We start from the raw sequence: 144,179 nt of genomic DNA on the forward strand, positions 1-144,179 counted from the left end.
GTGTACATATACCATATTTTCTTAATACATTCATCTGAGGAAGTTGGTTCCATATTTAGCTACTGTAAATTGAGCTGCTATAAACATTGATGTGGCTACATCACTGTAGTTTGATTTTAAGTCTTTGGGGTACATAACAAGGAGTGGGATAACTGGGTCAAATGGTGGTTCGATTCCAAGTTTTCAGAGGAATCTCCATACGTCTTTCCATAGTGGTTGCGCCAATTTGCAGTCCCACCAGCAACGAGTGTACCTTTTCCTCACATCCTATTTTGCCTATTCAAGAACATGGGAGATCTTTCCATCTTCTAATGTCTTCTTCAATTTTTTTAGTGTTCTGTACCTTTCATCATAGAGGTCTTTCACCTTTTTTGTTAGATTTATTTCCAAGCATCATTTTTTTTTTTTGAGGGGGAAACTATTGTAAATGGGATAGTTTTCCTAATTTCTCTTTCAGCTGATTTATCATTGGTGTATAGGAACACAATTAATTTATGAGTGTTCATTTCATATGCTGCTACTTTGCTGAATTCATTTATGAGTTCTAGAAGGCCTCTGATGGAGTTTTGGGGGGTCTTGTTAAGGAAAGTCAGTTCCTAAACTGACATGATGGAGAGTTGGGCCTAGGGGTTAAATCATGTCTTCAGCAACTACAAATAGTTTTAGTTCTTCTTTTCCTATTTGTATCCCTTTAATGTCTTTCATCTGGCTAGGGTTTCAAGGACTATGTTGAAAAAACGTGGTGAAGGAGGTCATCCCTGTCTTGTTCTAGCTTTTAGAGGGAATGCTTTCAATTTTTCCTCCATTTAGAATGATGTTGGCCTTGGGTTAACATAGATAGCACTTACCACGTTGAGGTATGTTTCTACTATCCCCAGTTTTTCTGGTGTTTTAAACACGAAAGGTGCTGTATTTTGTCAAGTGCTTTTTCTGCATCTATTGAGATAATCATGTGATTCACATCCTTAAGTGTATTGATGTGATAAATTATGTTGATTTCCATGTGTCGAACCAAACTTGCATCCCTGGAATGAACCCCACTTGATCATGGTGCACTCTCTTTTTAATGTTTTTGTATGCACATTGCCAGTATGTTTTCAAGAACTTTTGCTCCAGGCAAATGGCACACACCTATAATCCCAGCAACTCAGGAGGCTGAGGCAGGAGGATCAAAAGTTGAAAGCCAGCCTCAGCAAAAGCGAGGTACTGAGCAACTCAGTGAGAACCTGTCTATAAATAAAACTACAAAAAAAGGGCTGGGATATGACTTAGTGGTTGAGTGCCCCTGAGTTCAATCCCGAGTATCCCCCCAAAAAATATATTTTTTAATCTATATTCATCAGAGATATTGGCCTAAAGTTTTCTTTTCTTGATGTGTCTTTGTCTGATTTGGGTATTAGGGTGATACTAGCTTCATAGAATGAGTTTGGAAGGGTTCCCTCCTTTTATATTTCTTGCAATAATATGAGGAGTATTTGTGTAAGTTCTTCTTTAAAGGTCTTATAGAACTTGGCTGAGAATCCATCTGGTCCTGGGGGTTTTCTTTGTTGGTAGGCTTTTGATGGTGTCTTCAATTTCATTGTTTGAAATTGATCTGTTCAAATTTTTTATGTTCTCCTGATTCAGTTTGGTTAGGTCACATATCTCTAGATATCTGATGATGTCTTCATGATTTTCTATTTTGTTGGAGTATAGATTTTTCAGAATAGTTTCTGATTATTGTCTGTATTTCAATAGTGTCTGTGACGATATTTCCTTTTCCATCACAAATTTTAGTAACTTAAGTTTTTTGTCTCTTTCTCTGCATTAGCTTGGCTAAGGGTTCATCAACTTTATTTATTTTTTCAAGGACCCAACACTTATTTTCACTGATTTTCTTTTTTGAATTTTTGTTTCTTTACTTCAGTTTCATTGATTTCAGCTCTCATTTTAATGATTTACTGCCTTCTACTGAATTTGGTGTTGATTTTTTCTTCTTTTTTTAGGGTTTTGAGATACAGTGTTAGGTTATTTATTTGGTGGCTTGCTATTCTTTTAATGAATGAGCTCAATGCAGTAAATGTTCCTCTCAGAATGACCTTCATAGAGTCCCAGAGATTATGACGTGTTTTATCACTATCCTCATTTACCTCTTTTATCTATGTTTTTTCTGCTGTCCATTGGTCATCTGTATTATATTGTTTAGTCTCAAGTTGTTAAAGTAGATTCTATTTATTATTTTATCATTGATTTCTAATTTTATCCCATTATGACCTGATAGAATGCAAGGTATTACCTCTATTTTTTTTTATTTGCTCAAATTTGCTTTGTGGGCTAAGATATGGTTTATTTTAGAGAAGGATCCATGTGCTGCTGAGAAGAAAGTGCATTCAGTCATTGATGGATGAAATTTTCCTAATATGTCTGTTAAGTCTAGATTATTAATTGTATTTTTTTGGTTCTAAAACTCCACTTAGTTTTTACATGGAAGATCTATCCAGTGATGAGAGAGGCATGTTAAAGTCACCCAATATTATTATTGTGCTGTGGTCTACTAGATTCTTAAAATTGAGAAGTGTTTGTTTGATGTACGTAGATGTTCCATTGTTTGGGGCATAAATATTTATAATTGTTATGTCTTGTTGATGTATAATCCCCTTAAGGAGTATGAAATATCCTTCTTTTCCCCTTCTGATTAACTTTGGCTTGAATTCCACTTTATCTTATATGAGGGTAAAAACCCCTGCTTGTTTACAAGATCCATGAGAATGATATGTTTTTACCGATATTTTACCTGAGTCCATGAATAGTCTTGCCTATGAGATAGATCTCTTAGAGATAGCGTATTGTTTGTTGGGTCTTGTTTTTTAACACAAAATAGCAGTCTATGTCTTTTGATGAAGGAGTTAGGCCATTTACCTTCAAAGTTATTATTGATATGATTTTTATTCCCTGTTATTTTATTTCTGATTTTTATTTTGAATTAGTTTCTTCTTTGATTGATTATTCTTCTGTGTAGCTCCTCTCCTTGCTGGTTTTTACTTTGATGTTTTCATTTCTTCTTCATGAAATATTTTATTGAGTATGTTTTGTCTTGCAGGCTTTTTAGCTGTGAATTCTTTTAACTTTTGATTATCATGGAAGGTTTTTATTTCATTGTCAATTCTATAGCTTAATTTTGCTGTCCATAGTATTCTTGTCTGGCATTCATTTTCTTTCATAGCTTGGTATATATTATTCTAAGACCTTTTAGCTTTGAGAGTCTAGGTACAGAAATCAGCTGAGATTGGGACTGGTATCCCTATGACCTGTCATTTTCTCTAGGAGCCTCAAAATTCTGTCATTACTCTGTATGTTAGGCATTTTCGTAATAATGTGCTTTGGTGTGGGTCTGTTGTAATTTTGTATGTTTGGGGTCCTGTATATCTTCTGTCTCCTGTATTTGATTTTCCATTTTATTCCTAAGGGTGGGAAATTTTCAGATATTATTTCATTGAAATATTGTGCATTCCTTTGGTTTGTATCTCTGAACCTTCATCTACCCTGATAAATCTCATATTTGGCCTTTTCAGGTTATTCCATATTTCTTGGAAGTTCTGTTCATAGTCTCTTAACATCTCTTATCCATGGTTAATTTTATTCTCAAGATTATATGTTTTGTCTTCTTTGCCCAAAACTGACTTCCAAGTGGTCCTGTCTGCTGGTGATGCTTTCCAATAAATTTTTAATTTGGGTTATTGATTCTTTAATTTCAAGGATTTCTGACTGATTCTTCTTCAGGGTTTCGATCTCCTTATTGAACTGACCTTTCACTTCTTGTATTTTCTCTGATTTCATTTCTTATATCATCTTTTACCTCATCGATCAGTTGAAACATGAACTTTCTGAATTCCATCTCTGACATTTCCCCCACTGTGGTGTTGATGGAGGTTTCTGGGTTTTTTTTGTTTTTGTTTTTTGTTTTTTGAGGTATTGTGTTGTTTGGGATGGTTTGTTCCCTTGTTTTTTTCATATTGTTCATGTATCTACCCATCTAACTGGATGCATCTGAAGCTGTAGAGTTTCTACCTTACAAGTCTATAGTGTCCCTGCATGGTAGTAGTACCTCACATATTGGAGGAGAGCCCAATGGGAGCAACAATCTATGCAAACAATATACAGCAGTAGACCAGGTTCTTAGTTCTTATATTGATATCTACAGTGTTAATATGCAGAAATAGTAAGATCGGAATTTTCCACCAGTAAAAACAGAAAATAGTCATGAATTTTGTCTGACATAAGATCAAACAACAGGTGTTGTGTATGGCTTCTACAGTATTAATTATTCTTGTGGTGTTGGTGGTAGTGGAAGGATTATGTACATCAATTTGTATTAAGAGGTGTTAAGGGTGTAAGAAGAGTTAAGAGGGAAGATGTATTTACTATTCCAAAGGGTAAACAGGGCAGATGCAGCAGTAACTTAGGATATATTGTTAATGAGGAAGGGTATGAAAAAAAAAAACAGAGGAGAAGAAAAAGAATGGAATTTGGCTGTCAGCAATAGAAAAAAAGAGTTAGACAAGGGAGAGTAGTGGCAAAGATTATACAAAACAAAATCAAAATATGCCAATCAAAAACCCTGACCCTTAAAAAACAGAGCATGGGAAAATAACACCTTCAAAAAAGGGGGGAGCCAGAAATGAGGAGAGAGAAATGAATACATCTATGTATAGGAGTTCTTGAATCAATCAGTACACATTCAGATAAAACAAAAGCCAAATACAGAAAACAAAGCAGCAAAATTAAAAAAGGAAACAAAAATCTTGGTGAAAAATTAAGAAAGTGAGCAGTCCTGTCCCCCATGGTGGACAAACTAGTCAGTGAATGTGTGCGTTACGGTCTGTGCCCACCTGGCTTTGTTTCTTCTTGAGGCATGAGCTGAGTGTGGAGTGTGGGCATGGGCTGTCCTGTCCTCCCTTTTTACTATGCTTCTCACCGAATTGTAGGTCAGGATTTAAGACTTCCAGACTCCCTTTCTGGGGAGTTTGGTGTGGGCAGTCCAGGCTGGCAGCTGAGTGGCCAAACCACTGGCTGGGGCAGGTGGGCCTGGCAGCCAAGTGGAGAGTTCAGTCAGTGGGGCAGCTACTGGGTGGCAAAGCAGCTGGTTGTGTCTGGTGGGCCTAGCTGGTGGGCCCTAGTGGTAGGCTGGCAGGCTGGGCTCTGGGCTGAGGACCCTGTGGGTGCCAGATCTGGCAGGTGCCAGACCTGTGCTGGATCCCTGCAGGGTCTGGGGGACCCAGTGGATGCGACAGCAGGGAGGGGTCCAGGGACCAGGCTGGTACCAGGACCTGGCAGAACTCAGGTGGGTGCCAGAGACACAGGGACCAGGGGACCACGCATGTGCCAGACCTCAACTGCACTGAGAGCAATCTGCTGGCCTTGTTAGTCCCAACCAGCCACAGGCCTCAGGGCTGGGGAGAGCCAGGATCCCTCTGGCCTCTCTAGCTTGTGTTCCCCTGGTGAAATGCTCTCTCTTTGATTTTCCTTGGGTTTGTTAGACTCGGGTTTAGCGGACATAACTACAGACTCCGGGATCTGGCCTCCAGTTCCTATTGACAACTGGAGCTGGTCCCAAGATAGCTCCTGGGTCTTGTCTCCCCAGAGGAGGATTGATAAATTCAGGGCCACTGTTTGGTTTTGTTGTTGTTGTTGTTGATCCATTTAATGAGTCAAACTGCCTGGTTCGGTTAGGACAGGCTGCCCCTCCAGACTCAGGTTTTTCACTCTAAGCCTCCAGGAGAAGCAATACTCCTGCTGCCTGAGTTCTGGGTAGCGAGCTAGGAGAAATGCTCCCTCACTCTAATCTGCCATCTGCCCCCAGCCTCAGGCCTTTTTTTAATAATTGCTCCTAGGAGGCTCTCAATACCAGAAACTCAACCGACTAAACCAAACTTTTTAAAAAAAAGGTATTCCTACCAAGTGCCTCAAGTCCAAAGGCAATCAGCCCCATATGGATTAACCACAGATGCCCAAGGCATCTGCAGAGATGTAGCCCACGACATGTAGTTCACTTCCAGAGACAGCCCAGAAGAGCCAAGTTTTCTGTTGCCACAGCCAGTTAGGACGCGTTCCTGCAGAAAGATAGTGTCTCTGGTCTTCTACAACATGCGGGATGGCTCCGGGCTCAGACTTGCCAGGTGTAACACTGGGCCTGCATTACAGGTATGGAATCTTCCCAGAACTATCCCAAAGCAATGAAGGTTAAAGGGACAAAAACCTTTTATGGACTGGTAATGTCACTGGAAAGTGGGACCTCAACTCAGGAGAGTAGGGTCCTTGGAAAACATGCTGGGAAAGAATTTCAAATCACACGCCACTCGGAGACAGAGGCAGACAGATTTATCCAGGAGAGCAGATACACATTCAAGGGAAAATGCCAATATCTTGACAGTGAGAAGTTTTGAAGGTAAAGCAAGGGACAACACAGTCGTCCCAGAGGGAAAGACAGCAGCGCCTTGGTGTGGGGTGTGAATGTTTATAGAGGGGCAGTTGCTAGGAGCTGGACTCAGGTGAAGTCACCCAATTTTGCACCAGTTTCCCAGCACTCACATATTGTCCTCATGATACTTTTTGCAGGTGAGGGCATGGATCTAGGGCATGGGCCAAGGCTCTGCCTAAGGACAGGGGCTGGATTGCTTGGTTTGCTTTTCAGAGGTTCATGGGGCATTTCCTACATCTCAAGGGTTCATGAGTGCTTCTCTTTTGAGACTTTTTCTTTTTCTGTATCCTTACATCCCTATTTTCAGGACTGCTTATTTTAAAAAAGTCCCCTGAGAGGGGACCCAGTGAGACAAAGAGCACTTCATGTCTCAGGTTTCCAGCCTGCAGAGTGCTGGCCCCACATAAGCCAGGACCTGACTCCCCAGCTGGAAGAGACCAGAGGAGATTTTCACTGGTCACACAGCCAAGCTCTCAGGCCACACACAATCCGAGCAGGAAAGCAATAGCTGGCCATGGAGGGGAAAGGGCCAATAACCAGTGGGTACCCCAAGATCCGGAGTCACACTTCAAGCTAATTCTTACAAGTGTCCTTCTGTTAATCTGACTTTGGAAAACAAGTGAGAAAGAGAAATTTTCACTTTTCTCTCACAATTGAGCATTTCAGAGAGAGATCTGCCTTTGGTAAAATTTAACCTTTTCCCTGGCTCCCGCCAGTTTTCCCAGAATCCCATCTGCAGGCTCTGGAGCAAGTGGAATGTCCCCCAAACCCCACCTCCTGGTCACCAAAACTATAGCAGAAGGAAGAATAACCACATAAATCCTTAGCTGGAATAAACTGGAACAGATACTATAAAAGACAGATTAACAAGAGAAAAATAGAAGTATATTCACACTTATATTGAACACGTTCATGGGCAAAACCCAGGGAATGAATGGTTCTCAGAGAGGTGTCATTGAATCCCAGCTTGTGTTAGCATCTTCAACAAAGAACAGGTGAGTCTTTTGAGAAACAACAAACAAAGGAAAAGGACTTAGAAGTTCTAGAGCTGGCAGCTGGGGAAAGGCAAATAACTGCAGGCTAGTTGATGAAGCTTGTTAATGTAGATTTCTCTGGTACCATCTCTAGAACCAGGTCAGTAAAGGTCTGATCTTGTCTTTCGGGGGTCACCTTTGTTCTCCCTAGTAGAGGGGCAGGGTATCTTTTTGTCTTTTTAACTCTGTGTCTTACTTTTGAAAAAATGAAGGATATTCTTAGAGCTTTCCTGGTATCTCCTTCTTCTTGTCTGCCAACAACAACAACCCTTCACATTTTGGGGTGACATATTCTGGTTCCCCACAATTACTCTTAGACCCTCTGAAATTCACCTTGGCCTATACCTTCAAAATATAACTGAAGCATAGTCTTTTATTCACTCCAATATTGAAACGGTCCTCTCTGAAATTGAACAACTCTACCATTTTAAGAATTTTATGACTCAGAAATAAGCAAATTTCTTTGGGTCTTTAGAATTCTGTAGTCTGTTTTCTCTTAAAATTATATGTTAATGATAAAAGGAAAAATATAAATAAGGGAGACTATTTAGTGCCTGCACAGGTGTTTTTGTTTGTTTGTTTTTGTTTTTGTTTTTTAAATAGTATGAAAGAGGCCAGAGACCAGAACTCACTAAAGACTAAGGGAAAACGTCAAGGTTAGCAACTCATTTAACTGGATCACAAAGAAAAAAGAACTAGTAAGAAATGGGTCCCTTTTCTTCACTTCACTTTGGGGATACAGTTTCATAAATAAAGCAGGAAGAAAACAGAAATAAGTAGGCAGTCCCTAGTTTTCCCTGTCTCAGCTTGCCTTCACCCAAAGGGCAGAGGAAAGTGAGCCCGAGGGAGATGAGGAGGAATAAGAAAGTATCCAGCCCTATTAGCCATGGTCACCATTTCTAAGCCCAGCTGGACATTGCAGGGAACTGAGTTATCCCGGGAGACTGGAAGCACTTGCAGATGTTCCCAAGGAACAAATGCCAAGGAACTTTAAAGAAACCAAGCTTCTTCTATCCAGGAAACAACTCCCGTGGGTTATCACTGTCCTCTTGGGAAATGGCCTGGTCACTGCCCAGCCTCACTCCTCAGGCCCTGCTACAGGGCTTCTCATGGGTACAGTTGTTCCACTCCAACTCACAGAACTGTTAGCACCTCCAAGACCACCAAACTCTCTGCCCGGCGCAGTCTCAGAGAAGGATCTATTGCAGCAAATATGCTTGATGCCAACATTTAAGGACCTCTTGTTATTTGACACTTCATAGGTTCTTCGTGATAGTGATGGAGCCAGTCAACAGTCAAGGACATTGCTGTGTCCATTCTTCATGTTTTCCCTCTTCCCGGTTTGCCTCCTCCTTCATGTCTGCAGTCTTACAAAGGTTCAGGCAAGTCACTGATTGATTTGGAAGCGAGATAATTATACCAGCAGACCAGTGGTTCTCAGTAGAGCCAGCCGACTGAACCCTGAGGGACTATTTGGCAATATCTGAGGTATTGTTGGTTATCACAAGTTGAGATGGGAGGAGGGTATGGGGGTGAGGGGAATGTTATTTATGTCTTACTGATAGAGGTCAGGCATGCTACGTTCTGTCCTACAAGGCCAAGGGCAATGCTCACAACAGAGAATTATCTAGGTCAAAATGTCAATGGTGCCAAGGTTGAGAAACCCTACAGAAGTCAAATGAAATGTTAATAATTCCATGATTATAATCTGCTTTCTAGTTTGTCACATAGTCTTTGTATATGCCGTGGCAGTGCTTGCCTTTACAAATTTAACAGTAGAAACAACTAGAATCTGAACATGTTCTCCATACAGGTCATGCCTACATCAAAGCATATCCAAAATTCACCAACATCAGATACAATACACAAGTCAAAAACATTGCTGAGTAGGGTATAGTGGTGCATGCATGCAATCCCAGGGACCTAGAGGCTGAGGCAGGAGGATGAGAAGTTCACCACGAGCCTCAGCTACTTGGCGAGGCCCTAAGCAATTTAGCAAGACCCTGTCTCAAAATAAAAAATAAAAAGGCTGGCGATGTAGCTCAATGATTATGTGCCCCTGGATTCAATCCCCAGTATCAAAAATAAAATAAACAAAAAAAAATTGCTGACATTTTTTACTCAAATGCACATAGGTTATTAATATGCATGAATCATTAACATAAGTGCACAAAAAGAGCAAAGTTGCTAGCAGTTTCAGTCCGTAATTTTTAACTGTGAACCTGTCTCTAGACCAATACTCCAACCCATGAAAACCTTATCAGCATTAAATATGATAGCCCTTCACCACCATCAGGGAAAACCATGGTCTAGCCTTATGCCTCACCCTGCATGGCTGCTGTGGGTAGTATATTCCAGTTATTTCCAGTACGTTTACGATGATCTGGTGACACAGTTGTAATTTTTTTGGTGAACACTGTCTTTTGGAACCTTTGGTTAGACAAATGCTAAAAGAGAATGTGAGCAAACAAACTTGCTTCAAAAAATGGAGATGATACTGGAGTGAGCCAGCGGAAGTGGAAGAAAACAGGGAAGGCAGGAGGAGTTTTCATCATTAAACCTTGTGCCAGGGATGTTGGGGATAATCACCTCAGCTGTGTCCTTCGATGGGCCTCTGAAACCCTGCCATGTCCAGGACCCATGGCTCCATCCTGCATTGCTCTTCATCAACCTGTCACTCTGTCACTTCACATTTGCCATCAAACAAAACTTTTACCAACTGCGACCCTCATGCCCATTGGACTTTCACCAGCTACTCTTCCCAACATTTTATACTCTGAACTAAATCGTGTGTGAAAATTACCTTTCATTGACTTTAGTGAGAGCCTGGAACAAACGACAGAGGGCCAATTCCAACTGCCCACTGCCAAAACAGTCCTCTGCCCCATCTGTTGGATGTACATATCATTAAGACTTTTATTAGCCTAGGAAACAGAGGACTCTTTTTATAGTGATAGCTAAAAACCTACAAAAATCCTTGAAAAGCAGCTCTACTGTCCCGGTGACCACAGCGTCCAAGCAAATGCTGCAAGAGAACCAGGTTGGCATCAGTATTCAGAGATAAAACCACTCCCAAACGATAGCACCAAAATGTAATTCCACGTCTGTAAATGCATACTTTACATTAAACCATTCAGTGAAAATAGACCTATTGTCCCCCCTCCCCCCCAAAAAAAGGGATACTTTAAAAATATAAGTTTTGAGGGCTGGGGTTATGGCTCAGTGGCAGAGAGCTTGCCTCTCACATGTGAGGCACTGGGTTTGATTCTCAGCACCACATCAAAAAATAAATAAATAAAGCAAAAATACTTAAAAAAATATATATTTTTTGAAAGAAGAATAAAAGAAATTTTATTCTGCTTATCTTGAATTGCTAAGAAAAATTTTTGTCAAAGGACACAAAATTTTAGTTAAGAAGAATAAGTTCAAGAAATTCACTGAACATCATGGTGACAATAAATGAATAAGTTAATAAACATATGTTGTATAATCAAAAATTCATGAAAGTTATATTTAAAATGTGTCCTCACCACAAAAAAAATGTGAGAAATACATGAAGCAATGCATACATTTAAGGACCTGACTCAGCCATTCCAGTGTACACTTATCAAAACATCATCATGTACACCTACATATATATAATTTTAACCTGTCAACTGAAAATAAATGAAGGAAAAAATTTTCCTTAGAAACATGGGAAAACATGATTTCTTAGAAAAAAACACTGTGAAGTAAAGACATGACATTTGGAGTCACCAGCAGAAGAAATCAAGAACATCCTCAGAAATGGAAAAGTGGTAAGAGGCTTAACCATTAGGAGCTCAGGGAGAAGTAATCTTCTTTTACCAGCAGAAGAGAATAAAATCATGGAAGCCTAATGTGGCTTTTTACAGTTCTGCTTACAATTACGCATCAAACAATTTACCCCTTGTGGATGAGATCTTAGAGCCTGCTGAGATGTTGCACTTGGAGAGATGGGTACATGCTGGTTTTTCTTCTGTTGTGCTTTATTTTTATTAAAACAAAAAACTTACAACAGCTAAAAAAAGATTCTCTTTTATAGAATCTTCCTCTTTCCAAGAATGACAGTGTGGATTAACATTTGCCCAATGCTGATGGTAGGTCCAACAATAAAAGACAACGGCTTATACATTCATGCCCTGTCCTGTGGGCTGGAATTCATAAAATAAAGGCACCAGATGGCATACCTAAATTTAATTTGCTATTTGATTTATCCTTGTGTAACAACTCTGAAATGCAGATACTGAATGCTTACCCAATGCTGTTAGGAAATACAAGACCATGTTTCCAGCAAGTTTATCATGCAATCTGATGTGGGCCCATCAATCCTGAGAATGAAAACTATGGCCCATCCACAGAGGCACTCTCTCACTAATTGGGACCCGTCAACAGCCAATGTTCCATGTATCAGGGATGGCATTACATGTAGTTTGGAAAGCAATACCAAAGACCATCACAGGGAAGACTGTGCCTTTGATTTTACCAGTTCTGATTCAAAACTAGAGGGGATCTTTTTTTGTGCATTTCAGCCTCATGCCCCAGTGTTCCCTGAGAATATTAATTTTTGCTTTAATTGTTATGATCACTTTTCTTTGTGGGTTCTTCTCTTGAACACCGCATCTTTACCCATTTTTAGGGAAGTAGGCCAGCCAAGACCCACCACGGCCTGCCAAGACCCGCCAAGACCTGAACATTAAGCAAGAATAGAAACTTACCCTTCCTGACTAACTGCTTACAACCACAAATGTCAGCCCCACCTCTTCCAGTGGTTTGACCACTCCCCTCTGCTTGTCCTTGATTTAAAGGCTCCCAGATATTGCTGGTGGGCTGCTGCACTCCATTCTGGATGAGTCAGCCTTGCTGTCTGCATCCCAATAAGACTTTTTCTTTGTACGTGGTGTGGTTCTCTTTGGGGACAGTTCTTACACCCCTTTGTACATATCTGATTAGTTTCTGGACCACCACATTCTAAAATGAAAACTTCTAAGTCTGTGTTATATCTTCTGACAGCCATCAAAACAACAATGTTGGGGAGCAGCAAGTAGGGCTGCAAAATTAGGTCATTAGTGGCAAGCTCAAGCGGCCTTGTGTTTGGAGACCAAAACTCTAAGATAAAAGGAAACCCAACAATCAAGGATTCTGGGATGACCTTTTACGTCTCAAACCAGGTGACAACTTAGCCATGTTCTCAGAGTTCTTTGGAAGGATTTTGTTACTTACAAGCATGGTTCCTAGACCTTCGACATTTGCATGTCCTGTAAAACATTGCAGGATTAAATATTTCACTCCCAAAGGGTGAAAATCCAAGTCATGACATCTATTGCACTGATCAGATTGCTGAGCACTCAGATGCCACCCTGGTAATGTCATCAGGACAATCTAATGTCAACCTGTTTCTCTCAAGTGACTCTCCAAGTGGTCATCCAACAGTTAGGCTATAAAGTTATAAAGTTAGGCTATAAAGTTACCTCAGGGCAATAAAGAAGAAAGAAACACGAGAATCTCGATGACTTAAAACCAGGAAAGAGGGGAAAAAATTCAAAATCAATCTCGGTAGTTGGAATCAGATTGTCAGATGGCAGTACCGGCTGCGTTATCTGTGTGCCTGGGGTCACCGCTTTCCAAAGTAATTTTAAGAATAATTTGAATTGAGTTGGAACCACACAAAGTAGAATGTGGATCTTTTTCAAGATTCATATCAAGCAAACAGTAAACAGGTAGTCAGAAAATATCAAAATTTGAATTGATTTTATGCTTTTTTTCTCCTACTTATAAGAGATTATTAGCATTTATTTATTAAAACCCAGCCTTGGGGCTGGGGATATAGCTCAGTTGGCAGAGTGCTTACCTTGTGAGCACAAGGCTATGGGTTCAATCCCCAGCACCAAAAAAAAAAAAAAGAAAAAAAGAAAAAAACAGCCTTGTCCTCAAAAGGTTTCAAGGAGCTTCTCTGTTCTGTTATAGCATTTTAAGAATACAAATAGCCATTTCCTTACAAAGTAGAATTAAGCAAATATTTCTCAGGTTCGAATTAAAATGAAGACATAACCTCTTTTCATGATCTGCTTCCAAGGAACTAAAGATGGTAAACAGAAATATATGTGATTCATTTATTTAATAAATCAAAATACCTGTGAATTTTCTCCTAAACTCCACCGAGTGCACAAATCAAAGATCAAAACATTAAGAGGGCCTGTGAGAATTAACAAGGTAAATGTAGGAATGAGAAGAGGTTCATGGGTTTGGTATCATTCCAACTCACCTCCTGCTCTTCTGTCCTGATTAATTGCCCTCAGCAAGGAGCTGGAGCCCAGTTATACTGTTTTCTTAATTCCTGTTGATGAAATGTTGATACAAGGATTGAAAGAGAAGCAACTGCCTTTTAACTAAGCCATTCTTCATGTGTTAATCAATCATAACTTGTCCATTCTAATTATCTCCCAAATTCCAAATGGAGATATGCTTGCAGTTTCCAAATATTTGCATGATTAAAGATGTTTTCCCTGTTTCAATGTGGAACCTCAAATTGATGACTCAGGTGGCAAGATTTATGGGATGAAGCTTTTGTGTTTATCTCCCAGCTTTCAAAAATACTGGTCTGCAATTCAGTAATAAACAGCATTCCCACCAGAGATATGCAGACTCTGCCTATTAATGATGATGATCATGTAGAAAAAAAAACACCAACAATAATAGATGCAAGGGGGAAGCAAGCTAAGCAAATGTTTACTAGCTTCCCTCTTCTTATTCATAGAAGGCAGTTTATTCAAATATTAAACATAATTATGCAAAGTTAATAGACATAGGTATACTTATACAACATTTTCAGGTTATTTCTGCCCGCCTTAGAAAAATACCAGCAGATTGGGTTAACAATCATCTATATCCACCAATTTTTAGGAAAATTCTGGCTGGCTCACAAATAACTGGGCAGATTTGTACAGAAGTTTATCAGAAGAATTTTCTTTGAATTGCCTGAACCAGTTAGTTATTTCGATTAGATGTTAACAAAAAACAAAAGCTAAATCTTTTCTGAAATAACTTCCCATTTAGGGGCTTCCCTTCTCTATCACATAAAATCTGATTGCATTTTTAACATTAGAATTGAAACAATCCAAGTTAAGTGATCAAAGAATTGATGATAGAAAATGATGATGAGATAGGAGAACAAAAATAATTCTCCCTTTACCCCTTTTTTTCATAAGTGTTTATAACAATTTTATTTGCAATAGCCAAAATCTGGGAAAAAGCCAAATGTCCATCATCATATGAATGGATAGACAAATTATGATCTATCCACTTGTACCCTTCTACCCTTTCTGAATTTTTAGTTGGGATGAAGCCCCATAACAAAAGACAGATTAATGTTAAGAAAACAAACATAAGTTTATTGATATGTGTTCCTCATGTATAAATGAGAAATACCCAAGGAAAAAATTTTAAAAAATCTCTGAAAGTTGTCTTAAATATCATCATCTGCTGAAAAGATGTGGGGGAGACCCCGTTACAAGAAAAGCAAGAAAAGTACAGTAAACAAGGGTAAGGTTTGTCATGCATTCTTCTCTTCCTGGCAGAGAGAAGACCACACCCATGCAAATGGAAATTTCCTTTACAAAGGTAACTTTCTCTTATAAAAGGGTAACATCTATTCTGTTTTCAGAGTTTCTCCCGTCTGCTGTTTCCCAAAATAATCTATATGCTAAAGGGGCATGTTCTGGGGTCTTATAATCTGGACTCCTACAATCATATTCATTGGGGCAGATTTGAACTACACCAAATAAAGAAGATGATACAGGATTTCAGAGAGAATCGTTTTTATGTAAAAATCTTCCCACTCAATAGCCAACAGACACATATACATGCACAGTCACTTAAGCTTCTTCAAGTAATTAGAACTGTTTTCTCTGACTTAACAGAAATTACGCACCTCCAAGTTTGCTTCTTTTCCTGGTTATCATTTGGTCTTCTAATGCTGAAGAACAGTTTTCTAGTAACTTCTCCCACATCAGTTCCTAGAACTAAAAGAATGACCTGTCCAGAACCACCTTTGGACCAAATTATTTACCCATACTCTAAAACAAAGGAGAAAGATATCAAGGAAACTCCTTCCTTAATATTTGTGCTTAAAATGTCTTCATACATGGCAGTCAGGGATCGAAGAACAGGAATCAAACGCTTTTTATCTTTGAATACCCCATAGCACTTAGCCCAGTGATAGTAACATGAGAATCACAATAAAGTCTTGAATGTTAAACAAAGAGATCAAGGAATCCACACGGCCAAACCCTTAAGTTAATGTGATGACAGCCAGGGACACAGTCAAGAGAGTCCCAGAATGTATCCCCACTGATCTGAACTGATGCTTCCAAAGATAGTGTTTTACAGCCAAACATAGGGGGACACTAAGTTTGGCTTAGTATCCAAATAATGGATATTTGTGCATCCAAGTGGGTTAGTAACCCATTTTGAAAGATAATGTATTCCTCTTATCTCGGGGGAGATGGTCCTGAGTCTTCTAATTTTACCTGGACTTGACTATTCTTGGCCTCTATTGCACCAGGTATTTAGGAAATGTCATATGCCAGAGTCCCTTGATTGCATTTGTTTTAGCTTAAGGCAGACATATTGGCACTCAGAAATCTTTTCTACTTTGTACCATGGAATATGCTCAGGAAAATGTTCTTCAAAAAATTGAGACATCACACAGGATGAATCATAATACCACTAGCAGCTTACAGGTTCTCCAAAACAGTGTTCCACACTGTTGCATGAACCAGAGATGAACACAAAGTTACCTTTTGTTTTCTTAATTATCAAGACTGTGAATTAAAAAGAGGAATTTAAAAATAAATACATGATACAAAAGGCAGAAGTTTCTAAATCTATGAGGAAATTATAGCACCTAACAAAAAAATGTAATACCTAAAAATCCTGATTGCCCTCCACATGGATCCACAAAACATCAGTTGAGATATATTTTCTTCAATGTTTACAGCTCCAAACATAGCAACAAAAGTCATCCACAAACGATTATGTTCTCTTTGTGTGTGTGTGCATATTTGCCACTCTTTTTAGTCATCCAGATCTGAACCCCTTCTGTAAGTTTGGAGACTGCTCCAGCTAAGAGACCGTAGGAAACAGTTAATGTGATTACATTAAGGGTCACAATTAATGTGACCCTTCTAGTTTTCCAAGTTAAAAGTCAGACTTTTATTTTCCTAGAGTACCTTAAACCAAAGACACTGATACCTAATACCTTGACGCTGACTTGCAAGCTGATGACAAACATAAGAGAAGAGATCTCAAGATCTGTCCTAGAAAGGGTGTCAGCAGCAGCAGTAGTAGCTGTATTGAATATTTTGTGTGAGGCTTATGCTAAAGGTCTATGGGTGATGGTGATCACATGACCCAGACCTGGCCAATCAGCATATCCCATCATCCTCACTACTAGAATTGGCTCCAGGATAGACAGGTTCATGTCCAAAGTTAGTCCACTGGGATGCAATCTAGAGGTGGGTTAGAAATTTGGAGAGGAATACATTATCTTTCAAAAATGGGTTACTAACCCACTTAGATGCACAACTTCAACTATTAGTGTCCATCCTTTTATTTCATAAGAGAGTTAGCCAAAAAGAAAGGCTCAGACTAAACAACCATTGTGAACTGGGCTTGTGAAGTCAGCACTGTTGCTGAGCTTATCAGCTCTGTGAATAACAAGTATCTCTTTCATTTACCTAGTTTAGTTTTATTTTTAGATGCAACCAAGAGGGAATTTGAGGGCAACCTAGGAAAGGGAAGTGAAGTAGGTAAAGAACTTAAATCAGGATTGATGGATTGCAAAGGTTGAGACTAGAAAGACTTTAAAAGGGGCTAAATCCAAAGGCAAGATGATTTAGAATGATTCTATGAAGAATGAGCAAATGATATGACTCACCATATTGGGGGACCAGGAACATAGTATAAAATGGGTGTGATAATCAGAAATCCTTCCTATGTGGAACGCCACTTAATCATTACTTCTGAATACAAAAAAGATTCTTAGAAGAACCCTCTCCCCCAAGGAAACTGACAATTCTCAGTATGGTGGGAGGGTGATTCAGTTTATAATTTTTTTTCTTTGATGTGACTTGTTCTGGAAAGTATTTTGCCATTAATACAAGAGAAGGCTAAAATGTGACCTTCCTAAGAAAGCAATATCTGTCTTAATTTTAATATCCCTATAATATGGTTATTGGACAATGCCAAAATAACGTGGCATTACTATGAAAATATCAGATTGTGGTTATGTCTTCATTCTTTCATTCTACAAAGAAGCCTGCACCTGCTACAAAACAAATTAAAATGAATAAGATACAGTTTGATCTCTCAAGAAGTTTGCAATCCTAGTGGGAAAAAAAGATGCAAAAATATTCAATACAAAATAAATTAATACAAAATACAAAAATAAATTAAAATATGCAGAGATAAAAGCAAATCATTGTAAGTGGGTGAACGGAAGGGAATAATTAATAATACTTGCAAAAGAGGTAGGCTTGTCAAAATCAATGAATTTTTTCAACTTTTTATTAAGTTGTGTTAATAAAGTATAGATACATTTATATCTTTTATACTTAGGAAATAATTGGGATTTAATTTTTTAATTTGTTAATGAAATTATGAAAAACAAGGAGACAAACCAAACTGACAAATTTGTACTCTTTTCAAATATCAACATTATAAAACATAAAGTTTGAAGGTCTGGTTCAAATTAAAGAAGACTAAAGAGACAGCATCAATTAAATGCAATCCTGGATTGGATTTTAAAACACATACACACACACACACACACACACACACACACACACCAAATGCATTAAAAACCATGTTAGTCCTGGAAGACTTTAGGGTTAGTCCCAACTCTCAGCCCAGAATTGTTCTGGATGATAAACTTGCCCTAGATTACTTCCTCCTTACAGGCAATGGTGGAGTTCGTGCAATAGTTAACAGATCCTGTTGTGCCCGGATTATTGACTCAAGTAAGTGGAACAGTCAATACTAAAACTTTAGGAGAAAGCTGCCTAGTTCTCCAAGGTAGAAACTGAGAGTTTATGCAATTTGTTCAGCTTGTTGGGCCCGGGACCCTGGGGAGGAATGGCTGAGGTAATGTTGCAGATGGGCCTTATCATACCACATGGAGTCCTATTGATATTGACTTCAATTAACTGCCACATTTATAAGTAGAATGGATTTGGTTCTAGAACTTGTCAGATCAGAGTAGCATATTCATGGGAAAATTCATTATTAAAGAAGGTATAGAAAGTGGTAGGTATTATTGAGAACCAATTCTCCATAAATCCCTCTATTTTTGTACCTTAGGACAGCATCTATTCTGAACTGCCTTTTCAATGATATTTGTACAACAGAGAGATTGAAAAGTAGAGCTGTTGCCTCCCTCCCGAGCAAAAGAAGGGTCTGTTCCTTTCCAGGATAATGAATGTCTCCTACGGGGCAAAGGTTGGGAAAGTTTGCTATCATTCCCTCTTAAGATTTGGAGTTCCTAAATTCAGTATATCTCACCTGTAATACAAACCTATATACCCAGTATCCACCTGGACCCACCTGCTCATCAACCCCATGGGACTATGTGTAAAAGAACTGACACAAACAAACATGAAGTTTATGCTGCTTGCTCTACCATGACTAATAAAGTCTTTAATTCTGACTCAGGAATCTCATGTCTTCTGCCAATATCTTTGAGACAGTGGCAGAATAACTTGTTATCTTCCAGGTAGAATAAAATCTCAGGTTCTTCACACTTTTTGACAAATACCAAGATTAATGTAAACAGATCTCATGAGTTGAAAGACTCAATATTGAAATGATATTAGTTATCCTCAAATGGAAAAGTAGACTTAATGCAATACCAAAGTCCCAGTATGATTTTTCATGGAAATTGAAGAAAAAGGAGGCTAACATATATATGTATATTCACAAACATATGGTTGTGTTCTATCAGAACAACTGGATACTGGTGAAAATTTCAAATGGTGCCACCACTATGGAAAAATGGTAGGTTGCCCTTTTTTTTTGGGGGGGGGGTACTGAGGATTTAACCTAGGGAATATTTACCAATGGGTTACATCCTTAGCCCTTTAATTTATTTATTTTTAAGGCAGAATCTTTCTATATTGCTTAAGGCTTTGCTAAGTTGCTAAGTCTAACTTTGAACTTGTGATCCTCCTGCCTCAGCTTCCCAAGCCCCTGGGATTACAAGTGTGTGCCACGACACCCAGCATGGTAAGACCTTCTAATGCCAAAACTACATCAACATTATTGTTTAGCAGTTCCACTTAGATATTTATCCACTCCTTGTCCAAATGAAAATACATCTCAACAAAAAGACTTGTGCAAAAATGTTTATTGCAGCTTTATTTGCAGTAACATAAAATTGGAAGCATAAATATCTATCAAAAGGAAAATAGCTGAACAAATCATAGCATATTCATCCGATGGAACATTACTTGTGATAAAAAGGAACAAAACAATAATATAATATAAACAATAATGGGGGCTGGGGATGTGGCTCAAGCGGTAGCGCGCTCGCCTGGCATGCGTGCGGCCCGGGTTCGATCCTCAGCACCACATACCAACAAAGATGTTGTGTCCGCCGAGAACTAAAAAATAAATATTAAAAATTCTGTCTCTCTCTCCCCTCTCTCACTCTCTCTTTAAAAAAAAATAAAATAATATAAACAATAATGAAAACAAAACAATAATATAAGCTAATAAATCTTAAAATCATGCATATGGTAGAACTCATTTGCACAAAGTGTGGACAAGCAAAACTTATGCATAAAGCTAGAAATTGGGCAGAGGCTCAGAGCACAGAAATGAGCTATAAAGGTGCTCAAGGAAACTTCTTGGGGTAGGAAATGTTCTATACCTTGTTTGGTACATAACATACACAGGTGTACACATTTGTCAAGACGCATCAAACTTTATACTTAGATCTATAGAATTTACTTACACAATTCTCAATTAAAAAAAAAAGAAAGACCACAACATAGATTTTATTTAAAATACATTTTGCACCAGACTACTCAAGGTCTAACTCCAAATTAGATAAATTTGGTCTGTTTCCACAGGTGTTGAGAGAGAGATCTTCTCAGACTTCACACAGCTTCCACGGCAGCAATGCCAGGAAAACCAGTAATCAAGATCTGATAGTGTTTATTTGCAATCTTGGAGGAGAGAGTAAAGAACACTCCGCGTATAAAGACAGGTGGCACTCTGAGTCACCCAACAGGCCTCGTCAGACACAATGTTGGTGTTCCTGGCTCTGGTGACCGCGGCCCTCGCCTCTGCTCATCCTTCTAGTGAGCACTTTGAAGGGTAGGTGAGCAATTCCTTAAAGAGCTAGTCTTCTTCCTTGTTAGTCCAAAAGTTTGGACACATGACCCAACTTTTAATTTCCTATTCTTCTCCTATCTCACCATTTAGCCATGAGGTATTCCGTGTTCAAGTTGAAGATGAAAATCACCTCGACGTAATCCGTGAGTTGGCCAGCAACTACGAGGTAAGCAACCATTATGTACATTAGGTTTGCTTCACACCTGCTTTAAAAACTGGTTGTACTGTGATTCCGTCAAAGGAGGAATGACAGGAAATATTAACTACAGCATTTCAGTAGCAAGAAATAAAACCTTGGAAAGCACATAATACCATGATACCTGATTTTCCTGCCTAATTTAGATAGCCACAAGCCCCATAGTATTATAAATCCATAAAGACTTTTCAAAGTGCTGATAGAGTGTGACAACTGGGTGAGCTGGAGCCGTCTCAAAGGTCACAGAACATCTAATGTATAGCCACTTCCCTTCTAAAGCAAGAAAGAAAAATGATCAACTTGGAAATGACTGAGGAACTGGGCTTGTGTCCAACTTCAAATTCATTTCCACAACTCACGTATCATCTGTTCTCTTTGATTTTCTTTCATTCCAAATCAAACAACTTGAGGTTTCATGACCTTGATTTTGGTCCTCTTAATGATATGATGTGAGGCGGGTGGGGAGGCAAAGGGAGAAATTCGAAAACCATGAGTGGTTTCCTTACTTTTATTTTGCTTTCAAGCAACCAAAATCTCTCTGCTACTTTTTTTTTTTTAAAAAAAATCACTGTTTATGGGGTGGAAACCAACATTTTTAATTGCGTCTGTAATGTGGCAGGAAGTTATTGCTGATCACAAATAGGTCCACTTGAACTGGTGCTGTTTCTTCACAAACATATTAGCAAGTCTCCTGGCTCCTAAATATCTATCTATCCACCTCGCTTTCATTTTCTAGCTTTGAAATTGTGAAGAAAGAAAAAGGTAGTGCATTTCACATCATCCAAGGTTTTTAACACTGAAAGAGAAGAGAAAGTCACCAATTCCAATCTTCCACTCAAATCTGGAATTTCCTCCCAGGAAATGGCATCCCCGGTTGCTAGCCCTAATAAAACCTGCAGGGATAGTAGATATACTACTTTCTGGAATCATCCATTTGCCTTAAAAGTCAGCCTGTTTTCTCCCTCTTATTTGAAGGCTGCCTTTTCTAACTTTGGCCCATTAGACCTAGCTGAACCAAATATTGTGTTACTTCTAAGATTTATCTTTTCCAGGCCTCTCATCATTTCTCTTAGCACTAGTTTACAGACCCTTGATCATTCTGGTCACCTCTGGATATGGCTCAGTCTGTCTGGATTTCCTGTTAAAAAATGTGGCTCCCAGAATTGACAGTTGGCCTCCAGGTACAGTCTGATTAATACATGATACAGGACCATTGCCTGCCTCCATTTGTAAAGCAGACATTTATTAATGGGGTCTAAGACTTTTTTTAGCATCTTGAGCCCTTATAGAACATTCTTAGCTTCTGTTAAACCTGTGTTCAATCAAAATCATTAGGTTATTTTTTCCTCAGATGAATCACCTTTCAACAAGCTATTCCTTCTTCTTTGCTTACCTAACTGACCTTTTTTTTTTTTTACCTAAATATGGGATTTTAGATTTATGCTGCTAAAATTTATCTTGATAGCCTGTTTTCAGCATGTTGAGATCTTTTTAAGAGTGAATTCGGTCAACAAGGAAATAATTCTTCCCCCTAACTTTGTGTTACCCTCAAGTTTGATAAGCATCCCTTTTTGACTTTGGTCACTGATAAAGAAAAATATTAAGTAGATCAGGGGTAAGCACAGAAAAGAGACCTCCTGCATGGTTGTGCTCATTCAACTCATTAATCAGCATCTCTGATGTGTGAGACACAGTGGTTAAGTCTGCTCAACTGCCCTAAGTTAGAGGCATGTTTCCAGTTTGTCAAAAAGATTTCAGTGCAGACTTCATCAAATGATTGACAGATCAAGTATCAGTATTCTCCTGGCTAGGGGTCTCTTTCAACAGGAAGATGAAGTTAATTGAGTCTGACTCCCAGAAACCACAGCTTCCTTTTCTGTCCATCTGCTTCCAGTTTCCTCTGTGGCTCTGCCAGCACCCATGCCAGGCCCTAGGAGCTCCTGCTTCTGGGCTTCACCTGTTCATGAAATCCAGGACTGGGCCCCCATTACTCCCCAGGAAGCCCTTCAAACTCTTATTTCTTCCAATGTTGCTGAAAAAGTTCTGCAATCACATCTGTACCTTTTTTTTCTAGTTATCTAAAATTCAGCATTTCTATGATTTTTTTTTAGATGTTGATGGACCTTTATTTTATTTATTTATTTTATGTGGTGCTGAGAATCGAACCCAGGGCCTCACATAGGCTAAACAAGTGCTCCAGCACTGAGCCTAACTCCAGCCCCTAAAATTCAACATTTTATGGTGGGCAGGAGCAGAGAATCGGGTCTCAGGCTGCTTTGTTCAATTCCTGACCCTACCACTGGGTATCTAAGCTTCAGACACCTCTTTGAGACTCAACTTCCCCATTGGCATAATGTTGATAATACTATTACCTTTGAGGATTGCTGTGAGAGTTAGTTTAGGTAAAACACTTAGGAAAAACTTAAACAGGAAGAACTGTGCACGTTTCATTGTTGCTAGCATTAGATCTGAGATTCTGAATACAATTTACATGCCAGTAGAATCACCCATCTCCTCATCTACCTTGGACCTCAATGCTCTCTTTCCAGAGAAATCATTTCTGCTTAAATAGCATGTGAAAATTTTTTAACTTATCTTGATGGTAATTTCCTCTCTCCGTAGAAGTATACGATACAAGGAACAGTGTTATTCCTTCTTAGAAAGGACAGAAGCCAAATAAGAGGCCCAGTTTCTCTCTTCAAACATTATGCCTTAGCTCTGAGAAGCAGGACATATGTTTCCTCTTCTTTTCTTTTCCTTTTTTTTTTTTTTAATGTCCAACATGATTAAAAAGGAGATTTTTTTTTTTTTATTATTCTCTCTACCAATTGTGTGTGGTAGTGTATTCTGGGATGTGGCCTTCCTGATAAGATCATTACAAGGGCATCCAGTATTCGTATTCATCTTTGGCCAAGTGTCCTTCCTCCCAGCTTTTGAAAGTGCCCTTTAAAAGCTGAATGTATTGGAGAGATCTGGGCCAGGCTGCACTCTGCAGCCTCTCCTCTTTCATCTGCAATTGTATAGGAAGGATTTAATTTTACCCCCTTGCAATCAAGGTTATACTGGTCCCTTTATTGGAGACATTTGCCATAAAATGCATTTTATTTTCTCTAGCCTTTCTTGAAATCTGTTTTCCAAGTTTAAGGTACGCTTTGCTCTATCTTGTATTGTCACAGTTCCCATGTCTCATTGTCGATGCTACAATAGGAAGCTCCTCCCTCTGTCTGAAATTAGGCCTGGAATAGAAGTTGCTTCATTTTCTAACTTGAAAGGAAAATGGGAAAATGTCCTTAAGATCAATGAAGGGATCTATCAGATGCTCAAATGCAAGGTGGACAAATAAACGTTCGACGAACCAAGGATTCCAACACCAGTATTCATTCTTTTATATGCCAGTCATATTCTCAAACGATTTTAAGGTTCCATCTTGCTTTTGTGCTTGTTTTGTGAAACATTATAGAAAGGACTCGTTGGTTATTAGCCAGTTGGCTGATGTAGGTGGTATTCTTACCAGACTGTCACTCAAAGATATCCTTCCAACAAATCTTGTGTATGGTTCTCTGCCACACTTGTAATTTTGTAACTCCAGTTTTATAACATCTGAACATATAACTCATTCCCCTGCATCTTGCATATTTCACCCTTTTCCATACTCAGGCATACATCTCATTCACAAGTTCTTGGGAGTTTCTGAAATTCACACTACCTCTTTGTGTCATTACTCGAGTTTATCGTTAGGATCCACACTTGGTGCATTGGTAAATAGCTGGGCAGCTACTGTTTGCTGCTGACTTCCAGCTGTGTTCCTGGGAAGTACAAGGGACAATTTCCAGAAGACTATGTCACACCCACAGCACTCCACACTGATGGGTGTTGACAGATTTGCTGATCAAGTTTACCCATATTGAAATGAAATTTTTAAGCAACCTGAGGCTGGGTCTCCAAGTTTTTGTCAAACATGTTTATAACATCCCCTATAAGAATCCCCCATTCTCAGAGCAGAATTTTAAAGATAACACTATATATTCATATGTAATGTTCCAATATTTGGCAGAACCCAGACCTATGGGCAAGAGCTTAGGAGGTGAGAGAAGACAATTTTCAGTTTAGTATCAGAAAGAAATCCATACTCAAGGTCAAATTAGAATCATCACCAAAAATATCATCAGGTATTTTTTGCTTTGAGTAGAAATGTAGACTCTAATAGAGGTTTTTTCCAGAATGGACCCGAAACAAAGATGTGTGGGGAAGGAGGCCATTTAGGAATGCAGAGAGCTCTGATACAAAATTAATAAATAAATAACAGTGGGAAGTAATACAGTCAAAAAAGAGGGCAGCATTACTAAGCCAAGTACTACAGAGGACCCCCGATCTTAATCCATAGGGACAGTTTAGGAAAAGGTACAAACTACATATTTCAAAGTGATTCCACCTGAGAGGTCAGGAGTTGGGGAACCTAAATTAAAAAATACTTTCCAAGGTCACTGGTTGAGCAGTTCTCCAGAAAAAGTTAGGTCCTCTGCAGCCCCTGCCTCCCCAGAGCTGATATTTGGCTTTTCCTAGTCCCAGGGGAAAGTGCCCTCAGGAACAGAGAAGTAGATCTTAGAACTGGGGAGTCTGCTGAATACACTTAAAGGTCCCCACAATTACATGTAAGTGGACGATATCGGGTCGGCTACAGATGCTCAGAGGACTTTATGCGCTTTGCCAACGCTATGCCTCTGTGCCTATCACAAAGTCACTCTCTCCTCTCCTGCCTCACCTTGAAATCACGGGCACCTACTGTCAGGAATGCCATCAGAGACAGCTTCCAAAAACAGCCTCCCTCTTCCCGTGTGCTTCCTTTCCTTGCCTTTCCCTGCACAATGCTGGCTAGGCAGCCCCAGCTTTCTGGACTCTTGTCACACGGCACCCTTTGTCCTCCCTCCACTATCATCTAACCTCTCATCTTTAACCTGTCATCCATTGTTGACTCACTAGGCGGCATTCTGTAGCTCCTCCTTATCCAACCATCCATACTCTCTCTGTTCAACCCCTTTGTGATAACCTCACTATATTTTTCTTCTGGAATCCCTCTTGATGGGACCTCACTCTCCTGCCTTCCATTGCCCTGACATTCTCTAAGAACCCAGCTCAGCACCCACTGGACTTCCACAGTATTTTGAAGATGACCAGGGCAGGATATAGGTTACTGGGTTCCCGCCACTCATCCCCCAGTGTATCTGAAACTGAACCATCTGAACTCCTATTTCTACTGTCCAGTCTAAGTCTATCTCGCTCCCTTCCAATTTTCCAAGCAATGGTCCTAAATATCACCATCAATCTGATCACCAGCCTGAGACTAATTCACAAACATCTAAACAGGGATTGGGTGAGACAGAGAGATAAAGAAAGACCCAACATCAGGCTCACCTCAGGCTTCCAGGAGGCACAAGGAAGAAATAGAAAAACATGCACCTGTAATAGGTGGTATGCATTTCTAATACTTTTCCATGGAAAAAGGATATTGAAGCTACACATCCACAAACAAAAGCATTAGAGTCTTCAAATATGACAGGCTATTATTTTGTACTTAATTTTCTCTAAAGTTGCCCTCATGAAGACGGAGACCACATTTCATTTGCCACTAGTATATCCCTCATCTTGGGCATACAGCCTAAAACATAATAGGTCCTCAGTAACAGCTGTCAAGTGACTGAATAAATGAAAATGTCAGTACATTCCTGGATCCCCAAGAATATTTTATTCTCAAGTATTTTGATGCCAAGATACTCAGTATGGAAGGACGCTGAGTTTCTCCCTGAGGTATCTTCCCCAGGTCAGGGACACTCTTGTTTCTACAGATTACTGTAACTTCTACACAAGTAAGTCACAAGACAAACTTATAAAATCAGTCCATTGGAAAAAAAACAAAAGTAAAAAAAAAAGGAAAAGGAAAATTTCAGCTTCTCTCCTTTTTTGGGGGGGGGTGGTGGTGGACAGTAAGTAGCTAATTTACTTTCATTCGTTTAGAATATTTATCCATTGCCACTGTTCTGCCATCGTAATAAGCAAGTGCTCTAGAAAATCAATAAGTAGAAAAGAGCACCTGTGGAATATTGCATTTACATAGTATTATGGGAAAAATTTGTATATTCTTGATGCTTGTTGATAATCAGTTAATGTTATGTATGTATGTATTTGTAAACATTTTTGTCAATATCTAACTGCTTGGTCCCAACATTTGTTTACTCAAAGGAGTTTTTTTAAGGATTTTCACAGATATTTTTGATTTTGCAAATAACTCATTGGAGATAAGCAACAGTGTGCCTTCTGATTATAACTCACCTTTTGAGTGGTAGAAGTCTAATATAATATACCTTGATTTTGTATTCAGATTGACTTCTGGAAACCAGATTCTGTCATACAAGTCCAAGCCCGCAGTACAGTTGACTTCTCTGTTAAAGCAGAAGATTGTGTCGCTGTGGAGGACCTTCTGAAGCAGAACAAGCTACAATATGAGTAAGTTTATGTTGTACATCTGTTCAAATTTGCTCTCATGCATGCTTTCATCAGAGCCTTTGAAGAGCCCTGGGAAGGTAAAAATGAGACCAAGACCATGTCTTCCCCATGGCCCCACAGAGAGGCAGAGCCTAAGTTGGCCCTGGATTCTCAGTCTTAAGACTTCCATCCTGGTAGATTTTATGTTTAGTTATTGCTCTAATGAAAATAGTGTTGGCTAGTGAATCCCAGTTCTTCAGCCAGATTCTGCCCTGCTACTGCTTCACAAGAGTGCAGACAAAACAAAGGACACTCAATTACCAGCGAGACACAGTTTTATCCCAAAATCTCAAATATTCTTCCCATATGATCCCATCTATTGTGAGCCCAAGGACTCCTTATGATCCTTTAGCTTAAGTACAAGACTGTCTGAGCGACACTCCTGTCCTCTTCTTCCCAAGATTCTACCATTCCCTCTGGCGGTAGGAGCAGGCATGGAGAAAGGACTCAAAGAAAGGAAAGTGGTTCTCCAGAGGCCTAGAGTAGACTTGGCTAAGCTGATTACTCTGTCTCCTCTCTCCAAATGCTGGTCCATCAAGGTCTTTCAAGTTTTCCTAAGAGGATATCAAGTGCCTCCATGTTTCAAATGCTAAAAAGTTTAGATGTGGCCCCATCTGCTTTAGGAGAGATAAAGATTTGAAAGGAGAAATTGCAGTCATATGACAGATACTAGGAAGGACAGAGAAATGGAATTTGAGAGGAATAGACCAAGTCTAGAATCCAAGAAGTGCTGTCCTACCAGAATGAGTCTTCAGCTGAGAACCAAAAGATGAGTAGGAGTGGGCCAAACCAAGACAAGGAAAACCAAACTCCAAGCAAAGAACAGACCTTATGCTAAGTCTGAGAGGTAGAGAAAATATGGTGGCCAGGAGGCATTTGCAGGAGAGAGAGGGAAAAATAATAGGTCTTCAATGCAAAGCAGAGCTCTTCTTCCAGGGTTGGATCAAGAAGGAGCAAAGAAGTGTTCTCAAGCTCCAGTTCTGAATACTCAAAACATTTACACAACAATCACCAACCACATGCTCAAGTCTCCATTGTGTTTTAAGAAAAGATGACCTACATAATTTTAACATTAGAAATTTTCTGGGTTTTTTTTCCAAATTTTAAAAGCATCAAAGGAGTCAGGCCGGGTGGCACACACCTGTAATCCCAGCCGCTCAGGAGGTTGAGGCAAGAGGATCATGAGTTCAAAGCCAGCCTCAGCAAAAGTGAGGCACTAAGCAGCTCAGTGAGATCCTGCCTCTAAATACAAAATAGGGCTCCGATGTGGCTCAAGGGTGGAGTTTAATCCCCAGTACCAAAGGGGAAAAAAAGCATCAAAGAAGACTATCAGTACTAGTACAAGTGTCAGAATTGTCACATATAAAGTCTGTACCAACATCAGAATTGGTGGGGCCTATTGCAACAAATAAACGTTTTGGAAAAACAACAGCCGAGATTCTAATCCTGACTCTGTAACTCCCTGGCTGTGAGACATTGGGGAATTTGTCTGCCCCTTCTGAGTTTCAGTTCCCTTATTCATGAAATGAAGACACAATGCTACTATCAAAGGTCTGTTGTAAAAATGGAATCAAACAATATGTAAATAAGGTGCAACTAGTATCCCAACTATTATTCCTGAGTATGCTGTTAGGGCTCGCTTACTGTGGTGCACAGAGAGAAAATAGATTACCCTTTTTTAAGGGTCAACAAAAACTGTTATGTCTAACCCCATTATCATGCTTCATATCACTTAGCTATCTGCTTCTGCCTGAGGGAAGTGTCAAAATGTGACCTTAAAAACTGACTGTCGTCTTAAACAAAATATAACCTAGTAAATTTCAAAATGTGATTAAGATTCATGTTCCTGGCATTTTGGTCTTGCTATTATCTAGGGAGGACTTCTGAAAGCCTAGCCTTTAGGGGCCTCGATAACATTCAAAAGGATGAATTTTTAAGGCTCCTTTAAGAAAAACAAAGGAAGAGCAGCAACCATATACTAATACTAGCCATCTGCATACTGTCCCACTTCTACTCATATCTCAAAATAATGAAAGGGTTTCCAATCCCCTCTCCATCTGCATTTACTGTACCAAGTAGAAAATTCACTTGCTTTTTTTATGGTAAACTTTCTGAGCCTCGTGGATAAATATGGTCTCATCTAGAACATAGGGTGTTCCCTGAGGGCTAAGATCTTGTTAATTTTTGCTTCTCTGTTCACTGCTGAACACATTTGTAGCATATAATTTTCTAAATATTAAATAATAATAAGTCCCTAGAAATCCTGGAGAAGTACTCCAGCAATATCCTTGCCGGGGCCATGAGCAGTCCCCATGCACCCTATTATTACCTCATATGGTAACTAATTTGTATTTAGATGGTTTCCTGCTGGCACGAATTTGCATTTGTGTTTATACATATCAGGAACCGTCCACTGCACAAGTTTCACAAAACAGCTCTTTGGATTTTTTTGGTAATTCCAACTCTCTTCACCAGGACTCATACCACTTGAGAGTTTTAGTAAGATCCTGAATTATCTTTGGAAAAAATTTAAAATGTGTTCAAAAGAAAGACAACTGGTTTTAATGGCCACGTTGCATCCTGAGATATAGGAAAACTAGAAAATAGTGTAAATCTCCAACTTATGGTTTGAAGTTGTGGATGGGCAACCTCTGCAGAATTCCTTCCTACAAATTGCAAGGTTATCTTGGCCTTATTCAATCCAGAGAAAGACTATTATAACTGACAATAGCATCATTCTTCTGCAATACTTCAGAGTCACACAGGAAAGTGTCTTCAGATAGTGATGAGTGCATAGCAGTGTTTTCAGTAGTAATGGGCGCATAGTCCAAGAACTGAACAAATGCTCCATTTTCTGGAATCTGAAAAGGAGATAAAATTGAGTCATCTCTCTTTCTCAGACATTCTGTTCTTTGCTTTGTTGGAAACCACAGTTTTCTAATTTGCTTGCAAGTTTTAAAAATACAAAAAAGAAAAAGAAGAAGTTGAATGGCGCTATAAAAGGAGCATATAAAAGTATAAAACACTGTATATCTTCTGGATTTTTGGAGCTGTAATGTGGTCCCTATTATATTAAGAGGCATTGTTTTAATCTTCTACAATAGTAGCTCATTATTTAGTAATAATATTTTGTAATATAGCTAAAGTAGTGCTTCATCCTAAATCCAATAAAAATCAAATAATCATAAGTCTGAAAAGGATCATTTGAGGTCAATCCCCTGCATTCAGGCTAAAGTCAACACCATATTTCAGTCTCATTCTGATGCTCTCTCATGAGTTACTACACGACACTCCACTCTTGGGTATCATCTTAAATTTAACGAGCTGGGTTTTTTAATGCTTCTTTGTCCTGGTTATTGATGAAAATGTTTAATATTTAACACAATAATAACTCTCAGGGAATGTCTCTTCTTAGTACCAAAAAACAACACTAGCCCCTGCATGGTCACTGATTCTTCTAAATAATTTGAACTTGAGGTTGGGTGCAGGTGAAAGGGAAGCTATATGCTCTGGGAGTTTTGCTGCCCCTCCACCCAGAGACAGCTCAGGACAGCGTGGTTACGGCCTTAGATGCAGATGTCTAGCCAAACTCTCAAGGCTGCAGAACACTGGAAGCAATTAACCCATGAGATCTTTCCTCTGCACACCCACGAAGAAGCCATGTGGCCCGGCTTGATATTTCACTTGCTCACTTCCAGTGGGAAATCATGTTAAAGTAAAAGATAAATACATCATTTACCATTTACCATTTTCTCTCCGCTCCCCTCTCTTCGGAAGTTCATCCTTGTTAGCTAGTAGGATTTGTTCTTTCAAATTGATGATATTGGAATACCTTAATTTTCTTAAAGGCTTCTGCCATTTTGTTTTTAATTTGTGTTTAATTTCTGTTTTGCTTATTTTGTTGTTTTTAGTTTTTTGTTTTTCTTGAAAACTATTTTCCTAAACTACCCCTACTCTAGACTTTACTTTCCTCCATGTTAGTGTTTATGGATGTGGTAACTGGGGGGAAAAAAAATTTTTTTTCACATACCTGAAAAACATCTATGTAAATAAACAAAGCCTATGGATTTGAGTGAAGCCTTGCATTTTAGAATTGAAAAATACATTGAATATCCATCAATCCAATGCCCCAATTCTAAAATTTATGAAATTAAGGCCCAGAAATTAAATGACTTTTCTAAAGTGAGTTGATGGGTTGGGCCACACTGCAACACTGATGTTTTGATTTCCAATTCAGGATTCCTCCCACTTCCATCCTATTCCCTAAAAATCTGATTTCATATTCAGTATGATTATGGCACTTACTGTCATCATCATTCCTAACTATAGCAGGCAGAATAATAATCCCTTCAAAAATCCTAAACCCCACTATGTCTAAACGTATTGCTTTGCATGGCAAAGGGGAATTGAGATATTAGATGGCTTAAGGATCCTAACCAGCTGACTTAAAATAGGAAGGCTACCCTGGATTGTCTAGACAGGTGCACTGCAATCCATCAAGTTCTTTAAAGTACAGGTAGAAGTCAGAAGATTGGATATGAGAAGGACTTGGTTTACTGTTGCTAGCTTTAAGTTGGAGGAAGAAGAACCAGCCACAAAATGTAGGTGACCTCCAGGACCAGCAAGGGGCTCAGAGAGATCCTCCCTCAGAACCTTCTGGAAGGAACACATCCCTTGTGGACACCTTGTTTTCAGCCCAGCGAGTCCTGTGTTGGGCTTCTAACCTATAGAACTGTAAAACTGCAAATTCACGTTGCTTTCACTTACTAACTTTAAGTGGCCACAGAAAATCAAGACGCAAACTATGGATGGCTGTTCAACGGAAAAAAAAAAAAAATCTCTTTCCACAGAATAAATTTTAAGATCTTCTCCTTTTCATTTTCTTAATATCTTAAGAGAGTGAAATCCTTGGGACAGAATTTGTCATTTGCTAGGAATAAAATACCATTCAGTGTTGATTTATTGCATTTTCCATGAACAGACACAAGTTCATATTCAAGTTCCCCCGAATGAAGGAGCCATCAGGAGGAAGGTTCAGAGGATGTCCCTGATAAACTCCGTCAGAATGCCCTTGGGGGCGACCGCAGGAAAGGCAGACTTTTGATGTGTGGTTGTAATTCTCCATGTGGCAGATAAAACCATTTCAAGGCTCCACTGTGGATAATAGAAGTTCCTGCAAAATGACCTCTGTCTGTAATATTCACAGTGCTGTGACCAAGGACTTTAATGCTTATAAAACTGTGTCCCTTCCAAATACCCTGTCCCTTCAAGGTGGCAAAGGGAAATGCAGACACCCACGCCCACACCTTCAGGCAGGCCACTTTTAAGAGGACTTTAACTGAACTGTGCATTCATAGGAAGAGGAGGGCCTCGGGTATCCTGTCCTCAATGTTCATGTTACCTGATTACGGAACTATTATTTGATTACTTTACGCCAGCCAAACAGGCAAATAGAAACCAGTTCTTTAAGCCCAGACTTCTTAACCCAATAAATCTTTAGCTTCAGGCCACTAAGATATTTTTCTTGAAAACTGGAGGTGGCTCTGGATGAGGCACTGTCCCCATTTACATGGGACTGAGTAGGTTTCTGGGAGCTGACACTTCACTAATAAAATCAGGAAAAGTCCCAAGGAAGAAAGATCATAGATGGGACATATTGTCGTGTGCCCAAACCCTTGCCCAGAACATGCAAGATTCCAGGGGAAACCATTTCTGAGCTTAGGGTCTAAGGACACCAAATATGTATAAAGCTTGGACTGAGGAAGAGCCTGTCCTGCCAACACCCTCAGATGGCCTTCTCTAAGGCTAACAATTTGTGAGTCTGTTGGGGGATGCACAGGACCATCCCCTAAAGCAGTGGCTATGTCTGGGTTTTCCTGTGTGTTTACCTAGGGGCACCTTTCTGGTTTGTTACAGGGTATTGATAAGCAACCTGAGAAATGAGATGGAGGCCCAGTTTGATAGCTGGAGCCGGGCCGCTGGACACAGTTACACCAAGTACAACAACTGGGAAACGGTATGAGGTACACGTGGTTTTCACATTGCTTTGGCCATTGAACCAACAATGTCCTGTTAATCCACAAATGATTCCCTTTGGTAGATAGAGGCTTGGACTCAACAAGTTGCCAATGAGAACCCAAATCTCGTCTCCCGCAGCGTCATTGGAACCACCTTTGAAGGACGCCCCATGTACCTCCTCAAGGTAATTATTTTTAACCATGAGCTTGCTGGTCTGAGGGCTTTAAATCAGTGAGTTCTAATGCATTAACATCTGTTTCCCAGACGTGTTATCCCAAACACTGTTATAACTTTTCCTGCCTATATCCCCCCAGGGAGTCGAACAGATTCCCTGGCTTCCTTTATCCTACGTGGATTTTTAAATCATTATTTTGATTTATTCAAAAAGAAAATGCAATAAAATAAGAGAAGTCCTATAAATTTAACCACATTCCTGTAAGCAATGTAAATGATCATCCACCTTGATGAAATCCTTCTCTCCCAGCTGTTGTTGGCAAATCCATTTGCTAAAGAGCTTCATAAACTTCACGTTTATCAGACAACATTACAAAGCGCACCGACAATTTGTCTCTGTCATCCTCTAATGCCATTTTTGTCATGTAATTCTAATGAAGGAAATAAAAAGAAGAGAAATAGTGGAGAAAAGAGAAAATTCTTACGAGATTAGCAACAACTGTGATTACCTCTAATTACTCATCCAGTTGTCTTGGTCATGTCACTTAGTAATAGCGGCTGAAAATAACCTCCACGTGAGGACCATTAAGCAGGGTAATCAGGCATCTTTGGAAAATATGAGCTTGTCAAGCTTAATAAAAATAATAAACAGCCACGTAAGCTCTCAGCTCAAACATTGTGAGTGTCTAGAGGCAAGCGCATACTGTGCTGGTATTGTGTTTTAATTTAATCATAGGATATATCACACGCTGTCAGGTTTCACCTGTTGAATCTGAAACACCAGTGGATGGTGAAGGTTAACCCCTGAATGCCAGAGTGTCAGTCACAGCTTCCTTCTTGCGTTTTGTTGCCAGGTTGGCAAAGCCAAACCAAATAAGCCCGCCATCTTCATGGACTGTGGTTTCCACGCCAGAGAGTGGATTTCTCCTGCATTCTGCCAGTGGTTTGTGAGAGAGGTCAGTCTGTGCAATGATTTTTGGCAAATGGTGGAAGAAAGTATTTTTTATTCCAGTTAATTCCTTATAACCTCGCTAGAATAAGAGAATGACACAGGACCAAAAAATCCAGAATTCCAAGTTCCTGTTTTTCAGAATTGGTGTCAAATTTTATTAAGAGATCATTGAAGGTGGAATTTCTAAGCAGTTAGAGAATTGGATTTATCTGCATTTCACTTATCTGAACTTTTTCCTCACCCACCTTGGGTGAGTATGCTAACTGCTAGTATAGTGAACTGGTCATTTAAAAGTTAATGGTTGTGGATTAGCTACCAATTGGAACATGATCTCCTGATAACTTAAAAACTCAAGTTTTTAAATATCCCTGAGTGCTACTAGCATAACAAATGACTTAATAATTAATATATATGTTATAAAATCATCTTTAGAATACCACCTGAATAATCATTTCAGGTAAATCCACAGAGGAACACAAAAAATGAGTGGATAAAAGTTTAAGGAGAACTAAGATACTTTCAGGATCACAAAATATCTTCCCCCTCAAAATGTATCAATCACAAAAGAAAACTTGGAATAGAAAAACCTAGCAGAGGGCTAGGGTTGTAGCTTAGTGGTAGAGCACTTGCCTAGTATGAGTGAGGCACTGGGTTAAAACCTCAGCACCACATAAAAATAAATAAAGGTATTGTGTCCATCAACAACTAAAAATTTTTTTTAAATAAGATTAAATTTAAAAAAAGAAACTACCTTAACCAAGTTGTGAAGGTGAACATCACCAGAGATAAATCAGATATATTGACGTCATGTGCCCCTGATCTTGTACACTAAAGGGAGACGTCACCCTTGTGACACTCCTCCCCTGACACGTGGAGCTAATCACAAAAAGATAATGTAAACAATGAGACACACTCAAACTGAGAGACATTCTGCAAAATAACCTGATAAGTGCTCTTAAACAGGGTCAATGAAAAACAAGGGAAAACTGAAGAACTATCACAGATCAGAAAAGACAAGGAGAAAAGGACAAGCAAAGCCAAGGTGGGATCCTAGAAGGACCCAGAACAGAAAAAGGACATGAATGGAAAACCGTGAAATCTGAACAAAGCCTATATCTAACTTCTAATATTGTGCCCAGGTTCATTCCTTCACTTTGATAATTGTACCACAGTGATATAAGGTCATAACATTAGGGAGATCTGGGAGAAGGGTCTATAAGAACTCCTCATATTATTTTTTTGCAACTCCTTTGTGAATCTTAAAGCTTACATTGAAGTGCTTTAAAATACAAGAATATGATTATGTACAATGTAATTTACTTTGTGTGTAACCCTTCTGTATTTACTTGCCAGAGTCTTGATTTCTAGACCTGTTATAGGTCCAGTTAGCATCACCTGACTTCACTGGGCAGCTTACCTCGGCCCTTTAGAAGGAGAAAGTTAGATTTTATCATCAGTGTGTAGACCATTCAAAGAATATGGCTCTACAGCCTCTCCAACCTAAAAAGCACACACTTTATCATATGTTAGTGTAAGGAGTATATGTGTAAAGAATCACAAAAAGTATGTAAAAACTGTTCACATAGAGAAGCCTTGTGCATTCTCAAGTTATGTAAACAAGGCGAGGAGAATGTTGAATTAAACTTTACCATGATGGTAGAGCCAAAGACCTGCGATGAAAGAGAACAAATTAAATGGGCACAGTGTCCTTCATCCTAGTTAAGTGTTTACTTAACAGGGACAACCAGTCCCTTAATGGGATTCCTTCTCAAGAAACAGGATGAAGGGGCTGGGGCTGGGGCTCAGCAGTAGAGCGCTTGCCTAGCACGGACAAGGCCCTGGGTTCAATCCTCAGCACCATATAAAAATAAATAAGTAAAATAAAGGTACTATGCCCAACTACAACTAAAAAATTAAATATTAAAAAAAAAACCAGGATGAAGCAGAGACGTCTATACTCAGGAAGAGCTTCCCCAAACCCATCAGTGGATTAAGGAAACACATTCTCATTCTTCTTCCATGTTGGACACTCCCTCTAGTAATATCATCCAGGAAAGTTTTTATAAACTCTAAAAAAATAGGTAAATATCTAGGTGATGTCATTAGGAACATGAATAACCACCCATAGACCCTCCTTACATACCAGGACTAGGTCTTATGCTCATACCCTAGTAAATTTGATAAAAAGTGATTGCAGTTTTTACCACAAAGGAAGCAAGTGTGTGTGTGTGTGTGTGTGTGTGTGTTCTTTAAAGGTCTTTAATTTGTAGTTCCATGTACAATAAATTTGGAATGCCCTGAAGGAAAAAAGTCTTTAATTTTTATTAAATTTATGTTCATCTCTAAAGGAAAAAGTTAAAATAAAAAAAAAATAATTCCCTGAGTTACATATGAATGCAACAGAAGTATGCTAAAAGCAGAGAAGAATTAAAAACAATAATTTAAAAAAGAAAACCAGTGATCATTTGCCAATGGCTTACTAAATATTAACTTTGCCTACCCCAATAGGGGACACAGTTCCATTACCAAAGTCAACCTTCACCCTGTCTATGGAAATTTAGCAGCATGGTGCCCTTCTATCCCCATCCCATGAAACTCTGCTTTGTAAATTACACACAGGCAGTTCGCACCTATGGACAAGAGATCCACATGACAGAGCTTCTCAATGAATTGGACTTTTACATCCTGCCTGTGGTCAATATTGATGGCTATGTCTACACCTGGACCAAGGTACATGAACCCACACTGAGCGGGACTGATGTAATGAAAACCAACTGCTTTCTGTGACCCTTGTCCTAACCACACAATCCACTTTCAGGACCGAATGTGGAGAAAGACCCGCTCAACTCGGGCTGGAACTTCCTGTGTGGGCATAGACCCCAACAGAAATTTTGCTGCTGGTTGGTGTGGTAAGTACCTGGCTGGCCATATAGCACTCATAGGTTGAATCCTTGAGAGAAAAAAAAAATGACATAAGAAAACATGATAGTGTCCCAAAACAAGAAAAACTATAAATTTTTATATTTTAGAGTTTTCACTTTCTGAAAGCACACATAATAAGTAGTTTATTAATTCATTTGACAAATATGTATCGGGCACTGGGTTGGGTTCTCAAATGTGTTAGATGCTGAAGACATAGGACTGAACAAATCAGAGAGAATCCTACTACTGTTTGTACACTAGAGAGTCTAGTGAGTGTCTAGATACAGCCATTAAGTTAATAATTATTTAAATAACATTGTGTTGTGATCATAGTAATGTAGAATTTTGATAGATATTAGTTTGTACCCTGCTTGTTAATTTTCTTACAGTTTATTGATCATGCTGTGTAATACTATACAGGATATATTCATGATTTCATATGCAAATTTTTTTATCCTGCGAGCTTAAAACCATACTGTGTTAATCTTGTCAGTAAATACGTACATACTTTATAACACATGCATATAGTAGAGAATTGTTCAGCAGAGTCACGTGAAAACAATGTACATTGAGCTTCCTAATGCGAAAGTTTAAAGCATTAAAATATCCCCCAGGTAGCTCACCGTAGGTAGATCATTTCAGAAGGCCACCATCGGCCATTAACAACAACACATGTTCTCCCAGAGGTGGGAGCGTCTAAAAACCCCTGTTCTGATACTTACTGTGGACCTGCGCCCGAGTCTGAGAAGGAGACCAAGGCCCTGGCTGATTTCATCCGCAAAAACCTCTCTTCCATCAAGGCATACCTGACAATCCACTCGTACTCCCAGATGCTGCTCTATCCCTACTCCTACACCTACAATCTGCCGAAGAACAATGTGGAATTGGTAAGTCGACTCGGCAGTGGCTGGGAAATTTCACTCTTAAGACTGTTTTTCATTTTATTCCTGGGGGAAAAATATATATATATATATATATATATAAATTGTTCATATATATGTGTGTGTGTGTGTGTGTGTATGTGTATATGAACAATTTCTAGAAGTTTCTTTATTGGTTTTTGGTAGCAGAAGTACAGAAAACTTACTATAGATTTATAGGGAGTTTAAAATCAACTGCATAAATTGACTTAAAAATTTTGCAATCAGGAACAGTCGCCTTTGTATCGTTTATTCGCTAATCTTCAAAATGACCATAGTTCCATTTCCTCTGGCTGCTTCACAATATTGACTCAAATAATGATTGCAGATGTATCTGGGATTGTCACTGGAGTTCCTTAGTCACATACATAGTATTTGTCAGAGTTGGTTTAGTTGAGTTGCCTTGAGCTGGGTTGACACAGAGCGTGGCAGATGTCATTAGAAATTTGTCACATTTGGTTGAGATCAGGTTTAGTCATGAGATCCTGAAACTGCTTATTTCACAGTTCAATCGGGTGAGATTGAGAAGTCAGTCAGTCAATCAATGGATGAATGATATGAATGAGTCTTTCTAGATTTAGGAGACAATGCAAAGAAATTTAAGTATCTCTCACTCAAAACAAAAACAACCTTGTTGGAAAATCAAGATACAAGCACAGGGGCTGGGGCTGTCACTCAGAGGTAGAGCACTTGCCTAGTATGTATGAGGCACTGGGATCGGTCCTTAGCACCACGTAAAAATGAAATAAATAAAATAAAGGCAAGCTATCCATCTACAACTACAAAAAAAATTTTTAAAGATATAATCACAGGAGCACTTAGATATTATGAGTTTTATAACATTCACACTAATAAATATCATACATAGATACATACATTTTTTTAAAAAGCAGATTTGATCCCTTCGAACAATATTTTTTTTAATTTATGAAACATCTGGTTGCCAGAAGTTCAGATCAACAATCTAAAAGAGCAAGCATAAGATTTAAAGCATTTGAATTACACCAGAAATTTTTTTAAAAAGTACTCCATCTAGAAAATGACACAGATATTTGGCTTACATAAATGCTTAATCTAGAAGGCCCAGTAACTTTAAGAACTGGAAATTCTTGTTTTGCACTTTCAGATTCAGTCTTTCAGAGACCAAATAAAAAACGTAATGTTGTAAATATGTCATGAAAAAGAGCAAAACAGAAAAACAAACCACTCTCCCAGAAAACTGATGGCTAATAGTTGGAAGGATTCTTTAAAAAAAAAAAAAAAATCTTCAAAATGTTTCCCATTTTCCCTATCTGGAGCCAAAAAATAAAAGAAAACATTATTAGTTAGAACCATTAAATATTCATTTTTCCAGTTTATGCCCTATCTGTACATGTTCCCAGTGGGAGTTCATGGTCCTGTGGCCCCAGAGATGGGTGTGGTCAGCTCCTGGTTTCTGTCCTAGATTTCTGGCCACCAAAAAGAAGGAGGTTGCTTAATTTCTGTGAATATATTTAAATTGTCCTATATCCTAAGAGAAAACAAAGTTGTCATGACTAAATACTAATGCATTAAGAAGTGAATTGGGAAAACGCAAATTATAAAACACACAAAGTGTTTCAATAGTGAATATGTCTAGCTTGCTCAGTATCTACTAGTTCTAGATGTAAATACCTCAAAGTCTAACACTAAGCAAAACGTTTAAAGTGTTCATAGAAATTGAACTGCTTCCACAAGGCTCAATACTTTTTTTAATTTGGGGAATGAATTAATCCTTCATAGTGAGGAGATAACTTTGCATCGACTACTGCATATGATAATAACCCAGTATTTGGATTATTGAAAAGTCTCCAAACTATTGTTTAAAAAGGAATCAAGTACTCTTGCTTTTGTTTGTTTATTTGTTGTAATTTTGTGAATAAATCTTGCTACTTCCTATGGGAACTTTATCCGGGAAAATACCCAGGGTTCAGAGACTCAGAATTTAATTGGCCCATTCACATGGGCCCAGGAAGTGAGAAAATGCACCAGTAGATTGTGAGCCACGAATGTTCTCCCAAAAATCAGTCTTTCCCTTAAAATTAGTGAAAAGCAGATAGTAGCAAAAGAGATACTACTTAAAATTCTGTTTCCAAAATTGTTTTTAAACTCTAATTAATGAAGAAGTAAAATTATCAGAATTCTATTGATATAAAATATTAACCTATTCTCAAAAGGAGCACAAGTCATTAAATAATTTTATCATGAATGAATATTTCAGTATTCCCAAAGCTAATAAATTCAAGGAAAAGCACATGTCCCTTTTTACCTTTTCCAGGATATTAAAAAAGGTGACTAAAGTGTAAAACTCATCTAGATTTATATCACACATTGATTTAAAAGATTCTTTAATGTCCGATATTTTTTCTGAGGTGAAACTTTGGCCTACTATCTTAAGACAAATATTTATATGCCACTAGGCCAGGAAAGCCTGGGCAAAAGCTATTTGATTATTACATTCATTTAGCCTTTGAATTTAGTTTGACAGCTCAAAGCAACTTTGATCTTTGGAGAGATAAAAATTCTTTCCATTTTTTTTCTTATTTTGTGAAATTCCAATTCGCTTACTTCTAAAGCACGTTTTTCTAGAACAAGCTTAAACTATAGTGTAATTACAAACGTATGCATAGCAAAGGAGAATTTGAATCTCTCCCCTGCAAAAAAGTATATTGGCATTTTCACAGTTTTTCTTTGTAATGAGGATTTCAAGGGAAAAAAAGTGGTCTTGATCTAGAAGGATGAATTTTCCATTCAAATCTGATGTCTCCATATTAATTCTTAGTTAGAGAAACATGACTGCTACAGAAAGTAGTGAAAGATAAATAAAACGATCTCCTGGCATCATGCCACATTAGAGAGCTAGGAACTTTCTTGAAGGGCTAGAGTGAGGATTTTGTCTCATACATAGTTTGACCTAGTCATTGATGTGTATATGATAAGATTATATTTGTAGGAAAAAAAATCCCTCCAAGATGAATAAGACTCTAAACTCAAGGAAATTATTTTATACTTACATTAGTATTTTTACCCAAAAATAAAGCATGCTATAAGCAGCAATCCTTTGACCTCAGAATAATGATAAAGACTTTTGTGGCTTCCTTTCAGAAAGATCTTTCTTGGAACTTGCCTGGTAATTGCTTATAATATGAGAAAATTTTCAGAGGGAAGAAGAGTAGTGATGGGCATACAGAAGACCAAGGAAGTAAAAGAGCAGAAATGATCACACGGACCCTAGGAGGTGGCCAGAAACACAAGTGTTTCTTGTGTTTCTTTCTCTGTTTCCCAGAGCAGTAGGAAGTGCAGGAATATTTTGAGTATCTCACACACACGATGCTTTTCATTTCACAAAATGCCCTTCCAGATTATTTAAAGACTGATGTGCACTGAGTTTCCAGTGGCTTCCCGAGCACACCCTGTGTTCCCCAGTGTGGATTCCTTCAATATCGTTGACCACTATCTTCAAGGGAAGTTTTAAGTCTCAGAAAAAAAAAAGAAATATTGACATTTTCAAAACTCTAAAGAATAACAAAATAGTGAATCATGTGATTTCTTAATTGTCAGAGGAACTAAAAACGGAAAGACGTAGAGGACAAGACTCCCCAAACTGGGCGGTACAGCAGCACTTACTGGGTATGAGGACGTTTCCCCCAACACCCCAGGTGCCTACATGACACTGTTAACAATGATAATCGTCATCATCATGCCATCACCCAGGAAACAAGTACCTTGTCCCACTCTATTATACACACACACACACACACACACACACACACACACACACACGCATTCATGTGGCCACATTCAATGGTAGTATCCATGTAACTGATTTGCAGAACTTTTATCAGAAAAAAAAGTCTTTAATCCCACAAAAAGCACCTAATTACCTCTGCCCCTGGACATCGCTAAAGATTTACTCCTGTTATCTCACATGACTGATTTATCAGGGTCCAGTGTTTATGATTCTGGCCCTTTTGTGTGTGTGTGTGGGGGGGTGCCCGGGATTGAACCCAGACCCCTGTGCATGCGAGGCAAGCACTCAACCAACTGAGCTATATCCCCAGCCCTAGCCCATTCTCTGGATGAGTATGTATATTCACGAACCAAGAGAAAGATAATAGTAACCAGAAAAAATATGCCAGTCTTTCTGAAAAATTACTAAACATAACCAAACATTGAAATCCACTTCTAAAGTGGCACCTTCCAGTCCACTGGCACATCACTTGCTACCTTTTAAAGTTGTAGTTAATAACCCACCAAGATGGAGCCCACTGCTCCACCCAAGCATGTGGACAAAGTGAAAGGTCATAATTAGGATAAACATACAAATCCAGAGGGAAGAAATTTTGCAATTAGGAGGTGGAAAACTGTTGTCACCATGCTCCTACCTAACAACTAGAGTCACAAGGTCGAAGTCCTACTGTTACAGGCTAATGGGGCCTGAAGCACAAAATTTTCTCAGAATTTCTAATCTTGCAAAAAGTTTCAAATGAAATAGCAGGATATCATTGGTCAAAGAAACCAGTTGCTGCTGTACCATTATACACTTTTAAGGTCACTCCTTGGCCTGATAAAATTCTCCTACTAATCCTGGTCAGGACATGGTTTATCAGGCAATCATCAGATTTTCATTGAGCATCTATTCAGTGCTCATCATAAACCATGGCTCCTGCCATTGAAAACTTAGGCTGTTGCTGAAATTATAAACTACAGATACCAGAAACCATTCAAGAGCAGTACACAATTGGGCAGAGGAAGGAATTGGGTATATACACCAGTGGGACTGATAAAGGGAGTTGAGAAGGCAAATACAGAGGTCAGTTTGTTTCGAATGCTCTTTCTAGGGAAGAATAGGGGCGATCAATAAAGTTATCAGGTCATAGATGGACTTGAATGTCAGAATGAATCCCCTGTCACTGCTGGTCCTAGAGCCAGGGACATGGTAAAGAGTATTGCCAGGTCCAAGAAGAGACTTCCAGTTTAACTAGGATTTCAGAAAAACAACAAATTATTTTTTATGCTAAGTATGTGCCACATATTTCACGGGACAAACTTATGCTTAAAAAAAGTTCATATTTTAGCTAAAATTTAAATCTAACTGGAATGCCTGTACTTTTTGCTAAATCTGCCAACCTACTGGTAAATCAATATTGCTGCAAGACTGACCTAGCAGAAGTGTCTTGGAGACACCTATAGGGACATCAGCAGAAAAACAGGTCTTCAGAGCACCTTGAAGAACAGTTGTCTTTCTTCTTAATTCATTCCCTAAAATGAACTCACATTTGACATAATTATATCTTTTATCTCCCTTTCAACTAATTATGCCCCTACCCACACCCCAAAAGGGCATTGGGCAATGCTCTGGAGATGCTTATGATTGATGTAACTGTGAGAGTTCTACCAGCATCTGGTGGGCAGAGGCCAGGGTAGCTGATAAACATCCTACAATGCACAGAACAGCTCCCAACACACAACAAAGAACCATCCAGCCCAAGATGTCAAGCCAGCCGAGATTGAGAAATGCTGCTTTAAACAAAGATAAGAACAGAGTCACATTCCTGGCCAAAGGCTCTTGGCTTCCACGGGATCTTATACCCTCCTCAAAAATAGTACACAATGTTCTGATGGTCTCAAGTGCCAGAGACTGGCACATCCCTATTGTACAGTGCTTATTTTTAAAATTTATTTGGGAGAAGAAACACGTCTACCAAAAAAAAAAAAAAAAAAATCTCCAGACTGCAAAATTCAGCTGACTCACATTTCACATTTCCCGTGACTCTTAAAGGGCTGAAAAATATGTAGGCCGATCAAGCCAAAGAAAAAAATTTGGTTTATATCAGTGGAAGCAGTCCCATGTTCCCACATTCCCACATTCCCGCACTCCTGGTGGGCTCTGCAGAAAGCACAGGCCCTGCTCTCCCAAACCAAGTGTCCCTTGCTGGACTCCTCTCCCCTCTCTATAATCTCAGGGCCCCTTCTTTCTTAGAAACTTGTTTTCTCCAGTTCCAAGTTCTTTCCCCTCAGCGCCTGCTTACAGATCTGAAGTGCTTCTCTTGGTGCACCAAAATTAGAAGAGTGACATTTCTTATTAGTCCCTTGGACGGAAGGCAGGAAGCCACAGTTGAAGATCACCTGGAAGCCTCCAGCATTACTTACTCACAGGGATGGTTAAACTTTGGACTTGAAGTTAGAAAACCAAATTCTGAAGAAAATTTCCTTTGAACCCTGTGGTATCTCACTGTCAGATTGGGGCTTTTGTTTTCCTGCCTGGTGATAGTGGCCCCTGGAGGACTGGAGCAGGCTGCCCCTGACATGATTCGGGTTGCGAGATGCAGGTTGGAATGTGGATTATGTGTGCTGCCATGACACAGGGGCTTCTTTAGCATAATTTACACAGAAAGAGGGACAGTGGAAAAGAACACCCTCTGTGTATTCATCTCACCAGGCCCTGGACCTAGAGCCTGGGGCAGCCCAACCCTGCTTTGTCCTTAACCATGCTGGGCTGTGGGCTGGATGTGACATTTTGGACTCTTTGTCTTTTGCTCTAGGACCAAGGCCTCTTTTTAAGGAAGCAGATGACAAAAGAGAGCATGCATAAGCTGCGGTAGGAAACTCGTATCTGAGGATTAGTAAAGGCCAGCCATGTTTGTCCTTGACTGAAAGCCATTTGCTCTGAGGCCGATTTATATTTAGCTTCCTTCTGTTCTTTACAATTGGTAAAACCAGCTCCAGCAACACTTCTTTTGAAGTATTCAAAGGCCAAGAGGAGAAGTGAAAAAAGAGCACAGGGTTTAAAGAAAGAAGAACCTAGCTCAAGTCTGCCACTTATGGAGCTGTGTGCCCTTGGATGGGTTCTTTCATCCTCTCTTGAGTTTTGAGTCTTTTATCTGTAAAATGGGGATAAAAATATCTAGTGCTTATCAAGAGCTCTTTTAAAAGCGTCAGGTTTTATGTAAATGTTAGTTCTTATTTTGAACCCATTGAGCAAGAATGGAAGGTTCATTCTTCTGGTGTCAGGTTCTATAGGAAATGTCCTCAATGGAGCTTCAAGGTGTGGACAGGGCTCTCTGCCGTTATTGCTTCTTGGGTCTTGGGTCACTCATCTTAGTCCCTTTTCACAGAAACATACAGAGGAAAGGAGCTACCACCCTAATATTTTCGTAAATGCAAAAACAAAATCACCTTTCTCTCTCTCATTCCTGGCAGGGGTCAGTCATCCAGTGTGGTTGGAACATTCCCACTGAGCGGACTGCCCCACATGGCATTCCATTCTGCTAGAAAATTCTGGGGTGATGAAATGTGGACAGATACTGTTGGGAAGATAAATGAGTAACATTTGTGAAATTATTTGAACTTTTCAAAAGAAAGACCCACATGATTCCAGGGATTTTTGTTAAGATCATTGGAATTTAAAATATGGTCGTTTCATTGATTCACGTCTGTTCTAACTCTGTTTGCTTCTTGTCCCTTGGCTTTGGAGGGGCTCAGAGTAAGGCTCCACAGACGACTCTTCTTTTTCTTCTTTTTTAACTAATCAAAATAAATTAAATCAGGCAGAAGATGTCAGTATGTAAATGCAGCAGCCCACCAACCATCATTCTGTGGTCCCATTGTCCTCTCCACCAGCACCCCATCTCCATTCAGGTGGGTCACAGTGTGGCCTTTGCAACGCTCAGCACTTTGTACCTCTACTCAAATTGTGCCCATTGATATTGCCCCCTAAGATCCAGCATAGGACTCAGGTAGCCCACCTTCACCCGGTACTGAGTGATCTGCTAAGGAGACAAATGAAGACACAAGAATCCCTGACCATGAAGAGCTCACCTTTGGGCATCATGGATGAGAATACCACCGGTTGGTTGCAGCTCAGAGTGGCAGGAACTCTGAAAAGAGGCGAGTCCCCACCAAGGAGAGGGGCAGACTCACCAAGAAGATAAGTCTGAAAATTAATCTGGAAGAATCAGGATTCTTCACGTAAGCAATGAAGGGCAAAGGATTCCAGTAAAGGGAGGAGGGCACCCCAAGGAATGGAGATAAGAGGAGGCAGGGAAGGGGTACAGGGAAGCCACTGGGAACTGCCTCAGGCTGGGCATGGGAACACAGGACAAGAGGGGACTTGGCTTGAGAGAGAAGGCTGTCACAAGTCCACAGTAACACTGTTTGCCAAAAGAAGAGGCTGAACTTAATAGAAGGTGATAGAGCCATTGAAAGTGACCCTTGGAAGATGAGCAAGGATGCAGATGTCAAGATAAGAGAGCAGAGAAGGACGAGGAAGCAGAGACTGAGCCACCCCGCCTCCATGGAGGCCAGACACAGACGTCAACAGCAGCCTTCCTGAGCTCACCTCAATCATAGATTCTTTTTCAGCCTCAAAGATAGAAGTCACGATGTCCAAAAAAACAGATCCCTGCAAACGCTTAGAAAGCACTTGCTGGCACTCCATGGGCCCGGAATTTAGTCTGAGGAAAGGCAAATGGTGCATTTTTGTGTGGTCCTGATAAGCAGTCAGGACTAGGTTGATAAGTTGGTGAGTCCAGAGAGAAAACAGATTGGGAGGGGACCCTTGGGTATGGTCTGCAAATTCAATTATTAAATAATTCCAATAACTGTGTAGAGAGACTTGAAGGTCAATTGACATGTGAGTTCAACAGATTGCCAACAAGGACTGTGAAACCTCCAGTATCAGTTTTCTTTATAATTTCTCACAGGTGGAACTTTTCACATTTGAAAATAATTCTGACTATTTATATTATTTATAACTCTAAATAATAATTCACTGTTTAAAGGGGGAAAAAATTTTTTTTGAGTGAAAGCCCAAGGAAGGCAGCTGGAGATGGAACAGGTATTCTTGGAGATGTGAGGCTTTGCCTTGCAAAAAAAAAAAAAAAAACCTGGCTAGAGATTTCCTTTTATGATCCCAAGTCAAAGAAACTATAAACTATAAAAGAGTGAAAAACATACTGTTTATTTAGCAAAAGGACTATTGCCTTACCAGGTTCTGTATCTCTAAAAGGTGGTTTTAGATCCATCCTGAACATTATGCAATGTTTGTAGATTGTTCTGATTTCAATCAACAATAGGCCTGGTAATGAAGAGAAAAAGGAAGATCTAAGACTCCTGCCCTGGTTACAAGGCTAAGCAACCCGGGTGATGTCTTTACATCCAAGAGTAAAGAGTCCGGAGAGTGACAGAAAGCACGTCTTCTCTCTCCAGCTCAGACAGAGAGAAACAGAGCCCTAAAACTCTCAAGTTACTGATCTAAAACTTTGAGAATAAGAAGTCAGTTCCAGGAAACTAGTTGCATCATTGGGCCAGAGCAGAAAATCATGACCTAAATTTTATAATTCTTTCCAAATTTCCAATTATTTGATGAAGCATTAATGCTTTGGGAGCTGGGATCCTTGAAGTCTTAAGACAGTGCCCTCAACACTCTGATAGGAGACTCTATGAAACCAGGTTTAATACTAGAATGAGAAAAGAAAGTTCCTGCTCTGTAAAAAATCAGATTCTTCTTGTAACATCACCACCCTCACAGTTTTCCCAGCATATGTACAAGAAGCAATTATGATGCCAAAGTATGAAATACAGCAAGTTTCATAACCAGAATGAATTATGGTTAATCCTCCTGTAGTAAACAATCCACTTTTCCAATCTGTGCTCCCCAGACAGCTGAGTCAGGCCTTGCTTTCCAAGTGCCTACTTAAACAAGCAGCCTGTCGGGCAGTTGCACGGGCAGGGCTGCTGGGTGGTGCAGACAGCCCATCTCTTAGGAGTTGTGTGCAGGGGACTAGAAAACAATGGCTCTTGTGAAAAGGAAATGCTATGCTGAAGAAAATTTAAAAAAGAAGAAGAATGCATGTAAGTTAATACTAATTTTTAAAAATCCTGAAATTCAAATGTTCTGGCTTTTGAAATAGAATGAATATTCTCTAATTCCTCAGGCCAAAACTCTTCCAAGCTGGAACTACCACCCACCATTAGAACTGCCAATTCCTGAGCACGTCTCTGCCGGCGCTGAACCTTGCATTGGACCAGCCAATCATTCACCCGGCTCTCCTGCCCTAATTCACATGATCGCATGGTGACTCAACCTCGGCTTTATGCCCACCATGTTGCCAAGTGGTTTTTTTGTTTGGTTTGGGTTTTATTTAATTTTTTGCATGTGTTTGATTTTTGTGCAATCAACAGGCAACCTCCACACTCAGCCATAGGACCTCCCTTTTTCTCTCACAAGCTCCAAAGACGAGACATCTAGAAGCTGAGAGTGAGCATCAAGGAGAGATGTCCTCTCACAGTGCTTGGACCATGGGATTAAGTTAGCTGGAAAAAAATCAAAACATGCACTGAATAAGTTCATAAGACTAACCCAAAAATGTGACAGACACCGCCTTGAACATAATGTGCGGGGCACGTGTCTCCTTACGGTGTGTGTCTTTGCTCAGTTGTCGCTGGTTCCTTTGCAGAACTCCCTGGCTAAAGCTGCTGTGAAGGAACTGGCCTCGCTGCACGGCACCAAGTACAGCTACGGCCCTGGAGCCACCACAATCTGTGAGTCTGGGCTTCCCAGTTGTGGAAAGAGACAATGCGCCCAAAAAAAAAGCCAACAAATGGCTCCCAGCACCTTTCTTCTCCAGTCATTTAAAGCATGTGGTTTTTGCCTTACAGTGATTATTATGAACGCTGTAATCATTTTTCTGTTGAGAGAGAGAGAAAGAAAGAAATGTTTTTCAACCCACAGAAACATTTGCTCTCTGTACACATCTACGGAGCAGCTGTGGTGTGGGTGTTCCAGGCCCTCAGTGGGTGTGAAGAGAGAAAGGAAGGGTGGAGAGAGGGAAGGACGCAGGGAAGAGAGGGAAGGAGGGGGACCAGTGCATTCTTCAAAGAACCCACAGTAGGGAAGCAGGAAAAGTGGTAGCTAAGAGCTATGACAGAGCTGGTGATACAGATGCTAAGAGCTAAGACACGGGGATGCACAAGTGAAGAACACACTGACCAATCCACCCTGCGGTATCAGGGTCACTTCCCAAGGTAACAGCCCAGAACACTACCTGGAAGGACCTCTGCTGGGAGAAAGCATAGCGGACATGTTTGCCTGGCTAGACAGACAGCAGTGTGAGGACTCCCTGGGGCACAGGCTGCCTGTGAGGGGGTAGAGAAGCCCCTCTGGCAGTCCCCACTGGGTGCATGCACGTGGAAGAGACACACAGCGAGAGAGCTGGGCAGGGCTGGACCACTGGGCCCGGATGCTGTAGAGATCAACCTTCTCTGCAACAGCACATTCCACGGGACCCATTTTCAGTTTTTTTCTATTTCTATTTTCCTCTTCCCTCAAGTGATTTCTTTCTGCCCCAAATCTGAAAGGAACAGAAATATATACAAAAATAAATAAATAAATAAATAAGACCCAGTCCTGTCACCAAGGAGCCCGCAATGCAGATGGTCCGGCTCCAGTCCTGAGCTGTTGAGGTTTTTTTAAGCTCAATATAGAATACAATTTTCCATATTCTCGGTTTTTAAAACTGAAAAATTTAAATATTTTTCCTAAAGAAGTTCTAACAGAAATAACTCACTTCTTTAAATAACTCACTTATTCATAGAGTGTGAACTTCTTGTATACTATACGCCATTCACTCTAGTTCCATGAGGTTTCCATTTCCATTACACTGGACACACTTACAGGGAGGGGCAGCATCTGTCTTTTGTCCTGTCATCTCTGGACTTGAGCACATGACCAGCTCAGCGGCGGCTGCAGAGTTGTTGACTGAATTAGTAGATTAATCAGTGAATGGATGAGTACGTGGTCTACGTGTCAGTGGCAACTGTTGAATGAGTTGCTGACTGCATGGACGCCAGCCACATTTATTCCAGCTCCATGTTAGACATGGAGGATAAAGAAACGCAGGCCCAGCGCTGCCCTCTGGCTGCTCCCGTTCCATCCTTCAGTGCAGTTTCTTCGGGGCTCGGAGTCCAGTGATCCTCCCACCCACTGCTCACTTTTCCTGACTTTCCTGGAAGTTACACATTCTTTTCCCAGATATTATGTAGATTTTGTAATCCAACCACATACTATGCGGTGTAGTGCACCTTAGCACATAAGCATACTGAGAATGGTGTACAGCAAATTACACACTTTCTGGAGTGTCCAACATGTCACTCTCAATATCCAGAGGTAAGATTGACTAAATGTTTAAAACTCTGTGATCCCGTTTACTAAAAATTGATCTACCCATAATATTTCACACAGCAAAATATTTGTCAATATAAAAGGAAAATGACAATAATTTTAACCTCCTTTCTACACATAAACGTTTTTTTTTTTTTCCCCCCTCATGCTATTTGCTCATTTCAGACCTTGCCGCTGGCGGCTCTGATGACTGGGCTTATGACCAAGGAATCAAATATGCCTTCACCTTTGAACTCCGAGATCAAGGCAGACATGGCTTTTTGCTTCCCGAGTCCCAGATCCGGGCAACCTGTGAGGAGACGATGCTAGCAGTCAAGCTTATGGCCAGCTACGTCCTGGAACACCTGTACTAGTGGAAAATTCCAGAGCCTTCTCTCAGAACCCTCGCTGTGCGTTTCTGGTCTATCCTGAATTCTTACTTTTGTTTGCTCGGAGGTTTTACAGATCCTAATCTTTCCTTTAAACTTCTGTGTCTACTGAAAACTTGGGTCTTTTACAATAGATCACAATAAAACAAATCATTGTAAAAGCAAAACATGGAAGATGGTCTACTTTGGTGGGGGGAATGCTGTGTATGAATGAACAAGCAAGCTGTGTACAGTGACTAAGTGTCACCTGCAGAGGACTTAAAAAGTCTTTGGGGAGCCAGCCAACATTAGTAGAGTGCACAGGTTATGATGGGGGGCTTAGGAAGTAAGAAGAAATAAAAAGGGAAATGGAGCATTGCAAACCCTGGTGTAGATGAGGAGGTGCCTCTTGGTCTGGCTTTTCACCTGAGCTACTTCAGGTTCTATAATGAGCTGCCTAGTGCCTGCGAGAGCTGTGCTGAGCACTCCAAGACAGGACAGTGAAATAAAACATGGTGACGCTTCTGCCCTCATTGGGCAAACAGGCTATGAGAGAAGACAGATATTAAGCAAAAAAAAAAAAAAAAAAATGTAATCAATCATTAGTTATTTAATTACATTAAGCAAAATAAATGATTGACAGACTCTAGAAAAAGAAGTCCACTTCCTGATGTGGAGAGAAGACCCTCTCAAAGAAGTGTTGCAACCTGCAAAATGAGCCACCATGAGTTGGCTATGGAAGGTGCCGGAAGATAAGCCACAAGGGTAGAACAGGGAGAGTGAAGGAAGGAAGCCATGGGCAGGCCTGGGGGAGGGGAACAGGATCGACCCCAGGAGAACTTAGAAGTTGTGTTTAGGACCTGGAACATTGGCCTGAGAACAAAAGGAAACCACTGAAGATGTGAGGTTTAAATGACATGGGAAGAGTCTTTTCTGCACACCAGGGCAATTGAGAATGCTAGGCACCCTGGCTGGATCAGCTGGGCCAAGGAAAGAAGCAAAAGACCACTCTGTGACTTCTTCACCACGTGGCTTGATCCCATCCAGAATTATAAGCAGGTGTGCCCATGTGGGAAAGGACTGCACCAATTCCAATTTTTAAAATAGAATGATATTTATTTAGGTTATAATTTGGGAGCATCTCTTACTTTAAAATCATAGAACAAAATATTAACTATTTCCCCTATGTGGATTCAAGAAAAATAGGATTCCACATGGAGCATAATAGGCTAAAATATCTATAACATTGTTCTAATTTAAAAAAAAAAAAAAGAATTTCTTTTGGAGTCATAACAATTTGGAAATTATCAAGCCAAAGAATGATTAATTGCATTAATTGTCCACTAGATGGTAGTAGTGCAACTGCTACAATCTGTCAAGCAACCATCTTCAAAATAATTTAGCAATGTATCATTTAAACAGAGAGATCTTTGTTGCAAAGAAATAAATTCCCATGGATTCTTTAGAAGCATTGATAGTAATAAAAAAAAAGGTGTAATTTAGCTAAGTTCGCCATCCCCCACTCTACTTCACTTATACTCACATTACAACTGAGGGCTAAGTCCACCACAGTCACTTGAGTGACAGTTATTCACTCTCCATCAAATAACATCAACCCCTTATTAATGGATGCTGTGGCCTAAAGTATGGAAATCATGGGGACAAATCAATTCACCAAAATCCTATATGACTAACCTTCAAAAATAAAAAGGGAATCTAGACATAGTGGTACACAACTGGAATCCCAGGTACTTAGTAGGCTGAGGCAGGAGGATGGCAAGTTCCAGTCCAGCCTGGGAAACTTAGCAAGACCCTGTCTCAAAATATAAAATTTAAAAAGGTACTGGGGAAGTAGCTCAGTGGTAGAGTATTTGCCTAGCATGTGTAAGGCTCTGGGTTCAATCCCCAGTACAACAGAATAAATAAATTAGGAATATCTGTAGGCTTTTCTAAAATTCTAAGGCACTTTTAAGGAGAAGAAAACAGAATAGGCAAGCAAATATGTAAATATCCTCACTTAGACTCCCACATGTCTAAGACTTCCTGCACTGAGACAGTTTTGCTAAAGCTCCTGCCCCACTTACTAAAATGTGGCCGCCTGCTGTCTAGGAGTCCCACTTGCTGGAGCTAAACCCAGGAAACAGAAAGAGCAGAGTTTGCCTTAGTCCTGTCCAGTGCAGTAGAATCTGGTGCCCAGCTGCCCAGCTGACCAGAGATGGCCAAGAGCTCCACCCAAGAGCCTCAGGCTCTGAGGGCGGCTCTCGTCCTCTCTCCTTTGATGGGCTCCTACTCTCAGAGCTAGTACAGCAGCCAATGGGCCCTTCCTTTCATCTTCACACAACAGTGAACACAGGAATGGCCCCTGAATCTTTCTTTCTCAAATGGTGTAGCTAGAAAATAGCAAGACTGGTGTTATGGTCTATACAGGAGATGGCCTCCAAAAGTCCTGTAGCAATGCAGGAATATTCAGAGGTAATATAATTGGATTGTGAGAACTATAACCTAATCAGTGTCTCTTAGTTTGAATGGACCAGCTAGGTGGTAACCGTAGGCAGGTGGGGCATGGCTAGAGGAGGGGTCACTGAGGTCATACCCTGGAAGGGTACATCTTCCCTGCAGCCCTTTCTCTTTTTCCTCTCTGTGCTTCCTGCCTGCCATGAGTTGAGCAGCTTTCCTCCGTCACACCCTTCCGCCATGATGTTCTGCCTCACGTTGGGCCCCCAGCATTGGACTGGGCCTACCATGGACTAAACCTCTGGAACCATGAGCCAAAATAAACTTTTCATCCAATAAGTTGTCCTTGCCAGGTATTTCTGTCACAGTGACAGAAAGCTGACTAAGACAACTGACTTTTAGGTTTCATTTATTGAACTCCTGCATGTTAAGAACCGAATGCCACATGTTTATCTGCTTTTTCAAGCTGAGCTCTATGAATTGGTCAAACAGAGTTTCCAGAAGGAAGAGAAAAAGCATGCTAAGTTACCAAGTTAATTTGGGGATTAAGCAAGGTTTTGATGAGTCTCTTAGGCCAGGTCATTGGACCAAGGTAGGCACTCCCCCCAATCTCACCTGACCCCACACCCATAGACATGTCCAGAAATGCCACCTTTGCCGCAACTAATGAAGAAAAACTTTCTCTGCTGCATTTACAAGGTAGTTTTGTTTGAAATGATAAGAATCCAACCTCTACAACTAAAAGCATCAAATTTTTCCTTCAACATACCCTCAATGGGATATCTAAAGCTATACTAGCAATTTATTGGATTGAATTTGAAGGAGGAGAATTGTTTGAAGATCCTATTAAATCACAAGAGAACTTTCATTTCCATTTTCTAGGACATTTCCTTTATAGTGATAACGTTCAAAGACATACAGAAAAGCATAGTTAAAAATAAAGTGATATTTTAAACTGTGGCTAGATAACTGTCGCTACTACAAAAATCCCAGGAGTACAGAGCTAAAAAAAATGGAAAATTATTGCTGTGTGAAGCATTCAACTTTAAATTGCCTTTTAAAGAGACTAGTTTCACCTATGGTACACCACAGTCTTACTTAGTCACCCTAAAACACTACAATGTCCAGTAAACATTCATCCTACCCCATACATATGACAAAACCTTTTATAAGTCTTGATTTGTTAATAGAGAATTACAATGAACCTTATATGGGTGCCAAGAAATAGCACCCACTTTGATAGAAAGTTCTAGAACATTCTTGAAATCCATCTATTGTACTTTCAACAGAGACTAAACAGAATGGGGGCAGGGTGGGAAGGAGTTTAGATGCATTACATGGCCACATCTTATTCAGAAACAACTATAAAATGCAACAGATATTATGGATCTAAAGTTGTTCTTTTATTTATCATCAGAATCTTATCCTGAGAGATACCAGGGTCCTTAAAAACACTCATGTAGATCCCCAAAGGAAATAGAGTGTCCTTCTCCTTAGACAGAAAATTGACGACCTCTCCATAGTGTTAAAACCCCTCACGCAGCAAAAGAGTCAACAAAATGTATCAGAAAGCTAGAATTAAGGGAGATTTCTAGTTTTCATCTTTTCAACTTCTCTGTATTTTGCAAAAATTATTTTCAGTGATCATTTGTAACTTTTAGTGTCTAAAACTAAAACTCCAAAAAGCAAAGTTACAGCATCAAAAAAAAAAAACTTTTTTCTTGAAGTTGTACACATCGAAATAAATAGGGAGAGAAGTTCTATCCTTAAAGATCACAGATACTACTTCAATTTACCTTGTGGTATGTGCTAGCAATCATCAATCTGCACCGAGCAGTCACCAACACTAAGTCTCTGACCATGCCTAGAGGCCATGGGTGTGGTTCTTAGCTCCTACCAGGTACCAGTCCCTGGGTTGCACCATCTCAGCCTCACCGAAGCACTAGTTAGGGCTGCAGCTCATGTCCGAGAGCCCCTCCAAGGGTGCAGCTTCCTAAATGCCAGCTCCATCTCTGCCTTTCCACTGTGCCTAGTCCAACACACCTTCAGTCAAAGCAGTGGAGCAAGCACTCACTTTGGTGTTTCTAGCTGATGAGCCTGGTCAAGGTCAAGCACATGAAGACATTTGTAAAGCCCTCCTCTTCCTTATCTTCAGGGTTGAGATGGGGAGTCCCTCGTGGGGGAAGATCAGGAAATCTGAAGTTATATCACACACCCATCAGATGAAGAGGAAGGAACAGCGTTTTTTCGTTGCTCTACAGATAATGGGGCATTGATATTTCTTTGATAATAAAATGCATCATGATGACTCTAACCATCTATACTTTCGCCGATGTGAAGAGATAGTTCTGGAAAGAAAATTATAAGTGATCTGATTTTTAAAACTCACTTTATTCTGTGAGGTTACCTTGATTCTGGGTAATGGTGTTATTCTCCAAAATAGTCCCTAATTAACTAAGTTGTGTTCAAGACTAAAGATACCCTTAGATGGATTTTACATGGTAGACAAAAGGATTGCATCAATTCAACTTTCAAAAAGCACTTTTTTGGCACTTATAGCATTCAGACTCTGGTTACTATGTCCAAAGAATAGACATGAAAACATGGATATTTGGGGGCTGGGGCTATGGCTCAGTGGCAGAGCTCAGTGGCAGGGTGCTTGCCTAGCACATGTGAAGCACTGGGTTTGATCCTTAGCAGCACCACATAAAAATAAATAAATAAAATATAAATAAATAAATATTTGTCCATCTACAAAAAAAGGAACATGGATGTTTTCTTTCCCTCCGGGAGTCCTCAGGCTGTGCTAGGAATCAGGGTTCCCTCCAAGGACAGGAAGAAGAAAACGGGGAGGAGGGAAGAAGTGTTTCTTTTATTCTTTCTATAATGCTTGCTTCTTTACCCAACAGGGTGTACAGAAAACTATAACAAAAATATGGCCTCATAAATACTGCGTGGAGAACATGTTTGCTTCCTCCCCCCATATTTATAATATTTCAGCATATTCAAAATATCTTGTAAATAAAATGTTGTCAATTTAATAAATTATAATCTATACTCATATTTTGCTTTATTAAGGACCTCCACCCACCAAGGTCCTGTGATCAATATCCAAATTCATCTCATGCTCGAAGAGTGAGACCTGCCTGGGACTTTTCTGGAACTAAGAGTTGGTACCTTTTCAAACACTGAAAAGAAAAACATCTCAAGTTTTTAAACCATTACTTGACATAAATACCGTGTCATTTAAGGACAACAAGATCTATGTCAGGATTTTTTTAAAAAGCATTTTTGAAACTTTGTTGAAACAGCTTGGAAAACATCAGGTTATGTAGGAATAGACATTCCTGACCTTTCAGATGGGTGTTTTGTTTTTCTCCTTCTATCTTTTCTTGGTAGAGCGGCAACATAAAATAACTTCCTTGTCCGTTCTCTGCTTTTGTTTATTCTGAACATTGTATTTTGACATCCCAGTTAGTTGTGTTGAAAAATTCAAGTAACTCCAGCAAGTGATAATATCTGTAGCTCTGAAGTTAATAAGCAAGACTTATGACATACAGCATGGAAGAAATAAGGCAAAGATCAAGCTCTCATGAAAAAAAAAAGTTCCATTAACTTGCCTGTGTAATTTTACAGGTATTGTGTATATGTGTACATACGTTAAACATACTGTCATAGTTGAAACAAACTTTTGCTATGAAAGAAAAAAAAATTTAAAACTAAAAATAACATGAACCCCTCATGTAAGCATGGTGGTAGGGTACTTTAGAACAAAAAGAATTGGGTGTCAATCAAAAAGAACAGATTAGCTCTGTTACCTTGGGCAAATATTGGATAAAGTAATTTGCCTTCCACTCTTTATCTGTAAAATGGTGTTCCCTACTGTAGAAAGTAGGTAAGGAGCACAGATATTTAAAATTTGTGTTTTTCCCTCTCTCCCTAATTACACACACACACACACACACACACACACACACACACACCATAGAGATGAAGACAGCTGGTCCCATAGAACTCTGAGAGGAAGTCAGCTGCTCCTCAAGATAAAGGCTGGGGCATAAGAGTGGCAGAGGGTCTCAAGTCAAGCAAAGAGGAACCATGAGGCTCCTCCTGCCTGTGGCTCTGCTGGCCACCACCATTGCGATTGCTCCCGTCCACTTCGACAGGTAAAGCCCACCACGCTGCATTCCAGTCTATACCTAGCTAGCATTCAGGGTTCTGGTCTTGCCTCCCACGAAGCCACGTCTGCATTGCCACCTGATCGCTGTCTCTCAACCCTAACAGTGGCGATTCTTCATTTGAAACTCTTCACTGAGAAGCAGCCTCGTATAGGAAGACTTGCTCTTCAGCGCTGAATGTTCCAAACCCAGCTCTGCACTAGTGCTGTGGCCTTTGGCAGTGACTAAGAGATTCCAAGGGAATGTTGCTCCAGGGCTCACATTTTCATCTTTTGCTTTCTTGAAGGGAGAAGGTGGTCCGTGTGAAGCCCCAGGATGAAAACCAAGTGAGCATCATGAAGAATTTGGCCAAAGACAACGAGGTAAGAAAGAGAGACATTAACAACTTTTTCTTTCTGTTTTTTTTTTTAAATCCTTCTTTCCTATTTCATTTTTAATGCCCTCGGTGCTACCAAAGATTCCAACAAAATGGCAGGTGCCATCTGGATAATTCAGGGATGTTTTTGTTTTCATGGAATACCACTTGTCTTGTCCCCAAAAAGCTTTGCAAACAACACCTTTTCCCAGGTAAAATTGTAAAATAAGGAGCAGTCAGTTCAGGGCCTCTTTCCCTCCCTGCCAGTGCCTGGTGCTCCCTACTTTCCCTACTCCCAGTCTGATCTCCATTAAACTATAAACTGATAATGTTAGAGTACTGGCTGAAATCAAGATGTGACCCATTCCAAGAGCAGGTGCACTTTAAAAAGAGACTGAAAATTAGATCAGGCCTTCAAAATCTAACAGTTGAACATCACCATTTTAGCAGTTCCTTGCTGCTCTGTATCCAAGGCACTCTGGGCCAGCCATCTTCCATCCATCATCTCTAATTCATCAGCAGATTTGCAATGCCAGGGCCCTAATTTGACCCATTTAAAACAGAATAACTGAAGTTCAAGGATGGTAAATAAAATAGTCAAGAAAACCTCAGATTTAAACCCAGAACTAAATCTGGGGTTGACTCTAGCCACAAAAACTGTTATCTCCACATCAAATCAATCAAAAATTCCACCTATTCTAGTGGCCAAATGTTCCCCACATACATGCTTTCCTTTCCATTCCACTACCCCGTCCATGTCCATCCTAACTCTTAGTGGGATAATTGTCCCTTAGCTAGCATTCAGGGTTCTGGTCTTGACTCCTACAAAGCCAAGTTTGCATTGCACCCTAACAAACAATGGCGTTTCTTCATTTGAAACTCTTCATTGAGAGGCTGCCTTGTATGGGAAAAACATGTTCTTCAGAGCCAGATTCTTTGGTTCCAATTCCAGCTCTGTGCTAGTTCTGTCGCCTTAGGCAGCTACTCAGCCTTGCAGCTCAATTTCCTTGAGAAGGCTAATCATCCTATCTGTTCTGTAAGGTTTTTATCAAGACTAAGTAAGTTTTAGATAGCACTGAGAAGCAGGCCTGGCCATGATAATCAGCACAGAAGCATTTTTCTCTATTTTTTCTCTTGATATAGAGGTAGTATTTCTCTTGGTGTAGTATTCAAAGTTGTAGATGGACACAATACCTTTATTTTATTTGTTTTTATTTTTATGTGGTGCCGGCGACCGAACCCAGTGCCCCATGCATGCTAGACAAGCGCTCTACCACTGAGACACAATCCGGGTCCCTCAAAGTTCTTTATGATCTATCAAACTGCTGCCCTCTTTAGTCTCTTGCTTGTCCACGCTCTTTCTAGTCCTTCAAGAAATATAGATATCAAAACTTTACCCAGCTGGTACACTTTTTCTCAAGAGCAATGTGTTTCCTCTTTTCCTGGCTGAGTCTTACTGATTCTTTGAGGGGATGACTCAGCTGAAACCTCCTACAAGAAATCCTCTCTGTACATCAATTCTCATGACCCAGTCTGGATTGTTCCTTCTGCTTCTGGGATACCTGTTTCCTCCTCTGGCAATGGTTAATATGTTGGAAACATGCAAAATGGATCTGTCTCACACTGAACCTCTTGCTTCTTCAATAATGGCAATCCAGCTCTGTGCCTGGGGGTTAAAAATAATTATAAAGTTCACGGAGCTCTAGACTCTTACTCCATATTGCTTTGCCAGAAGAGATTTGATGGTCCTCCTAATTGCCTTTAAATCAACTATATCTCTCATATGTCTAACTCATGCTGTCACCTTTTGATCAAAATAAGCAGGCATGTTGATTGGTTCACAACAGCCTCGTATGGTCCCGTAATGGACTGACCTAGAGCTATAGTGGAATTCAATTGAGAGACAGCCACACAGCTGTAGTCATGCCACCATCTTGGTGAGACAGATGGAGATGGAGCATTTTCTTCTCATCTCCCAGGCTAGGAACTTGTACTTCCTTTGGATTCACCATGGAGTATGATTTTTGAAGAGCGACAAGAATTGAAATTTTCTCAGAGTTATTTTAACCTATCCTTTTAGGTCCATTCACCAAATCCAATATTCTCACATACGAAAAGATAGAAAGAAGGAAATCAAAATTTATAAATTTTGCACTTATAAATTCCTGTATGTCCCAGACTTTGTATCATTTCACGATACTCACAACACTCCCCAGGGAGCTCTGTTGGCCCCATTTTTCAGGAGAGAGGACTGAAATGTAGGATTTCTGTAACATTCCCAAGAAAGTATAGCTAAAGAATGACAGAACTGGGAGATTCTGCCTCCTTGTTGGATGTAAAGCTTCCAGAAATTTTAGGGTTTATAGGCACATCTGGCTTTGATACCTAACTAGGGGAGGAAAAATAGAGATTTTTCCATGTAAGTATCCAATTACAGCCATATGCTATGGCCAAATCAATTATGCAACTATCCTATTCAACTCCAAAATGATAGAAGCAAAGAGATTAACCAAAAGAGCTTCCTATTCTTTTTGCATGGGTAGATACAATATCCTGAAACAGTAATGTGTACATACAATTTCTTTCCCACCCCTTAACATTCAACAGTTCTTAAACATGTTTGCAAAAATCTCATTAGCTTATTAAAAGAAGAATCCATACCTCAGTCACTCTGAACCCCAAATTTCTTTTATGGTCATCTCTTAATGAATACATGCCGGGTGAGCAAATAAGCAATGTGACTAACAGAAGACTCATCTCTGCAGCTTGACTTCTGGTATCCAGATGCCATCGACCATGTAGCTGCTAACATGACAGTGGATTTCCGAGTTAGTGGGAAAGAATTTCAATCCATCCAGTCTGCCTTGGATCAAAACAGAATGCACTATGAGTAAGTCTTTTGCAAATATTCAAATGTGTTAGATACTCAAAGCTTCAAAAGAGTTGAAATTTTAAGGAAAGTATTACTATGGGACTAGTTTTAAATTGGACCTCCCCAAAAAACAAGCTCATGAAATAAAGTTCACAGTTACTTCCAAACAGACTACAGAAGCAGCCTGTGGAGATGATACAACTTTGGCAGCTCACCTCCCAACTTGAATTTGCTGTCATCTGCCATTTCTAAAATCAGCACCTTATAAGCACAGGGCCCAGGAAATCAGGCCTAGGCCATTTAGACTCATTATACCACAATGTGTCCTCAGCCCAGGGTTCACAAACTGCACATCAACCATGTGCTTGGATTCAAATTCTCCTGATACATATAAGGAAACTAAGAAGAAAAAAAAGTGTTCATCTAGAAATTCAAATCAGAGATATGGTCATGTAAAATATATAATAAATAAATAACTCTTTATAAGAGAAATTATTCCTCAAAGAAAACCAAAGCAAAGCAGGAGAATAAAGCTTATATCAAAGACAAGAGGCTCTCAAATAGCCAAAGATGCAGAAATGAGTCATTCTGGCTCCACAGAGAAATAAGAGGAAATTAGAATTTATCGAGCAATAACCATGGGCCTTGCACAGTCTGGACCCTGGGGCCATGAACAAGAAAGGAACCAGGCAGTGAACGTCACAAATCAATGCATAATTTAACAAAGTGTGTTTTTAGGCTTTCAAACATTCAGCAGTTTGACGTACTGAGAGGTCCCATTTTAACTTCGTCCGGCCTTATCAGCCCAGGATCCTCCCTTACTGAGATTCACTGCCCAAAACTACTAAGCAGGAGCTCTTTCTTTTCCAACTTGCTATTTCATGTCTTCTCCTAATTTAGCGCTTTAGTTCAAAAGACCTTTGATAACAGTGAGGTCACATGGCTGAGAGGGATCTACAGCTGCCCATCATGATTTGGTTATATTTATGACAATGCACAATATCACAAATAAATATAGATGCTATTAAAACTAAGGGAAGACATACATAAAAAAAAGACCAAAAGCTTTCTTTTTCACAGTTTTAAAATAGCAGGCGATTATCCGTGATGGTTATTGATCACTGTTTTTGTTTTCACTATTCCTTCAAGAGGAGTGTGGTAGAAATGTAGAAGCTAATGAATTGAAACCAGCATTTAATCATTTTTAATTAACATATCAAAGTGTGCTTTCTATGTTTTTTAAGTGACACCATTAAAATTGGAAATAGACACTTTAGAGCTAGACCTCCAAGATTCCAGAAATTCCTAGTGCATTCTAGACTTTACCTGTATAACAAGGTTGAGAGGAAGTCTTGATTCCACCCTGAGTAACCCTGGGCTGTTGTCTCTCCATCACTTCATGGTAGGCCTCTCTCTGTGTGCCTCCGTCACTACCCTCCTCACTTTACCTCCTTAACACCTGATGTGGATTCCCAGGGTCAATCCATCTTTACACAGTACCCAGCCCAGCTCAAATAAAGTACTGCTCTAGTCAAGTTTTATATAAATTGGCTCAAACAGCGGGGTAAAAACTGAGAAATTCTTACATCATGTACCACCAGAAGGATAAGTTATACTCCATTTATGTGTGATGTGTCAAAATGCGTTCTACTGTCACATCTAAGGAATGTGAACAAATTTTAGAAAGATACTTCTTTTAAAAAGATACTTTATCATCAGATAAAAAAATAAGATCTTCTGTTCTTCTTAGCATTTTTTTTTTTTGGTTATTTTTTTAGTTGTGGACACAACCTTTGTTTTATTTTATTTTTATTTGGTGCTGAGGTTTGAACTCAGTGCCTCACATGTGCTAGGCAATTGCTGCTCCACCACTGAGCTACACTCCTCCCACAGCATTCTTATAAAAGAGACAAAAAGCCAGTTGCTCCACTTAGGTGTGAATGCTGAAGTAAATACAGAAAGACAGCTAGGTGGGTGGACATTGCTCTCCAGCTTATCAACCCTGCCCCCCCCTTCCCCCGCCCATCCTCTCTACCTCTCCCGCCTAACCCTCAGAACCTTTGGAATCTAATCTGCATCCTCGCAAAGAGTGTGTTTTTCTCTTTGCTTTATGCCAAGATTTTTTTTTTTTTTGCTGTCTACATCAAGAAGCAAAGGGTTAATCTACCTATAAAAATTAGTTTTATCTAATTAAGACATGATTTCTAGAAATTGGCCCAAATTAGCCACAGTTGTGGGAAAGCCACATAATTAGATAGTTATCTTCCTCAAAAATATAAATATGTAAAGTGATCTGTGCAGACAAGAAGTATTTAAAATCTTGTCTCAAAGTACTAATTATATAGATAATTTTATTTGCATATTAATTATATGTGTTACTTGGTGTCAGTCAGTAACAGAAGAGGGTTCTAAGAACAGAAACATCTGGTTGGTCTCAGGCACTGGGCTGAATAAAACCATATTAAGAGGCTGGTTTGACACAATGATTTACTTAGACACCCTTCATTAGACAGTGCATATAAACCACTATTTAGTTTAAAGCATCTGTGTGTAATATTTTTTTAATTTTCAGAAAATTAAATTACTAAGCCAGATCTGATTTTAAAGTGGCATGCTTACTTCCTTTTTATTTACACTTTTACAAAGTCATAAAAGGCCAAGTCCAAAAGCTAAATAATATGCATATACTCACAGACCCAAACAGACTGGCGACAAATGTTGGACAGAAAGCACATCCATTGGACTTCGCCTCAGGGCAGGCACCATGTTTAGATGAAGCAGTTAAAAATCCTAGTGTTTCTACTAATTTTTTACATGTAGGTAGTTGATCTTTAATATATGGTCTTTTCTGTGGTCAAAAGTCAAAATTAAAAATGTTGTTAATGAAAGATTATTTAGAAAAAACGCTATTAATATAAAAATAAAACTCAAATGGTAAGACCACAGAAGATTATATGGGAAATGTAAATGACATATAGCCCAAACTGAAACAGTGCTAATTACCTAATAATTCTCAGCCAGACCCAAGTTCATATAAGTATATACATGGTCCTATCAAATAAGTGAATCATCCTAATGATTTATCTACTATGTCTTTCCATTCATTTTTTTTCTGTTCCATTTTTACATAATATTTGCCCAAGAGCAGAGCATGTATGTAAGGCCTCCTTCAAACGCTGAAGAGGTATTGGTAGAAGTGAAACCCTCAAAATGTAATAGGTAGAAAATGGATTCTGAAGCGGGGCTATCTGTACCATTCAAACCAGAGGTATTTAACACTACAATTTATCTACTTCTCCCCACCTCATTTACCTCGTTCATAAAATGGAGATCATGAAACCTATTTCAGAGGGCTTTCACAAAGATTGACAGGGACCATAAAATCCCTCTATAATGCAGGTAGAGATAAGACCACTTATGCAGGGGTTTATATGAGTGTGTACAACACACACATGCACCGCATACACACCACCCACAACATGCACACATGGAGACAGGGGATAACTAGAGGCTCACACCAGATGTTGGCTTCCCTCCTGGTGAATAAATCAGTGCCTTAAAATTTATTATCCAACACATGGTATGCCTCAGATGTTTGGGAAATCTGTATCTGTAAGCGTGGAGTTTGATGCCTGGTAACCCAATGAGGGAGCTACCAAATCAGATTTTGAGGAAACCTAAACCCATACTTTTTGAGCAGCTCCTGTCTTGTGGGCATCAGGGGAGTCCAGACCAGCTGTACAAGACACCCTAACATTGGCTCTGCCTCATGAAGCACCTTCTCCACTGCGCACGTGCACACACACACACACACACCCCAGGGCCCATGGCAGTTGCCCACCCGGCCCCGCAGTCCTCCAGTCCTGCTTTGATACTCTCTAAAAGCAACTTTAAAATGGTCAAAGGATTCATCTTGCTTCTTCTCCAAACCTCTTACCTGCCCCGTGACCTTGGAGGACAGACCTCCACAGGGTTGGTTGACTGGGCACACCCTGCACAGGCCTCTGAAGACGGAGGAGAACCCAGATCTGCTGCACAGAGGTTCCAGCTAGGGCAGTGACGTCAGAAGTCAGGTTCAAAGTCAGACTCCTGTATTTCCACAGCTGTGACAATTCTGGAAACAGACTTTACCTCCAGAAAGATGGGAGTGACAATGGAATTCAATGACCATTGTTGACACCCTTGACGTGAAAAAATGTAAATGCAGAGCTGAGCAGAGTTCCCAGTACATAAAAAAGACTCAGTAAACATCAGTCACTAGGATTATGAAATCCTCAGTGATAAGTGTTCATCCTGTCACCTACATTTAAGAATTTTTTTAAACAAAATAAGCCAATGTTGGAATACTAAAATAATATCTGGGAGAAGGGAATTTGGTTTCATCTGCTTAAGCCTGGCTGCCGGATAGTGGAAGGGCTCATGAAAATAACATCTGGCCCTAGTTCCTCATTTCCAGCCTTAGGCTTAATTTCCAGTCCCTATCAGCAACAATCTGGCGCCATTCCGAAGTCCTCATGCAGCTGCATTTGTGGGAAGGTCGTATGTTAGCTCACATGATTTTCTGTTTTGCTGCTGTTCTCACAAGAGCTAAATTGATATGTGTAAGTCTAAAAATATTCTTAGATACAAGCTTTCTTGTGACTAATTAATACTGCCTTGTGTTATGAATCAGCCTCTGGGATCACAACATTTCTCTCTCACCTGATTCCTCCACTTCAATTATGCAAGTGGAGCACAAGCTATGTACTCTCTTCATAGCTTAAAGCAACTAATTATAACTGTAGTGACCACCCAAAATAGAATGTCAAACCTCCTCCAGCTTCAGGTGAGCTTTAGTGCAACATGCCCCACCTGGGTCCAGGATTGTGGTCAACACATGTACTGTCTCAGAAATCCCAGATTCATAAGTCAAAAGCAAAGCACACAGAGAGTTAGAGATAATGTGCATAATAATGTGCTTGTCAGTGCTGTTAATGGGAATCAATATTCATGAGCAGTACTTGGTCCCATGTGCTAAATAAACTCTAATTAGGAGTAGACCACATTTGTGTTCCGCATCAGAACCCAGATCCGTCAGTCAATCTGCAAGAAGAAACTAGGCAGAGAGCAGCTCTGCAGTGTCACAGGCTATTACAAGAAACTGAAGAAATCAAAGAGTCAGACAACCACATACCAGCAATTCTGGGTTAAAGATGTGCTCATTCTGGAAAGTGGTTGTCAATTTTTTGACTCGGCCCCACTATTCTGAGGCTCCCTAGAAACCTGGGGCAGGCCAAGCACTTCTCAGATTTTTCTTCTTTCTGTCTTCATCACAGTCCTGGGTGGTCTTTTGTGGTGTCCTCATATAAAAGTAAGAAACTGAAGGTCAGAGAAATTCTTAAAGATCCCATTAAGCATCAAGTAGCAGAACTGTGGCTGGAACTCAAGAACGCTGACCACAGTTCTCCGCTTCCTCAACTAGATAAATGACTAGATGACTAAATTACCAGAGCAAATGCTAAAAAATTAAATGTAGCTTCCTGCATCCAGGACTCGCTGCTAACAAAACACTTGCATTTCATTACCAAAAGCAAGGCAATGGCTGTATTTATATGGAATCATCAAGAAGTGAGTGAATCCAAATAAGGAAATTGTTGGACACATACAACCTCAAAAATTCTTTTTTAACCCGGGTGCAGTGGCACACATCTGTAATCCCAGTAGCTTGGGAGTCTGAGACAGAAGGATGGTGAATTCAAAGCCAGCCTCAGCAACTTAACAAGTCACTTAGCAACTCAGCAAGACCTTATCTCTAAATAAAATATTGAAAAAGGGCTGGGGATGTGGCTCAGTGGTTAAGTGACCCTGAGTTCAATCCCTAGTACCAAAAAAAAAAAAAGAAATCCTTTTTAAAAATTTTTTTCTTTAAAATATTTCCATCATAATACATAGTTCTCTATACTGTAAGATAGATATTTTGAATATAGTTTACCTTGTCTGGTAAAGAATTATAATTGTAAATGTGAATTTTCATGCTGTTGTAAGAAAGTAACAGCCTTAAGAGATACAGAAACTGCCAAAGTGTGTGGGGTCATTTGGACAGAAGCAAGAGACCACTTACTCTTGTGTTCACTAAATCCTTTTGTTATAGGTGGTTTTACTCTCCTTTTCTTCTGTGGTCTATCACCTACTGATATCAGCGTGCTTGCCCTCAGCAAATCATTTTCCCAGATCCAGTAATTCACTGGAGACTCAATAAAGCTTCTTAGAACTATGTGTAAAAGAAGAAGACCAAGGCTCTTGGGAGGGTGATTGTAAACCTCCTGTGATTGCAACATAATATTCAAAATCTCAAGGAATATAGTCATAGTCATCAATGCAACCTTACCTCAGTGGACAATAATAGATCATATAAATAAATATTGCCATATTAATCCCGAGTGGCATTCAATAGCATACTACACGGTAAAAGAAGTTTTCCTCCTGAAACAGTGAAAAAGGCATGCCCTTTCTCATTACCGTTCTTTTCGTTGTTTAAAGGGTTTAGCCAATGCAATGAAGCAAGGGGGAAGAAGGAATAGTAATTGGAAAAAATAGAAATTTTAATTATTTTCAGAAAAAAATAACTGCACAGAAAACCCTGAAGATACAACTAAAATTTTTTTAAAGTAAAAAGACATTTTTAAGCCAATAAAGTAGCTAACAGGTATTAGCAAAGCAATTTATGTTTTTAAGTATGGATAATAACCAACTCAAAAATGCATTCAGGAATAATACACTCATAAGGCTAATTTAAAAATATATGAATAAGCAATCAAAATATACAATATTTTACTCAGGAAACAAAAAAATATATATATTAGGGTCTGATATTAATAATAAAATTCTTCTCAAATTTATTCACAATTTGATAATAAATTCTATCAAAAGTTTATTTTTCTGATGATTCTAGTATTTTCCAAAATGATTCTAACAAAACATTTATTAAAGGCAAGACTATTGAAAAGAAGAACAAGGAACCCCTTTATCCAATATTAAATCATACTATATTTACATATGGCTCGTTATTACACAAGAGCTGGAGAACAGAATCATGGATCTAAATAGAATATCCCAAAATGGACAAAACACATAAAAATATGCATGTATCATGATGAAGGTGATATTTTTGAAATATAAATCTTGAAGTCAAGTATTTTGGGTCCAAATTCCCAACTAACTCCAACACATCCAAATTGCGAGTATGTAACTTTCTAAGCAATAATTTCCCTATCTATAAGATGTGATAATATTGACAAGATTAAATAAAATCATGTATATAAAGCAGCAACTGACTCCTATTAAACAGATGCATATCTGAGTGCCAGAGGAAATGTAAGGTAGACAGTCGATGTTTGTCTGGAGTTGATGGGAGAGGTCAGACCTGCAGATTCAAGCACAGCTGAACATCAGGAAACCCTTAGAGGGGAGAGCCTCCATGAGAGGAGGCTATAAGACTCAACAAGAGATGAAAACCAGAAGGTGGAGGTGTGAGCCTCTGACCTCCAATATTAGCCTCCTAGGGATTTTGCCTGCCTCTTTTTTCAGCCCCTCCAAACTGGCATAGCCATTTAAAAGCTTCAGCAGTATAGGAAAGTTGTTTAAATACTTTGTGCCTCAGTTTCCTCATCAGTGAGATGAAGATCATGATCTCATGCGAAGAAGTGTACATAAGGAGGTTAGATCAATACTTGGCACCTGGCAAGTGCTGTGAACCTGGTTACTAACATCATCATGGTAATTGACCTTCAAGTTTCCCCAGCTCTCCTAGTGTGAGTTAATAAGAGGTGGTCTGGGGATGTGTGCATAAAACATCCATTGCTACCTGCTCTGTGTGTATGTGAATGTGTGGGTGCTTTAGAGACGGACAGGGAATATAGTAACAGGATAATATGAGCCACATTGTGTAATTCTAAATATTTTAGTAGCCATTGAAGAAGTAAAAAGCAATACATATAATTAATTTTAGCAATATATCTTATTTAACCAAATACACCCAAAATATTACCATGTCAATATATTATCAATAGAACACTTATGAGTGAGATATTTTCCATAGTTTTTATACCGATTCTTCAAAATCCAGTATATACTTGGCATGTGCCCTATTTTAAGTGCTCCATAGCCACCTGTGACTAGAGATTATCATTGGATAGACAGCTCTAGATAAAGAGGGAGATCAGAAGTCAGACACTTGTCAAGAGGAGGTGGCTAGAAAAGAAAAGGGGCAAGCTTGATTAAAGATAGAGGAGAAGGAAGAGAAATTTTCTGCAAATAAAAGATAACTATGTTTATCTTTCTCATGATAAAATGTGTATTTTATCACCCCCTATCTAACAGAATCCTGATTGATAATCTACAAGAAGAAATTGAGAAACAGTTTGATGTTAAAGAAGCTGTCCCGGGCAGGCACAGTTATGCCAAATACAATAACTGGGACAAGGTACAGTGCAAAATGTCTATTATTTTCTTTGATGGTGGTTGGCCGGGGGGTATCCAGGAATCGAACTCAGGGGAACTTGACGACTGAGCCACATCCCCAGCCCGATTTGTTTTGTTTTGTTTTGTTATTTAGAGACAGGGTTTCACTGGGTTGCTTAGCGCCTTGCTTTTGCTGAGACTGGCTTTGAACTCTCAATCCTCAAGTCTCAGCCACCCAAGCCACTGGGAGCCCCTGGGATTACAGGCATGTGCCACCGCACTCAGCCCCATTATTTTTAAAAAGGTGACCTTTAGATCTGGGATCGTGGCTCAGTGGTAGAGTGCTTGCCTCACATGTGTGAGGCACTGGCTTTCATTCTCAGCACTGCATATAAATAAAAGAGTAAAATAAAGGTCCATTAACAACGTAAAAATTTATTTTTAAAAAAGTGATCTTTATCATTCATTTTCATATAGTTTTCCTTTACTCTAATCCCTCAATACTGATTTTGCTCCTAAGATTGTAGCCTGGACTGAAAAAATGGTGGATAAACATCCTGAAATGGTCTCTCGTATTAAAATCGGATCCACTTTTGAAGATAATCCGCTGTACGTTCTCAAGGTAAAAATGATTCAAAAACCACCAATTCTTATTGTTATTGAAAAACTTGAATTTAAATGTTACTTCGTGACATACCTGGGCCAACTGTGAAAAGGCCAAAAATCTGACCTTCTGAAGAATATCTAAACTCTAGACATCGAATCAGGAATAGACGTTCACAAGTGGTTTTTGATCAAGCCAGGAAAGTACCTGAATAAATTGTCAGAGGCTGCAGAGTGGACAAACCCAGACAACACCTCAATCCACAGCTTCCTTATGGGAGTGTGTGATGCTCCTGGTATTTCCACTCCTTTCCACCCACTAAAACTCAATGAAACTGATCAGTGAATGTCTTCAAGAGAAATTTACGTATCAGACACCGACAGAACCCCAGAACAGGAGGCATTCCAACTCATGTTGGTGAGGCATTTCCCTCTGTAACAGGGCTGATCATTGTCACTTGGTACTACTGGACTTCTGCACACTCAAAGGTACCAGTCCCAGAAGCATCCCCTCCATAACTAGGAAGTCCATCCTGACCCTGACTGCCATTCAGTGGCTCCAACCACCCAAAACATATTGAAAATGACAGACCATCAAGTAGGAAGCGCTGTTCTTCCTCCTCATTCCAAACACAACACAAAATCTTCTCCACTCCTGGTGAAACACTCCCAGTTTATAAAAAACAGAAAAACCAAAAGGAAACAGAAGTAACTTTATAATCTACATCTCAAACATAGAATGTTAGCAATGGAATAAGAAAAAATAATATATTAAGTTTTTCTTAAATAAAAAACTAAAAGCAACTCTGACACTAGGAAAAATTTTTTTAAATACAAGGTAACAGCTTGTGAATTACACACAGACATTTAAGGATATGTGCCACAGTCTTCCCTGAGAACTATGTGCAAACACAGCTCCCATCCACCAACAGGGGAAAGAATTGCCCTGAGGATATGAGTGAGGTTCTGGATGTCAGGGTGGATTAGTATGTGAATTCAGGCAAAATAGCATCTTAAGTTCATTTTTCAATAGATTGGGAAAAAAGATGAAAGAAGAAAGGCTGTCTTCATGGACTGCGGCATTCATGCACAAGAATGGATCTCCCCAGCATTCTGCCAGTGGTTTGTCTATCAGGTGAGTGCCTGGGGCACACTCACAGTTCCCCTTTGAGGGTCTAGTCTCTGCATTTTACTGAGTGGTGACACACCCTTTCCAGAGGACAGCAGATCCAGTCACCTGGAGGAGACTACACTTGGTGCTTCCAGGCTGAACACTCTAGATTTTATTCATCATCACAGTTTTTATAAACCTGACCCCTTCCTTCAAACTTCTTGAGCCCCACCTGAAAGTTTAGGAAACTAAAAGAAACACCTTTATTTTGGTAAAATACAAGGTAACCGCTTGTATTTTGGGCTATAATATGAAAGTTTTTTCTGTAGTTATTTCCCCTATATAAGTATGGGAAATCTAAAACCACTCTTTTATTATACCCTTCAGATTTTTTTCTCCAGTAAGCTCAAAATAGAGTTCTTTGGTTTCAGTTTAGCTATCTCACTGGCCATGCATGAACTGGATATTTTCATACTTATATTCTCTTTCCAAGTGAAAAAAAAGAGCTCATTTTTAAAAGATATATCCAGTTTTATATGTTTTTTATTCCGCTTACTCAACTGACTCTTGCCATCTTTAAACTTTCTCTTTCAAACAACTTGTGCACAGAACACACTGACATAGGTTGTCTGGCCATGAACGTATTTACTAGGAAGGAATCTGCCATAGAACTGAGCTCTCCCTGTAACTGTCCCTGCTGAGGACCTAGAATGCCCCCTTACTCAATCCACAAGGGAACACGCATCATAGCCTTGTACATAACTCCCAAGAGAGGCACCTGGGAGAGTTTTTCCATCAATACTGAGAGAAATCTGTTGTAGACCCAGAAAACCCAGATAATTAGAGAAATTTCAGTCAGATATGAGAAAAGTGTTGATTGGTCATTCTCTAAATTCTTGGAATTTTCATTAATAATTTTTTTTGACTGGGGGTGTAGCTCAGGGGTACAGCATGTGCCTAGCATGCACAAGGCCCTGGATTCAATTCCCAGCCCTAAAGACAAAAATATTTGTAACTGTTTTATTATATATCTTTTCCAATACGTCCATACTCCTGCGCCTACAGACCCAATCTAGGTTTATGTAAAGGATAAGTTGTACCACTAAAGTAAGTTGTACTACAAATTTCCCATTTGGCCTTCTGTAAAATGTACCTTAAATACTATATTTGGAACCAACCCAGATGCCCTTCAATAGATGAATGGATTAAAAAATGTGGCATTTATACACCATGGAGTATTACACAGCACTAAAAAAATGACAAAATCATGGATTTTGCAGGGAAATGGATGGCACTAGAGCAGATTATGCTAAGTGAAGCTAGCCAATCCCTAAAAAACAAATGCCAAATGTCTTCTTTGATATAATAAGAGCAACTAAGAACAGAGCAGGGAGGAAGAGGAAAAGATTAACATTAAACAGAGACATGAGGTGGGAGGGAAAGGGAGAGAAAAGGGAAATTGCATGGAAATGGAAGGAGACCCTCATTGTTATACAAAATTACATATAAGAGGTTGTGAGGGGAATGGGAAAAAAAAACAAGGAGAGAAATGAATTACAGTAGATGGGGTAGAGAGAGAAGATGGGAGGGGAGGGGAGGGGGGATAGTAGAGGATAGGAAAGGTAGCAGAATACAACAGTTACTAATATGGCATTATGTAAAAATGTGGATGTGTAACCGATGTGATTCTGCAATCTGTATTTGGGGTAAAAATGGGAGTTCATAACCCACTTGAATCTAATGTATGAAATATGATATGTCAAGAGCTTTGTAATGTTTTGAACAACCAATAAAAAAAATTTTAAAAATACTATATTTGGAATGCTTCAAGTCTGAATAGCTGAGCCTTTGGAGAATTTTTATTTCAATTAATCTCATTAGTCTAAATTGGGCTGTTTTCTGTAATCTGTGCAGTTTCTGGGGAAAAAAATGTGTTTGAAATCATTTGACCTTGGGCAAATGACTCAAGGAAAGATAGCTAATACTAGAACCACAACTTTCCTCCTGGTAGCTAAATTTCACACCAGTAGCCTAATTTTAATTTTTTTTTCCTACTATTCCTACAGGCAGCAAAAAGTTATGGAAAAAACAAAATTATGACCAAAATCTTGGACCGAATGAATTTTTATGTTCTTCCTGTGTTCAACGTGGATGGATATATTTGGTCATGGACACAGGTAGTACTCTTTATGTCTACACATAAATGATATACTGTTCACTGGTTTTTCATGTATATAACTTGATGGCTATGCAATAAGTTTAAGGTTTGGGTAGCTAGATAATTCCAATTCAGAAAAATTTATATTTCCAATTTCAGATTAAGTCAACTATGACTTAATCCTGGTTGCATAGATGTTCTTGAAGTATGAAATTTTTGTTGCTAAAGCTAATAGCATGAAAAAATGCAATAAAACAGTTATTATAAAGGAAGTGCATGATTATATGCTATGCCAAATGCAGATTCTATCTAGAATAAAAGCTATGGAAAGATTTTAATGAGCACATTGATTCCAAAGCTAAAGGCACTCTGGGATGGAATTGAGATAAAATAATAATTTTTAAATAAATAATAAAAAGAAGATACAAGTACCTGTATATCCATCTTTTAATAGGATATTTTATTGACCTGCCATTGCTAAAAATGATTAATACTGAACTTTCAAACATACAATCACATCAAGTTCTTTTCTGAAAATTATGGTCTAATGGTCACAATTTGACTTATCTTTTATCCAAATCTACAAATAGTAAAAGATGGAATAAAATTATCATTTAGATTATAGGCAATTCCAAAGCAACATTGATTATTTTCCAATATTGATAACTAATCTACAGTTTATAAATTAACTGAATTATTTCATCAAGGCCTAAGGAATGTTAGTATTAAAAAATCATGTTTTTTAAAATATTAGAAAATTTTTAAAAAATAACATTCTTCTAGTCATAAAGGGATTCACATTAACTAGATGATTTCAAATAAAGCTGTAGACACCTACAGAGAGAATATGAGATGATCAAGTTGAAAAGTCCGAAGTGATCTCGGTAACACTTCCACCATTCAATCCCACAGGACCGCATGTGGAAAAAAAATCGTTCCAAGAACCACAACTCCAAGTGCGTGGGCACTGACCTCAACAGGAATTTTAATGTGTCTTGGCATTGTGAGTAGTCTTGAGTAAAATCACTTGAACGTTTAGTTGCTGAACTGAACTGAGCCATGTACTTATTTCAGTAATAGGAATTCCTGTGCATTAATTTTCTTATCTACTAACTGCAACATAATTGTCGCTGTCACTGCTGTAGAGGGATCAGGAAAGTCTTTCTGTGGGAGGAAGTAGGGAGAAGACTATCCACCAAGCCGCCTCTTACTGAGTAGCGAGCTTGCTTCAAAACCAGGCACTATCCAGAGGTATAAGACTCCAGAGGATCCCTCCACTTCCCCTCCCCTTCCTGCTCTGGTAAAAGTTGAGAAATACCAGTCATTAAAACCAACAATCAAGTCATTCTTCAAATACTTAGTGGAAAGAAACATCTGGGACAAAAAAAAAAAAATTTAAAACTCTGACACTAGGAACATTTTTTAAAAATGCAAGGTAACAGCTTGTGAATTACACATAGACATTTGATGGAAATGAGATGATAAGCAGAGGCAGCTGCATCCAATACAGCATGCAGGGGCACAACTGGGACTTATCACTAGGACTTTCAGGAGAAGTTAAGATCGCTCCAATTTATGTGTTTCTTCTTTGCCTAATTTGCTTAAAAACGTCACCTTAGCGTTTGACTCTGTTCTGCCATAATGAGTAGAATAATCGCAGCAGTGACCACTGATTGAGAACTTCCTACTGAAAAACGGCTGGGGACAGTCAGGCTGAGAGAAGGCAGGTTACAACAGGTCCCTAGGAGACAGAGCTGGAGTTGAGCTGGAACCAGGGTCTCTCTGGCTCTAGGAACTGGGACACTCCTGATGCGTTTTCCCAGAGCCCAGGGAAAGGAAGAGGATGTAAACGTGGCTGATATTGCAGTGGACCAAGTCTGTTCGACAGGACAAAGTTAGCGTGCCATGACACAGGAGGGACCATGGGACAGGAGACCTTGAGGCAGCCCTGTAAACAGGGGGAGACCAAAGAGCTTAAAACATTTCGGGAGCCCACATCAGACAGGCAGGCTGTCCTGATGGAGACTAGATGGTGATCTTGTCCACCCGTGTCCCCGGCAGCTTCTCCTAACACCGATGACCCATGTCAGGACACCTATCGGGGCCCTGCTCCAGAGTCGGAGAAAGAGACAAAAGCTGTTGCTGACTTCATTCGAAGCCACCTGAAATCAATCAGGGCCTACATCTCCTTCCATTCCTACTCCCAGATGCTACTGTTTCCCTACGGCTACACATTAAAGCTGCCACCCAACCACGAGGACCTGGTAGGTAGAGAACAATCTGTGGTTTATCGGGGGCACCACCACTGACTTTCAGTCTGTTTTCTTCATTAACTTGGGTTATGCTGAAGGAACTTCACAATTCAACACCTAGGACGCAAACTAATGAAGTTTGCTGGGTTTTTGAAATGATGACCTTTAATTTCTTATCTGATAAAAGTATATAGATAATAACATCTTTCAATGTGATTCTAAGGAAAAAAAGAAAAAGAAAAGAAAAATAAATGTTTGGCTTCTAGAGCAGAATTCTACCACTATATAGCTCAGTATTTACCGTGGGCCATTCTATAAAACCACACAGCCACAGCCCAATAGCTCTGTTCCCCAGGTACCATATTTAAGAAGATCTGTTGTATTTCTATCCTACCAATCAAATTAGAAATGATATTAACTCTCTATCTAAAGAAAGAACATCCTGAATGTTGTGAAGCTTTGTCACTAGGAATACTCTCTTTCCTAAAAAGTGTGATCACTTGAACCTGTTATTTGTCTTTCCATGAAAGCTGATTTGATCATGTCTGCCTGTGAGTTTCAATGAATCACAGGAACTGACAAGATAAATGGTTGGATAGGTAGATAAATACCTTGAATGGCTACAGAAGAAAGAAATAAAGTTGATAAGGATCAATGCCCTGGTTCCCTCTGTGGTTAGCAAATATAACACATTCAGTAAAAGATGTGGTTCAAATGCTGCCTCAAACAGTTCATTTAGAAATAAAAAAGAGGTATCAATTTTCCTTTTGACCTCAGCCAACTGTATTCAGAACACTAGCATTATATTTAAGAAAATTAGGTTAGGAATAATATATATATATATATATATATATATATATATATATATATATATGCACAACAGTGACCATTTATTTTAAGCAAAAGTTCTTACACAGAAAACTAATTAATCATTGATCTATTTCTTAGTTATATGTAGACTTACAGAAATCTTCATTTAGAGTACAAATATGTGAGTGACTATATTCCATTAAAGTTCATTGCAACAATCATTCTTATAACACAAAACACTAATGTTTATTAAAGATCATGATATGCCACTCTGGAGGTGAAACCTTAATGTAATAGAACTACTTTAAAGAGGAATCAACAATCCTTCCTCCTTGGGCAAAATTAAGTCAGATGAGTGGAGAAAGTCCCGCAGCCATGTGTGTGAGAGAACAAGACGGCATCCTATAAAAGAAAGGGAAGGCAGAGATGGAAGAAAGACAAAAACACAAAATGAGATACAGTGTCACTGTCTATAATTGATTTCACATTTAGAAGTCCTGGTTATGACAACTTACCCGAATGAGAATAAGTCATTTAATCGTTTATTTTGATCTTCAAATGCCAAACAACCTATAAAATTGATTTTTTAATCCCTAGAAAATTAGTGGTATTTACATAGTTCTCTATTATTCCTTTCTAACTTTTCTCTTCAGGCCAAAGTTGCTAGGATTGGCACTGATGTTCTATCAACTCGATATGAAACCCAGTACATTTATGGCCCAATAGCATCGACAGCTTGTAAGTTTTTCTTATCACTTTGACTTTTTCCTAACTTTTTTTTATAAATATGAAAGAAAATTATAAAACTTATAAATTGGGAGTAGGAATCTGGAATTACTCATTTGAACTCCAATTTTCACAGGAGATTCTGAATTATGTGTGAATCTAAGAGCTAGATTATGCCTGTTTGGGGGGAAAGATTTTCCTGACACAGACAATATGAACTTGTTTGAACTTTTACAAGGTTATGAGGTTGACAGAAATGATTAAATGAATACAAATTCACAGCTTAATTTAATCCATCCACCTTCCTGTTCTTTTTTAACTATTTAATTTTAACCAGACTCTTTCTTCCGTGGCATTATCTCCATGAAAGCACAATCTCTCCTCTAATTCCTGGTGGGAAAATGGATGCACATTCAGTTTCATCCATGTTTAACACGGAAAGCCAGTTACTTGTCCCTCCAACCTGCCCTTCTCATCAGGGTCAACTGGTACTTGTATGGTGGAATAGGAAAGTCTACCATGGGATCTAATTCTATTGCTCTTGTTTTATATTCTCAGCACCACCTCTTACTCTTCACTATTTTTATAATTTCATTGTTTTGTATGTTCTTGAATTGCTAACTTAGAATTCTTGGTCTAGATTATTTTTGTCACGTATTCCATGCACAAGGAATTAGCAAACTTTTTCTGCAAAGGGCTAGTTAGTAGTCTTGGCTTTGCTGCAATTACTCAACTAGAGCATTTAGCTCAGAAGCAGCCACAGATGATAAGTTAACAAATGTGCATGACTATGTTCCCATAAAACCTCATTACCAAAGCAGGAGAATGACCATAATTTTCCAACCCTCATACTATACACTCAGTGCTATCTGTACCAGTTTATTGATATTTTCTTACAGATTAGCCCTGTACTTAGCCTTTGGATTTCATGATCTCAATTAGTCTTCATGAATCCCTACGAAGTGAGCAGTACTATGTACCATTTCTAGAAATTGGCAAATCCAGGACTCAATTCCAGGCTTTAGCAAAACCAGACCATCTTGACCCACTGTGCATATTACTCTGTCATTTGGTTTTTGTAACGGAAATAACAGAGCTTTTTATTTTCAAGCAACAAAATCAACAACAATTCATTTGATTTTCACCCAAGACCATTAATTCTGACCCTGGGAAGTAAGATAATTTCTTCTTTATAGAAACCTCTCACTGACCTTAGTTTGGGAAGACTTTAATAAAAATTTCTTTTTCCACCAAACCAAGTTCAAGATTTAGCTCTTACTATTTCCAAACTTTACAGAAAATTCCTCCATAAGACTATTTACAAATCCCAAAGTTTTTAACCAAACTTAATTCCTCAGAAGTAAGGATAATGCTTCCAATGTCTCATCATACCCCTAACACACAGCCCAGAGCAGGGCATGGAACACTGCAGAATTTACTCCCATAACTCACACAATGGGAGGGGTACCTGACTTATCCACAACCATTTCCTTTACCCAAGCTAGGAGTATAAACATGGCAACTAATGATCTGTGTTCTCAATAATTGCTGTGGAATTTTAAACTACAAGAGTCATCACATATCATTTGTAAAGTTTAATTGTTGGAAGTTCCTTTGCTAGAATTGGAAAAATGACCAAAAAAAAAAAAAACAGACAAGTCCTGTAAGAGCATTCATCAGCAATCACCTATCAAATAGTCATTGCTAAAGGGCTGAAGCAAAAGTGACACACATGAACCCCTCATCCAAAAAGATCCTACTACCTCAAAGCCTATGCTGGGTGTCATTGCACTTGCAGATGAATAACAAAAAAAAATTAAAACACAGGTGATATATACCCAGCTACATGAGTAGACAGAAAGTGAGTGAGATAAAGAACAAGAGAGACTGGCACATCAGTTTAAGTGGCCGCCTACAAAGTAGAAACTGAGAAAGAGGAGGGCTAGGTACGGCTCCCAGGGATCAGGTAAGAGCCACTCCTCTGAGCAGGGAAGACATGCAGATGTTCCTGGGGGCAAGGAACAAGGGCTTCCAAATAGTAGCCAAGTTTGCAAAAGGCAATGAGAGCATCAGAGGATTATCTGTGTGCATACATGCACACGTGAAAGAGCTCTGGAGTCGGACATGGCATGGTGTCACCATTCCATCACAATCTCTCAGTGAACAAGAATTCTCAGGAGGCCAACTTAAAGCCTGGCATCTTTGAGCTTTGGGGGACAGGGGAGAGTGAAGACATAGTACCTGCTCTCAATGAAAAACCCTCCTGCCTGGAAGGAGCAGGCAGACAAGGGAACAATGGCTCTGTGCCATCCTGTGTCCCTTTCAAAATGGGAGGATGGGGTCAAGAGGGAGTGCTATCCTAGTCACCTGTGTGCAAGTGTCTTTTTTTAATTTATTATATTATACTAAAACAGTTTTTTCAGAAATTCAGATTTGGAAAGAATTGCCTCTTTCCTATAAGGCTGAGGCAGCTCAATAGATGTCCAAAATTTCTAGGAGTAACTGCTTTAATAAAGCATCTAATTGAATGTTAATCAAACATTCATGAGAAAGCAGAGAGTAGCAAAGCAGTTGACTTGGTAAGAATAGGAAATGAAAGCACCTCGTGATTGAAGTTTAGTCATCCCAGTGTCCTGGTTGTCACTTAACAAGTCCCAGGATTTGGGAAACCACCAGCTCTTGCCAGTATTTTCCTCTCTGATTTGATGAGGGTAGAAGAAAAGGACTCTGTAGACATGTTTCAAGCCCACATCATGGAGAGATCTCTGGCCCTCAGGAGAAAAGAAATATTTGAACCTAAGAAGCAAATATAACACAGAAGTTAAAATGGCAAGTGTTAGAACCCAGGGGGCAACTGAAGAAATGATGTAGTCCATGGTCCTTGAGCCTGACTTCCCATTAGAATCATCAGGGAGCTTTTAAATTGCTTGGGGGACCCAGAGAATCTGATTCCACCCATCTGGGGTGAAGCCCAGGCATTTGCATTTTTTTAAGCTACACAAAACAATTCTAAGATGAAAGTAGGGTCAGGAAACACTGATCTAGGCTCAACCCTCCTTTAGAGTCTAAGAAACTGAATTATAGTAAGATTCCATCACTTCAGGGCAGAAGAAGAACAAAAATGAGCATTTCAGACAAGAGAGAAAATGTTATGCCAACTATTCAGCCCCAAAACATCCATATTTAGATGGACCCTTGTGTAAATAATGATGTTAAAAGATTGTGAAATGTCTGCATTGATATTAACATCATATCCAATCCTCCACCATCTTAAAGATAACCACATACAGTCCTTAGAGAGCACAAATAGTTATTTGAATTGATAGGAACCAGCTAGCTTGCATCATTGGTAACATCTACCTGGGAGTCACATCATGAATTACAAAGCTGATTCCAAAGTGCCCTTCTTGCTGCTTTCTCCACGCACCAAATGCTAAATGTGCTCCTCCTTCTCAGCCAGCGCTCCTTTCCATATTCTATGCCATGCTACGTTTTGAAAACAAGAAAGTTGAAACTCATAGACTAGGACACCCAATCTCTACTTCCTAAGAGACATTCAAACTGAGATGACATTGTGGGGCACCAGAAGGGCAGAAAAAAATATTTTAATTTACACTCATATATCTCTGGCTTCAGCTTTCACTTAAAATAGAATTTTCACTTAATTTTGCTATGTCAATGCAGGTCATTATATGTAATGCATTTCAATAATACTTTGCAAAATTTTACAGTTTTCTAGAAAATTCCATATCAAGTAAGTAGTAGACACAGCCCATATTAAGTCACAAGCATCATTCTATATGGATTCCTTTGCACTGGAATCAGATTCCTAGCTTGGTACAGTTTCCTTTTTATTCGTTTTGACTGCATTACAGTAAGTCCCTTGCTTCTAGTGTGTCCTTTGAAAGGAATAGGAAGTGATTTATTTCCAAAAGTTGAGATGTTAAGAATGTGTTGTTAATGTGTTAAGAATAAATTATCTTCTAGAACTAATAGAAGACTTTATTGGATGGACTATAGATTGGCACAAGGGAAGTAGTAAAACACAGTGATTAACAGCATGAACTCTGAAGACACACAGCCTGGTTTGAATCCTGATTCAAGCATCTATCAACTATGTCTTTCAGAAAGTTCTTTAATCCCTCTGTGCCTAAATTCCTCTTCTACAAAGTGGTACTTACATAATAAGTTAGGATAGGAATTAATTAAAATGATTTAACCATGCAGAAATCACTTAGAAGGGTGCCTGATATTTAGAGAAGTGATAGTTATTATATTTTATAAATATATGCTATAACTTAATGAGTACACATGGAGCTAAATAAAAGACTATCATGTTCAGCAAATTACATTCTAGAATAATATATTCTTATGAGCAAAAAGCTTTCAATATTGCCTTTATTATATGCTTTAATATAGTTCTTGTTTTGTAAATTTGTCTAGAAGATGCACAAAGTGGCATCGTAAAAGAAATGTATTATACTCTATAACATCACACAATTATGAAAAATCACAAATTACATATATTCTCAGTCACCACTGTTAATCTTAATGAGAAATTTCACATAAAGCAAAGCTCTGGAAATGGAATAGCCATATCCTCTCACCCTTTGAAATCACAGCAGTTCAATCAACTGCAAATGGAGAGTTGACACAGCTAAAATCTGGCCAAGTTCATTGCACACTCTGAATTGCTACACCAGACACAATACCTCTTGACCTTATCTTCTTTCCTACTGAACTCTTCTTGTGCTTTCTTCCTAATGGATTTAAACCCAACCAGCTAAAAATGCAGTCTTCCAGAATCCTGGACATGTTTCTCAGCTCACTGCTGCATGATTCCCAGGGGCAGTGACTTCCTGGGCCCTTTTCCTGCCATTCCTCAGCTCCCTTAAAGCTTTGCACTTGCCTGGTTCTCCTTTGCTTTCTCCTCTTTCTTCCCTGTCTCTGGTGACCACCTCTAAAATAGATGTTTTGACAAACAGGGCACAATGCACAGGTTTTTCCCCAAGATTCTCCCTCCGGGTCCCTCCTCTTCCTTCTGACCCTTTCTCACCAGGAATCCCTCTCCATCCCTTCAGGCCATCATCCCCCATTTGACACCTGAAGGCACCAGGTGACCCATCGCCATTGACAAGCATGTTGTGAAATGTCATCTCCTCACCAAGCACCCTGTTTCTTCTTATAAATCTCTATAAGCCATTGTTCCTTTCCAGGTTTACTCGCATATAGACTGGGAACTTGACATCTCTCCCCTAATCTGTAACTTCCTGAAGAATTTTGTGGGATAAAAGAGTCACAGAATTGGATCAAGTACTTTATACCACCCACCCTCTCTAGGGCCAAGTACCCTGAGTTGGACACATTAAATGCTCAATAAATATTTATTGGCTGACTTGAGAGCCAACTCTCTCTGCCCACCAAATATTCCTCTTTCTTTCCTCTTCACAGTTTTGAAATCCTACCTTCCAAACCCACACTGTTAATATCAGCTAAGCTTGTTACCTGTCCTAGAACATAATTTTACATATAAGAATACATTTTACTACATAAAGTTAAATATACCTAAATGCATTTACAATATGTGTATGTACTTATATTTATTATGTAACCTCTATGCGTGTGATTATATATATATATATATATATATATATATATATATATATATATATATATAACATCTAGATGTACATGTTTTCAATATTCTACCAAATAATAACATCTTTCGTAAAACTAAACCTAACATGGGAAAATGAATTATACTGTAAGCCTGACATGGGAATTTTGAAATAAGGAATTAAATACCTACTTAAAAAAAAAATTTAAGCCTTCCTGGCCTTTTGACTATAAAATGGTTCACCTTAATAACATGGATATGGAGAGATTAAGCTCTTACAGAGCTTGTGTGTGAAGTTTCCTTGGTGGCTTTCAACCACCAGTGACTCACAGTGGATTTCCTCAGCTGCTTGTATTTGCTCAGAACACCGATGACAGCAGCCAAATGTACCCAGAAAATAAAGTCAATTTAGTACTGACCCAAACAAAATGTGACTTTCTAAAAGCAGCACATATGTAAACTGTGTAGTGAATTACAAACTCACGATTATGTTTTACCATGCACTCTGTACTATTCAGACCATGATTCTCATTCTTTACTGCAGTTAACTGTACACATAATTATTTTTTATTGCTAATTTTACACCAGTGATTTCCATTTCAAGAAAAAAAAGCGTTAGCGTTTGACTCTAATTAAATATTTACTGCTTATGTTTTGCAGACCCGACATCAGGTTCTTCTTTAGACTGGGCTTACAATCTGGGCATCAAACACACATTTGCCTTTGAGCTCCGTGATAAAGGCAGATTTGGTTTTCTCCTTCCAGAATCTCGGATAAAATCAACCTGTAAAGAGACTATGCTGGCTGTCAAGTTTATTGCCAAGTACATCCTCAGGCATACTTCCTAAACAACTGCTCTCAGTTTAGAAAACACCAATCAATCTGTGTGTGTGTGTGTGTGCACACGCATACACACTCATGTGCCTTTGTCAGAAAGTCACTCTTAGCTATGCCTAGATGCAGATTCACATCACCTGAGTCCATCTTTATTCACCCAAATCCTGCATTATTTCTTTTTGCTTTTATTGGCTTCCAGTAGCACCTTAATAAAATAGCTTTAACTGAAACTATCTAATCATCTTTCTTTGCTTTAAGGGAAGCGTGAACCAGAAAAGAATATGATTTTGAGTATTTTTTAAAAGTAATATACAGTGAAACACAGAAAAGAAATGAAAACCTTCCCCAGAATCTGATTGTTGTGGTGTGGCTTCATCATTTCATGAGCTAATAAGATTAAAATGAAATGCATTCTAATGCTTTAAAAATGCTGTTCTTGATAGACTGTTCTCTGCATTTTTCCAATAGCGTTAATAGTCAAGATTAATGTTTCTTATTCAGCCTGTTAATAAGAAAGAATATCTTCATTTTTCAAAAACATAATTTGCCCACATATTTTTTTCTGATAGAAGTAAACATTGTTTATAGAGATGAATCTCAGTGCTTTATACAACCAACCCAGTTCTCATCGCTATAACATATATTAAACTTAAAACAGTTTAATTTAACCTGCTGTAATCAGAGGAACAGAGGAAACCACCAGCCAAAACATCTCTCAGCAGTGACAGACACAACTATGGCCTTGCCCTCCTGATGGAAAGAGAGGAGACCAGGAGATGCATTAGGAGATAAATAGTCTGGTCAACCACTGGCAATCATGGTAACTTGGTACCAGTGTTCAGTCTGTTAGCCTGTTGTTTAAGATGCTCTTCCAAAATACTTTTCCCCCAAATATTGATCCCTTAATATTCTCAACATTGACCCCTTGTCAAAGGACAACAGTGGTGGTATCTACATTCTGGAAATTCAGAACACAAATGGCCCCCACAGGCTGAATTTAAAGGACAGGAAGAGAGTACCTTGACTTCCCATAAACTTATTTTTCCAAACACTCTGACAATAGATTCTGAGGATCCTGAAAGGTCCTGAGAAATGTACTCAACAAATAACCTGGAACATTCCTCATGAATCCTTTAGGTACTTCCAGAAGCATGGACATCATTAAATCTCCAAGATGATGGCATTTCTGATAGTGAGGAGGTAGGCAAAATGTTCTCATGCAAAATTTCCTCATGCAAATTTTTCTCATGCAAAATTGTCTAGAAAAAAATAAATATTAAAAAAAAACAAAATTTCATTACAGGTCGAGGAGGGAACAGTGACAAGAAAGTGAAAGACAAAATTTTGTCTGAGAATATGTTGTCTCACAAAAAAAAATATAATACCTATACCTAAATATTTAGCATTCCAAACTGGTTTCAGAACATAGGAGTGTCAATTTATTCCCTTAAATATGCCATGTGGGAATTATAGACTCATTCACACTTACTCAGTTGAGAAAGGGTTTTTAACTCAGCTCTACCCCTAAATTCACATAAATATCTCTAATTCTAGTAGGATTTTAGATGGAGGAGGTGAGAGAGAATTCCAGTTGTTGAAGATGTCCTGTGTCCATCCAGTATTATTTGTAAAAGACACAAAAGTTTTATATACAACTTATTTGAGCTATTATTCAGTTTGATATTTATTTTCTTAGGAAAAAAATTATCTGACTAGCTAAAAGTTAAAAATCCTACAAGATCATTCTTTATCCTAATCAAATAGTTTTTTGAATGGCTTTCTAGGGTATGTTTGCCTCTTTGACTTCATATGAAAATGAAAATAAATATGTGAAGGAAGATATCTGCATTAAAGTTTAAAAACTCAAGTTTCATTTTTATGAAAATGTTTGGGAAATCTGTGCTGAGTCTTCCCATACACTTCCCCTCTATCAGGAAAAGGGCGTAGTGCTCAAGTTACAAGTTCTGCTATCTCCTATAATATTCTTGATAATATATCCTAATAAAAAAAATCTTCTAAAACAACATTTCTTTTCCAATTTTCCTATTAAATTCACTTGAGGGGCATTTTTTTTCATGTTTCGAAAATTTGTTATTTGAGAGCAATGGTCTCGTGCTGAGATACACAACTCACTTCCCTGAGGAAATTTACCATGCAATAAATGAACTTCCAGTGAGAAGCATGAGTCTAAACTGATTTTTAAATGTCCTGTCAAAAGTTCCTCCTTATATCCCACACACCATTCTTTGATCACAGGAATACTCATCGGCTAAGCAAACATTAGACCTCCAGAAGGGAGTTACTATTTCTCATGGAACACAAACCCCTATGGCTAATTTAAACAAAAAAAGCAAAGATTTAATCTCCAGAGAAAGGTAGAAAGTGTTATAGAGAGCATGCAAATTCTCTCAGTTTTCACGTTCTCCCTGGCCACCTTACCGTCACAAAAGAAGTCTAAGTTATTTTGACATTCCAAATGGATGGATATTGGTCTCCCCTGTCAGGGGATAAGTCAAGGACAGATAACTCATCTTAATTTCACCATGTGGTTCTCACCATTATAAACTAGCAATTTATATTTAATATAGAAAATGTAAATGAGATTTCCTAAAGAAGACTATGCATTGGCCCCAAAAATCTACAATGTGGTGTTATAATATTAAATTAATGTCAAAGTTCCCTGAATTCACGAATTATGAAGCAGCAACAGTAAGTAATCTTGGTTGGACACTTATTTATCTGAGTATCTGTAAGAACCAATGGAGTCCATAAACCATACCTGACCACCTGGACCTTCACTACTGCATGGCATCCTCTAAAATCCATTCTTCTCTCTTTCCTTTCCCTCTTTCTTCACTCTATTCTCCCTTATAGGAGATCTCCCAACTTTGAACTAGACACATGGCCATCCAAATAAAATCTCCAAAACTTTCTTGCAAATCATAGCAGCCATTGTATTGTTCTGGCCTATGAGTTTTAAGAAGCATCATGTGCTACAGTCTAGGAGGCTCAGTTCCAAGACCTCTGGAACACTCACTTGGGCCCTTCATCTTGTTCTCTTCTCTTTGGGCTATAATACAATTGTGATGGCTAATGGTTGTCCATCATTTTGGACCCTAAGTGATCTTGAGAATCAAAGCAAAGAAACTGTTAGGAGAAGCCTGGAACCATAGAACTTCACCAACTAGAGATGCTAATCAAGGTCTACACCACCTAGGACTTAAATGTGACAAATAAATAGGGGTTATAGGTACAGTTTAGTGGTAGAGCATGTCCCTGATTTGAACAAGGCCCTGGGTTCAATTCTGAGCACAGAAGAAGAAGGAGAAAGAGAAGAAAGAAAAGAGAAAGGAAGGTCTTAATTAATCTACTGTTGATTTGAATCACTGTTGTTCCCAATGAAGCCTAATCCTAATGAATGCAACAATACAGGAACAATTGGGAAACCAGTTCCAGATGTGCCCTAGGTGGACACTTTTGGAGGATGCTATGGTGTTACGCAAAATCATGGGAGTAGAAACCAGGAGGTGGAGATTGGAATCCTGATTCTACCACTGAACAACAATCAGCCAACTACCATCATCTTTGCCTGCCAGACCCATCTATTAGGTTTTTGTTAGAATTTGAGGTAATAGAAGCTTATCAAGTTAAGCTAATGATATCCATATTATTTGTATTTGGGACAAAGTACATGGTCTTGTAATGAACTGGCTCAGGTGGTTTCCTCTTGTGAAAGAATTGGATGGTACCAAAACAAACAGAGCAATATCATATTTTCACACATAAAAGTGTGAAAATGCCAACTCCAGTCTTTTTTATAGTTTCTCATTGACTTCCTTTTTGTTATTGTGCTTATTACTATTAGTTTCTTCTTTCCCTTTTTAATGATCTTCAGAAAAAAATATAAAAACTTCCATTTGGTGGATGGAAAATATAAAATATTTCCAATGATCAAAAACAGGAAAATCAAAAATCTTAAAATTTCAGAAAATCATTAACCTGCTGATTTGTTATGAAATTATGATCCTTGCCAAGGATGTGATTTTTTTTAATTGTGCACAGTACAGTACTGAAACTTTATGCAGATACCTCAAAAAATCAACACATTGAAATGGAAAAAGAAACAGTGTTCTCCCCCTTAGGAAAGAATGAATCTACAAGGAATGATCTGAAGTTCAGATTACATCTGGTGACAGAGGATGTTTCCTTTTCATTCGGCTGGTAATATGCAAAAAATTATGGGCAGAACTCAAATTAGGGGAAACAAATACACGAGCCCTTCCAAACCACAAGGTTTTATTGTGCAAAACCACATTAAAAGCAACATTTTCTACATAGTGAGGCTAATATGAATACAAAGCAAAATGTCAAAGATTCTCCTGTACTCATCTTTCTCCTTTTTACACAATTGTATTTCATGATTAAAATACCCAGCCATTTTTCTATAATGATTCATAATAGCATCTTGAAAATTTCGGCAGCACATAGGCTACTGTCAGAATTTTCTTAGGCAAAGCTTTTGGGAGATTCTCTTGCATTTCATTGTCACAAAATCCATTATACCAGGACAGATCTCAGCCCGCCTGAGTAATGTCTATCTGAGGGTTATAATTTTGTCATAAAAATTTGCTCTCACATGAACTTAGCATAAAAGGTCTCCGTCCAGAAAATAGGAATTGAAATGGATATATTATCACTTGAACTGCTTTTTTACTCACTTATCCTTCAATTACAAGCCTTAAGTTCACTGGTGTCAAGAGAGGTTAAACCAGAAAAATGTAAAACAATTTTTGAAATATGTGAGGGAAATTTGACACTTAATGTTCCAAATGCATTATTATTGCCATGGTATCCCTGAAGTGTGCTACTGATTCGTTTCACATTGTGGATTTAAAGGCATGTAAAAGACTATTCATGAAACAAAGAAAAAATCCATATGTATCATTTCATATGTAAAATATTTTTCAAGAGCTCCGGTTTCTTTTTTTATTTAAAGATGCCAATGTCATTTTTTTTAAATCCCTGTTTTGCAAAACTTAAATTTCAAGATGTAATTAAATTTTAATGGGGCAAAGAATGGGAAGGTGAGAAGGGTAAGTTTTGAGATATGCAATCATACTGGCAGTAATGAGTATATAAAAAGTAACATTTGCATAATACTAGAAAATTTTTAAATTGCCTTATGTGTATGCCTGCATTTGATCACAAGTTGATATGACTTGGTTGGGGGAAGATTACTAGTATTTATTTATTTATTAATATTTATTTTTTAGTTGTAGGTAGACACATACCTTTATTTTGTTTTCATGTGGTGTGAGGATCAAACCCAGTGCCTCATGCATGCTAGGCGAGTGCTCTTTCTCTGAGCCACAATATGTTAGAACCATAACTCAAAAGTGCTTTAATGACTTGCCTATAAAAAGTTGCAAATTGAAAACTAGATTTTCACACTTCCAAGTTCAGATTCATTCTATTACTCTGAACTGCCTCAAGGTGGTCACCTTTCTAGAGAAAGCAGAGAGAATGGTTACCTAACCTGTCAATCATCAATTACCCATCTAATTCTCACTCCATGCTAAAGGTACATCATCATAATGACCCATTAGATACTCTTCCAGGTGACCTAGACCAGGGTCTCTCACCCTTGGTTTGCACTGGATTCACCCAGGAGGGTTATTAAAGCACAAATTGCTGGCCGTGATCCCAGAGTTTCTAATACAACAAGTATAAGGAAAAGCCCCCAAATCTCCATTTTTAACAAGTTTTAACATGAGGTCATGCTGATGCTGCTGGCCCAAGAACCACACTTTGAGAATCACAGAATAATTCCAAATTTTCCTTCTATTTTTCAGTGTTTGTTTTACCAATATTTTTTTGTGATTTCTAAGCTTATTGACAAAAAATAACTTACTCATAGGCTGTATCGTCAAAGTATAGACAAATCAAAAACAAATGAACTAAGGATAACATTTCCATTTAATTCTTGTCTTCTATAACAAAACCAGGTGTTTGAACAATATTTCAAATCCATTGCATATTTAAATTATCCACAAATGTAGCAAAATAATCAAGAATAATAAAGGATCCCTGCTTTGAAATTTAAGTGATTCTATAAATTTTAAGATATTAAGAATTAACTTTATCTATTCACATTTAATAAGTATTGAAATTTTTTTCAGTCCTTGGTGCTTCCTGTTGCCCTTGCCTCCTCCCTCCCCCAATTCCTGTACTCTACTGATCTTCCTTCTATTTATTTATTGTTTTTCAATTGGTGCTTTATAGATACACCTAAAGGTGAAATTCACTGTGTATATTTATTCATGCACAGAGTGTAATTTCTCAAATTCCTTTTGCAATGAATTTTTAATGCTTTTATTGTTATCTTAAATGTTATATCCAACTCTAGTTTTGGAACATTTAAAAAAAAATTTTTAAAGTGACTTCTCCTAAGGCCTAGAGGCTGTGGCTACATCCAGTTAAGGAAACCAGAAACTGTTGTAAGAATTCCTCTGCATGTGAACAGCAACTGTCTAATAGAAAAACTGGGGAATTCTGTGCAGACCATTTACAGAGTGGTTTTGGAGTGCATAGCATTCTTTTCCAGAAGAGAAAGAAACGGCTTCAGCTGATGTAAATCCTGTGCTGTCCTGGAGACAGGAGATGAGCTAACCTGAGGATGCTCACTCGAACTTGCCACCATCCCCTGATGTTGCCACCTGACAGAGCTTAGTTGTGTCTGTCCCAATCAATCTTTTACAAACACAGAGAAAGGAAGAAGTGGTAAGAAGCATGTGTATAGTCATTTGGGCAAAAGACTGGGGTAAAAAAAGAACCAGGAGGAAAAAAAAATACAAAATCCAATTTTCCCTAGCCCCCTCCCTAAACCTCCACTCTCCCCCAGAATTACCTAAATGCTCTGCCTCTAAGCCTCACGGTAACCCAGCTGTCCCTTCCCTTCAGCCTGCACAAAGCAAGTCTCTGAGAGGAGTTGCCTTTCTTCAGACTTTGGACCAGGGCAGCCTCCTGATTTTGGATTATCTAGTATATTCCCTATTTATGTATTTATTTTCTATAAAATAACCATATGGCGATTAAAGATCTTTTATTTCTTGATTTTATTTAAAACCAAATATGTTTTCAATATAATGTGTGTGTGCTGGGGATTGAAACTCGAGTCTTGCACACACTAAGTACATGTCTACCAGTAAGCTATACCCTAGCTCCACTGATAAAAAACTTAAATATTAAAGAATACACAAAGATCCCGGGCACAATGGTGAAGTCCTGCAATCCAGAGACTCTGTAGACTAAGGCGGGAGGATCACATGCAAGGCCAGCCTCAACAATTAGACCCTGAGCAACTTATCAAGATTGTGTCTCAAAGGAAAAAATAAGAAGGGCTGAGAATGTAGCTCAGTGGTAGAGCATCCCTGGGTTCAATCTCTAGAACTGCAAAAAATAAAAAGAAAAAAAGAAAAGAAGGCACAAGCAACATCTGAATATACAACAGATGTTATGGAGGGCAAGCGCTTAGGCCATTGGAAGGCAGATTTGAATAGAGGTTCACCACTTACTAGCCATGGCCCATGGGCTATCTGTGAAATGCAGGTAATGATACCCGTGTCCAGAGATTCTTGTGAAAATTAAAAATAAGCAGAGAAAAATATGTGAGTGACCAATTGTTCCCAGTTTGCTAAAAGGGGGTATGGAGTTCCAGAATGCAGGATTTGCACTGCCAGGCCAAGGCATCCCAGGCAACAGGGTGTCTCCAGTTGTGGTGAAACTTTTCTGGGGCAAAAATAACATACATAGCATACATTAAGACTACTTCTCTCCCCTGCCTACTTTCCAGAAGCCATCAGATAAAATATATACTAATACTCATCAAGAGTTTTCACTTGGCTATTATGTTAAATACTTCATACAGATCGTATTAATTATTCTGAACCCTAAGATCTAAATGCCATTCTGATCACTCCATTTTGACAGATACCAAAAGGGAGGCACAGAGTCATTCAAGGTGACCCAGCTCAAAAATCTAGTAAAACAAAAATTCAAACCCATGCAATCAAATTTCAAACTGCTTGCAGAACACTCTTTCTCCTCATTCCAACAGATTGAGCATCTCCTAGGAACCTGTTAGAAATGCAGAATCTCAGGGCCACAGCCAGACCACAGCCAGACTCGCCAGACTCGAATCTGTGCTGAACCACTAGGCTACATCACCTGAAGCCTAGACTCTGGGAAATAATCTAGGATCTTGAACTACAGAGAATAATAGCAAACTCTCAGTCCATCCACCCAAATCTAAAGCTCAGCATCTGTAAAAGCCACAGAGAGACCACCTGAAGGAAACAGAAGTTGAACACAAGTAAAATTTGCACATTCTAAAAATCTAACCACGTCTCAGACCAAGAACTTAGACTTCAGTGCATTAGCTGAGTAAATCTGAAACTGAAATAAACCCAAACAGTGCTTTCTTAAAACACAGGGTTAGTTTGCTTCTTTTATTACTTCAACATATACCTGTTTATATTCGCCCGGCCTGCCCTGCTCCAAATACAAATGCTCTAGGAAGCTGGGACACACAGAGTCCAAAACATTAAAAGCATTTTGGAAAGAAACTTGAAGCTGATCTACTTTTTTGTTCTGTTCAAGTTGGTGCATTTCCCATAAACTAGAAATATGAGGAAAATTCATAATGAGGAGGCTTTGCTCATGGTTAGCATGGATTTGAAGTTTTAAATATAAATATAAATTAACCAGTATTTAATGTTCTTTTCAAAGACAGGATCTTAGCAGTGATAGTCTATCAAGCACTCTTCCCCAAAGCTGAAAGCACAGCAATAAAACCTCATTCCAGGCTGAAACCAGACACACGAAGTCAGAAGCGATGAAGTCATTATCATTTGCTAGATTAAAAACACTCAGTCTCAATAACAACGCAGACTCAGTTCAGAGTAACAGCTTCAGTCTATCAGAGTAAATATTTTATGTGCCAAAATATGTTGGGTACACAGTCTATACCAAATTATGTGTTTAATTAGCGGCTTTTCCTCAGATGCCTTCATACCCAGGCCATCTCTCATATATGACTTATTTTTCCATATAAAGTGAATAAAATAGTCACTGGAAACAACAGCTCATTTTGGAAATAAAACCATAGTTCCACTTTCAAATTCCTCAACTTAAATCTAAAGATTTTTTTTTCCTTAGACTTTATATTAATGATACATAAATATCTTACTTTTTTCATTAAATTGAAATTGAACTTTCAAGCTTTTAGAGAAGTGAAACTTCTGGAACTCCACACCAAGTGCATTGCATCCTGACTGTATTCCATCTCTCAAAGATGCTATGAAACAGGGATGGTTAACCACCAACCCCAGAGAAGAAAAACCAGATCAGCCGTGGTTGCCTGCTAATGGCAGCGTTAGGATTTGAACCCAGTCTGAGATCCAAACACAATGGCTTCCAAAAGTGACCCGAGGTCAATCAGATCCTCTGGAGCCGGAAGGAAACTGCTTTCCCTCTCACAAGTGGGAGGTTGCAGACAACATAGACTCACAAAGGACAAAACTCTGAGGCACACACAAAGCTCTGAAGTCCCTCCATGCCACTCTATGGAAGTATCATGATAGCCCAAGGGAAATCAATAGTTCTAGTTCTCTCCAGAAGATGCAGAAAAGAGGTTCATGGCTCCAGTGAGTAGAAGTCCTCTCAAAAGCTGGTGGGCTTCGCACAGCAGGAAAACTCCATAAGCAAATTCCAGCACTGTGACACAAAGGCTTGGTCCCAGGTGCATGAACCATACTACATCTGTCTGCCCCAGCACATGAGCCACAGGTGTTCCCTTTGTAGGTCCCACTATGTCTAGACTCTTATCCAAATTTGCTGAGCTCTTCATGCCCAAGTTCCCAACAAACTGCTCCAAGTACCTTGCCAAGCATCTTTCTTGGCAAACTTCAAGAACCCGGACAATTCAGTTGCCGTTGAGAAATAAGATCACACTTTAAAATGGCATTTGCTTGAAAGTACCAGGCTCCAAGGAGATTGCATCCTCAGAGGTACTTAGCAACACAGCTCCCTGGTTTAAAGTCTACCCATTCTTTAGAGCATTGCTCAGACCTGGCTCCTAGGGCCTTTCCAAAAGGATCCAGGACACAAAATCTCTCTTCTCTTTCAATTGCCCCCAGAGTTTGATTTGCTAATTTGGTAAAACAGCCCCCTGTAGAATTGCATCTAAACTTTTGGAAAACAGCTATCGTCACATAAGCTTCTTTTTTTATTCCCCAAAGCATCTAACACATCTGTGAAATAGTAAGGAGAAGAGTGATGGGATGCTGGCAGGCTGCAGTGGCAGGGCTTCCCGGGATAGCAACGCCTACATTGAAGCAACCAAGTCCAGAATGTGATCAGGAGTAACCAGTTCCTCCAGGCCAACGCATGTCAGCCAGACTCTCTGGGGACTCACTTCTACAGGAGATGGCCAAGTTCCTGATTTACTACAGACTGAGCGGGACTTGCTGTGAATCAGATAATGTAGAGTCAAGACACTTGGTCAAGACAGACAGCACCCACCCCCATGCAATTGTTAAAGAAGCAGCAATGCAAATGACAGGCAGAATGAAAGCTGTAAAATCATGCAAGTTCTCGTGCATTTTGATCTGGCAAGTGACCCACCAAGTCTCAGCTTTTGCATTTTGTGTAGAAGAAAACAAAACCAAAACCAGCAGAGCTCTTTCCTAGTCATCTCTGTGCCTTTGTCATTGTTCCAGCTCTTTATTCAGAACATTGAGGATGCCTCTGTTCTTCCACCTCAGGAAGCCTGGGAGCTGGCCGGTGGGGGATAGTGAAAGTTCCCAGGGGTGGAGTTGATGACCCTAGAGGACCATCTGCTCCCAGAGATCTCCTTCTAAATATGCGCTCTTTGCATCCACATACTTGTCTCGGGTTCTATTTTCAGTGGAACCTAAACTAAGAGAAAAATGACATCAGGAGAAATTGCCAAATCATCCAAAAGAGACGCAAGAGAGACTGGTGTGATTAATTCATGCAGTACACAGGAGTTCACTGCTGGAAGAAAATAATACTTTCTCCTAATTTTTCACTCTCCATATCTCCAGTAAATGTTTCTCATTAACAGAATCTGACCCAGAATTCTGTTGGCAAGAGATTCTAGGAAATGTCCTTCCTAGGCTTCTCACCTAAAATGTAGTCCTACCTGCATCTTTAATACAACAAACGAGATGGAATTGCGGTGAGTTCACACAAAACAATCTGCAGAAGTGCTTTCAGGATTATGATCATGGGGTTACAGTCCTCAGCCCTTCACTCAGTCCTTAACAGAGTGATGCATTCATAGTCCCTCCTATGTGATTTCACAGTGCCTTCTACCGTGGGAGGAATGCAAAACCCAGCCCACTTGCTGTGGAGCTTGGCTGGATGACCAGCTTGGGCTAATGCAATGTTAGGAGATATGTTAAACATCCTTGTGTGGTTTGGCCAGCCTGCTTGCATTTCTGAGGTCTTCCAGAGGAATTGCATGTCCCAGGTGGTGACTGGCACAGGTGAAGCAAATGGAAACCCAACCCACAGCCTGGAGCCAAGGTCATCCATCATTCCTGGAGCCAGTGAGCCACAGATAACCCATGCACCCCTGAGGGAGAGAGTGAAAGTTTTGTATTGTTGACTCACCAGAATTTGAGATTGCTTTTCATGTAACAAAAATGAATCCAAGGATCATATGTTTAATATCAAAACAAGCTTGGCACATACTAACCATAATTCTATCAAGAATATTGTAAGCCATGATGCACTATAAAAATGCATCACATTCAAAACTATGTTTAAAGATAATAGTAGGAGTGAAGTGCTGTGTGGCCCTTGATCTGTAAAAAATAAAAAATGTCGCATATTTCCTAGATCAAATTAAGCTTAGTGTGAGCACCAGGTATTGGGGTTGATAAGCAGTCTAATAGCTGTCCTTCTATCCTGATTATCTTGCATAATGCAAAACCCTGGGCATTACATAGTTCCAAACAGAGTGGAAGGGACAGACTTTCAGGCAATTATAAAAGTTAACACTAACTTCAAAAAATATTTTGCATGTTTGTTGGACACATAAGACCTCCAAATATATGACGAAGACGTGCTCTCTATATTGTTAAAATCTGAGAGAGTAAATGTCACCCATTGTCTTAATTTATATTTATATTCCTAATTACTTAAATTAGAATTAGAATTAAGAGGATTTTATAGGGCTATTTGGAAGTAATAGTGGTTTTAAAAAAAATGAGATGGTCTATCACCATTTTAATTTAATGTATCCTTAAAAAATGTAATCAGAGTAGTGTAAAAAGACAGAAGAGGATTTGTCTTAAGTGATGTACAAGAAGTCTGTGCATATGCAATTAAGTATATATCAGAATAAGTGTGTAGAAAACCATTCAAAGAGCAGTATCATTCCTCGAAGGGCAATTTGGCAAGACTTCTCAAGGACCATAAAGCGTTTACATCCATGGACTTCAGAAACTCATTCTTAGGAATAAATCTAAACTAATAAATTTTAAAAGATATATTTATAAAGATGTTCTATTGATCTCCAATAATGAAGAGTAAAAGTAAACTGAACATTCTACACCAGCACAGGTTAGGAACAATTGAGAGTATAATTTTAAGATATTATGCAATATTAAAAATAAACAAAGTAGAATGATTAAAAAAAAGAGCAAACCAAGAGAAGTGAACTCAAAATAAAGGAAGGTAAAGAAACATAATATCATAAAGACGTGACTGCATAGTGAGAGATCTCAGCACATAAACCTAAAGGATAAGCTATGGAAGAACACAATCATCTAGGTTCAGATTCCAATATAAGCCAAAATATTTGAACCAATAATTTTAAGTCAGTTTAATGAACACATTAAAAAAAAGAACATATCCATATGATAGAAAATGAAGTTATTTTAAGAGCTTGGGTACAGTGTTTTAAGTTTTATCCTGATATTTATAGATGAAACACCTTTTGTAAAATTAAAATCATCAGACAAAACTATATGCTAATTTTCATTGGGGAAAAAAAATTGGTGTTTTAAAATGGTAGCCAGTTGTGGGTGGGTTCACTTGCAGATCCTACTGGGACAGTGAACAGGCACCACCGTCGGCTTTCATTTCAAAGATCAGCCAAACACACCCAGAAAGGTGCAAGAAGCCCCTGAGATTTATGTTATAGGAATTAAAGTATATGTCAATTTGAACCCCACTATTATACATATAGTGCACTAATAAAATTTTTAAAAAGAAAAAATAAATCTATGAGATAAAGTCAGAGGGTTGTGCTTTAAATAGACGTTGGAGGAAAAGTGTGGCTTTGTTCAGCCTGAGAGGCAGCCCAGTAGACCACAGAGAAGGTAAAACAGAAAAGATACTATTGGGACAAGCGGTACCCAACCCACACCTAGAGCCATTCAGACCGCTAATCCAAGTGATCTCAAAAAAATAAAGGCAGTCCAGCACTGGAAGTTATCATGAGACAGTATGTAAAATGAGGTCCTGTTTGGGGGACTTTGCTGCGCTTAAGGAAGATCCCAAACTAAAGCTGCTCTTTCTTGAAGGACAGAGAGCACAGGGCTTCCCTGAGCTGTTTTTTAAGAGTGTAGAGTGATAGACCCTGCTGTTCACCCCCAAGCCTCTGCATTCTAGACTCCTGCATGCACCCACCCTCCCCTCACTGACTGTGCGGACAGTGACAGGGTCTGGCCTCCCCCGTATCACTGCCCCATAAACCTAAAGGATAAGCTATGGAAGAACACAATCATCTAGGTTTAGATTCCAATATAAGCCAAAATATTTGAACCAACAATTTTAAGTCAGTTTAATGAACACATTTTAAAAAAAAAGAACATATCCATATGATAGAAAATGAAGTTATTTTAAAGTAAAGTTACAATAGTTAAAATAAAGGTCACAGAGATGGGACACCTTCTTAAGAGTACATCAAGGGAAGGAGGAAAGAAAGACAGAGACAAGAGAAACAGAAAGGCCAGTAGGTATAAGAGTCAGAGCCCAGCAGCCAAGATCCAAATGGTCAGAACAGCAGAAAGACAGGAAAATAAAAATGAAACAAATACTTGAAGAAATACTGTAGTTAAGTATTGCAGATTTTTTTTTAAAAAAAAGGCCCAACACTGAAAGAACCTTTAGAGTCCTAAAGAAAAGAAACACATTCACACTGCATTAAGCTAAAACTTAAGGGTAAATTTAGTTTAAAAGACAAAAATAAAAAGAAAATTCTAAAAGCCAACCCAAAGAAAGTGTCACATCGAAGGAATAAGAACCAAATTATTTCAAAGTAAAGCTGTCCATGAGAAGACAATGTGAGAATAGTTTCTGAAATATTGAAGGAAAAGAAATTAGGATTTAGAATTTTATAGCCTAAATATCAGTCAATCAGAGAGGTTAAATGTAACTCAGGAATGTAAGTCTTCAGAAGGTTTTCCATGCAAGGTCCCGGGTAGAAAACATTGAGGATAAAAATCTTTTCATTTCTCTCCTTAATTTGTTTAATTTGTTCTTTTTAGATGTACATGACAGTAGAGTGTATTCTGACATATTATACATTCGTGGAGTGTAACTTTGAGGATAAATTTCTTTCTTTCTTTTTTCTTTTCTTTTTTTTTTTTTTGTACCAGGGATGAAACCACTGAGCCACATCCCCATCCCTTTTTTAAAAGTATTTTATTTAGAAACAAGGTCTTGCTAAGTTGGTTAGGGCCTCGCTAAATTGCTGAGGCTAGCTTTGAACTTGTGATCCTCCTGCCTCAGCCTCCCAAACTGCTAGGATCACAGGTGTGCGCCACTGTTCCCAGGGAGGGTAAAATTCTTAAGAGAATAAATGAATATAAATATGCTGCCAGCAATCTATGAATAAGAAGTCACACACCCTGATTTAGTTGTTTGCTATCCTAGAGGAGAGAGAGAGAGAGAGAGAGAGAGAGAGAGAGAGAGAGAGAGAGAGAGAGGAAGCTATTATGAAGTAAAAGAAGAAAATTGTGTGCAAGTTTTCTCTCATCAAGACCTGATATATTCACAATAACTCTGACTTAAAAGTTTAGAGTCCCCCAAAATGTTGAAAGCTGAGTTCTCACAAGGGCTGGGAGAAGAGCAAAGCCCTGTGGTCGCCAAGCTGGACATGCACTCCACCAGCTCGACAGGAGCAGCTTCTTGCTCCAGAACGCAGTAACCACGTCATTGAGCTCACTGCTTGGCGGGGTCGGCATGAGCGTCAGGTGAAGACCCATGACTACAGGGAACCACAGTGCTCTTACATTCTGGGTGCTCATCTCATTGTGACCCTTCCAATTTCCAGAACAGCATTCTTAGTAGATACAGCATCAGGTTAAAGAGGGGAGGGAATGAAGTAGATGAAAAGAAGTAGAAATAGAGGTGGGGAAACAGAAATAACAAGTTGAGATGTTTAAAACTGGGCAGAACCTCTTAATAATCAGCATAAGGAGGAGTATGGATGGAATTTTAAAGATATAATTCACAGTATGGATTTTAAAAAAATCCAAACTATGCTTTTTATAAAAGACCCAAAACAAACATGAGGAAATACAAAGGTTAAAAGTAAAAAGACAGAAAATGAAATTATCAAGCAAACACAACAAAGTGAAAGTTGTTGTAGCTATGTCAACCACATGGAAAACAAATGTTATAGTAAACTGTAGTTTAGGGACAGATAATTCAATTCACTACCCAATTCAGTCCTCTAAGAAAATAAAGCTTAAATATGCTCTTACCTAATAAAATCAAGTTAAATTATATGAAGAAAACTTTATTGGAACTCCAGGGACAGAATAATAAAACCACCATTATAGTGAGAGAACTCAGCGCAGCCTCTCGACTATTCAAATACACAATTCAAGTGGGAAAAAACACAGAAAAGATATGCAAGATCCACCCAACATAATCTTAAAAATTATTGTAGTGAATATATATGAAACTCTGCTTCCAACAACTAGAATAACATATGTTTTTCACAAGTACATATAATTATTTATAAAAATTTATTATGGATTAGGTTCTAAAGAAAGTCTCAACATTTTTACCAAAAGAAACATGCAGTTAAGTCAAACATCAATAAAATAAAGACTGGAGCCAGGCACAGTAGGACACATCTGTAATCACAGCACCTCAGAAGGGCTGATGCAGGAGGTTCACAAGTTCAAGGATAGTCTCTGCAATTTAATGAGAGTATCTTAAAAATAAAATTAGAAGGACTGGGGATATAGCTAAGTGGTAAGAACTCCGTGAGTTCAATCCCCAGTAATAATAATAATAATAATAATAATAATAATAATAATAATAAATATATTTTAATTCCCACTTATTTGAAAAAAATTCTAATAGCTCACAAGTTTAAAATGGAGTTAAAATGTTGAAATACCTAAAAGTGGCTTAAAATGTTTAAAACCACATATCAAAATGTGCAGCAAAAATAAGGATCTGAGGGAAATTTATGACCTTAAACATGAATACTAGGTGGAAAAAAGAAGGCCACAAAATTAATGAATTAACTCCCCAACATAAGAATTTAGGAAAAAAAGCAACAAAGCCAGGTATAAGTGGCACAAGACTATAATCCCAGCAGCCCAGAGGCTGAGGCAGGAGGATCACAAGTTCAAAGCCAGCCTCAGCAACTTAGTAAGGCCCTAAGCAACTCAGCAAGACTTTGTCTTTAAATAAAATACAAAAAGGGCTAAGGATGTGGCTCAGTGATTAAGCACCTTTGGGTCAATCCCTAGGGAAAAAAAAAAAGAGAGAGAGAGAAGAAGGAAAAAGAAATAAAACAACAGAATAAAACTAAAGGAAATGCAAGGAAAGAGATAAAATTAAAACAGAGAAGATAAAATCAAATATTAACAATTTTGAAAAATTAACAAAATGAACAAAGTTTGGCAAAATTATTCAAGACAAGAAGAGAGAAAATATAAATGGTCTTATGAATAAAAAAAGAAAGAAATTAGTACAGAAAAACTAAATATTAAAATGATTCAAAAAAAGAGAGTTGTTTGAAACAAGATGGAAAATTGGGGATGACATTGACCCTTGTGCCAAAAGCAAAAAAAATAACAAAACTCTAAATATACTCTCGAGTTACTTAAAGACTGGGAGACGGTCCTAAGAAGGGCCTTGTTGGGCAGCTGTCATCGTAAGGACATCATACTGTGCACTGCTGAGGCAGCTAAGGCCATAAGTTCTTCGGAACCTCCGTCATATACACAGTCCAGCGCTGACCAAAGTGTCCTCATGCAGCACTCAACCACACCTGAAGGACAGTGTTCTGATGCTGCTCATCCCACAACAGTGACACCAATGACTGAGAAAGGAGAAAGAGGAGGAAAGTCCCACCGCCACCCTAGCCCGTGGTCTGGAGAGGGTCACATACACTAACGGGGACATACACTACCACAATCACTGTGGAAAACAGCTAGCCTTACCCACCCTGGTGGAAGGCACAACCCACAGCCTGCCGGCCCTCTCCAGGTGGACCTCCAGGAGCTCCTGGACATACCTCATGGGAGCGACACCCCTGTCCACATCAGCGTCGCTCACAATGGTGACAGCTGGGAAACGCCCCAACCCCCATTCTCAGGACAGTGAGGATGAAGCCAGGGCCTGTGGACATAGCCGTCAAAACTGAGGAAGGCTACAGGGACACACGGCCACGTGGGTAACTCTCAACAGTACTGCAGGAATGTAAAAGGAATTCCATCCAGAGCACTGCCAGCATGGGATTCTTCCTAAAGATAAGTCAAATAAGGCTGGGTAACTCGTGCCTGGCATGCATGAGGCCCTCCTGGGTTCAATCCCCAGCACCACCACCAAAAAAAAAAATAAAATAAAAAAACTCATACGAGCAAATAGAGATGTAATTTACCAATATAGAAAAGAAACCAGCTTCCACTTCTAGTAAGATGGATGGACGTGCCTTTCCCTATTCCTCTCACTGTGGGCAACTAAAATCTCTGAGTATAATTCATAAAGCAAATGTGAATGACCCTGAAGGGTGCAGGCACTAAAGTGGACTGGCCAGGGATGTTCAATCCAAGATTCCTTTTTTTTTTTTTCTTTTTCCCCAGGGAAGTTCTTTTATAAATCACCATAATCTGAGTGTTATCTGTCAGGACAGCAGTGTCCAGCTCAGTATGAGTCATACAGGTGTTGAAATAAAATAAAAGCCCCCCAGCAGTGACATAGCCTTGCAGCAGTGAAGACCAGAACTGGTCATTAGTAGCCCAAACCTGGGAGGAACGGCCACTGGTCATAAAGCCTGTAGAAATGCACTGAGAAACACAAGTGGTGACCCATGAATGTGCTGGCACCAAGCTGCAGCAAACCCGATGGTTGAAAAGAAGGTGGCAAGATGCTTGTCCCCTCCCTACTGTCTGCCCTGGCTCAGAAACACCAAGACACTGCCAAACAGAGACTGGAGCAGCAGTTCCGCCTCGCCAGGCTCTCAAAGCCACCTCCACCCAGGTGGCTTCTCCTCCCCCACCCCTACCCCAGCCTCCTGGTAAAAGAACCTACAGACACAGGCTAAGTACTTTTGTAACCTTCCCACCTCCTTCTCCCTGCCTCACTACCCTGCTCCAAATATGTTGTCTGTTGTTTCTGTCCATATTTTTATATTTTTATATGCATTTGTTCCAAAGTAATATGTATTAGTAATATATAATAATACTATATAACTATGGATTATATATCATATATGTATATATAATAATACATAATTATATATTATATATAATGTGTTTATATGCATATATAATATATAATATTAGTAAAAGATTTTCCTAAACATGAGCACATTAGGGTTCTCCAGAAAATAAGAGCAATAAGGTATATGGAAGTGTATGATGAGATTTGTTGTAGGAATCGGCAATCTCAACATTGAGGCCAAGAATTGTTATCAATGTGAATAAATAGAGAACACAAAGTCAAATGAAAGAGTTAGTTTCAGGACTCATAGAATAGGCCTGTGAGGTGGCTAAATTTGTGTCACCTTGCCTGGGCCAGGGGGTGCTCAGAATTCTAGGAAAACAAAACTTCACAGTGTGCAGAGCAGGTGACCGTCTGTGACGTGGGTGGGCCTCATCTTACCCACTGAGGTCTGAACAGAACAAAAAGGGAAAATCTGAGCTCCACCTTCTCCTGCCCTTGGTCAGCGGTCAGCGCTCCTGGTTTCAGTCTTTTGGACACAGACTGGGTCTTATACTACCCCACCCCCACCCCATCATGAGCCTTCGACTCAGATGGAGTTAAGTCACTGGCTGCCCCGACTCTCCAGCCTTCAGACAGCCTGTGCTGAACTGCTCAGCCTCCATAACTATGGGAGTCCATTCCCACAAGTCCTGGAATGAGACACAGGTGTCAGTTTTGTGTTATGTCCTTGTGTGGCTCAATGATGTTAATAGTACAAAAATAATTGGTTTATTTCTGAAATTGATTATCACAAGGTGACCAAGCTTGCTCTTGGTAAGTATTAATGAGAAATCTAATGGGCTGGGGTGTGGCTCAGTGGTGGAGCGCTTACCTGGTATGTATGAGGCACTGGGTTCGACCCTCAGCACCACATAAAAATAAATAAATTAAATAAAGGTATTGTGTCCATCTACAACTAAAAAATATTTTTTAAAAAAGAAAGGGAAAAAAGAAATCTAAGAGTAGACTATTCCATGTTCACGCAGACAATGAAAAATAAAGCTCATTTGGTCTTTAATTAATCCAACTAGTATTATTTTTAATTTACTTCCTCCAGGACAAAGGACTGTACCAGAGGGTCTTAAATGTCTTAAATGTCAATGACTCAAAAGACTTTTTAATATATATACGATAAACAAAACCTTCTTCTATACAATTCTGTTTTTCTTTCTTTCTTTCTTTTTTTCCTTTCCTGGTACCAAAGATTGAACCCAGAGGTGCTTGACCACTAATCCACATCCCCAGCCCTTTTTTGTATTTTATTTAGAGACAGGGTCTCACTGAGTTGCTTAAGGCCTAAATTGCTAAGATTGGCTTTGAACTCAAGATCCTCCCACCTCAGCCTCCTGAGCCGATGGGATTACTCACGTGTGCCAGCATGCCCAGCTATACAATTCTTTTTAATATCAGAAATATAAAGAATATTAAAATTGATGCATAATGGGAGATTTTTTAAATAATGGCTTATGTTGTTAAACAAAGGACTGGAATCATCAGAATATGAGGTACAAGGTATTATTAATTAGAACAGAAACAATGATAACAATAGAAAAGAGAACATTACATTTTCCTTTCACTTGAAGTTCTGGGTAGGGTACATGGGGCAGTGGGTTTTGGAATAGTACATGTGAGTTTGTTTCTTTGTTTCTTTTGAATTCCAAAGATCAGCAACCTATGGGAAGTCATGATCTTCAAATGTCAATCTCGTGTATTTCATCAAAGAATTTCTTCATGAAGGGAAAATTACATGCTATTCACAGTCTTGGGTGCTGTAAATGGCACTTGGATGTTGTACTCTTTTGGTAAAAATTGATTTTGAACCCAAGTGCAAAACAAAATGAAATGAATCCCCTTCAGTTCCCTGCTATTGAAACAATTTGGATATTGCATTAACCATCAGAGTTCTCCAGAGAAACAAAACCAAGAGGCTGTGTAAATATGTTTATACATGGAAAGATTTATTTTAAGAAAGAAGTCTAACAGGGTTGTGGAGTCTAAAAAGTCCAAAATCTACAGGATAGGCCAACAGTCTGTGGATCCCTGGAAGAATTAATGAGGCAACTCCACTCCAGAACAAATATGCTGGGAAATTCCCTCTTGTCTGGAATAGGTCAGTCTTTTTCCTTAAGATCTTCAACTGATTGGATGAGGCTCACCCACAATGTAGAGAATAAACTACTTTTCTCAGCCCACTAAATCAAATATTAATCTTATCCAAGAAATACCTTCACAGTACCATCCAGATGTATTTGACCAAACATCTGGATACTGTGACCTTGCCAAGTTAACACATAAAATTAACCATCAGAGTATCATAGATACTTTGAATGGGTTTCAAAAAATAACTGACACTATAGTAAAATCTTCCAGGAAACACTTCCGGAAGGAAAAAAAAAAAACAACTGATCTAAAACATGATAGGATTCTGTAGAATACACAAAGCGAGAGAAAAAAATCCCTTTTTTTTTCAAATAAAACCCTTTTTGAACACTGTAAATCAAATTTAAAAAAATAAAGTGATGCAATTTCGTATCATACATTATTCTGACATCTGAACGTGGAGTTGGGTTTTTGTCTCCTGAGTTTTCAATAGACAAGAATAGACTTTACATAATTTCTAACTTTGCTAAGAGGCTACAAGGTCATCTCTACCAACATGTTTTTTCAATATTGTTCTTCAGTTTGAACTAAATTCTTTTAATATTTGAATCTCAAAAAGAAAAAAAATATATTGACTATGTAAAAACACTATAAAAAGTTCTCATTTCTATTGAAAATGGAATCTCTTTTTTATTCTAGTATTTCGAGAACAGAATGACTGTTTAACACCAGCTAAAAATCAACCATCCTGCACCCACAAAACATCAATGGAATCCTAAATAGTTTTATTGAAGTTTGACAATTGTAACTGGGCTTTTTTTTTTTCCTTTTTTTTTTTTCTGTATCTTCTCCACATATTTCTTCTTTAAAAGGAAATAGCTCAAAAAAATGTATCCAGTGACTCCCTGTTTCCCTGCCAGTTGTCTGACTGGCTGGAACGATGCTCTATGAGCTCTGTGTATAAAGTGCCAAGTTTTCAGGCCAGTCCATGAGGAACTAGAGAAGCAGCAGGCAGGCTGAGTGACACCAACAATCAGGCCACCCAGGGGCCATAAGGCTGGTTTCCCACCCCCCCTGCTGTATATCCTTGAGTCCAGCAGTGCCCTGCACATGTACTGGCCACTGCTCAGGTCAAAGGCTCTCTGCCTCCTTCCCTCTGACCCATGGAATGACACCCATTAGTGGAATGTTTCAACCATGACCTTGAACTTGGTGTGGATTCCCAATGATTTAATTAGAACTGTTTTTTTTTTCTCCTTTCCCCTGTAATCGACAAGATTTTTGTTTTTATTTTCTATTTAAGATATTTCTCTATAACTACTTTTATTCTTAAACTTCAGTTTTTTACCCTTTATTGTTCTCAATTCCTTATCTTTACCCTTATTCTATCTTTTTATTCTAAACTTATATAACATGGGCTTTCGGTCTTTTATGCAAAATTTTTATCTCTTTTACTCTGATATTTTTAATCTTGAATTCTTCATATCTTTAAGCCCACTATTTTCTCTATGATTTCAATTCCCAACCTTTCATCTTTATTGAAAACTAATTATCACCAGTGGATACTTTTTCCTTTTTAATTTTTTTTTCTGCTTCTAAAATTTATGTTGTAATATCCTGGTAATACTTTACAGGAACAGGACTCCTGTGATAGGAGGCCTCACTCAGAGTGACTGAGCAAAAGGGTTGGGGGTGGAACATCACCAGTTTATGTCACTGAAAATGTCTGTCTATAGCTGTGGTTTTAAGCATGGCCAAGTTGAAAGTCCTACCAGCCTTCCTCAGAACCCTGCAGCTCCCTCACTACTGCCTCCCCCATCCCACTCCCCCAGGCTGGCAGGAGGAGACCAGCCTCAGTCCTAACAGCCTGCAGCAAGTCCCTCAGGAGGGGCCCCCTCTTGTTCCACCCAGGACCAGGGATTCACTCTGATGGGCTCTAAGATGGACCCTATCTCCTCCCCAGACCTGAAGAAAGAAATGGCTGCAACCAGAAAGTTTGTCACTGACTCAGTGTCCTCTCCCAGAGCAGACCGTAGGTCAGCCAAAGGATCTTGGTTACAAATGGGGGAGGAAGATTCTCTGCTGCAGGAGAGAGAGGATGGCAGATAGGCAAGGACCATCCACACCTACTCCTGTTAACCCGCAGGGGTTCATGTTGCTTAAAAGGCTCAGCAGGATGGCTGACCTCACAGGGGTCTAGTGGGCACACAGGGTCACATCACATCACGGCAGGCTGGAGGCTTTGTCTCGGCCTCTTCCTCAGTCATCTCTTCTTCAGAGCTCGTCACTGTGGGTGCCCTCACCCATTTGCAAATGATTCTCAAAAAGAAAAAAAAAAAAGAATTAAAAAAAAAAAAAAAACTTTCAGGACCATAAGTTTCACTGAGAAGTTGAACATTAAAGTACAACAGAGCAGCCTCCTGATACCCCACACTACCCAGGCTTTAAACAGACGCCCACATGAGCTCCCGTTTGACAGTGGAGCATGTACAGCTGAGAGGGGTTGAGAGGACTCCTTCCTTGAGGAGATATCCTCCTGCAACACCACCAGCCTGCCCTCAGATGCGGGGATTGAACCAACATCAAGCATCTGGCAGCAGTGATATTTTTTAGATCCAGCAGAATCCCTAGAGTGTGTTTCTCAATGGCAAAAACTCCTCCCCTAAAAAGGCAGAGACTGCATCTCTGACCACCCATATTACCACTCACCGCTTCCCCCTTTCGTGTCTTTTAATGTCAGGTATTCGTGAGGTGGCCTCCTTCCTTGAATCCAGTCTGTGCACCTCCTTTCATCAGAGCTCCATCCCTCCCAATGGCATTTAGTCCCATCAGGATGACAGGGTTACAGTCTCCCTATCAAGTCACCGTACACACTGAATCCCTGTGTGGTGACACCATGGTTATGTACTCAACCCATCCAAGAGTAACACTAATCATGCACGGGAAATATGCATGACACCAAATACATGTGTAAACATGCTCATGGACTTTAACGACCTCTCTTTTCTTGCTCTTTTCTGGAATCCTCTCCTGGCATTCTGGGGATCACTTCTATTGTTTCAAGACATGTGTAAGGGATTACAGCAAATGTCAATGGCTACACCATGGTGCCATTGCATCTTGACTTAATGTCTCCACAATTACATAAATCCCAAACCCCAGGGTTCAGCCTTGAGCCAAAAACATGCCACATCTCCATGACACGGAAGAGCTTAACCTTGAAATGCATCACACCAAATGGAACCCCATTTCTTGCCAAAAACTTTGCAGACATCTGTCACAACATCGATCTCCCTTCAAGCAACAGTATCGGCAGCCCTCTCTGGTTTCTTCAGTTCCAGGTCTGGCCCGGGGCTCTCCTCCTCCATCCTCCTACTGGTCTTCCTCCAAAGTCGCAGAGCAGGCTTCCACCACAAGTCCAGGAAGCCCCAACTTTCCTACAGCAATTATGTTTACCACCGGTAAGAAATTCCTTCCACACAAATGAAATTGACAGGTATCTTTCGGGGCTCTTTCTTAACACAGCATTCTACACAAGCACCAAACTGTTTTAGCTGCTTTAATTTTAAATTGTGTGAGGTTTTTTTTTTTTTTTTTAAGTAATACATCCACATCTTGGTTTTTCTTTAAGTTCAAAAGGGTATAGAGGGAACTGTACATTTTCTTTCCAAACCACTCCCTACCTGTAACACTTTCCTCAGAGATAACTCCTAAAAATGGTTCATTGTGTTTTCCCAAGACCTGCTCTTTATTCAGAGAGAAAGAGCTCCAATTTATGGAGAAAGACTAACCCAGTGGACTATGAATTGACATTGCTGGATTTTTATTTCCAATCACTACCTTCAAGTGAGCTCTGAAGAAACCCTCTTCTCCTCCCATTTGACTTCTCAGGCAGGTCCTATACCTTCATGGACAGTTTCAATTAAATTCACTTTAATTTGATTTAAAACTCACACACCTCACATTCAGTTTATATCTCATCTCCTCTCTTCCCCCAGGAAAGACCTGTGATGGCCTCACGGGACATGGGGTGAGGAAGAGTCTACCTTCTTGGTGGGGCAGAGTCCAGAGAAGGGGAGCCCTGTTCTCCTTCCCGACCAGGCATTTCGGACTGAGAGATGGGCCGGGAGGAGCAGGATACGCAGAGACGCTCTGACATTGTGGGTGAGCTGAGCTTGGGATGTTTGGAGACTCCTCTGGTCTTATTGAGCTCATCTAGCTCTACCTGCCACCTACAGAGGGGAAATCTCTTGCACCTACCTTCTGCCCCACTAAAAGGCTAGGAGCCTCTTATGAGCTGGACTGTGTCCCCCAAAATTCATATATTGAATCCCGGGCTCCAGTATCTCAGATTGTGACTGCATTTAGAGATAGGAAAAGACTTAATTGAAATGGAACGGTTAGGTTGAGCCCCAATCCTGTCTAGCTGCTGACCTTTTAAAAGAGGAAATAGGGCACATCGGCACACATGTGTAATCCTAGCATCTAGTGAGGCTGAGGCAGGAGGATCAAGAGTTCAAAGCCAGCCTCAGCCATTTAGCAAGGCCCTAAGCAACCTGTCGCTAAATAAAATATAAAAAGAGCTGGGGATGTGGCTCACTGGTTAAGCATCCCTGAGTTCAATCCCTGGTACCAATAAAAAAAATAAAAGAGGAAACAGAGACATACAAAGGAATATAAGGGTCCTGTGCATCCAGAGGAAAGGCCATGTTAGGACACAGCAAGAAGGTGGCCATCAGCATTGGCAAGCCAAGGAGAGAGATCTCAGGAGAAACTAAATCTGTTGATGTCTTGATCTTGGACTTTTAGTCTCCAAAACTGTGAGAAAATCATCTTCTGTTGTTTAAGTCAGCTAACCTGTAGTAATCTGTTATGGCTCAGCCCTAACAAACCAAGATGTTCCCCAACTCCTGTGCACCCACTGGGACCAGAAGCTGTCTGAACCATCTCAGGGCCTCATGGCGACTCTTCCCCTCATGCTTCTTGCCATGAAGATCCAGTATCCTGCAAATTCATCTTCAGATTTTCCAAAGTACCTGGGGAGGTGCAGATGGGGCCACCCCCCTCCCCAGCTCCTCCAGACTAAGTAACTCTCTATCCCATCTCAGCTCTCTGCAGTGAATGACTTCAGCCAGCCTTCTGCTTGCAGAATTCTCCAGATCAGGAGGAGGAGTCGCTGTGTTAGGCTGCCTCCTGTCCCAGGGGCAGCTGTCCAGCTCTCCCAGGAAGTTGTCTGTCTGCAATGGAGATTCTCGTGGAGCCTCCAGGTAAAGATGCACAGGTGAGCAATGCTGGCCCCACACCCCACACCCCTTTATTGTATCTTGGGAGACACTGATCTTACTCCCTAATCTTTTTAAATAACCAGGCAGGGACAGAGGTGATGGCTGGGGTGTCCCCAGTTCAACCCCTCTTGGTTAAACCACAGGGAAGGGCCTGGCCTGGACTACTGGCAGCTCTGTTAACATGTGGGCACCAAACACCTTCTTGTTCTCAACTCTTAACATCATCTACCAATTCAGGAGCAATAAGAAAAGCCCAGGTGGTCATGGTGGAGCACACCTGTAATCCCAGAACCTCAGGAGGCTGAGGCAGGAGGATTGCAAGTTCAACTTCAGCCTCAGCAAACTAGTGAGGTGCCCTAGGCCACTTACAGAGACCCTGTTAAAAATTAAATTTTTTTTTAAAAAAAGGGATGGGGATGTGGCTCCATGGTTAAGCACTCCCGAGTTCTATCCCTGGTACCAAAAGAATGAAAAAAGAAAAGCCCCACTCCACGTGCATGCATATGTTCCAAATTCTTTTTTCTCAGAGCTGCAAAGGAAATAAACTCTTATTTGGACTATAACTAAACTGATCTGCAACATCAGCCCCTGCATTATAAGTTGTAGCACATGAATCAACTTAGTGCTATTTGGTTTGAATCTTTTTCCAATTCCTTAATTTTAAAAGTCCCTTTGAGGCTAGGAATGGGACACGGTGATAGCGTGCTTACCTAGCATGTGCAAGGCATTGGGGGTGATCCCCAGCACTGCAAAAAAATAAAAATAAAAACGTCTCGGGGCTGGGGATGTGGCTCAAGCGGTAGCGCACTCGCCTGGTGTGCGTGCGGCCCGGGTTCGATCCTCAGCACCACATACAAACAAAGATGTTGTGTCCGCCGAAAACTGAAAAATAAATATTGAAATTCTCTCTCTCTCCTCTCTCTCTCCCTCTCTCACTCTCTCTTAAAAAAAAAAAAAAGTCTCTTCAGGTAATGCTCAATCTCTTGAGATAGCTGCTCAGTCTTTTTGCTACAAAAAACAATGTTGTTTTTTTTTTTTATCACAGGACTTGGGGAGCTGCAGGTAGGTATCAGAATTCATGTCACTTTGTACATGTGTCTAAATACATCATAGGAGGAACTTCTAGAAGTGGGATTTCTGTGTCAAATACCATCCAATAAATTCAATAAGTATTTAGGAGAATAGTCATCCTTCAGCATATATAGGGGTTTTGGTACCAAGACTCCCCAAGATATCAACCTCTGTGGATGCTCAGACCCTTTATATGAAATGGTTCAGAGCTTAGAAAAAACTATGAACATCTTCCCATATACTTTATCTTTTTTTTTTTAATTTTGGGGTGTTGGGTATTGAACCCAGGGCCTTGTGGATACAAGGCAAGCACTCTACCAACTGAGCTACATTCCCAGCCCCTTCCCATATACTTTAAATCATTTTCATATTACTTATAAATCCTAAAACAATGTAAGTACCATGTAAATAGTTGCTATGCTGCATTGTTTGGGAAATAAAGACAGGAGAAAAGAATCTTTACATATTCAGTAAAAAAACACAATTTTTCTGATCATTTTTCAATCTGCAGCTGATTCAACCCATGGAAGTAGAGCCTGTGGGTGCAGAAGGCCAACTTTATATTTATAAATAAATATGTATTTGAAAGCTTGCCAGCCAGTATTCAGAAATGCACCAATAAACCAAACAGGGAAATAAATTCCTGCTCTGTGGAGTTTACATTGTCATTGAGAGAAACAAACAAAAACATAATGGATAAGCCAGGCACTCAGTACGTTGAAAAGATGAAAATAGCTACAGAAATAAATGAGAAGAGTCAGAAGGAGTGGGATCAGGCTTAAATCAACTCAGGGGAGGCCTCTGGAGAAACAAAACTTCCAGCAAAGACCTGAAGGAGGTGAGGAACGTGGGCCTGCAGAGAACAAGGGAAGCCGGGTCCAGACAGAGGGACCCACTGAGCAGAGCCCCTGAGAAGGGAAGATCCTCAGAGGTTCCCAGAGAATCGAGGGCCACTGTGGCTGGAGCAGAGGCAGCAAGAGGAACAGGAAAAGGGATCAACTGAGAGCGGGGGGCCCCCATAACATATGGCCTGGAGTCACAGGTCTGGCTTTTTGTCTTAGCTTTGTCTCTGCTGTGAATAAAGAACGGACCAAAACCACTGTAAAGAGGTTTATTTGGGGGCTCACAGTTTCAGAGGTCTGAGTCCACAGAAGGCCGGCTCCATTCCTCAGGGCTGCAAGCAAGGCAGAACATCGTGGCAGAAGAGTGTGGCAGAAGGACGTGGCTCACATAACGAGCAGGAAGCAGAGAGAGAGGTCTCCACTCTCCACATATAAAATATAGACCCCAAAGCCACCTCCTCCAGCCACACCCCCCACCTCAGTTACCACTCAGTTAATCCCATCAGGGGGTTGATTCACTGATTAGGTGAAAACCAATCATTTCTCCTCTGAATTTTCTTGCATTGTCTCACACGTGTGGACACCTCACATCCAGACCGTAACACTTTTGCTGTTAGTAATATGGAAAAACATTGAACATGACCTTACTATTGTCTCCAGACTCTTATTCTGAATGCGTACTGTGCGTAGACCTTGGGAGGCAAAGATGGAAGCAGGGGAGTGGGGAGAGAATCCACTACAAGTGACAGACGGCCCTGAGCAGCTGCAGAATCTAGTCAGTCCTGCTAGATGAGAATGGGCATGGCAGAGGATGCCCAACTGCCTCCTACAGCAACCGCACCACTCTACCTCCCGCAAAAGAGCTCCTGTCTGCTTACACCCAACGCAGCATGCTACCAAGGTCCTGAGGCTTTGACTCAATGACAGGTAAAAATAAATAAATAAAATAAAAACACAAGACATGACCGGTAGCACCCACCCAGCACCCAAAGCAACGTGTGGCCCAGAATAAGAGCTAAGGTGAAAACCAGTTCAAGCTCAGGAGAAAGCAAATGAAAACCAGGCAACTGGAGAATTCAAATAACCTCAAGTTTGGTTTCTTTGTTTATCATTTGTTTTGGAGTGATCAGCAAGTTGGGAGAAATGTCCTAAACAGAGCAGGACACAACCAATGCAACTCAATCAATTCAATTCTGCTAAAGGCCTAAGAGCCAATGAACAGAAATGAGAGACTGGTAGATATTAACTCAGCATCAGGACCACTGCCTTGGGTAATGCCCTTTTTGCAAATTCAGAGGGTGGGGAGAGGAAGCTCCTTCCTCAGACATTTCCAAACCATTTACCAGGAAAGTATTGTAATAAATCTCCAATGGTTCCAATGTGAATGGAGTCTTCACCATGGTGCAGTGTACATTCTAGCCAACCACACAGAGCCACCTTCCCTCTCCGGCTGAAAGGTTGTTTTTCTATCTTTATGCAATATGTTGCATAATCCTTATCAGGAAATTTTTGACAACAAAAAAAAAAAGGAGAATGGTTTAAGCCATGTCCATCCTTCTTCCTGTTGTAGTAGGCTGAAAAATCTTAATGCTTATCAGATTTTTAACATAAATTTCGGAATATTCATTTCACATCAGTTGTGACTGTTCCAAAACGCAATTTCAACAAAAGGCACCTAATTGAAAAAGTTCAAGTTGCTTCACAGTCAAGAACGTTAATGTGATCTAATGTTGGAAGAGCGACGTTAGTAACCCCTCCATTTTGAAAGTAACTTCTGGAGAGGTTTAACAAAACCCGGAAGGCTCAGAAAACATTTCTGCAACAATTGAGGACCACAGAAGTAAGGATACGACAGAGCTCAAAGCAGTTTGGCTGAAACAAAACACAAACTAAACTTCTGGATTGGGGAGGTTTTTTTTTTTTTTCCTTTCCCCTCAAATTATTTTCTTTTCATCACAAAATAGAAAACCTCTTTGTTTCACGTCTCCAGCTGGGCACCCGTGGGCATTCATTCTGGTTTGGTCTTGGCTAAATGCAGAGAAACACAGAGGACCTGTTTCAAGTCGATGCCGCTGGGTCGTCATGAATTCATCACTATACTGTCACAAATGTCCTCCTATGGAGCTTTTCATTGCCTAGTGGTACCAAAAGAAAAGAGCCAGTATTGTTTATGAAATGGCTGTGAAACAGATATTTGATTCTTTTTTTTTTTTCCTTCTGAATCCATTATAAGCAATGGAAGCAAAAGAAGGAGGAAGAAATCAAAAAGAAGGGCAGTCACTTCAGACGTGTCAAACAGAGCAAGAAGAAGAAGAGAGGACAGAAGAGTTGGAGGAGACAAGAGAAAGGTGGAGGAAGAGAAGGAAGAGAGGGAGGGAAGAAAATCTCAGTCCCCCTCCATACACCTGGGATGTAAACAGACACTAAAGTACCTTTGTTTTATTTCTTTTTTTTACCTTAAAGGGCAAATGTGTATGTCTTGGCCAGCTGCAAAACCTGTTTTTATTATAGAATAAGCCCTATATATTCATCTGAAACTTCCTTTCCCAAAGTTGTGCTATTTATATTTTTATCGGAACCAGAATTTTGGTTTCTAGGTAACCAAAAATAGGAGGTACCTTAGCCTTGGAAAAACCAGAACATCTCTCCATCCTTATGTGCTTCCTGACCCTGGGTAGGAGGAGGAGACCAGGAGCCTGGAATGGGAAATCGAAGAAAGCACTACCTGCCCTTCAGCAGAGAACTCTGGAGGGGTGCCCAAGACACAGGTGTCCCACCTCCACTGAACTCAACTCAAGGTAGGTCCTCCCTGGAGGCCGCACCGCGTCAGATCTCACAGCAGCTCCTGGGCCTGGGCCGTGATCTCGGGGCTCCTTCTCACTTCATCCAAAGCCAGCGACAGCAGCTCCTCTCCCTTCCAAGCCTCCACCCAAAGGCTCTAAGTCCCTCCCCACCCACAGTCCCAGCCATCCCAGCCTTATCCTACCTCCTTCCACAAAGCTTCTGCCATCCCTTAGGAACCCAAGGCAGAATTTTAAAAAGGCCACCGAGAATTCATACTTTAGTTCCCGGGCTTCATTTCAAGAAAACAACAACAACAAAAAAATCAAATTTTCTTTGTTACCCTATGAAACTGTGACCACACCTAATGACATCATGCCTTATAAACAGATTCCTGTCTGAGGATGAGATGAAGCACCACAAGTTGGACCTTTTTCTATTTAGCTATCAGTTAGATTGCTACTAGTTTGGATCCTGACGAGGGTTATCTAGAAGTGTGATGCTGCAGAGGCATCACACTTCCCCCTCCCAGCCTTCTTCCCTGCCCACAGACAAGTGCCCCATCCTGGGCCTCTCTTGGCCAGGGTGCTGGACAATGCAGGCCTTGCTGGAGATGACAGAATGACTTTGCAAAGGGCAAGACGCAGGGCCCATGGAGACCTGCAGGCCCCAGGGGAGGCAGCAGAGCTGTTCCTTGTCCCAGGGTCTTTCTTCTCAGCCCTGCAGTGGGCTGTCCTTGTCTTCTTCACTCCCCCTAGAAACAGCCTCTGGACCCTGGAGCAATTCTTCATCTGATTCTTTGGATGAAAGTGAGGCAACAAAACGCGTGAGGTCAGAACTGCCCAGAAACATCCAACCGGTCACTCAGAGTTTTAATTGAATTAACCAAGGCCCCTGGGCACAGATGCAGTCGGGGGTTCTTCTCGAAGAGATGAAACCTTGATGCTGTGTCCTGAGATCTCTCTCCTTCTCACCCAGACCCTCCCTCCCAGTCAGGACACTGGGTTTCACAGAAGGACTTCACGTGGAAGACCAAGACAGAAAGGACGATGTTCCAGTCACCTACAAACAGGGTCTCATTCAATTTTCCAAAGAAGCCTGCCAGGCACATTTCATCACCCACCAGTTTTCAAAGAAAATTCAGGCTCAAAGACAGCTATGTGACTTTCCTAACTTTTCTTAGTCTGGAAAAGGTGAGATTAGAATTAGAAATCAAGGGGCTGGGATTGTGGTTTAGTGGTAGAATGCTTACCTATTGTGTGTGAGGCACTGGGTTCGATCCTCAGCACCACATAAAAATAAATAAATAAAATAGTGTTGTATTCATCTACAACTAAAAAAAAATATATTAAAAAAAAAAAGAATTAGAAACCAAGTCTTCGTGGGCTGTGAAGGTGAAGAACTCTATGAAGAGCCAAGTGTACAACGACAAGGAGGTTGGATGTGCAGCATCTAGAAAGTGGACACCCCATTTAAAGAAATTCAGATTTTAAAACCTGTCAAGCATTCTTCTGACCATACAGAATAGTTCTGCCTGCTGAGCAGAAACCTTCCCGGGCACCAGTTTTCAGTCTTGTCAGGCCCCCTGCCATCATCTGTAGGCACCACTGTCTTTCAAATCCCGACTCCAAGTCAACTTTCTTAGCCTAGCGTTTTCCTCATTAATTGACACCCCTGTGCATCCCTTTAATTGTGTGTGCAATTTGCATAACATTATGAGTTTTCTTTTTCTTTTTTTTATTTTTATTTTCGGTATCTTGAGGACAATAAGGATTTACCTGCTTCATGTTTCAATTGCACATCAGTCCCCACCTTAAATTTAGTTAACCAGGAACCTCCAAGGATATATTCAGCATAACATACGACTTTGTGAAACCACCATTGTGGGATGGAAATGTTATTCATTCCTGAGTGTGCAGATTTGTGTCACTGGCATCTTTGGAAACTCCTAACAATGGGGCAGAAGTTAATTTTCTGAATTCCCGTAGTCTGAAGGAAAGGAAACATTCTGTTGTTAATTTGCAGGAACACAAATAAACCATATGGCTTTCAGAACACTGAGTCACTGTGACACCCATTTCTCACTTGCCACCCAGAAAGCTATCAACGCAGGAAGTTCACCTTCCTGACTCTGGTCCTGCTGTCATCGGCTGCCCTCTACTGGAAAGAAGGGATACAACGGACCGTGTGGTCTAGAATCCCAGCCCCTGATACCACCTCCAGAAGACTGTGATCACATAGAGAAATTGCCCTGCCCCTGCGGGTGGCTGGAGTTTGGAGTGACATGATACAATATGACAAATTACTGAGGAGTACAAATACAGGTCTTCTATTATGTAAAGCAGATTTGTGTGAAGTAAACTAGGGTAATGAACATGAAAATATAGAAAAGGAAGGAAGAAAGGAAGGACAGATAGATAGAAGAGACTAGGGGGAAGTCAAGATGTGATCTTTACCCAAGCAACCAAACATGTTATTTTAAAAAAATGATAATAATAATTTCTATTGGTGCTTTTTCTAGGTCCTAAAAGTATATAAACTCTGTTGTACAAATTGTTTTTATGTGTATGTTCATCTTAGGAAATACAGATAAGAGACCAAATAAGAATTAAACCACTCTTTACAAAGCAACACCCCTGGAGACCATGTGAAAATATCTTTCCAGACCTTCTTTAATGCACATGTAAACATATAATTTTGCTCTAACAAACATAGGATCCGATTTGGCATTGTGTTTCACCATCAGCTTCTTCACAGCAGTGTTCAAAACACTGGAGCCCTAGAGGCTCCTGTGTTCTGAAGTCACTCCTTTTCTGCAGGTTTCAGGCACCAGGAGGGTGTCCCTGTAAAAGTGCTCTGATAGGCAGTTCCCTGCATCCCTCCTGGGGATGGAGGAGGAGGTCACTCATCCAATTTTTCCAGCAGGCTAGGGATACCAATCCTAGCATACATATCATTCCCTATTGTAGTTAAAATAATCAATCTGAGCATATGAAAAATAAAATGAATGCTGTCTAATGCAGTGGATTCCTCACGGTAAGTTAATTGTTTAAGATCCACTGCAGAACTGGCTACAAATATAGGCACCATATTTGAGGATATGGCACTCAGTTCCTGCTTCAATACAGATTTTTAAATTACATTTATTTGAAAGGTATCCCCCACCAAAAAAAAAAAAAGATACTTAACTATCTTAAGAGAAAATTTCAAATGCAACCAGTCTGCAGTTATCTTAGAAGTGCAAAGCCACCATCATTTCTCCAGGCATGTATGGTTTGCCCCATGCTATAAACACAGGAGAGAGAACAGCATCCATTTACGGGAAAGCCCTGATGGTGGGAAGGAAAGACAGCATGACCAGATTTACTGTTAAAGCAAAACTACAAACACCAGGATGGTACTTAAGCGAGCGTGATGGGAACGTATTGTTTCCTTATAATGATTTTAAATGGAAATTACAATTCAATCACAAATAAAAGTAAATTGTAGACAGTGAGGCGAACAAATCTGTTTCACTCGAATTCACGGTGATTATCAAATTAGCAGCTACTCCTTCCCCACTAACCATTTTCACTCTTCCTGGGCTCCCTAACAGCTCTGAACTGCAGCCTGGGGATGATGGTGGCACTCAACAGGGCTGCACTGTAGCTGCGATCTCATCTCCTGTTTCCCTGTTCCTTGGTGAGGGAGAGGGAGCTCAGGGCAGCCAGAGGCATGCCTGCACCTGCTCTGAGGCTGTCAAAATTTCAGACAGGCGACAAGTGACAGGGTCCAGGCCTATCTCTTGCCAGCTGCCTCACCCATCGCCTGCTCCACTTCGGCCACACTAGCCTCTCACATCCACACACTCCTGCCTGCACCCTCAGCACAAATACCCTCCCCACCTACATCCACCTTCAGGAGGGTCTAAGGCTCAACCAACCCTTCCTCAGAAAGGTTCTTCTTCAAAGGACCCTTTAAAAATAGCACCTCCTGATACTCTACCCCCTCAATCCACTCTGCTTTTTCTTCTCAAAACATTTACCACTACCTGGCATGGTCTTCTATACCCACTGTATATTTCTTTATGAGAACCCATATCACTGGGGAGATTCTGATGAGGGTCCAGGGTGGATTTGCAGGGTATACATGAAAGCTCACCAGAAGATCCTGATGAGCACACTGGCTAAGAACCACTATTTTGTTGGATATTACAGCTCTGGGAGTCAGTGGTCTGGATTTAAAGTCCGACTTGACAGGTATGCACTGGTAGGGCTTAGGCCCCAGGAACACAGCAGCAATAATACCCACCCTCCAGGGTTATGCTGAAGAAAACACAATTCCCATGCATTTGAGACACCCTCCTGACCTATAACATGCTATATAAACATTCCTTGTAGAGTCCTATTTCTTTCTGAAAGGGAACACCTTGTATTTTGGAGAAAGAAAAATAAATAAATAAACCATAATCCACTTTAAATTAGAACCTCAACCTGTCCATATCCGACGGTTCAGATCAGTTGCTTTCTTGTAACCTCAAAATTGTACCTCTGTCTTTATCCCTAAAAGGAAACAAGTGGAATTTGGCCAGTACTTAAAGTCGATCTAAATAATTCCTTATTCCAAATTTGCAACTTGAGCGCCGCGGTGCTGCCTATCTCGCCCCCAGAGATGTCGCCTATCTTGCCCCCAGAATAGTGTCGTGCATACTCATTCCACCCTGTGGGGAAGGAGGCGGCCTCCCCACCCCCACCCCAGGGACCAGAGTTTCCTAAATGTGTGCTTCGCGCCTCTAGGAGGTGGCAGAGACTCCTGCGGCCGCCTCTGACCAGTAGCGCACGGGGATGATGGACAGGCGGAGGCCGGGAAAGCCACTTCAGGACGCAGCAAGCAGAAAGAGGGCATTTGGGGAAGATTAGCTAATCCCAGCGGAGCACAAGGTGATCTCCGAAAGGACGCGATCCTGTGACAGGAGAAGCGAAGGGCGAATTGATGAGGTTCCACTGTGGCCGGCAGCCCGCGTCTCCAAAGGGTTCTCCTAACCAAAGTGTCTCTGGGGTAGGAAAGGTCCTCCAGAGAACTGATCCGTGGCCGCCTTTTATGACAGAGATGGCCAGACAGAGACTGAAGAACACGCAGGTGGAGACGTTTGCCGTTCGTGCTTACGTAACCAAGGTAATAAATGTTTGACAGACGTGCTGGGATGCTGAACGCCGCCAGCCAGGTTTCATTGGGTCAAGAGTGACACCTAGTGGAGAACCTTTGCTAAGCTCCATTTTTCTGTTATAAATCAGAAAACTCTGATTTATAAAATTATTCCACAGTATAACCAAGGTGTCATCAAATCAATGTCTTTGAAAATTGAACTCAAAATCCTGTGATTTCAGTGTCTCTATCAGAACAACAGCAAAAGAGGACGAACAGATTGAGACTAGTTTGAAAGTGACCAGGAAACATGCCCCATGTGTGAAGAAACTGGTGAGGAAACACAGTTAAAGGATTAAAGTAAAGCTTTGCCCCAAGGTGAAAATTTTAGCGTGGTGAAATTTTTCCATCAGAGAAGAAAACAATTGGAATTTGACAGAATCTGTGGATAGGACTTTTGGGATTGAAGGTCTTTTTGTATCGGAAACAGGTAAAAATTGGTGGCCACTCTGACCAGAAATCTTGCAGAACAACTGGGCCTGGAGCAATCTGCCTCCTGGAGCCCAGAAATCCTATTTTGCCCCACAGCCCTAAAGTTCTGCAATTCAAATCCCAGCTCATAACAAGTTGGTCCATCTGGATGCCACTCTGGGCTCCTCACCCAGATACTATCTCCATTCTCTCCTACCCTAAAATCAGGACGTATAACTTAGCACCTGCTGGGACCACACACCAGAGCCAATGCAGTTCCCCAGGAAGCTCAAGATGCTCACTAGCTGGAACCACAGAGATGTGCTCTTGCCTCTTTCGATTTTCACAAAGAATTCATTCTGCTTCCTAAATGTCCTCTGGGATGATATTCTGCTTTTTTCTTCTAGGAAGAAAAAGGTGCTATTGTTCAGGAGGATGTTACCAGCCCCTGAATAACATGGCTGGGGCTCAGCTTTCTATTCATCTTTATCTCTGCCTGACATGATGGTGGTTTTCTGTCTCCTCACACACACCACCTAACTCACCTTCTGGCAGGACTCATCAGACCCCAACCCAGAGTTTCTGTCCTGAGTGTTCCCACCCAAGGCCTCTTCTCCAACTACCTCACAACAATTCCACTGGGAAGGCATCAATTCACCATGAAACTGCTCCCACTTGGGTGTCTTCGTTCTGCTAGAAGCACATACCCTATGACGCCCATGGTTGGCCTGCCCCACCTTGCTGCTTTGTTCTGGAAACCCTGTTAAGCCTCGTGGCATGATTCACCCTTTTTTTTTAATTAGTTGAATCAAATTAAAATGTTTTTGACTGGGATATAGTGTGCTCACCTGTTTGTATTTTAATTTACACCCAGTGCTGAGACTCAGAAGCACGGTTTAAAAAGCCATACTGATGACACTCAACAATAGCTAACGGACTTCACAGCAAGCAAATACTTAAACTAAGTTTAATTGCCAAGAGCTATTTTTTCCCTTTTTTTATTTTTTATTTTTTTTTAACTTTTTTATTAGTTGCTCAAAACATTACAATGATCTTAACATATCATACATTTGATTCAAATGGGGTACGTAATCTTATTTTTCCACGTGTACAGACTGCAGGATCACATTAGAGAAAAAGAGCTATTGATCTTCAAGGCCCAAGGAGATATCACTACCTTTTTCAAGGTTCTCAAAACTGCTTCACTGGAATCACTCAGAAAGTTTTCCCCTAGGGTACATTCCTGAGCCACACCCAAGACCTCCTGAAGTAGTCTCCAGACAAGGTCCTAGAATCTCTTACATTTCATAAGCTCCCAGCCAGCTCTACATAGTGCTCAGGCCACAGTTTGGAATCGCTGCTGCAAATAGAGGCACAAACCCTCACCTCACTGGAAAACATCTGATATGGCAACTCCTGACTGTATTTCCCAGGCCAAAGTATTCATCTTGATTTTTTCCAAATCCATGTACCATCCATCTCTATTGTAATATCCCTAATATGTATATAGCAATTAGCTTGCATTTTTGCACAAATGGATTTAGTTTCTTCAATTCTATCACTACATGAAATCCTAACTTCTGTGTATGGTTGTATTTTTCTAATGCAAAAATACAACAAAACATGCCATTAAAAATTGTTTTAAATGTTCTTCCCTGTAGCAGTAAACATAATTGTTTCACCAATGGGTATATGTACAGTATTTAGAAAACAGTAGTTGAAGGAAATAATCTCCAATCTCACCTTTACTTCTAAAGATTGCCCTCAGGGCAATTGTGAATAGGTACTTTTTGTACTGAAGGCTCCTTCCACACAAAAATTGAATCCATCTTCTTCCTTTAGTCAGTAATCAATTAAATGGCTGGGAGTGGGACCCAGGTATGCAGTGACTCTAATTTGAACCAGAGGTAAAAATCACCATGTCCTATACCTTTGAGAATACACTTCTCCTGATTAGGAACATCCATTCCAAGGAAACAACCTTTATTCTTTGAAAGAAGGTGAAAAAAATTGCCAGTTTATTCAAACACTCTCACAGGTACACATCAGAGAAAATAAATAAATTAATGCCTTGCCTTCAGAATTGCAGGGAAATGCAATGTTCAGGGCTGCCCAAACCTGGGGCCACATACATATATATATCTTTATTTCTAGTATGTAAAGCTTTGGGTTTTTTTTTTTTTAATTCTTCCTTTCTTATTATTCTCTATCTTTCCTTTTTGTAAATTCAAAATAAATGGCAGGGCTGGAAAAGCAGATCAGTGGAGGAGCACTTTGCCAGAATGTGCAAAGCTCAGGGTTCAATCCCCAGTAAAGAAAAATTTTTAAATAAAATAATATACTTTCATCTTATACTGAAAGCAAATGTGAAAGCATGAAAAAGTAGAAAGTAAAAATAAGAAACATGTCCAAAGATCCATAACACACACGTGGAAAGATGGCCTTTAACGTGTCGGGACATATATCAAAGCCCTTTCTAGAGCGCAAACCAGGTTTTTATTTACAGATGGATGCATGTTTAACTCACTGCTGAATGAAAGATTCTTTTTTCCTCCCTTTTTGTGTTCTGAGTTTGGTTGTAGAGCCAGGAACGGAAGCTAGGAGGCGCTAGCAAGCCGACATTCCGTCCAGCCAGAAGGAGCCTGGAGCCCAGGTGGGAAAGAACTAAAGGCAGTGAGAACTGTCATGCATTTCTAAAGAAAGACAACAGCAGTTATTTGTTTTAGAAGAGGACAGTTAGTCAGATTCGTGGTTTACAGGGTGGTCTTGTTTTATCGTGCCCCAAACACGGTCCTCACCTGAGCATGGTTCACCTTCAGTAAGCATTACCTATGTGCAACGGGAAGCCCACCAGCACCATTTCGACTTTCCTAAACAGATAAAGGAATGCAGCATTAATATTACACATGTACACTTTTTTGCAAATACAGGGTTATATTACCTGTCCTATTTGATAATCTCTTTTACATAGTGATATAACCACCAACAGTTTTCCATCATAGAATTGACTTTAAATGTGTGATTGGGGCTCCATTTTGCAGAGGAGCCAAACATAGTTATCTAATCCCCTGCTGTATGATATTTAGAATTTTTCCTGTGTGTGTGTGTGTGTGTGTGTGTGTGTGTGTGTTCGTTCATAAGGGTATTAGCTTTGTTGGGGATGATGCAACAAAGTACCATAGATTGCATGGCTTAAATGACAAAAATGTGCTGGGTGCAGTGGTGCATGCTAGTAATCCCAGTGGCTAGGGAGGCCAAGACAGGAGGATCACAAGTTCAAGGCCAGCCTCAGCAACTTGGTGAGTCCCTCAGCAACTTCTTGAGACTCTGTCTGAAAATAAAAAATTTAAAAGGGCTGCTGATGTGGCTCAGTGGTATAAGCATCCCTGGGTTCAATCCCAGGTACAAAAAAAAAAAAAAGATAAAAATTTATTTTTTTCAGAATCCTAGAAGCTAGAAGTCCAAGGTCAAGATGTCAACAGGTCAGTCTCATTCTGAGACCTGTCTACTAGACTTGACATGGTTGTCTTTCCTCCACTGACTTCTCTGTCTTCTTGTGTATGTTTATGTTTCAATTGCCTCTTCTTATATGGACACCTATTGTATGGGTTTAGGGCCCATGCAGATGCCCTCATTTTATTTTCATTTCTCCTTTTAAGGTTCTGTCTCCAAACATAATCACATTCTATAGTACTGGGGGTTAGAATTGCACCCTATGAATTTTAAGGGTCACAGTTCAGAGAAATACAGTATTTGGTGGGAGAGCAGCTTTTATATTCAACACTATATTGAACATCTGTGTCTATATTCAGAGTTGTTTACTTATGACACTTTTCTATAGGTGGGTTTGTATAGCCAAAGTGAGATCACGGATTTAAGGGATGGGCCCTGGGTGTCCATGGGTTTCACATCTATGAATGTGAACAAATTTGGATCAAAAGTACTTGGGAAAAAAATTGTGTCTGTACTAAACAAGCTGAGACTTTTTTCTTGTTACTGTTTGCTAAGCAATAGAGCTTAACAACTATTCCCACAGTATTTACATTATATTAGGTATTGTAAGGAGTCTCAAAACAACTGAAAGTTGTACAAGGGAGCGTGCAAGCTGTGTGCAAATATTATGCCACCTTATGTAAGAACCTTGAGCATCTGCAGATTTTGGTACCCACAGGGGGGTCCTGGAACCAATCGCCCATGGATACCAAGGGATGACTGTACTGTTAAATTGCCCTTGAAAGTGGTTCCAATGTACTTTCTCACCAACAGGAGAGGATAGTGACTTTGGTCTAGCTTCCTTCATTGTGCTTTGTCACATTGCGATTTTCTGTTGTTTTTTTATTTCGTCTCTGGCAGATCTGCCCATCTCTGCACGAGTTCAGATGTTCCAAAGATGTTAGTGAGACCAAGACTCCAAGTTTAATGGTTTCTGGAGGTGAGAGTTTCCATAAGGAGTTAAGTAAACAAACCAAAGCCCATCAGTCCAAGGTCAACCAGGACTGGCATATCCACCCACAAAGGGCAGTATGAAGGTATGATTTTATTCATAGGAATGGTTCCTTGGTTTTTATCTCAAGCCTTTAATCTCCATTTTGTTCTTTATCACATTTCAATAAGTATTTGAAGATTCTCTTTAAACACCATCTGATTTGATATCTTTTGGTTGTAAGTCACAGAAAATTCAACTCTAAATGTTTTATTGCAAATAAATAAATAAATAAGGAGAGGAATTTATGAATTCAAAAACCCAGGGTGACAGGTTAGGCATAGGTGAGGTTGCATCCCAAGATGAAAGGCTGCCTTCAGGGCCCCCTTTGACTCCATGCTTAAGCTTGGTGGTGGCCGCTGGCCAGCGTCAGGCTCCGTCACAACAGTCAGAAGACGCTGCAGCCACCAAAGGAGGAAGCCATGAATAACCCTGCAGAGGAAAGCAGCAAACGTCATTATTCTGGCCCTCACAGAGTTCTAGAACCAGTAGGAAGTTTCAAAAGCACCTCGTCTAATGATTTGCAAAAGCTTTTCATGGTGTTTTGTTTTGCTGGTAACCTTTTCTTCAAACAAGTTCTTATAATGAGTCAAATGCATAAAATAGAACTAAAAGTGAACTGCTCAAGCTGAAACAGAGGTAGGCATCCCTAGTCCGTACCCCCTCTTCCCTGAGGCACCTCCAAGAAACACACTATTGATCACTGTCTTTCTTTCTTTTTCTCTTTCTTTCTCTTTCTTTCTTTCTTTCTTTCTTTCTTTCTTTCTTTCTTTCTTCCTTCCTTCCTTCCTTCCTTCCTTCCTTTCTTCCTTCCTTCCTTCCTTCCTTTCTTTCTTTTATTTATTTATTTATTTTATACTGGGGATTGAACACAGAGGCACTTTACTACTGAGCCACATCCCCAGCCTTTTTATTTTTTACTTGGAGTCAGGGTCTTAATAAGTTGCTTAGGGTCTTGCCCAGTTATTGAGGCTGGCCTCAAACTTGTGATCCTCCTTCCCCAGTCTTCCAAGTCTTTGGGATTGCAAGTGTGTACCATCATGCCCAGCTATTGTTAGACCAGGACGCAAGAAAAGACCACTGACTCCAATTAAATTCAAATTAAAGCAAGCTTATTATTTCGACCGGCCGGGCTGCCTTTCCCTCCCAAAACGGCGGGAACAAGACAGCCCCGAGGCTTCTTTGTGGCCCAGTTTTATAGCCCAAAAAGTTACACAAGGAGGGGGGGGGTACAGATAACAACACTCTGAGGAGCATAACACAAGTTTACATTTTTGTTGGCCCCGGCATCAGAATTTATGGAGATCTTAGAGACTCAGAGAGGGTCATTGTCCGGCCAGGGAAGGCCAGAATTTATGAGGCGTCACTAAGGTTTAGGAAAGGGTTGTTATCTGGTCAGGGAAAACCGGACCTGGGTGAGTCCAGGGCACGGGCAGGCATTCCAATCAGCTTTACAACATCAACTAATGGCCAGGCCATACAGACATCCTGATATTTTTACAGAAAACAGAAATGAATCCTTCATAACTTGTGACAAGCTGGCTTCTAATCTAATGAGATAACTAGGCTAGGTATATCACTATTTATTCATTTATTTTTAATCTTTTTTTTTTTTTTTTTTTGAGGCAGGATTTCACTAGATTGCTCAGGCTGGCTTCAAACTCCTGGGTTTAAAAGTGATCCTCCAGCCTCAGCCTCCCAAGTGCTGAAAGATAGGCATACACCGCCAGACCTGGCTTGATCACTCTAGACATAGGAAAACTGAGGCCCAGAGCAAATGCATGGCTCTCACACACTCATGGCCCATGAGTGACAGACCCAGTGGAACTGGGGAGCCGTCACTGGGGAGCCTCACCCCTGCTGCTTCCCAGCCTGTTTGCTCCTTGCTACCTTTCTGAGTACTGGGGTTAACTTATATTCTTGTATAAACTCTGTCCTACCAAAATGCAGAAACAGAACTGAAGGGCTCAGTTGCCCATTTCTGAGTACAAACACAGCCGTGGTCTCTCCAGCTATGGCTGGCCGCTGCCACGGGCTCAGAACCAAGCAGTCCAAAGCAAGATGGAGCCTCAACTTGTAATGCAAATCAGCCATTCAGCACCTAATGTTTCCCAGGAGGCAGTTGAAGGACTTTGGCACTTCTTCAAGGTCCTCTTAGGAATTCTGAGTTTAGAAGATATTTTTGGACAAGGTGAGGTGTGAACAGCAAAGGTAAACTGAGCCAAACCTAAAAAATCAAGAAATAGAGGCCCTGTGAGAAAGAAATGCTATGTGTTACACTTTAAAGGAGAAAAATGTTTTCTTTAATATGCATGAATGAGCTTTTAAGCCAATATTGGGGAAAGACATGAAATGATGACGTAATTTACGCAGATGCTAATGGAATCCTAGGTGATTAAAATGAAAAAAAAATAGCTAAACAAAGTAATAAGCAACACCATCTATGTCTGATGAGAAGTATCCCCCAAAATATCATTGACATGTTTTATCTGAATTTATAGCCAAAATCTGGACAAGAGAAGACATGGATGTAGCTCACAATATGTTCTCTCTTTCTTTTTTGACACGCATAGCTTTCTCCCAATTTTAAATAAAGTTTTTTACCTTTGCAAAAGATACAGGTCACAGGGGGGAAAAAAAACTCAGGAAACTACACTAAGAAATTTTCTAAAATAAAACAAAGTAAAAGGCTAAAACTCAATGGTAGACTGAGAAACAATCAGAATTCCAAATGCACAAGACAGGACCACAAGATAAATGTCCCAAGAGGCAGGGAGGGAGGGAGCCTTCTGCTTAGGAAGAATGATTTTTGAAGGGTCTCATGAAATACAACCCTCCCTTGGAAAGGGGAGAAAATGTGTCTACCCAGGTTCTGATTTCTGGCAAAACCCATACATAACCTTTTTCTTTCTACAATTAAATTTCTATTTAATTTCTACAATTTCCATTCTGCAATTAAAAGCAATTTTAATTAGGTGAAGCTGGAGATAAGTCTCTCAAAATGTTCAAATCATGAAAGAAAATGTTCCCTTGACACAGAAGAAAAACAAATTAGGAGAAATCTGACAGACACATTTTCATGTGTCTTTCAGATATAAAATCACTTTGCGGGATTAGTAGCAGAAATAGATTCCACTCATCATGATTTGCTCATCATGGATCTTGAGTTCCTTTGTGCAGTGAGACCGCAGGAGGAATGGAGGGGGGGCATTCATCTTGTTTACCTCCCGGCCTGAATAACCAAAGAAATTCACTCATGTTCCCATGACTGCCTTATGTTCACTCACGTTCCCTCACTGTCCTACCTCAGTTATGTGGCATCTGGTGATATAATCTTCTGTTTGTCCATCCATTTTTCCTACCACACTCCAAGCTCTTTCCTAAGGACATTCTTTCCTAAAGTCAGGATCTTACTCATGTAGGATCGAGAAGGGCCCAGGAGAACACTGGGACCTCCAGCACTTAGTAAGTTGGGCAGATGATGTGAGTACCAGAAATATTATAGGATTATTGACTGCTGATTATATTGATTACTGTGTGTGCTGAGTGAAGAAATAAATGAAATAAATAACTATAAGCAAAGTGCCCATGATGTAATGTGAATGCAGAACTCAGATAGACTTGTTAGTGATGTAAGCATCTACACCCGGGGAGAACACCCCAGGCCTCACCCAGTTATCAGCTGCAAGCACAAATGGACTAGGACTTAAAAACCCAGACTTCTAGGGGGGTGACAAGACTAACAGGACCTGGACAGAGAGGCTGAGGCCTCCATTGCTGTTGTCCCCCCTGCACCAGACTCCTGTGGCCCAGATCGAGTTCTAGCCACCGGGGACTTAAGACACATCACAAGTGAGCATCTGGAATCCTTGGGTGTAGACTCAGGACTTAGAAATAGGATGTGTGTCTGAAGTGTGATGAGCATCAATAAAATAGATTTGGTTGAATCTAACTGGGCCTCAGAATGAGTCTAGAGTAACTACTGGTGACAGCAGGCCCTTAAATGAGTAGCACAGAAACAGAGACTGGCACCTGAGGGCATGAACTATGGCAACACCCCTTCCCAACAGTGACCTGCGGCAGGTTTCATCATTTTCCTGGATTGCTAAAAGGCCAAGGGCAAATCCCGAAGAAAGCCTGGCCGTGCAAAGATGAGAACTGAGGAATAAGGTTCTAGAAACCTAGAGAAAGTTAATTTATCCTCGACGACACTTTTTGCTTTGTCCATTTATACAAAGACATAATTGAGTCCCCCCCCCCCCCATTCTCCAGCCTGTCGGGGCGACGGCTGAGAGCGGCAAGGTGCGCCAGCAGAGGGCGCTCTGGCCGCAGGGAATTACAGGATCCCTCCTCTGGAGGGGCCTCCGCAGGCCGCCAAGAAAGCCCAGCATTCTTTCCTAAGGAGCTCATAGCTCTCCTGGCCAAGCAAGAAGAAAAAGGAAAAACACCAAAGGGGAAAACTTAGAGAAGGATGCCAAAGGCGATGACCGTGCTCCCCGGCCGCCGCCCTTGCAGGCAGAGCTTTATATGGTTCTCAAAGGCTGCTCGCCACCTCCCCACCAGGCTCCAGACAAAAAAGTGCCGAAGGACACGGGGCCTGGCCTCGTTCTGCCCGCAGGGCCTCTCCCCACACTGCCTTTGTTTCCACTGGCAGGAACAAGTCCTTTCATTCCAGGGCTAGACGAGAAGGTGTGGGCACATTTCCGGAGGTCTGTACCATCAGGTGACAGTGGTGTGTGGTTTAGATGAAGAGCACTTGAGTTCTCCCGGATGCCCCTGGGGACCTCCTGGGCTGCTGAGCAAATGAACCCTGTCCCTGCCTTTGACACTCTTTGATCTCCTTCCTCTCAGGACTGCTATGGAACCCATGGTTCCAGAGACTGGGCAGTAGGAGCCCCATCTCATCCCATCTCCAAGCCCTGTCTTCTCCTCCAAGTCCAGCTGTGTTTGGGGACTTCGTTTGTGTGCTGGTGCAAAATGCACCCCTCTCCTCGCCTGGGTATGACTCTCTAACTGCCATTCCCTCTCTCCTTCCTGACTTAGACCCTTGTCATTCCCTAGGCTCCCACTAGTATCTCTGCTCCAGTCCTGGCACTCCATCAGTCCTTCAAAGGACACAGGAATCCCTTCCTGAAAAGATGTGACCCCTGAATGCTTTGACCTCAGTGTCCACCTCTCTTCTCCTTACTTAGTCTAGCCAGTGTGGCCTTCGTGTGGCTCCTGGAACACAGCTGTGCTCCACCCTCTGACTAGAATTATACCTCCCTAGACACTCTCAAGGCTCACTCTCACTTTCACCCAGGTTATGGCAAACATCATTTATGTTTCTTCCTGATGCTCTTCACTGCCCAACACTGTTACATATCTGAGTATCTATTTCTGTCAACTCTGTATACAGAGCGGAGAGTTACTTCTCTCTTGTCCACAACTGTATCTGCAGCACCCAGCACATTGGATGTTCTCAATAAATATTTGTTAAGTTAATTAAACTTATCTTTCATCTGCTATTTTTCTCTCTTCCAGCCCCTCAGGGATTCCTCATTCTGTCCAGAATTACACCGAACCCAGCAGCACGGCGACATCCATCCAGGCTGGAAGTCTGATGTCCCCTCCTTTTCTGGCCTTATCTCCTGTCACACATTCCCCCCTCAGTGTACCCTGAGCTCATCCAGCCTGGAGGCACTATTCAGCTCCACAAAGAGTGCCTTCTCCAGCCTTCCAATATGTCACCAGAGGCTGAAGTCCTCCCAGTCTCTCAAAGCCCATCTGATGGGCTCTCACCTCACAGCAAGGACATCCTGGTCCCCATCACAGCATGGCAATTCTCCTGACCTTCAAGGTCAGCTGCACATCTCTTACAGCATGTCCCGTGCTACAGATTACTTCTCTAACTTTCCCTGCTAGTAAACTAAACTAAGCATGGGAACTGGGTTCTCACTCTCTTCTCCCCAGCTCATAGCGCAGGGGTTGCAACCAGCCCCAGGTGCTCAGCACTTGGGAAGGTACCCAGGTATCAGTCTGCCCAGGTGCCTTAACAAGATGCCACAGACAATGAACAATTATCTTCTCACTGTCTGGAGGCTGGAAGTTCAAGTTCAAGGAGACATCTAGTTGGTTTCTGGTGCGGCCTCCCCTTCCTGGGTTACAGAAGGCCCCTTCCCTACCAGGCCTTTCCTTCTTCTATGTGCTCTGAGGGAGAGGAACCTGGGGTCTCCCCCTCTTATAAGGACACTAGATGTCCACCCTCATGACCTCATTTAACCTCCACCAACTCCCTAAAGGCCTTATCACTTTGGAGGTTAGGACTTCATCCTGTGACTAGGGTGTGGTCACATGGGGGTCCCTAACACGGGGCAGTTCCCCATCTGCAAGGGGAGCGGCTCCTCAACTCCTGCACATTCTTCCAGGCCCCACACCCAAATCCTAACATTTGACAGAAGCTGACCATCTGGATGATTCTTAGGTAAAGGCTCCCAGTGTCCAGTGTCAGTCACTGAAACATATTTGGGTCTGTGTGAATAAAGCCATCCCTGCCCACAGACAGGATTCCCTCTGGGGCCTGGGAGTTGCCAGTTTTTTGTTTTTGTTTTTTTAATTCTCCTAAAAGCATTTGGCCATCCGTAGCCAGGCCCTGTTGGATGCTCCCCGAGGAAGTGGCTCCGGTGGAACTCTGAAATGAAAATGACGAGGTGGGATAAAGCCCGACTTCTAACTGTTCTACAAAGACTGCCAGCTCCTCCCCTCCCCACCTCGGTCTGCTGCTAACAAGTGACTGCTGTCACTGTCCATCAGCGTCTCCCCTGCCCAGACACACAGCGCTGGGCAGACCCTCCCTGAGCGCAGGGTCTAGTTCTGAGGCCTGCAATTAACGGGGGAGAGAGGAAGTACAGTGGGTTCACAAGCCAGTCTCCAAAGTGATTAGAGGTCTAAAAAATAAAGATCAGCGGAGGTTAAAGGAAGCCAGGTAATTCCATTTGGAGGACAGAAGGTTACAGGGTGAGCTGGCAATGGTTTTCAAGTACATAAAAGGCCCGTGCTTCGGACAGTAATGAGCTGTTCGCCCTACTGAGAACAGAACAAACAGCAAACAGACTCCAGACTCGGCCTGGGGATTGGATGTTTCTTTCCCTAACACGGATATTGGTGAAGACTTTTGTATTTGAACAGACCTTCACAGTGGAAAAAAAAAGTTCCTTTTTTCCTCCATTATCTCCCTCCCGATAGAAAGAATTGTTGACATTGAAAGAATGAGCGGCGTGGTCCGAGACTTTGATCTCTGCAAGATGGTGATGTGCTGTTTCTCAAAGAGAAACGTTTGCTCCTGGCTTTGCCATGCCATTCCCCTTCATCCAGGGAGCAAGGGAAGCCCAGATCACTTTGGTGACAAGTCCAAGGTCAGAGAGCCATAAACAGCCATGTTTCCCCCAGGGAGCTCTTTCCAGTTCTGTACCAAGTAAGCTGAGTTACTCCAGTCAATGATGAGGAAGACAGGAAAAAAATCCACCCATGCACAGAGACACACCACCTGTTCCTTCAGAAGTGCGGAGTCACCGTGCTCTGGGGAAGCAGAGCCCTGACCTCTCCAGGCAGCTGGGTGCGTCCCAGGGGCCTCTGGGGTGACTTGCATTTCTGGGTGACTTGCATGTTCTAGGTGAAGAAAGCAGGGCTGAGCTTTTGTGTCTGGAACTCCATCCAGCCAGAGCCAGTCAGCTGGGCTGCGAGAAAGCCCAGGGAAGCCAAGGCTAGGAGATTTCCTGCCTGTCCCTTTCTCGAGCCCTCCTGGGCAGGGCCACCCCACCATATACAGTTTGGATCCCTTTGTGCCAGGAATCCCCACAGAGAAGCCTGATCAGACCCAGAAACTCACCCAAGTCACCCTGTTTCCCTTCTCCCTGCAGTTTCAATCTTTTCTAGGATTTCCAACCAAATTGAGATTTGAATACCCCCCACACACACACACACTTTTTTTATTTTAAAGAATACCTGTCATCACACAACTTTCAGGAATGAATTTGGAGGGTTTCCACTAGGCAGGTGGGTTTCAGGTAAACACACACCTGGCAGCCCCTATTTATGCAGGTAAGCACCACTCACCTCGTTCTTAGTGTTTGCTTGACCTTGAGCTCTGAGCTCCCCCACTTTCCACCACTTTCCAAGATTTGCTTCTGTCCCCTGATGGGTCTAATGATATTTTTCTTGTCATTGCTCTTTTGAAGAGCCTCAGTATCATATTTTAATATTATTAGTTATTCATCAATAAGGACAAAAATGATCGTGGACATCAAACCAGAGAAGTATTTGGTTTTGCTTTGATTCCAACAATGGGACTCTATTGGAACAGGATGAGAAGGGGAAAGCACCTCTTTTTTGTGAGGGGGTACTGGGGATTGAACTTGGGGGCCCTTGACCACTGAGCCACATCCCGGCCCTATTTTGTATTTTATTTATTGAGAACAGAATCTCATTGTTTTGCTTAGCACCTCACTTTTGCTGAGGCTGGCTTCGAACTTTCGAAACTCTTGCCTCATCCTCCCAAGCCACTGGGATGACAGGCATGTGCCACCATGCCCAGCACCTCTTTTAATTATAGGCCATAAACTGTAACTTAACATCTGGAATCAGAGAGCAGTACCTCAGGAGTTAGAAAGGCTGATTCTCCAAGTTCATTGAGACTGTGAGCTTGGAAATAGCTGGAGGGACAGTTGACCTCGCTCTGTTGTCCCTTCTCCATGCTGTTACACCTGGATGGGCTAGAGTGGCATATGAATGGGGTGAGGGGCATGTAACCTATGCTCACAAGCAGTGATTCAATTATTTATTTGGGATTCTGTCACACACAGCCTTGACAAGCACACCTTTCTAGATTCCAATCAAACTTGCTTTGAGAGCAGACATTGGCAGCTTGTAATATCCCGGCAGAGGCAACCCAGAAATGGGTTTCCGGTGTCTTCCCCTCAGGGACAAAAGTGCTGGGTGTAACCCGGGCGACCTCCCTCTTCTCATCCCCTCCTTCTGCCTAGTGTCCTGAGTCGTCCTCCTTCATGCTGACCCATTCCTGCTGATGGCCCCCTGCCCTCCCCACCATTCCTCCTCCCATCATCCTCTCTTCCATAATCAAACTGTTCAAATGTCCCAACTCTTTTTCCTTCAGTACTGTAACATTGCAAGGACCAAAGTACCAGCACTTTCCTCATCGGCCAACTGAGAAGTAAGTGAAAATCTCTGAACTTTTCATGTACTCAGGAGGCCTCAATAAATGTGAGTTCTTATCCCTCCTTTATAAAGTGAGAGATCTGGACAGTGTTATCTCCAAAATCCTGGGATTCTATGGAGATTCTTAGCAAAATAGGAGCCCAGGATATATACTTATTGTGTGCTGGCAGAATGGACTTTAAGTCTTAAAGCCCTCTCCCCTGCCTCACCCCATAATCTCTATTTGTAGACTATGTGATATTTAATAGTGTCTGGGGAAACTGGGTCACCCTCCCAGCCACGCACAATGGCCAGAACAGCATTGAGCGCCTCATCACCCCACCTGTGAATGGTAGCTGGCTGCTGCCCCCACACCAACACAGCTGGAGAATTAAATCTAGAGTCCATACCTGTCATGGATATCGGTGGACAGCCCCAGGAAACACAGGTCTGCTTTATACCCAGGGCCCTGTCACCAGAAGCAGTGACCTCGGGTTTATAGAAGCATGGCAGACTTTTTGAGCAGACTTTAAAAGCAGTCTGAGACCCCTGGCTTCTGGCAACATTTGCAGATTCAGGCTGTGGTGATCTGACCTGGGGATGGCACTTGCCATGGGTCTGATGGCTCCTTAAGAACCCGGTAATGGAATTATGTGCCTAAGATACACAGCTGGCAATTATATTCTCAACAGATCACTTCAGGCAGCAATAAAGATAAAGTGTTTTATAATGTATTCATTCATTTCAATACAGTCAATAGTGATGTTAGAACGTGTTTGTATCAAGAAATGGCTGAACCATATTTGAAAAGCAGAACTGTGTTTTCTTTAAGAGATTATTTTGGAAGACCAAATGAATGCACTTGAGCTACTTCATTAACTCATAAGTCAGTTTGGCAGGTGATGCTAATACGCTCCTGGAAAAAGGGGAAATTAGAAAAATGGAAACCGTGGAAACAAATGAGCTACAGGTGTGCATTGCGTTGGCTTTTTATTTTTGGACTCATTTAGATTATTATGGGGAATGGCAAATGTATTTCAAAAGTTGGTAGCAGATTATCCCAATAATTACATGTGAAGTTTCTAGAAAGCATTGAATAATGAGATAATGGACAGCTCACGAGAAAACGAGATTTCTACATCATCCTCTCAGAGGCCAACAGCTCCCTGATGCATCCCCTTATTCCAAGGCTGCTCTCCTGAGGAAAAGGTAATTCTCACCCGGAAGGAAATGGACCCCTACAGGAATGAGGAAAACCCTGAGAAAAACCCAGGGGAGAGAACTGTCCACTGGGGCTATTCTGATGCCTATGGAGAGGACCCCTGGAGAGCATGCACTGCATGCCTTAACCTCTTGCAATCACCATGTAAAACAGTTTCTTCTAGAATGATTCATGATTAGTTAACTCATCATCTTCGTCCTCCTCCTCCTCTTCTCCCCAAATTAGTCTCTTTTTTGAGCTTGCCTGTACATCAATTCTATGCCTGGCACTGTATTCAGTACTGAGGGCATGATTCTAAAAGAAAGAGATAGTCTTTGTCCTTAGGACCTTACATCCTAGTAAGAAAGAATAGAAAGCAACCAAACAGATGCCCAAATGTATAATCTATTGTCGGCTGAGGACGTGTGCTATGGAGAAATCTCCAGCAGGGTGAGGGAGAGATGGGGTGGTCAGGGAGGGCACACTTTGCAATCTCTATGAGCCTAAGCTCTCCATGTCTATATTATGGTTTGGATGTGAGGTATCCCCGAAAAGCTTACGTGTGAGACAATGCAAGAAGGTTTGGAGGAGAAATGATTGGGTTGTAGCCTTAACCCGATCAGTGAATTAATCCCCGATGGGATTAACTGAGTGGTAACTGGAGGCAGGTGGGGTGTGGCTGGAGGAGGTGGGAATTGGGGCATGGCTTTGGGGCACAGGTTTGTGTCTGGAGAGTGGAGTCTCTGTTTCCTGATCATCATGTGAGCTGTTTCCTTCTGCCTCACTTCCATCATGATATTCTACCTCAGCTCGAGTCTCAAGGAATGGAGCCAGCCTTCTATAGACTAAGACCTCTGAACCATGAGTCCCCAGATAGACTTTTCCTTCCTTAAAATTGTTCTGGACAGATCTTTTAGTCACAGCAGGAAAAAAAAAACTGACTAAAACAGTCTGTGAACCCGAGAGAACTCTGCCGAGGAGGAGTAATATGACCATATTGTGAATTTGCTGAAAATTCTACCTTGGAGAAGACCAGATGGGGCCTGAGAATGAAGAAGCAAGCCAGGCAGAGAACCAGAGGCAGAAGGTCCCTGAAGTGGGACCGTGCTGGCCTTGCTCAGGGCACAGCTGGGAGACCTGTGCAGCTGGAGTCAAGTGAGCCAGGTGGGAAGAGGGGCAGAAGCCCTCCTCCCACTCACCTCCAGGTTGGAAACGGTGTCACCTTTTACTCCTCTGCCCTTTCTTTCATCAGTTCCATTTGGGCATTTTTTCCAAAATATGACTCTAAAATCACCTCTTCTCGGCTGCCCTTAATTCAGGCCCCCACTTACTTTAACCTGGATTATTCAAAAGCCTCCTAACCGACTTTTCAGCCTCTTGCATCTTCCATTGCTCTAATCCCCTTAAGCTTCCAGATTAATCTTCCTCAGGCAGCCTCAGAGCTACCCCTCCTTTGCACACAAGTGGCTTATCGTCAGCTCTAGGGTAAGGCAGGAGCTCTTTAACCTGCCTCCACCTCCGTCTGGCCCAAAAGGTATGGCCCTCCAACTCCATTCCTGTCCCTCCAGCTCCAGGGTCCTCCACATATCGTGCCAGACTCTGCCAGACACCCCCAGCCCAGACCAGGAAGCCCAGCCTAGGGCCAACATTAGTCTACTCTGAGTAACCCAGTCCTGAACAGCTAGAGCAGCGCTGTTATAAATTGTGTGTGTGTGTGTGTGTGTGTGTGTGTGTGTGTGTGTGTGTTCAGTTTCATGCTTAATATCGAGCAGGGTGTGAGGCCCCTGGCTTCCTTCAGTAGTCCTGCCTCACCAATTAAACTAAATGCGCTGAGAGCAGGGACCATGTCATGTAGACCCTGTACATCATTTGAGTGCCATCTATGTGCATGCCATACTTCACATCACATGTGAATGACATAAATTAGCAAAGAAAGACTTCTAGACTAACATTGAATTGGCTATGAAGTTAAAAAAAAAAATGACCATACTGTGTCTTTAAAGTCCTCCCTTTTCTGCTGCTCAAAGGAGCTATTTAGAACAGCAGCATCTTCATCTTAATAAGCAATGCCAAGGCCAGCAGTGTGGCCACTAAAATCTTATCTCGTTCACCCCTTACTCAGCAACTAGCCAGCAAGGTGATCAGATGTCTAACATACTTATGTTAAGCACGGAGTGTTTGGAACTGCAACTCTCAAGAGCAATGCCGCCGACATGCTACAACCAAACATGGGAAACGTGGACACTGCGTGGGCCTCTGATAGGCGGTGCTGAAAAATCTCATGAGCCATACAGAAATGGGAGCAAGAAGATTCATTTCTTCAACCTTCCAAACCACTGTCAAAAGTCTGGCAACAGCAATGTTTTGCCCACACAGGAAGTTCACATGGGTGCCAAGGAAAACATGGGCAAGACTCATAAGGCCTGCATTGTTACAGAGAAAGCATAAAATCTCATTCTTGAATAGAAAGGTCTCCGATGAGAGGCTAACGTAAAAATTCTTTGCAGCTCTGGATGCCTGATGGCCTTGTACAGAGTTGTCCATTAGAGCTGAACCGTGTGGACAGTGTTTTATATGGTTCTTTGAAGTTAGCACCTGCTAACATCTTTGAAGTCCTATCTTTCAAACTACTAATCATAATAAAGTTAAAAATAACGGGTGCAGGAATTCTGCATCCAATTCAAGTTTCACCTGTTTTCAGCAGGATGGTGCACTCCAAGGGAAATGGCTGAGTGGGGTGGGGGACAGATCACCAGCTCCAGCTGGCTCTCCTATCTCACTTTCCACTGACCATCGATGGAAGTCGGGCTGCCCTGTGGCCACAAAGATGTAAGGACTCAGGCTGACTGGGTCTCACCTGCAGTGAAAGCAGGCACAGGCCTTTCCTGACACAATACATAGACATCCTGCTGTCCCGAGGTCCTCCCACAGCCAAAGCCTGGAATTTCATTTCTACCGTGCAACCTCAACAGCCCCCTAACTCCTCCATGAACCTGCAAAAATCAGTGGGGGATAGGGGGGTGGGCAAGATAATACTTTAAGATGTGCTCCCTATCTTCATGCAAATGTTGACGCTTCAGTATTCACAGGGCCTGGCTGGATTAGGAGGGGGCAGAAGCAGACAGCCCAACTCAGCTCCAGTCAGAGTCCTGAAATGAGGGCCCGATGGTGCCAAGTCCTCTCATTATAAAAATCCAGAAAACCAGATTTTTATGTGAAACATCTCAATTTTTAAAAATAATGACAATTAACTCTGATTTGTTGAGACTCTGCAGAAGAAGCCAAACTCACCTTCAAACCCTCAGTAAAACGTATTTGCAACCTTTCTTAGGATGGTGCCTACAAGAGATGGGTAAGCCCGCCCCTGCATGATGGCAAAGGCAGGAAGACAGCTGGGCACAGTGAAGACACCTATAATCCCAACAGCTCAGGAGGCTGAGGCAGGAGGATGGCGAATTCAAGGCCAGCCTCAGCAACTAAGTGGACCATAAGCAACTTATCAAGACCCTGTCTCAAAAAAAAAAAAAAAATTTTTTAAAGAGAGAGAGAGAGAATTTTTTTTAATATTTATTTTTTTTTAAATTTTTCGGCGGACACAACATCTTTGTTTGTATGTGGTGCTGAGGATCGAACCCGGGCCACACGCACGCCAGGCAAGTGCGTTACCGCTTGAGCCACATCCCCAGCCCCCAATTTTTTTTAATTTAAAAAGATTAAGGATGTGACTCAGTGGTTAAGTGTCCCTGAGTTCAATCCCTTGTACCAAAAAAAAAAAAAAAAAAAAAAAAAAAAAAGAAGAAGAAGAAGAAGAGAAAAGAACAGGAAGGTAGGGGTAGGACTCAGGGAGACACCAAGGAGAAATATCCTGAGGCTTAAATGAGTTAATACATGTAAAAAGGAGCACAGTACCTGCAATAGCAAGAAATAAATGTTAGTGTCCCCTAACTGACTATGGATCTTGGCATTAATAAAATTGTTAGGTTTGCATGTCAGTACTCTTAAAGAACCAAACACTTGAGGGAGGTAGCTCATTTGGTAGAGTGTTTGCCTCACATGCACAAAGCCCTAGGAATCCTCAGCACTAAAAAAAAAAAAAAAAAAAAAAAAAAAAAAAAAAAAAAAAAAAAAAAAAAAAACACTCTAAGTTCATGAAGGTAATAAATGTATCATGATTTTCTAAAGGTGACTTAACTGTGCAAGATCTAAAAGATGGATAACTATCTATGCAGCCTTGCCTAGGCTAGCTCTTATACCATGTTCCATTAGTCAGCTTCCTGATTTGCCCTCATTTGTCTAAAAGAAATATAAAATGAACAATTGAGCTTAGAATTTACCCACAGATTCTAAAGAAATGTGGTCTTTCAGCAGGCCCCGCATCTATTCCACAAAATCCTGGGCAGCTTTCACACACTCAAAACATGATACAGGGAGGCAACACACTCAAAGCAGCCGCACACAAGAATTTTAGAAAATTCTGTGCCCAGGGGAGGGCCCCAAGTGCCAGTCTTTCTTGTTGTACTGAAGTAATTATCAACTGTGACCTCTATTGTGATCCACAGAATAGTAGGGTAAAAAGGAGCTTTCTGGGGACCCTCTCACCACTTACTAGGGAGACTAAGGGAAGGAGAATTCAGGGTCTCCACAAGGTCACAGGAATCTGTTTTCCTCTATGTCTGTTCCAGCCACAATTTATATCAATTGTCGGATCCAATGCACATCTCTAATGCTAGAATTGTTGGAGCTAAAGACGTGCCAATTTTACATTTCTTTTGACCAAAAAAGAAAATGGTGGAAAAAGGAAAATGTTGGTACTCAAAAATACTTGTTGAATGAATGAAAGTTCTTGAAGCTTTCATGTCATATTGTATTGCAAGTCACTGATTTTCTCATCAGTTCATAAAGTGGCAGCCGGAAATGGGTGCCTCGTCTTTTAGGATCTTGGGCTATGTAGAGTCCATATGGTTCATAACTACATATGGTTTGTGTATTATAAAGGCAGGAAGCATTCTCATTTCCAAATGTTCAAAAGATTATATTAAAATGAGTGCTGTTTGATTTCAAAAGACCTGATGAAGATGTATCCAAACCCACATGATTTGATTTGGTGCTTCGTGAAGAATAAGCAACGCCCTGTGGAATTGCTGGCTAAGCTAAGGCTTCCCACAACTGCAAGAAATACTGATTCTCATCTCATCAGGAGGAAATGGCATAACTTTAAATCTCTTCTATCAGCCAAGAACAAATGCATTTTTCAAGTCACATATTTACTATAGCATAACGGTTCCCTTTCCAAAAACTCCAATCAGCAAAAATCCTGGGCACATTTAGAAAATACTGTAATCTCACTAATTCTTCCCAATCGCATTGTTAATCCATTTTATAGCAAAGGTACTAGAGAAAGAGGCATATTTGGGAATTTTATATAACTCAACTTCTATTCCGTTGTTGAGTTCAGTGAGCCATGCTGTGCTCTTAATGTTCTAATAGATGTCCGAATCTTTCTTTGGGCCAAAATAAACCAGTTGGTTGCATCTGAAATGGCCGCTTTGTTAAAAATTGGAGTAATATATAAACCGAATGGTTATTTCCTTATAGCAAAAGAACAAAACACATTCCTAACCTATGCTCACATATGATGTTCAGCTCTATGGGCCAAATGTAATTCCTAAACATATGCCATGTCAGCACCAAGTGCCTAATACAGGCTAATACAGTGGCTCTTTTTAACTGGACTATTAAGTCCATTAACACTTAATGAAACAATTTTAACTTTATCCACAAAACACTCACAATTCCTTTCCATCAACTCCCTAAAGGCAAAACAACATAAATTTAAAAGAAAAATAACTATGAAGACTTGCTAAGTGCAAACGATTTCCATAGCACAGGTTAAGTCCTGAATTTCTGTCTCAACAAAGTCCACATTTGATTTTTACTACAAAGATAAACCCAAACTGGCAATTACCCTTTACTAACCCTACCAAATAATCTCAGCATGAAAACACCAGCATTCTTCTTAGTGCAGGGTAATGTAGATAGAATTAACCGACATAATTTCACAAAGTCGTAGTAATCCATTTCAAAATTATGCTGCGAAACATTATCTTTAAAAATATCATCTTAATTCTTTTCCTTTACAGCAGTCTCAAAAGGAAATTATACTCACTTTTTCTTGAATAATTAAGATGCAGAAACTTGTGTTCTTTACAGAGATCCAACTGTCCATCTCCACAGAGAGAAATATATAGAACACACACACACAAAAAAACAAAATTATAATTGGTGCATTTATTCAGCTGTTCAATGCTCTCTTCAACACACATGAACACTTGTTCATATTTACCTGAACTATAAGTCTGAACCTTTTTAGAAATATCTTTTTTCCCAAGGCCTATTTTGAAACTCCTAAAGCAGAGAGAGCTCAATTGGCCCCTTTGCTAAGGTTTTTTTTTAATAAGCTAGATTTTTTTATCTATGTTGTTAGTATGATGCCACTATCTGGACATTTCTATAGTTTTAATAGTTCTATATCCACTTCTCCCAAATTTGATCACTTCAAAAACAGCCTCAATTAAAAAAAAAGCCATACTCTATTACTTATAGTCATGTTTGGTTTTTTTTGCAAGCTTATTGAATAATCTAATGATTAAAAAGAAGTCTTTTTTTGAAACACCTGTCTTGAAAGACCTCAAATGGCAGCATCAGGGAATTGAATACCTTTGAGAAACCTGAACATCTAAAGGCGTTCGTGGGACCGACGTGGTTGAGGCCCTGAACATTTGACGTGGCAGTTGTAGGAGTTGTAAATGTACCACAGTTGGAAGCAGCTTTCCCTGGACTTCAAAGCACACGGCAGTTAATTATCTAGCTTTCAGGAGCAGCGTGGACTCACCGTGACAGCTGTTAGGCGAGGACACATGGGTATCTCACAACTGAACATCAGCCTTCAGATTGTGTCATTGTTCAGCTTGGATCTCAATGGAAAGAAGTGCTGAGGGTCTCAGCTTGGTTCAGTTCAAATTAGTGGAAGAGTTTTCCCAGATGGCTTCTCTGCACACGCTCATTTCTCACCCCCAAAGCGGGAGCTTGCCCCCTCGGAGCTGCAGCCCACAGGTCTGCATATGCCCAAGTTCATTCTTAATGCTGTGCGTGAGACAGAACCCTTTGCACTTTCTCTCCCCATCATTGTGGAATTCAACCTGGAGGTCTTGTAACTTTGGGGAGAAATGAACATTTCTTTTTAAGGACTATTTTAAATCCGTCTCTCTCTCCCTCTTCCCACCCCCATTCCCTCATTTTTTTTTTTAACTGACAGAGAAAATTGACTGTTTCTGCCTCATGCTTAACAGGTCTGAGGATGTTCTCCATGGCTGACCAAATATAGTGGGCCCAACAATTATTTGACTTGCATGAATCTGGCCAAGACCAGGCGCGTTCACAGCATCCCACACATCAGCTTCCGTCTATAAACCTTGTCAGGCTCCAGGCCAATCACGTGAAAACCCCCAGCATGAGGGAGTTCCTTCCTAGCTTCAGGACCCCACTTCCAAATCAGGGGTCATGGTCAAAACTGTGCAGTCTGCTGTATCTGGCACCCTTTTTAGGTCCAGAACTCATCTTCCTTGGACTGTATCTGATAAGCATAAGATGTGCACCCTCAAAGAAAGAAGAAAAAATGAAGAATAATAAGTGCCTATATTGGACCTGTTGAAGATAGGAAATAACAGAATTTAAAGGAAAAAATATTAAAAAGAAGGAGGAGGTGGTGGAGGACAGGGTAAGAGGTCTCAGAAAGCTAGTCAGGAAGCATTAAGAGAAGGAAAACTTTTTAAAAAGGAAAATTAACACAAATTATTTGACATGACCTAGACCAGCTTCTTCCCTTTTAGAAAATGTCTGCCTTTGAGTACTCAGAGTTAGTGAGTCTTGCTCTTAGAATTGAAATGTTTAAAAAAAAAAAAAAAAAGACTGAACAAAAGTCCCCATCAATTGCCAACGTCTTTTTGCCCAGTGTTTCTAAGCCATTCGCTTCAATCAACCACATACTGTTTCTTGACATGTCCAGAGTCCCAAATGAGGCCTTGCTGATTTCAAGCAGCTGATAACTGTGTGCAATATATGCAGGACCATCTTCTGGGGACTTAAAGAAGCAGGGCTCTCCTTGTCCTCCCATCTCTGGGAAACAGATAGCAAATACTTTCATCTTTCTAGTGTGCAAAATGTTTCCCAGCTGCCTGTAAAAAGTGGGATGTGAGCAATTTGACTGAACTATTGCACATACTTATTAATTATCTTTTAATGTGTTTCTTTGCAGTTTTCCATTTATCTTATATTAAGTGCTGAGCAGAAGCTGACTTGGTTTCTTGTAGGCAAATTACACAAGAGGCATAAATCTTTAATAGTCTTGGTTCCCTTTCATGCTTTGCCACCTTCTAGAAGGCTCTGAATACTTCTAAAGAGTATGCTGGGTAAATTCCCAAGATGCCAGGCTGTTGGCCAAAGTACTCAAAAGTGATAGAGTACAGCTGCTTCCTTCTTTCTGGGAGAAAAGATGCAGGTCACTGGATACTCAGCACACATGTGATGGCCAAGTTTTCAGGCTCTGCCTCCCAAGGAGATGCTGGGTAGATGGTCAGAGCAGTCTGCACTGTATGGCAGGCATTGGTTTTGTGGTCTAAATAAAGCAATATTCCATTGACAAATTATAAAATTGAATATGAAAAGTTACTTTAAAAATCATATGGTCCAGAGATCTGATCCATAAATTCCCTGATAATGTCCCTACCAAGCAATCATATGTTTTGAACACCTCTGGGACAAAGAATGTACTCTGTGTCAAAAGAGTCTACATACATACAATTGTAGACAAGAGTCTCCTTATGTACAATTAGACTACTGTGAGTCATATCAAACAAAAGGATAGCCTCCCAAATATGTAAACAGCTACTCAACCTCACTGTAAAGTCCCACAGAAAAATCAGCAAAGGATATGGAGAGAGAAAGAAAGCAAAATAACTCAAATATAAAAAAAAAAAGATAGAAGATATGGCTCAACCTCACTCATAGTAAGAGAAATGCAAAATCAAAATTACTCTGATATATCACTTTTAAAATATCTTATGTCTCACTGAAATGAGTATAAATTGATATAACCTCCATGGAAGGTAAATTAATAAAGTAACAAATGCATGTGTGTGTGTGTGCGTGGGTATGTGTGTATATGCTTTTGTTTGCCATTTCAACTTTTAGGAATTTGCACATATGCAAAATGCCCTAT

The 144,179-nt window shown here is 40.3% G+C and overlaps 2 protein-coding genes across 2 annotated transcripts; both read left to right on the forward strand.

Annotated features, from left to right (window-relative positions):
- Window positions 1–20,812: 20,812 nt before the first annotated feature.
- Window positions 20,813–51,178, forward strand: Cpb1 (carboxypeptidase B1). The gene is made up of 11 exons (XM_026406625.1): window positions 20,813–20,883; window positions 20,992–21,067; window positions 27,474–27,598; window positions 33,554–33,653; window positions 33,738–33,839; window positions 34,684–34,785; window positions 37,401–37,511; window positions 37,600–37,690; window positions 38,388–38,590; window positions 49,102–49,186; window positions 50,991–51,178. Exons 1-11 carry the CDS (start codon window positions 20,813–20,815, stop codon window positions 51,176–51,178), a joined length of 1,254 nt encoding a protein of 417 aa, XP_026262410.1.
- A 6,534-nt stretch (window positions 51,179–57,712) lies between these two features.
- Window positions 57,713–83,783, forward strand: Cpa3 (carboxypeptidase A3). Its single transcript, XM_026406621.2, has 11 exons — window positions 57,713–57,792; window positions 58,091–58,166; window positions 60,925–61,049; window positions 69,390–69,492; window positions 69,991–70,092; window positions 71,107–71,208; window positions 73,251–73,361; window positions 74,255–74,345; window positions 75,404–75,606; window positions 77,058–77,142; window positions 83,408–83,783. The coding sequence occupies exons 1-11, from the start codon at window positions 57,725–57,727 to the stop codon at window positions 83,593–83,595; spliced, it is 1,254 nt and encodes a 417-aa protein (XP_026262406.1). The 5' UTR covers window positions 57,713–57,724; the 3' UTR covers window positions 83,596–83,783.
- The last annotated feature ends 60,396 nt before the right edge of the window (window positions 83,784–144,179 follow it).

The sequence above is a fragment of the Urocitellus parryii genome, chromosome 2 (assembly GCF_045843805.1).
Source record: "Urocitellus parryii isolate mUroPar1 chromosome 2, mUroPar1.hap1, whole genome shotgun sequence".
Taxonomy (NCBI): Eukaryota; Metazoa; Chordata; class Mammalia; order Rodentia; family Sciuridae; genus Urocitellus; species Urocitellus parryii.

Bases quoted from the DNA above. Each gene is read 5' to 3' on its own strand.
- Cpb1 (XM_026406625.1), top strand. From the start codon at position 20,813: ATGTTGGTGTTCCTGGCTCTGGTGACCGCGGCCCTCGCCTCTGCTCAT. The intron at 33,840-34,683 runs GTAATTATTTTT...TTTTGTTGCCAG, and splicing joins GCCCCATGTACCTCCTCAAG to GTTGGCAAAGCCAAACCAAA. The intron at 37,691-38,387 runs GTAAGTACCTGG...ATGTTCTCCCAG, and splicing joins TTTTGCTGCTGGTTGGTGTG to AGGTGGGAGCGTCTAAAAAC.
- Cpa3 (XM_026406621.2), top strand. From the start codon at position 57,725: ATGAGGCTCCTCCTGCCTGTGGCTCTGCTGGCCACCACCATTGCGATT. The intron at 70,093-71,106 runs GTAAAAATGATT...ATTTTTCAATAG, and splicing joins ATCCGCTGTACGTTCTCAAG to ATTGGGAAAAAAGATGAAAG. The intron at 74,346-75,403 runs GTGAGTAGTCTT...TGTCCCCGGCAG, and splicing joins TTTTAATGTGTCTTGGCATT to CTTCTCCTAACACCGATGAC.